The 144,179-nt window shown below is 41.5% G+C and overlaps 3 protein-coding genes and 1 pseudogene across 11 annotated transcripts in view; 1 reads left to right on the forward strand and 3 right to left on the reverse strand.

Annotated features, from left to right (window-relative positions):
* Window positions 1-7,543: 7,543 nt before the first annotated feature.
* Window positions 7,544-76,111, reverse strand: ZFAND4 (zinc finger AN1-type containing 4). Of its 9 annotated transcripts, XM_030798358.1 has the most exons (10): window positions 75,588-76,111; window positions 55,788-56,088; window positions 44,678-44,753; window positions 43,659-43,726; window positions 40,010-40,250; window positions 31,486-31,633; window positions 17,887-19,041; window positions 16,519-16,573; window positions 10,069-10,189; window positions 7,544-8,513 (listed from the first exon to the last, which is right to left on the reverse strand). In XM_030798358.1, exons 2-10 carry the CDS (start codon window positions 55,969-55,971, stop codon window positions 8,378-8,380), a joined length of 2,184 nt encoding a protein of 727 aa, XP_030654218.1. In that variant the 5' UTR covers window positions 55,972-56,088; window positions 75,588-76,111; the 3' UTR covers window positions 7,544-8,377. The 9 variants fall into 9 exon arrangements, 8 of the variants coding, with proteins under 8 accessions (XP_030654218.1, XP_030654221.1, XP_030654223.1 ...); XM_030798361.1 differs by lacking the exon at window positions 55,788-56,088; XM_030798363.1 differs by lacking the exon at window positions 44,678-44,753.
* Window positions 76,112-83,229: 7,118 nt separating this feature from the next.
* On the forward strand, window positions 83,230-108,195 carry FAM25E (family with sequence similarity 25 member E). The gene is made up of 6 exons (XM_030798297.1): window positions 83,230-83,242; window positions 85,362-85,423; window positions 95,536-95,636; window positions 98,113-98,148; window positions 106,373-106,435; window positions 108,004-108,195. The coding sequence occupies exons 4-6, from the start codon at window positions 98,133-98,135 to the stop codon at window positions 108,135-108,137; spliced, it is 213 nt and encodes a 70-aa protein (XP_030654157.1). The 5' UTR covers window positions 83,230-83,242; window positions 85,362-85,423; window positions 95,536-95,636; window positions 98,113-98,132; the 3' UTR covers window positions 108,138-108,195.
* Window positions 108,196-118,535: 10,340 nt separating this feature from the next.
* LOC115830412 lies at window positions 118,536-123,497 on the reverse strand (annotated as a pseudogene).
* Window positions 123,498-130,532: 7,035 nt separating this feature from the next.
* Window positions 130,533-144,179, reverse strand: part of LOC100599723 (WASH complex subunit 2-like) — a gene marked incomplete at its 5' end in the record, with an annotated part of 14,108 nt that continues 461 nt past the window's right edge. Inside the window, 6 exons of the mRNA XM_030797766.1 lie at window positions 130,533-130,688; window positions 132,866-132,993; window positions 141,030-141,209; window positions 141,601-141,660; window positions 142,875-142,932; window positions 143,406-143,524. Coding sequence (XP_030653626.1) covers window positions 130,551-130,688; window positions 132,866-132,993; window positions 141,030-141,209; window positions 141,601-141,660; window positions 142,875-142,932; window positions 143,406-143,524 — 683 coding nt within the window. The remainder of the gene's footprint in view (window positions 130,689-132,865; window positions 132,994-141,029; window positions 141,210-141,600; window positions 141,661-142,874; window positions 142,933-143,405; window positions 143,525-144,179) is intronic.

Raw genomic sequence — 144,179 nt, forward strand, 5'->3', positions numbered from 1 at the left:
TCTGCACTTACAACTTTTCTATAAAGTTGAAAGTATTTCAACATAAATTATAAGAATACTAAACTAAGATAAAAGTCAAATGATTATGTGAAGAATGTCTTCAAGAAGAGTAATTCTCAATATACTAATTATATGATTAGTAGCCTTAATAGGGACAGTCTTAATCTGATGATAAGATCCAGGTATATTTTTCCAATGACATTAATAAACAAGAAAAGTAATGAGAAAACAAAACACCATGAGCTTCAAAAAAAAAGGAAATTAAAAAGCAAAATAAACGATGGCATAATTTTAGACAATGAAGGAATTTAAGGGGAATCAGTTTTATCTCTATGTTTAGAAAATGAACCTTTGCCTATCACAGGTTTAGTGATCTTGGATTACAGAAAAGATATCATACTCTCATACTAATTAGATCTTCAGTAAATATTTCTAAAAAATGTATTTTAACTTTATTAGTGTCAGATTTTAAGTCAACCTAAAAAAAAAGGCAGAAAAGGCTATAATTTAATAGAACGTAATATGCTTTAGGGCTAACAGATACTACTTAAAGTGGATAGATCACTAAAAAAGACTTAGTACATTCTTTTTCTTTTTTGAGATGGAGTCTTCACATGATCTCAGCTCACTGCGACCTCCACCTCCTGGGTTCAAGCGATCCTCCTGCCTCAGCCTCCCAAGTAGCTGGGATTACAGGCGCACACCACCACGCCCAGCTAATTTTTTGTATTTTTAGTAGAGACGGGGTTTCATCATGCTGGCCAGGCTGGTCTCAAACTCCTGACCTTGTGATGCGCCCGCCTCAGCCTCCCAAAGTGCTGGGATTACAGGCATGAGCCACCGCGCCCTTTTTTTTTTCTTTTTTTTTTTTGAGACGGAATCCCGCTCTGTAACCCAGGCTGGAGGGCAGTGGCATGATCTTGGCTCACTGCAATCTCCACCTCCCGGGTTCAAGCGATTCTCCTGCCTCAGCCTCCTGAGTAGCTGGGATTACAGGCACCTGGCACCACGCCTGGCTAATTTTTGTATTTCTAGTAGAGATGGTGTTTCACCACGTTGGCCAGGCTGGTCTCGAACACCTGACCTCAGGTGACCTACCTGCCTCTGCCTCCCAAAGTGCTGAGATTACAGGCGTGAGCCACCAAACCCAGCCGAGACTTAATACATTCTTAAAAGCTTTTTCATTCATTCAACAAATATTTATTGAAGGCCTAAGCACAGTGCCTGGTGATGGCTTGGGAGCATGGATGGATAGATGGGCAGGAGAGCAATTCCTGCTTTCATGGACTTGCCATCTTGTCCAACTCAAAGGCTCACACAATTAAACCTGTTGTGGATTTGGATTTCCTTTCAGGGAAGGAAAATGGTTTCAAGAGGAAAGGCACTGACCCAGATAGGAATATTTCCTGGCAGGCTTCCTTCAGGAAGTAATGATGGAGTTGACATCTGAAAGAAGAGTGGGTATTAACAAGAGAAAACAGGCTGGAAAAGCTAAAAGCAAGTGAATGTGGGCAAATCCCAGGAAGCCTAGGGAAATAGTGCAAGATGAGGCTGGAGAAGTAAGAGTGGGCTAGACAACAGAAGCCTTACCAGGAAGAGGAAAGGTTAAAGATTTGGCTCTGCCATAGACTGAATGTTTATGTCTTCCCAAAACTCATTGAATTCATTAGGGTGAAATCTAATTCCCAGTGTGATGGTATTTTGAGGTGGGGCCTTAGGGAAGTGATTAGGTAATGAGGGCAGAGCCTTCATTAATGGGAGTAGAGCCCTTATAAAAGAGACCCAGGACGGAGGCCCCTTGTGCCTTCCACCATGTGGACAAGATGAAAATATGGTCACCTATGAAGAAGTAGGCCCTTACCAGACATCAGATCTGCTAGTGTCTTCATACTGGACTTCCTGGTCTCCAGAACTGTAAGAAATACATTTCTGTTGTTTTTATAGTATTCTGTTATAGCAGGCCAAACAGAGTAACATAGGGTCTATTCTAAGAACAAAGGAAGTCCTGAAATATTTCAAACACTGATGTGCTCAAAGTTTTGTTTCTGTAAGCTCACTCTGGCTAAGTGTAGAAACAGGTTGTAAAGGGCACAGAAGTAATTCAGGGAGCCTAGGTAGGAACCTATTGCAATAGCTCAGGTAAAAGCTATGGTAACATGGACTAGTCTAACTGCAGTAGAATAGGGAATTTGAAATAACTGACTTATGAATTGAATGTGTATGTCCCCCCTCCCACAAATTCCTATATTGAAGCCCTAACCCGTGCGTGGCTCTATTTGGAGTAAGAAAGTAATTAAGGCTAAAGAGGTCATGAGAGTAGAGCTCTAATCTAATAGGACTGATATCTTTATAAGAAAGAACACTGAAGAGCTTGCTCTCTCCCCACTGCCCCTCACTCTGCTGCACATGTACCAAGGGAAGGCCAGGTGAGAACATAGCAAGGAGGCTGCCATTTGCAAGCCAGGAAGAGAGCCCTCACCCACAAAGAACCCTGCTGGACTTTGATTTGGGACTTCTAGAATCCAGAACTGTGAGAAAACAAATTTCTGTTGTTTAAGCCACTCACGGATACCCCCTTGGTATCCATGGGGGATTGGTTCTAAGACCCCCTGTAGAACCCAAAATCCGTGGATGCTCAAGTCTCTTATATAAAATGGCATAGTATTTCCACATAACCTATGCACATCCTCTTGTAATTACACTGCTTTAGAGAATGAGAGGGGAAAAAAAGTCTGTACATGTTCAACATAGATGCAAATATCCTTTTTTAACTGAAATATTTTTATCCCCAGTTGGTTGAATCTATGGATGTGGAACCCTTAGATATGGAGGACCAACTGTATTTTGTTGTGGCAGCCTGAGCAGATAAATGCAGATTTTGGTACCAAAAAGTGTGGTATTTCTGTAACAACTACCTAAAAATGTGGAAGTGGCTTTGGAACTGGGTAATGGTGAGAGGCTGGAGGAGTTTTAACTTGCATGCTAAAAAAAAGTCTATAGTGTCCTGAAGGACTGTTGATAGCTATGGTCCAACAGGTGATTGGATTAAAAGTAACTCTTATAAGGGCTCAGAAAGAAAAGGGGAGAGCCAGAGAGAAGGCCTCCATATTCTTACAGTATACATATATCATCATCAACAGAATGTTCGTGGGCATGATGGACTTTAAGGGCCCGTCGGTGAAGTCTTAGGTAGAAATGCAGAACAGCTTAATAGAAACAAAGGAGATTCTTGTTATAAAATAGAAAGAAAGAAATAGTTGTGTTCTAGTGTTTTGTGGAAGGCAGAAATTGTGAGCAATGAAATTGGATCTAAATTTAGCTAAGGAGATTTCCAAGCAAAGTATTGAAGGAGCAACTTGGTTTCTCTACCACTTAAAATGCAAGGAAATAGAGTGAAGGAATTTTAAGCAAAAAGAAACTAGAACTTGAAGATATAGAAAATTCTCAAGCCTGTCCGTATTGCAAAGAAACGAGAAAGCTTGTTTTGAAGAGAACATTAAAGATGTGGCTGAACAACCATTTGATAACATTAGTGTGGGTGTGAACTACAGATTTAATCAGCCACCTGAGCAGAAGCCAAGAACAGAGATGGGATTGTACCATTAGAGATACTGCCAGCCGGGACTAAAGGGGACAGGAAAAATCAGAATGGAATGAAAGAAGGCTTTAGGACTTCTCAGATTCTACAGAAACAGACAACAGAGCTATCTGGCTGTGAGCATGAGCTATCCTTTTAAAAAGTGAAGAATGGCCTCAAAAGTGATTCAAATATTGTCCGTGAACCACAGCCTGCCATTCTCACCACAGGCCTAAGAGTCAGGGCTAGTTCCTCCTCCATTTCAAAGGGTGGGGCCTTTTCACTCAGGGGAGGCCAGGATCCCACTGCCCAATGCCTCAGGGACAAGGCTGAGGCCCAGTGCCATAAGGGTGACAGTGCCACCCAAGCGGGCCTGGAGGGCATAGCATCAAACCAAAAATAATAATTCTAGAGCCTTAAGACCTAATGGGATTTGCCTTGCCAGGTTTGGGGACTTGCTTGGGACTTGTCATTCTTTTTTTCTTTCTTGTTTCTCCTTTCTGAGATGGCATGTCTTTCCTATGCCCGTCCCATCATTGTGTTTTGGAAGAGCATATTGTCTGGTTTCACAGGTTCAAAGCTGGAGAGGAATTTTGCCTCAGAATGAATGGTACCAAAAGTCTCGGCCATATCTGATTTATGTTTAAATTAGGCTTTGGATTTTAGACTTTAGAGTTGATACTTAAACAAGTTAAGACTTTTAGTGTGGTTGGGATGGAAGGGAATATATCTGCATGTGACAAGAACATAGATTTTGGCAGGCCACGGACAGTATGTTACAGATTGAATGAGTGTGTCCCCCACTTCAAAATTCCCATTTTGAAGCCCTAACCCCCAGTGTGGCTATATTTGGAGTAAGACAGTAATTAAGATTAAATTAAGTAACAAGGGTGGGGCCCTGATCTGACAAGACTAGTGTCTTTATAAGAAGAGACACCAGATAGCACTCATGCTCTTCTCCCACCCACAACCCACTTTGTGTGTCAAAGGCCATGTGAAGACAAAGCAAGAAGGCAGCTGTCTGCAAGCCAGGAAGAGAGCCCTCACCAGAAACTGACCCTGTTGGATCTTGATCTGAGACTTCTAGCTTATAGAACTGTGAGAAAAATTTCTGTAGGTTATAGTACTTCATTATGGCAGCCTGAAAAGACTAATACACTGACAAAAATTAGGAAGTTTTGAGGTAATGTGTTGTTAAGCTAATTCCTCATTTTTAATAGTAGAGTAGAATAAAATAATGTCTAAAATATACTGGCTAGTGTTTTGATGGTAACAACTAGAAAAACTAAAATTGATTATTAGAAGAAATTGGAGGGGGGTGTTGATGATAAAATTTTACTTTTTAACCCTTAGTTTTTCTAAAGCCATGTATATTAGTTTCATCAACCATTTCAAAAGTTTAACTTAATTTTCAAAGAAAACTTAAAATATCATGCCTTCATTCCTTAAATTTCATTGTTTTATTTTTATGATTTTTGCTATATTAATCCTTGCCAATTTTAAACCAACATTTTTAACTTAAATCTTTTTTTATTTTATTTTCAACTTAAACTGCTTAAATTTACATTTTCTAATACATTAAAATAGATAATTATTACAAATGTTCACCCATGTAATACCTAAAATTATCTCACGTTCCAGGAGTGGTAGATGGCTTACACTTTGAAAAACATGACTAGATGCAAAATTTGGGTATTCATCTTGATGGCTTAGAAACTTATTAAACATAGGCCAGGCACGGTGGCTCATGCCTGTAATCTCAGCACTTTGGGAGGCCGAGGCAGGTGGATCACGGGGTCAAGAGACTGAGACCATCCTGGCCAACATGGTGAAACTCCGTCTCTACTAAAAATATAAAAATTAGCTGGGCGTGGTGGTGCACACCTGTAGTCCTAGCTACTCAGGAGGCTGGGGCAGGAGAATCACTTGAACCAGAGGCAGAGGTTGCAGTGAGCTGAGATCATGCCACTGTACTCCAGCCTGGTAACAGAGTGAGACTCCGTCTAAAAAAAAAAAAAAGAAAAGAAAAATCACATTAAACATATATGAGAAAATGAATTCCTGTCTTTTAAAAAATAATTGTCTCCACAAGTTACAGGTACACTGATAGGATTTTAAGAACACCTGAGTATTTGGATTTCCCTTTTTAGAATGATTACATTAAATATAACCTGAAAATATTACACATAGCCAAAAGTTAAAAATTTAAAACTTTTAGTGCTGTTAAAACTAAATGCTGTTTTTAAAAAATCCAGAAACTGAACTTCGTCACAGAAAATGGGCTTAGCTAAATAAAACAATGTAAATGCCTTTTTAAAAAAATCATAGGCCAGGTGCAGTGGCTCACGGCTGTAATCCCAGCACTTTGGGAGGCTGAGATGGGCAGATCACTTGAGGTTAGGAGTTCAAGACTGGCCTGGCTAACATGGTGAAACCCTGTCTCTACTAAAAATACAAAAATTAGCCAGGCATGGTGGTGGGCACCTGTAGTCCCAGCTACTCGGGAGGCTGTGGCAGGAGAATCGCATGAACCCAGGAGGTAGAGGTTGCAGTGAGCTGAGATCGCACCACTGCACCCAGCCTGGGTGACAGAGCAAGACTCCATCTCAAAAAAAAAAAAACACAAAAAATCATGGTTAAGTTGTCCAATGCATCAATTTATTCAAATAATGTTTAACCAGTACCTACATGCAATCTACTCTGCTAATTACTGGAAATGCAAAGACAGATACAATGTCTCTAAAATTTGGAAATGTGTCTGTATAAGAATTTAAAGCACAAAGAAATGCCCCTCAATATAATGATATAACTTGTTGAATTAAAATAGTTCAGCTGTCAGTTATTGAAAACTAGTAAAAAGACTTAACTTTCACCACAATCTTTAGTAAAACTTAGAATGAGACTTACTTCTACTTACAGTCTTGGTTTAAAAAGCATAGTACACTACTTCAAGTAGGCCCTAAGCATTCATATTTGTTTGCAGAATAAATATGCTATGGTCCATTTCTCAGCAGTCTACCTCTGTAAGGCAGTTCTTATATTTTAAGTGTCTAAAACACGTGTTTTCTTGATACAGGAGGAAATACTGAATTATTCATAACACAGATGAAAGTATTTTTCATCTACTTATATCCACACTTCTTAAAAAGCGTGCCTTCAACCCCCATTTGCATAGCTCCTCTGCTAACTTTTAGCCATTCCCTCTTATGAATGTACTGCCCTCTTTGTCTGAAGGCAGCTGTCTCCATCAACATTTCATTCTTACAGGAACGGGGCAGTGAGCTCTCCAGTTCATTCAACCTTAAGTAGAGGAAGGGGCCCCTCACAGCTCCTAAGTTAGCCTTCTGGTACTCTTAGCAGAGTCTGTTACCCCAGGGCTGCAGAGTCTACCTGGGTTGGGTGCTAGTTGTTTACCAGGGTTCAGCATCAGTCTGAACTGAGCTTCTACACAGTATGTGGCCTCCCAAATGCCTTAGTGGTTTCTGGTTACACCTGGGGAACAGGGTCCTTAATCTCCTAAAAGAATACTTTTATACCGATAGTTATTTTATCCATGTAAAATAAATCACTCATTTAATTAAATGGTTTTAGAAAAGAAAAATTTTTTTTATAAATTAATTTTTTTTTTTTTTTTTTTTTTTTTTTGAGAAGGAGTCTCGCTCTTTCACCCAGGCTGGAGTGCAGTGGCGCGATCTTGGCTCACTGCAGGCTCCGTCCCCCGGCGTTCACGCCATTCTCCTGCCTCAGCCTCTCCGAGTAGCTGGGACTACAGGCGCCCGCCACCACGCCCGGCTAATTTTTTTTGTATTTTTAGTAGAGATGGGGTTTCACCGTGGTCTCAATCTCCTGACCTCGTGATCCGCCCGCCTCGGCCTCCCACAGTGCTGGGATTACAAGCGTGAGCCACCGCGCCCGGCCATAAATTATTTTTATAAAAGAAAAACTATTATAAATAAATAATAAAACTCATAATGAAATTGAATATTTATTTGAATTTCTCCTGGTAATAGCACTCAACAAATAAGAAAAACCAAGCTGTGAGATTTTGTTTTAAATGTAGCCATTTTTCAAAAGGTAAAAAGTTGGCTTCTATATTTAATGGCAAGTGGGACATCTTCTATTTTAAAATTAACATTCAAAAGGTAGTAAAATATACACTATCATGAACATGATGTGTTTTATAGAATGGATTCATGTCTGAATGCTAATCTGAATGTGGAAGAAATATATTATCTGTTAAAAACCACACTGGAAAAATGTTCTTTTTTATAGAAAGTAGCTTGAAGTAAAAAGGAACTTGCTAATAAAGCCAGTAAACTTTCACACATGGAATTTTTTTAAAATCTCCACCCATCCCACCTCTGAAAAAAAAAAGAAGAAGAAAGAGAAGAATAAAAGAAAGAAAAAGAAAAAACCCATATGCTCAATTTGAGTAAAGCCATTCATTACGTGACTGCTAATTCTGTACAATGTGGAAATATTTCGTTTCCTAAAGTGCATCTTTTGAAGATTTGTCTAGTAAAACTGCAATATCATATACAAAACACTTAACACAAGACATGCAATAACAAAGCTAAATCATTCCAGTGTAAAGTTTTTAAAACTACTTTTAAAACTTTTGTTTCACCAAGAAATAAAGATGTAAAATACAGTAGCATTCTTGTTCTCCAACAGTATGCATTCTATGCTTTTGTTATTTGGCAAATCTTTTAGAGTCGAACAAAAATAATAGTCTAAACAATATTTCTTCTGTCATTATAATACGATTCCCAGGCAGAACAGTAAGATGTAGAGGAAGAGTTAGATTTTTGGAAGTTTTGGTGCATTAACCACAGGATTTGCCTCGTGCAAGTATCTCCTCCCTGAACTCTTGTAATCATAGGTACAGCCATGAGTTTCTGCATAACGATGAGATGCACAGAAGTTGTTTCCACATCTAAAGCACAAAAAAAGTTTACGTGAATAGTTGTATTTCTATGAAAGGCTCATCTGTCTGGGAGAGAGGAGCTTGACTTCAGGTAGTCCAACAGGGGCCCTTTGGTTCTTTTTAGCAATTTCACTGCTGACATTTCCCTTCCATTCGTAAACAAGCATACACACCCCCAAAAGGAACAAGTTAATTGTCTATGAAGATGACAATTTATGATAAAGAAGTCATTATTGACTGAAACAGGGTAGACGAGGTGCAGTGGCTCAAGCCTGTAATCCCAGCACTTTGGGAAGCCGAGGTGGGTGGATCTCGAGGCCATCCAGGCCAACATGATGAAAACCGATCTCTACTAAAAATACAAAAATTAGCTTGGTGTGGTGGCATGCATCTATAGTCGGGAGGCTGAGGCAGGAGAATCGCTTGAACCCAGGAGGTGGAGGTTGCAGTGAGCCAAGATCGTGCCACTGCACTCCAGCCTGGTGACAGAGCAAGACTCAATCTCAAAAAGAAAAAAGAAAAAAAAAAAAAAAGAATGAAACAGGGTATAGAACTCTATCAGTAGTAAAATTGCAAAAAGCTGATAAATATGCCCATCGGTTCTCTTATACCTAGTAAATCTGAAAGAATTCTGAATTTCTGAGAAATTCTGTCTCATGATAAAATTAAAATAGTAAAACCTAACTATGCCATGAAAGGATTTTTAAAAATATTTCTAGTAGCAAAATAGGTTGTTTTCATTTGAACCGAATACACTCTAAAAAGCAGGGATTGGGATGGGTGTGGTGGCGGCTCACACCTGAAATTCCAGCACTTTGGGAGGCAAAGGTGAGAAGATCACTTGAGGCCAGGAGTTTGAGATCAGCCTAGGCAATATAGTGAGATCTGTCTCTACAAAAAATTTAAAAAATTAACCAGGCATGATGGCACATGCCTATAGTCCTCGCTATTAGGGAGGCTGAGGCAGGGGCATAGCTTGAGCCCAAGACATTAAGGCTCCAGAGACCTATGATTACAGTACTGAAAAAAAAAAAAAAAGGCCGCCGCAGCAGTTATTTTAATTCAAGCCTAGCCTCAATCTAAGGGCAGACAGCCAAGATAATATGACATATTATCCTTGGAGGATATCAATCAATACTAATGAAATAAATAATTACAGTAAGATAAAGGTCCTACTTTTTTGGAAATATATTATTCATCTATTTTATACTAACTGTTAATTTTTTATTAAATTTTTAATAGAATATTCAGGGAGGGGTTCTTCCAAGGTGCCATTCAAACAAAATCCAAGCAGGTTCATCCTAAGACAAAAAAGGTACACTCTCAGATTGGTTTAAACCTCCTAACTTAAAGGACAAGGAAGGATCTGTTTTTGTCTTTTGGAAATCCAAGAGCTATCTACTTGTTCTTTACTTCAGCCAATTCTAAGTTCAACTGAAGATAGCTATTTGAACATCATCTTAATGATGTTATAAACAGGCAATTTAAATATTTTATTTTGCATAATCCCCAAGCTGGGTTATCACAGAGAAAGCATCTGAGCTTCTCCAGCTCGCCAACCTGCCTGCATTCGTAGCTACTAGCCAGTCCTGTTTTCTTTCCACAAAGAAAACAATGATTTGTTGTTTTCTTCTTCGTCTGAAGAGGGGCTTTCACAGGTGGGAGGTGATGAGTAGCATATTCTCCTATTTAGAGAAAGGACACCTTGATTAACACAGGCATAAAATCCTAAACATGAAATACTATTAAGCAAAACAGAAAACATAGTCCTATCAAAGTAAATATCTATGCCATAAAAATTAATTTGTGCTATTTTTATATCTAAAATTACTTATAAAATCTACAGGTCAAGTTGCAGTGGAAATATTTCTTTTAAGATGTGGTAGGTTTCTACTGATTAGCACTTATATTTTTAGAACTTTTTATACACACCACTTTTCTGATTATTTCTAATGGTAATAAGTTTATATAAAGTACACCAAATTTTGACAGAGAATAAAGAAAAATGTCTGCTTCAAAATCATATTTGGTGAAACCTCTGAGAACATGATTGCCATACAAATATTCTGTTTGTTCACACCAAAAAGGAGTACCAGAGTATCACAAAACATGCCTTTTAGTCCTATTACACCACAGACAATAAGTCCATCAAACCATGAGCAGGTCATTTACTCTTTCAAAACTTCAATGTTTATTTTTAACATAATAGAACATGTATTTTTCTCTCTAGGTTAATAAGCACTTTAAGGTCAACTCAGTCCATATATGTAAAAAGCACTCTGAAAGTTTTAAGCATGTTATAGTTATATAAAATGTCATATTAATAATAGTAACTAACACAGTACACAGTTCAATTTCACAGTACTACTAGTTTTCCAAAAATATTTACTGAATTCTGTATTACTGTATCAACTTGAGTTTTTACCTTAAAAATAAGAGCACATCTGTTATTATATAAGAATTAAATCAATTTTTTTTTTTTGAGACAGAGTTTTGCTCTGTCGCCCAGGCTGCAGTGCAGTGGCGCGATCTCGGCTCACTGCAAGCTTTGTGTCTCGGGTTCAAGTGATTCTTCTGCCTTAGCCTCCCGAGTAGCTGGGACTATGGGCGCGTGCCACCACGCCCAGCTATTTTTTTTGTATTTTTAGTGCAGACGGAGTTTCACCATCTTGGTCAGTCTGGTCTGGTCTTGAACTCCTGACCTCATGATCCGTCCATCTCAGCCTCCCAAAGTGCTGAGATTACAGGCGTGAGCCACCACGCCAGGCCAAGTCAATGTCTTTAATTACTAAGTGAAATGTCTTTTAGAACTGATCAAAATGCCAACAAACCCTAGTCATAAGCAGAGGCTCAGAGTTCCTGCCCATAGTTGATAAAGTAACAGTACAAGTACATATGTGCTTGGTGTCACACAAAGGCTAAGAAGCAAGAGGCAAAGAAAGAATGCAAGAACAAGTGGAAGGAGTGAGGAAAAATTGGTAGTGTCAATGGTGCTGGGACCTTTTCTCCACTACTGAAAAAGGTTTAGGAGGCCTAAGCTTGGTATTTATTTGGCAGCTAAAAGTCTGGAATTTCTTAAAGGGTTCAAAAAATTGGATTTACAATTAATTGGTTCTATGTCTTTTTTTTTTTTGTCACAACAGAGATTAGGTAATTTGTACACAAGCCCAGCAAAATTAAATCTTCTTTATTACCAGTCTAAAATACACTCCCAGATCTTGCCAAAACTAGAAACAGAATTTGAAACAACTGAGTGACTCCTAATGGTGCCTGGGTACCAACTCAGTTAATAAACGTTTTCTTTCTCAAGTGCACTTAGAGATACCAAGAAAATCTCACAAAGGTGAGGGAGTAATTCCATTATTTAAAATATTTTTTAAAAGATATTTACTTGCACTTGCACAGGACACCAAGGAAAGGCATATATTACAAGATGTCCAATGGAAGTTAATCTACTCGAAACTATCTTTAAAATTCAGGCTTAGGATATTCTTCCTTAAACAATGGTGGAAGAATCTCTGATGATAATTTAATTCACTGTAGTCACATTTTCATTTTTTTTCTTTTCTTAGGGGATGCTTAACTCGATATTCTCCATACTTTTTTTCATTCAAGAACTCCTGTAAGGCTGGGCGCGGTGGCTCACACCTGTAATCCTAGCACTTTGGGAGGCCAAGGTGGGCGAATCACCTGAGGTCAGGAGTTTGAGACCAGTCAGGCCAACATGGTAAAACCCCGTCTCTACTAAAAATACAAAAATTAGCTGGGCATGGTAGCACATGCCTGTAGTCCCAGCTACTCAGGAGGCTGAAGCAGAAGAATCACTTCAACCCGGAGGAAGAGGTTGCAGTGAGCTGCGATCGTGCCACTGCACTTCAGCCTAACCAGGCAACAGGGCGAGACTCTGTCTAAAAAAAAAAAGAACTCTTGCAAATGTGTAGAGACAGAGAATACATCAGTGACAGTAATGAGGCAGCACAAAAATATAAGTGCAGTACTCTGTGAGAGCAGCTTCCATACATCCTTCTACCATTCAGAGAAAACTATTAGTCAACTACTGTGTGCTAGGAACCATCACTAAACATATTGATTTATAGTGGCAACTATAAACAGGAAAAATCTAAATACCTTGGACTGGCATTTAAGGTATTATTATGTCCAATATAATGCCTAACTATCCAGAGACACTGTAATTTACCATGTCATACCTACCCTGAAGGATGTACCAAGTCCTTCCACATCTGCAATCTCTTCTAAAATAAACTCTACCTTGTCAACCCAGTAGAATTTGACTTATCCTGTAAGACATCATCAATTATCAACTCCTCTTTGAAGCCTTCTCTCAAATGTGTACTGAACAGATGAATAAAGAAAAAAACCCATAAAACCATATTGATGGGAAGAGTTGCTTTTCAGAACAAGATGAAAGGTACTTGAGGTAATTCACTTGTTTGCCATTTCCTAGTCTCGTATTTGATCTAACATCCAACAAACAGGATCTACAAAAATTGACCCAACAGAAAGGCAGCAAAAAGTAATAAATTAGTGTTCCAGATGCAAGGTTGGTAGTTGTCTGCCTAAAATCAATGGCTAAAACTATAATAATGGATACAGTTTCCAAGGGAAACCTTATAGTGAAAATAGAGGACCAATGGAGGAATCTAGGAAGTCAATTAAATGAAACTTGCATCAAAATATTGTACACAGACTCTTCTAGATAATTCAGAATGATAGTTATTATGGTGAGAGAAAAATGGAAGCAAGTTACACAGCTCTACTGCAGCTAGCAGCTGATACTTCAAATCTAAATGAAATCAAACAAAAAAGGCATATATCTGGGGACAAGCAGAGGGCTGGTTAAAAAAAAAAAAGACAGAAGAAAACTGAGGTTAAGGCCGGGCGCCATGGCTCACGCCTGTAATCCCAGCACTTTGGGAGGCTGAGGTGGGCGGATCGCGAGGTCAGGAGATCAAGACCATCCTGGCTAACACAGTGAAACCCCATCTCTACTAAAAATACAAAAAATTAGCTGGGCGCGGTGGTGGGCACCTGTAGTCCCAGCTGCTCGGGAGGCTGAGGCAGAGGAATGGTGTGAACCTGGGAGGCAGAGCTTGCAGTGAGCCAAGATTGTGCTACTGCACTCCAGCCTGGGAGACAGAGTGAGACTCCATCTCACAAAAAAAAAAAAAAAAAAGAAAAGAAAAAAAAACTGAGGTTAAAAAAAGATTAAAACAAAAGTAAAAATTTATAACAATGTGATAGCCTAGAATTTAAAAAAAAAACTATTTCAAGAATGAAGGACACAAAAATCAAGTAAGATAAAGATAGGGAGGCATCCACTGGATTTGAAATTATGGAGATCGTCAGTGACCACAGCAATAGCAGTTTCAGAACAGCAGCGAGACGTGAACCAGCACTGAAGACTGAACTAGAGCTGAGTGAGTGGATGGGTGCAATGCAAATTTCCAAGAAGATTAGCTGTGCGTTAGGGCAGGACAGAGTTATGTGTCAATGAAAAACAACAACTATAACATTAAAAGTCAATAAATTACAGTAATAAAAACAATGTGATACTGGCATAAAACAGACACATAGACCAATGAGTAGACAGTCCAGAAACAAATCCTCGTATACATGATCAAATGACTTTCAACACGGGTGCCAAGACCATTCAATGAGGAAGGATAGTGTTTCAACAAAAGTTAATAAGAAAATGGGATGTTCACATGCAAAAGAATGAAGTGGAACCCTTACCTTACACTCTATATTAACTCAAAATGGATTAAAGACCTAAACATAAGATCTAAAACTATAAAACTTCTAGAAGAAAAGATAGGGCAAAAGCTTCATATTGGATTTGGTGGTGATTTCTTGGATATGACACCAAAGGCACAGGTAACAAAAGGAGAAAATAGACAAACCGGATTTCCTAATGTGTCAGGCATCGGATTTCCTAATGTGCCAGGCATTCTGGACTTTCCAGTGATACCACTGAGATGGCACCTGTCAAAAGAGCAGTGGTTCCATTTCTAGTTTGTGGATCTTCAGATAAATTCTGCCATTTTCATTTCACTTCCTGAAAGTCAGGGTCAGCTTGTGAAAAGTTGTTACACAACATGCTAAATGTGAAATGTCAACCCTCACTCTAAACTTTCCCCGTTCAGAACATCAGATACTTCATTGGGTTTTATAGTGGCTTTCTGATTTTTGGTAGTCCGTTGAAGAAGGGAGTTTGAAAGTTGTTGTATGCTGTTAACGATTGTCTGTCCACGTACTGCCTGAAATACCACGATTGTTTATGGAAAGTATCTTTAATAAAGCCGGATACGGTTTGGCTTGAGGGAAAAAAAAAAACATGAAAAGACATTTCTCCAAAGAAGATCTACAAACGGCCAATAAGCACATGAAACTACTCATTAGGAAATCAACTTCACTAACTAGGGAATCAATAATCAGTAACACTAATCATCACAGATATGCAAATCAAAACCATAGTGACATCACCTCACACCCATTAGGACGGCTACTAGCGAAAACATAGGAAAATAACAAGTGTTGCCAAGGATGTGGAGAAATTGGAATCCTTTTGCACTGTTGATGGAATGAAACATGGTACAACAACTGTGGAAAACAATATGATGGTTCCTCAAAAAATTAAAAATAGAAATACCTTCTGATCGCGCAATTTCATTTCTGGGTATATATTCTAAAGAATTGAAAGTAGTGTCTCAAAGACATAGATGTACACCCATGTTCACAGCACCATTATTCACAATAGCTAAAACATGGCAACAATACAACTGTCTATTAACGGATGAATGGATAAGCAAAATGTGGTGTGTGCGTATGTGTATACTGTGTGTGTGTGTGTACACACATACACGCACGCACAATAGAGTATCAGCCCCAAAAAGAAAATAATTTCTGATATATGCTACTACATGGGTAAACCTTGAGGACATTCTGATAAGTGAAATAAGCCAGTCATAAAAAGACAAATACTGTTTGATTCCACTTACATGAGGTACTTAGAGTACCTAAAAAATCACTGAATTAGGAAATGAAATGGTGGTAGCCAGGGTGGTGGGAGGGGGAAGAGTGTTTCAGTTTTGTAAGATGAAAAGTGTTCTAGAGAAAGATGGTGGTGATGGATCCCCAACAATGTGAAAGTCACTGAACTTTATACTTAAAAATGGCTATGACAGTAAAATTTATGTTATGTTTATTTTACCACAGTACAAAATAATTGAAAAATATGCAAATAGATTATGACTTTATAACCTTGGGCCTTACATAGGAATGAAAAACCCTAAATGTCTTCAATAAAAACATAAAACCCACATGACAACCATAACAAATATCTTTTAAAACCTTGGGGCTACAAAGGTGGCACATCTTTGGTAACGAGTTTCCCATCCCTAGTTTGGGTATTAAAACATTTAAAAAGATGGCTTCCTTCCTCCTTGAAAATAATGACTGGCCGGTGCATCTTTAATGTGTTACTATACTGGTAGAAAGAAGTGCTAATGTTATAGTCACTTCCACTGCTAGGCCTTGGAAAGGGCTGGCCCTACAGACTGTCCCTTTCTTTTATCCAGAAATGATCAGTTCATCAAAAAGAGATTCTTACCACCACCTCTGATGTTTGGCCATGATGTTGAAAGACATCTTTCTAGGATAATTCTTCAAAACCCACATGGCTCTAGAGTGGCCAGCAACTAAGGTGGCTGGGACCTATGTGTTCATTCTTCAATAATCTTGTGGGTTTTTTTGACATAGATAACACCTCTTCGAAGATAATATATTTCAATTTCAATTTTTGTTTTATTCTTTATATATGTCCTACAGTCCGTTCTCATAATTATTTTCTTAATTGGAAAAAACATTTAGAGACAGAATTTACTCTGCACATGCCAAAGAGAAGGTTCTTCCCATTTCTCTTCGAAAATTCAACCAGATGCATAATTATGTAATTATCAGCCTTATATTGTTTTCAAAATTATCTGTAGCTTACCTATGCTTTTCCCTGCTGCTGCATTGTTTCCATTCATTCCAACACCATGGGTAGACTACAATTAAAACACAAAGCATCTATATAGGTGAGTCAATGAAGAATAGAAATGATCAACAAACATGAAATACTTGTATTTTATCACTAAGATGCCGTTGGACTTTCATTTTAAATTATTTAATCCAATTTTTGTTTAATTAAATTAACTCGGAACCTGACTCCACATCTAGCAATATCGTGCTTATTATTTATCTTTAAGAGGGTAAAATTTGCCGGGTACTGACTCATGCCAGTAATCCCAGCACTTTAGGAGGCTGAGGTGAGAGGATTGCTTGAGCCTGGGACATCGTGGCTGCAGTGAGCTGTGATTGCACCACTGTGTTCCAGGAGTTTGAGAGCAGCGTTGGCAACATGGTGAAACCCGATCTCTACAAAGACTATAAAAGTTAGCTAGGCATGGTGGCATGTGCCTGTAGTCCCAGTGACTCAAGAGACTGAGGTGGGAGGATTGCTTGAGCCCTGGCGGTCAAGGCTGCAGTAAACCATGATTATGCCACTGTGCTCCAGCCTGGGTGACAGAGTGAGACCCTGTCTCAAAAAAAAAAAAAAAAAGGCCAGGCGCAGTGGCTCACGCCTGCAATCCCAGCACTTTGGGAGGCCGAGGCGGGTGGATCACGAGGTCAGGAGATTGAGACCATCCTGGCTAACACGGTGAAACTCCGTCTCTACTAAAAATACAAAAAAATTTAGCCAGGCGCAGTGGCGGATGCCCGTAGTTCCAGCTACTTGGGAGGTTGAGGCAGGAGAATGGCGTGAACCGGGAGGCAGAGCTTGCAGTGAGCCAAGATAGCGCTATTGCACTCCAGCCTAGGTGAAAGAGCGAGACTCCGTCTCAAAGAAAAAAAAAAAAAAAAAGGGAGAGAGAGAGTAAAATTTGATGACTCAAATAAAAAGTTCTTACTTGGGATAGAAAAAACATTAAAAATATTTAGCATTTAAAAATACATATTTTTAATATGTATTTAAAAATGCGGGTGCATTGGCATGTCCCTATATTCCCAGCTATTCAGGAGGCTAAGGCAGGAGGATTGCTTGAGCCTAGGAGTTCGAGGAGTTCAACATATACATACATATCTGATAAACTGTTTACATTAACATGTTCAAATTACTGTTCTCATTTCAGGACTAAAACAGCATTCAAAATTCAACTATCAAGAAGATTTTATACAAACTAAATAAACATTTTCAGATAAACTTATGAAAATAATCTAATCTTAGCCTTCCTTATTTATGCAAACAAAAACCAAACTTTAAGTAAGTTGAATCACTACAAGGATAACTACTAGAGCACGTTGAAAGGAAAATACTAACCAAAAAAACTCCTGTATGTTCTAACTGGGAAGAACTTTTCCTAAAGTTTTCTTCCTGAAAATGCTGGAGGTTTGTAGACAGCCCAGTTCCAGAGTTCTGAAGCCTGCCTGCCCCACGTGTGCTCTGTAATCTATTTCTGCTTGTGCTCCGGGCCAGTGAGGCAAGAAAACTGATATTATTTACACGACCAACAGGCTCTTTGGAAGCCTTGTTAGCCATTTCTGTGATATCCCGAGCCTCAACTTTGGAAATAACATCAGATCTTTTCCCAAGTGAATCAACTTTAACACCTTGAAAGCAAGTAGTCCTAGAGAAAGAAGAATCAGTTATGTTTCGAACATCCAGTGACTGAGAAGAAGAAGGCTGTAGCTTCCCAAACTCAAAACATTTGGACTGTCTCTCTGGTTTCACCAGAGAATTATGTAGCGACATTGGTGCAGAACAGTGAAGAGGTGACAAGAGTCTATTCTTGTGAGGACTTAATTCCCGGTAGTTAAGAACTGAAGTCTCTACTGATTCCCCATTCAGCACTCCTGCAACATGCTTGAGATGCTGCTCTGGAGCTTTCAACCCTTTGTCAGCATTAGTGAGTAACAACTCCGGATTCACTTTGCATGCACCTTCTAAGCCGCTGCTCTGTTCATCAGCATTTCCTTCTGCAAATGAAGCCAGTGAGTCCACTTCAGGTAGAAGTGATTCTTCAGTTACACATTCTTCTGAAGGTAAGACAGTGTCCTTATTACTAGATGGCAAGTTTCCTAAAAAATGTTTTGTTTGCCTAGGCAGGGATGATCCAAGATGGAGAACAGAGTCAGCAAGCTCCTGGTCATTTCCCAACTCCAAATGGGGTATCTGAGGAGGTAGTTTGACGTTGCTACTGGAGTGAGACAGTGTGTTATTCTCCCAGCTATTACCTTCCTTAAGAAATTCACCAGTGATAGAAGATATGGATCTCTCAGCAGAGAGTTGAGTTGCCAAACTTGAAATTCCATTCCTGGAGATTTCGGGCAGATATGCATTCCCAAAAGCAGGTAAACAAGATTGACCAATGTTGGGGAGGACCCTTAACAATCGGTGGCAAGATGGTGCAGTGGAACCACTAGAAGGTCGAGGAGCTATAGGTGGGTGAGGTTTTATCTTGACAGTTTTCTTAGGCTAAAAGGAATGAATATACAGTTTCTTTACACAGTCGTTTTCTCTGCCCATTAACAAAAATTAGCGAAGGAAGAAAATGTTACTTACCGTAACATACTAGCATTTTTACTATCTCAATTTAAAATGTTTAAGAAGAATAAAATCTTAAGATTATGATACAGAAGATGCTATTTTCCTTCACTGAGTATACTTTTCTGGGAATATTAAAGAAAAATAATTTTGTTTTATTTCCTTACTGCTGTTTCTCAGAGTTTTACTACAAAGAAAATAACTGATTATATTAGATATGACATTGCTGACCTATTTTAGATCTCCAACAATTTTTCCTACTATGTTGAATAAATGTTTCATTGGACTGGTACACAGAAAAAAAGTTATCAATCCTAAAAAAAAAAAAGAAGAGTTAAAAGGGCTAAACTGCTATCCTTGAAAAGACTTGCTGGCAACACTGGCCCTTGGCTGGCTTTTGGGAACATCTATTTCAGGAGGTTCAGGAGGGTTCCCATGAACCTAACTGATAAGAGTGGCTCATTGTGCCAAACTATTTATGCAATAATACAGTTCATGCTGAACACTTGCTTTCCTTTTGGGAGTCTGAACTGCAAACGCTAGGCAGAGGGTGCCTACAACGAAGAGGCCCAGTAAAATCCCTGGGCACAGAGTCTCTAATGAGCCTCCCTGGTAAACAACATTTCACATATGTTGTTACGACTCATTGATAGAGGACTAAGCACGTCTCATGAGACTCCACTGAAAGAGGACTCTAGGAAGCTTGCACTTGGTTTCCTCCAAACGTGGCTCTGTGCACCTTTTACTTTTGCTGATTTTGCCTTGTATCTTTTTGCTGTAATAAGTACAACTATATACAACAACATACTACAGCCCTGTGAATCTTCCTAGTAAACCATCACACCTGAGGTGGTCTTGGTGCCCTCTGGCACGGTAGATTTTAATAAAAGTACCATAAAAATTCAAGATCTTATGAATAAAGTTGAGAATGAAACATAAGAAATCTTAGCTCTTAAAAATAAACAAAAATGGGCCGGGCGCAGTGGCTCACGCTTGTAATCCCAGCACTTTGGGAGGCCAAGGCGGGCGGATCACGAGGTCAGGAGATCGAGACCACGGTAAAACCCCGTCTCTACTAAAAATACAAAAAAATTAGCCGGGCGTGGTGGCGGGCGCCTGTAGTCTCAGCTACTCGGAGAGGCTGAGGCAGGAGAACGGCGTGAACCCGGGAGGCGGAGCTTGCAGTGAGCCGAGATCGCGCCACTGCACTCCAGCCTGGGTGACAGAACGAGACGCCGTCTCAAAAAAAATAAAAATAAAAAAAATAAGCAAAAATGGTAGCAAGCAGGCCATGAGGATGGGATGGAATGTCTTATGACATACCAATGCTCCCACTTACAGAAAATATAAAATACATGAAAATATAAGAAAATCTGGATAATTCAGTGGATACCAACTGAGGCAAGAAAAATTAGAGGAGCTAAGAAGGAAGAACCTTGGAAAGATGAGCTGGCTCCTATAGATGCTTTTATCCTAGAGACAGAGTTGTCGCCTAGGCTGGAGTGCAATGTCACAATCTCGGGCCTCTGCCTCCTGGGTTCAAGCAATTCTCCTGCCTCAGCCTCCTGAGTAGCTGGGATTACAGGCACCCGCCACTATGTCCAGCTAATTTTTGTATTTTTAGTAGAGATGGGGTTTCTCTATGTTGGCCAGGCTGGTCTCGAACCCCTGACCTCAGGTGATTCACCCATCTTGGCCTCCCAAAGTGCTGGGATTACAGGTGTGAGCCACCACGCCTGGCCCAATCTGCAATTCTTTATCCAGCAAAAAATTCTTCAAAAATGAAGGATATGACTTCTGGGCTGTCAAAATTAATGACAGCTGCCTAAAACTGAATTTCTCCATGCTCCAGAAAAACTACACGGATCCACAACATACACAAATAAAATCACTCATACCCCATGCATCAGAAAAACTGGGAGACATATAATATGAACTTCCAAATATTCCCCAATCCAAGAAACTCATCTGCAAAGCCTATGCCTGTGGTGAGAGACAGGCAAAAGTATGGAGCTTCACCAAGAAAAAAAAAAAAGAAAGGGAAAAAAATAAAGAAAGAAAAGGAGAGGTTTGCATAACCTACAGCTGATGGAACAAAGAAAAATCCACAAAAGACAAAATCCCACTTGATTATGAAGATACTAAAAATAGGTCTAAGATATGGGATATCAAACACAGGCTACTGAGAAATTAAAAGGAAGTGACTTTATTTTTATGTGTATTTTTTGAGACAGGGTCTGGCTCTGCTACCCAGGCTAGAGTGCAGTGGTACAATAATGGCTCACTGCAGCCTCACCCTCCCAGGGTCAATCGATCCTCCAAGCAGCTGGGACTACAGACACATCACCATGCCCAGCTAAGTTTTATATTTTTTGTAGAGATGGGGTCTCCCTATGTTGACAGTGATCCTCCCACCTCGGCCTCCCAAAGTTCTGGGATTGTAGGCATGAGCCACCACACCGGGCATTAAAGTTGTTCAGGATAAAGGAGGTAGCTTCAAGAAGACATCACTTTTTGGAGGGAGAAGGGGTAAACTGAAAGGAAAAGGCACCCATTGAGACTTTGATAGTAAAAGTAAAGAAAGAAGCAGGAAAGGGAAAGTAAGGATCCTACAAAAACAATAGTGAATCACAAATCAGAAAACATACTGACACTGCCCTCCAGTAAGAGTGTCATTGATTTGAGCCAGGCATGGTGGCTCACAACTATAATCCCAGCACTTTGGGAGGCCAAGGTGGGAAGATTGCTTGAGTTCAGGAGTTCGAGACCAGCCTGGAAAACATGAGAAAAACCCATCTCTATCAATAATACAAAAAAATTAGCTGGGCATGGTGGCAGGAGCCTGTGGTCCCAGCTACTTCGGAGGCTGAGGTGGGAGGATCGCTTGAGCTCAGGAGGCAGAGGTTGCAGTGAGTCAAGATCATGCCACTACACCCCAGCCTGGGTGATAGAGCAAGACCTCACCTCAAAAAATAAAAATATATTAATTTTTTAAATAACAAATAAAAAAGTGTGTCATTGATTTTAAAAACCTGCATTTCACTACACCAAAGGAAGAGGATGCTCTTGAAATAAGAAACTTACTTCCCTACACAAAATCCTCGCTTCTGTGTGTTAATATATAACTGTTAATACTCATCTAAGTAAATAAAATTATGGAAAATACAATTAGAAAATAAATAGAAAAAAGCAGACCAAATCCATGTAAAGCTGCTATAAAAATAAAACAGAAAATGAGAATCAGAACATTTTATTTTAGCTAATGAAAATCCTCCCTAAAACAATGAAACAAAAGAAAACTCCATCACAATACCCCAACTTAAATTATCTTTTAGAATTTGCAGATATTTTTAAAAATCTCATCAAATCATAAATGCAAAAGCTCAAGGCAGAATGGATAAAAGTAATAGGAGGATATGAAATGAGAGCTGAGCAAACCCAGAAGTACTCTGCAGAAAACAAAATCATCTCAGAAATGAAGACGAAATTACAAGGTGCCCACAGGAGACTAAAATTCTACTTAATATTTAATAAAGAATACTGAGAAAAGGTATAGGCTGGGTGCGGTGGATCATGCCTGTAATCCCAGCACTTTGGGAGGCCGAAGTGGGCAGATCACGAGGTCAGGAGATCGAGACCATCCTGGCTAACAGGGTGAAATCCCGTCTCTACTAAAAATATAAAAAAATTAGCCGGGCGTGGTGGCAGGCGCCTGTAGTCCCAGCTTGGGAGGCTGAGGCAGGAGAATGGCATGAACCTGGAAGGCAAAGCTTGCAGTGAGCCAAGATCGCACCACTGCACTCCAGCCTGGGCGTCAGAGCAAGACTCCGTCTCAAAAAAAAAAAAAAAAAAAAATATTGAGGAAAGGTATGAAAACAGCCAAAAGAATAAAAATAAAATAAAGAATCTAAAAGGATAAGAGAGAAGGTGGTTGTATATTAGACAAAGAAGTTCTAACGGCAGGGTGGGTATCTCATGCCGCTGAGGTAGGAAGGTCACTTGAGCCCAAGAGTTCGAGGCTGCAGTGAGCTCAGGCTATGGCACTGTAGCCTGGGTAGACCTGCAAGACCGTCTTTAAAAAAAAAAAAAAAAAAAAAAAAGACAACGACGATGTTCTTTTTTTTTTTTTTTTTTTTTGAGACAGAGTCTCGCTCTGTCCCCCAGGCTGGAGTGCAGTGGCGCAATCTCAGCTCACTGCAAGCTCCGCCTCCCGGGTTCACGCCATCCTCCTGCCTCAGCCTCTTTGAGTAGCTGGGACTACAGGCGCCCACCACCACGCCCGGCTAATTTTTTGTATTTTTAGTAGAGACGGGGTTTCACCGTGGTCTCGATCTCCTGACCTCGTGATCCGCCCGCCTCGGCCTCCCAAAGTGCTGGGATTACAAGCGTGAGCCACCGCGCCCGGCCTGACGATGTTCTAACTTATGTATAAAATAAGCTCTAAAGGCCGGGCGCGGTGGCTCATGTCTGCAATCCCAGCACTTTGAAAGGCCGAGGCGGGCGGATCACCAGGTCAGGAGATCGAGACTGTCCTGGCTAACACAGTGAAACCCTGTCTCTACTAAAAATACAAAAAATTAGCCGGGCGTGGTGGCGGGCACCTCTAGTCCAGCTACTCCAGAGGCTGAGGCAGGAGAATGGCGTGAACCTGGGAGGCGGAGCTTGCAGTGCACGGAGATGGTGCCACTGCACTCCAGCCTGGGCAACAGAGTGAGACTCCGTCTCAAAAAAAAAAAAGTTCCAAAAAAGAAAACAAACAAACAAAAAAACAAATAAAGTACTAAAAAAAAAAAAAAACATATAACTTCAAAGAAATCATCCTGAAATAAAAGACTGAAATCTTTATGTTAAAAAGGCTCAAGTGTATAGTGAAAATTGACCCTGAAGAGTTAATTCCAAGATACATCCTAGTAAAACCACTACATTTAAAAGAAAAAAAAATCCTCATTTTCTCCAGACAAAAAACCCAAATCATTTACAGAGAAAAGAAAGGTTGGTAATTAGATTTCTCAATGGCAATATAAAAAGCAAAACAACAGCAGAGCAACATTTTAGACAAACTCAAGGGAAAAGATGTGAACCAAACATTTTATATCCAGGCAAGCCATCATGTAAGGATTAAGGCTAATGCTTCTAGCATTAAAAAAAGATGAATATTTAAGGTTATGGATATCCCAATTACACTGATTTGGTGTTTACAAATTATATTCATGTATTAAATTATCACATGTACCCTGAAAATATATCTATTATGTATCAATGAAAGTAAGAAAATACCAAAATAGAAGAAAAACCTACAATTGATATCATACATAATGGTAAAAACAAATAAAAATGTTAAGTCTAAAGAAAAGGGTTTGAACATCGAAAAATTCAAGAATTACTGTACCTACAAGCCTTTCTTGAGGACTTTAGATGAGCTTCTTCTAACCAAAATGTATGGGGAAACCTACAGCAAAAAGACTGATCATAAGAATGGAATACAATTGGCCAGGCATGGTGGCTCGTGCCTGTAATCCCAGCACTTTGGGAGGCCAAGGTGGGTGGGTCACAAGGTCAGGAGTTCGAGACCAGCCTGGCCAACATGGTGAAACCCCGTCTCTACTAAAGATACAAAAAAAAATAGCTGGGCGTGGTGGCACACGCCTGTAATCCTAGCTACTCAGGAGGCTGAGGCAGGAGAATCGCTTGAACCCAGGAGGCATAGGTTGCAGTGAGCCAAGATCGTGCCATTGCACTCCAACCTAGGCGACAGGGCAAGACTCCACCTCAAAATAAATAAATAAATAAATAAAAAGGATGGAATATAATTAAAACTAAGAGTAGAAAGAAAAATGATTTGTAAAGGCTATGTTTTCTTTAAAAAAGTAGAAAAAAATTTTTAATGAGAGGATGAAGAGAGAAAAGAAAAAAATAAGTTCACTGATTTTCACTTAGTAATTAGGAGTCAAAGGATATTTAAAGCTGGCAAATAAAAGAGGAGAAGGTTAAATAAGGAAAAGGCAGATCAAGAACATGATAAATAGTATTAATGTAAAGTGAATCAATAAAACAAAATGCAAAAGCTTTCTGAAATACCAAAAACTACACACTTACACATTCATATATACAGATACACACAAAAGAAAGCATAGAGAAGGAAACTGTAAGTATAACAAAATAAGACATTTAAGACCAAATATGAAGTCATATCAATAAATATAAACATGATTAAGTTACCTGTTTTAAAATTTCAAGCTGGCTCACAAAGCAAAAACCAACTCTATACTGTATATAAAGGAAATATGTAAAACAAAGTAACTTAAAAGTTAATAAATAGAGACATGGGAAAAGGTATACCAAGCAAATGAAACCAAGAAGATACCAGTAGGTATGGCCCTGATATCAGGCAAGGAAAATTCAAGGGGAAAGTCAGTGAATGCGATAGAGATGAAACATTTCACTACTTTTGTAACTAGCAACACAGTGAAAATATAAGTTATTAATATTTATGTGCCAAATTACACAACTACCACTTTCTTTTTTTTTTTTTTTTTTTTTGAGACGGAGTCTTGCTCTGTCCCCCAGGGTGGAGTGCAGTGGCACGATCTCGGCTCACTGCAAGCTCCGCCTCCCAGGTTCACGCCATTCTCCTGCCTCAGCCTCTCCGAGTAGCTGGGACTACAGGCGCCCGCCAACACGCCCGGCTAATTTTTTGTATTTTTAGTAGAGACGGGGTTTCACCGTGTTAGCCTGGATGGTCTCGATCTCCTGACCTCGTGATCCGCCCGCCTCGGCCTCCCAAAGTGCTGGGATTACAGGCTTGAGCCACCGCGCCCGGCCAACTACCACTTTCTTACAGCAAAAAGTATGGGAAATGAAAAGAGAAATACACCGAAACTTATGAATAACAGACCTTCATCTATTACTGTTCTCATTCTAAGACAGATCAAATTGACAAAAAAAAAAACTTTAATAAGGTCTATCTTATAAATATCTAGCAAACTTTTACCTTTTCGATAGAGAATAAACTGTCTTCTGAGGTATATATTCATGAAAAGTGCTATTAGATCCCAAAGAATAAAATGCTATAAAGTAGAAATACAAACAACATTCTCTGAGTTCCATGCAATAAAACTAGAAATTAAAAACAATGAAAAATCAAGCCTGGCATGGTGCTGCACACATAGTCCCAGCTATGTGGGAGGCTGAAATGGGAAGATCCCTTGGTCCCAGGAGTTCAGTAACATAGTGAGACTCCCACCTCTAAAAAAAAGAAAAGAAAAAGAAAAACCAAAAAGCCTCTACCACCAGAACATTTTCAAAATATATTAAACTACTCTTGGACTAATGAGCAAATACCAACTAAAATTGCAAATTTTCTTTAAAAAAAAAAAAAGAAAAAGAAACTACTACAAATTAACATTATGTGCCTTCTGATGTGTTGCACTGAGAAGAATAAATCATCTGTGTAGTATTCCTACCAAAAATGTTCAACTTCCATCTAATCGTAATGAAACAGCCAAATCTCCAAATTGAAGAATATTTTACAAGACAACTGATCTATATTCTTCAGAAGTATTTTACACGCATGTCCAAATAAGGCTTAGAAACAGTTTTGTATAAAAGGAGACTATGAAAACATTACAACAAAATGCAATGCATCATTCTTGATTGGATCCCAGATCAAAAACAATATAAAATGCTATTACATACATTATTAAGACCTGGGAAATATGAATATAGATGACATAATGTGTATCAATCATAAATGATTATGGTAACTGTATCATAATAATGTAAAAGGTGGCCCTTATTCTTAGGGGATACATGATCAATAAAGTATTTAGGGGAAGTGTCATGATATCTAACTCACAAATAGATCAGCTAAAAAAAAATTCAAACAGAAAGCAAATGTGGGAAAATATTAATTGATGAATCTAGTCTTATAACATTTCTAAATAATTAAACATTTCTCAGCCAGGCACGGTGGCTCACGCCTGTAATCCCAGAACTTTGGGAGGTTGAGGCAGGCAGATCACAGGGTCAAGAGATCAAGACCATTCTGGCCAACATGGTGAAACCCCATCTCTATTAAAAATACAAAAATTAGTTGGGCATGGTGATGCACGCCTGTAGTCCCAGCTACTGCTACTCGGGAAGCTGAGGGAGGAGAATCGCTTGAACCCGGGAGGCAGAGGTTGCAGTGAGCCGAGACCATACCACTGCACTCCAGCCTGGGCAACAGCGAGACTCCATCTCAAAAAAAAAAAAAAAAAAAAAGAATTAAACATTTCTCAAAATTAAAAAGGTAAATTAGTTTTCAGACAAATGCTGAGAGAATTTATCATCAGGAATCCTAAATGAAAAGAAGTACTAGTACTAGAAGTCCTAGCTGGAGAAATCAGACAAGAGAAAGAAATAAAGGGCATACAAATTTGAAAGAAGGAAGTCAAATTATCCTTGATTGCAGGATAATGAATATAATGAATATAATATGATCTTGTATTTGGAAAAACTGAAAGACTCCACCAAAAAATGATTAGAACTGATAAACACATTCAGTAAAGTTGCAGGATACAAAATCAACATACAAAACCCAGTAGCATTTCTATATACCAACAGTGAATAATCTAAAAAAAATCAAGAAAGTAATCTCATTTACAATAGCTACAAATAAAGTAAAATAAAATACCTAGGAATAAACTTATCTAAAGAAGTGAAAGATCTCTATAATGAAAGCTATAAAACATTGGATGACACAAAAAAATGAAAAAATATTCCATGTTCCTGAGTTGGAAGAATTAATATTGTTAAAATGTCCATACTGCCCAAAGCAATCTACAAATTCAACATAATCTCTATCAAAATACCAATGACATTTTTCACAGAAACAGAAAAAGTAATCCTAAAATTTACATGGAACCACAAAAGACACAGAATAGTCAAAGCCATCTAAGCAAAAAAAAAAAAAAAAAAAAAAAAAACTGGAGGAATCACAATTATCTGACTTTAAATTATACTACAGAGCTACAGTAACCAAAACAGCACAGTACTGACATGAACATAGACAGCACAACCAATGGAACAGAATAGAGAACCCAGAAACAAGTCCACAGACCCACAGTGAACTTATTTTTGACAAAGGTGCCAAGAACATACACTGGGGAAAGGATAGTCTCTTCAATAAATAATGTTGGGAAAACTGGATCCACATGCAGAAGAATGAAATTAGACCCCTTATCTTTTACCATATACAAAAATAAATCTAAATGAACTAAAGACTTAACTCTAAGATCTGAAACTATGAAACTACTAAAAGAAAACACTGAAAGTAGGGTCTCAAAGACATATTTGCATACTTATGTTCGTAGCACTATTATTCACAGTAGCCAAAAGATGGGGGCAATCCAAGTGTACATTGAGGAATGAATGGATTAAAAAAGTGTGGTATATAGCCATACAATGAAATATTATCCAGCCTTAAAAAGGAAGGAAATTCTGACACATTATGACAATTTTACAAGATAAAAAACTTCTGGAGATTGGTTGCACAACAATGTGTTTACACTTAACATTACTGAACTGTTTGTACACTTAAGATGGTTAAGATAATTTTGTCATATGTATTTTACCACAAAAATAAAATTAAAAAAATTTTAATGGTAGAATCTAGATATTAGATAAATAAGTATTCATGGTAAAATTCTTTCAACCTTACTGTATATTGGAAAAGAAAAATATAGATCAAAATTTCTCTCATGAACGAAATCATAATGTAAAAATCCTAAAGAAAATATTAATAATTTAAATCTAAAGAAATGAAAAGGAAAATACATCGCAACCAAGAATGGTTCATTCTAACAATGCAAGAATATTTCATATTTTTAAAAAATCAATTTATCACAATATCAGAATATTTTTATTCAGTGAAAAAATACCTATTTCTCTTTGGACTTCTTGACTATCAGTTACTTAGAAGTGTGTTATTTTCAAATATCTGAAGGTTTTCCACATATCTATTATTGATTTCTAATTTTATTCCATTGTAATCAGAGAGCATTTTTGTATTATTTGGAATCTTTTATAATTTATTTGAAACCGGTCCAGGCGCAGTGCCTCATACCTGTAATCCCAGCACTTTGGGAGGCCAAGACAGGCGGATTGCTTGAGGTCAGGAGTTCAAGACCAACCTGACCAACATGGTGAAACCCCGTCTCTACTAAAAATACAAAAAATTAGCCAGGTATGGTGGCATGAGCCTGTCGTCCCAGCTACTCAGGAGGCTGAGGTAAGACAATTGCTTGAACCTGGGAGGCGGAGATTGTAGTGAGCCGAGATTGTGCCACTGAACTTCAGTCTAGGGGACAGAGCAAGATTCTGTCTCAAAAAAAAAAAAAGAAAATTGAACTTGTTTTATGGCACACAATATGGTTTACCCTGGTAAATGTTCTACATACACTTAAAAACAAATGTGTACTCTGCTGTTTTGGGTAGAGCATACTGTAAATGTCAGTTGGGTCAAGTAGGTTGATTAGTGTTCAAGTCTCCTAAATCCTTCACTGATTTCCTATCTGTTTCATCGATTTTTGAGAGTGATGTAGAAACCTTTCAACAAAAGTATTTGTTTATTTCTTTGTAGTTTTTGCTTCATGTATTTTGAAGTTCTATTATTAGGTGCATAAACATTTAGGACTATGAAGAAAGGATTTTTTTTCTTAATAGAGCTAGGTCAATTGTTCCCCATCAGGGAAAAAAAAAAAAGATCTTTACCCCACTTTACATTATAGCAAAAAAATTTCAGCTGGGCACGGTGGTTCGCTTCTGTAATCCCAACACTTTGGGAGGCCAAGGTGGGAGGACTACCTGAGGTCAAGAGTTTGAGACCAGCCTGGCCAACATGGCAAAACCCCATCTCTACTAAAAATACAAAAATTAGCCAGGCATGGTGGCACATGCCTGTGGTCCCAGCTACTCAGGAGGCTGAGGCAGGACAATGGCGTGAACCTGGGAGGTGGAGCTTGCAGTGAGCCAAGATAGCACCTGGGCGACAGACCGAGACTCTGTCTCAAAAAAAAAAAAAAACAAAAACAAAAACAAAAAAATGCTTGGCAAAATTGTTTGGCATAATACTAAAGTTAAACATATATCTTCCCTCTGACTCCAAAAGTCCATTGCTAGGTATATGCTCCAAAGAAACAAGTGCTATGTCCACCAAAGAATGTATGAGAATATTCAAAGGAATTTTATTGATAAAAGCCAAAAGCTAGAGACAACTCAAATGTCCATCAAAAGGAAAAGAGAGAAGCAAATTGAGGTAAATCAATCACATAGTACAGTAGTACACAACAATAAAAAAGAATTAGCTGATACATACAACCACATGGATACATCAAACAAATATTTTTAACAAAAGAAACCAGGCCATATTCTCTATGATTCTATTTATATAAATTTCAGGAATAGGAAAAACGTATTTATGGTAATAGATGTAAGAACAGTAGTTATTTCTGAGAGTAGGAAAAGGTAGGTATTAACTGGGAAATACTATGAGGTAACATTCTGGAGTGAAAGGTCCTATTTTAATTTGGGTTGTGTCTACATGAGTGTATATAGATGTAAAAATTCATCAAGTAGTACATTAAAGATTTTTGAATTTTATTATATATGAAAAGGAACGGAGCCATTAATAGAGTAAAAAGGAAAGCAATAAAGTGGTAATATGAAACAAAGGACTTTTATCTAGAATATATATAAAACTCCAAAAAAAATTTGTAACAAAAAACATACAACCCAATAGAAAAATGGAAAAATATAGGTGTTTTATTAAAAAGGGTATCCAAATGCCCAATAAATATATGAAAGGTGCTCAGCCTTCCAGGTCTCATCAGAGAAATGCAATTAAAACCACAATGTGATGCCACTACAAACAAAGTAGAATTACAAAAATTACAAAGGACCATGCCAAATACTGGTAAGAATATGGGAAAATGGCAGCTCTCATTCACTGTTGTAAACAATGTAAATTGGTTCAATCACTTTGGAAAACTGACACTATCTACTAAATAGTAGATATCTTTATCCATAATAAATAAATATTCACATATTTTAAAAAGTAATTATTGCCAGATTAAGATTAAGCTCTCTTTTTTTATCCTTCTTAGACCCAGAATGATCTTTAAAATGATAAATTATGTTAAGTGCAGCATAATCCCTTCAGGTGTGCTTCTAATCTAAAAAATCCAATTTATCCCTTTTAGAAGTTTAACAAATGAGGCCAGAAACCTGAAATGAATAATACTTTATAATTTTTTCACGATGACCAACAGACCTCATTGATGAGTGCTCTGCAGGGGTAAGCTAGAGATAAGCCTGGCCAAATCCCAACAGCTTCACCTTTTTGCTGAGATTCATGTTCTTCATCTTAGCCTTCAGCAGCTTCATCTTATTCATAGTTATTGAATTTTCAATTATCTGTTGCCCAGAAGAAGAAGGCTCAGTTTCTTCATCCTCATCTGTATCCGAATTATACATAGAACCACCACTGCAAAGAAAACAGTAACTACTTGAAATTTTTCCGATACCTGCTCAGTGACTAAAAATGCTCTATATGAAACAGCAATCTATAGAAGTTACTAATGATAAAACACTACATCCATTTTGTCAATGTCAATGTCAGGAAAATATATTTCAAAGAATGTACTTCTTAAAAGAAAAAATGAAATGGGAATAAATATTATGATCTAGGATTACTGAAAATCTAGTATAGCTGAGCTTCTCTGAATTCAGTATATCATAAATGAAGACATTTTGACACCTGCCATATCATTCCCAAAGAGGCAAAATCCATTTCCATGAGAATGTCTGATTTCATATTATCAGCCAAGGCTGATAATTGTGCAACCCAGACAACAGGCTGATGAGATTTCCATGAATCAGAATTTTTTAAAATTTGGCACGGGAGAGAAGTACAGATTTTTAGTCATCCTGAGGGGATTCTCACTAAAAAAAAAAAAAAAGAAAAAAAAAGAATTCATACATAGGTGTCATCAGAACATTTTCTATTCTTAAAGAGCAAAAAAATTTTTTTTTCTTGAGACAGTCTCACTCTGTCACCAGGCTGGAGTTCAACGGCGCAATCTCGGCTCACTGCAACCTCTGCCTCCCAGGTTCAAGCGATTCTCCTGTCTCAGCCTCCCGAGTAGCTGGGACTACAGGTGTGTGCCACCACGCCCAGATAATTTTTCTGTATTTTTAGTAGAGACAGGGTTTCACTGTGTTAGCCAGGACGGTCTCAATCTCCCGACCTCGTGGTCCACCTACCTCGGCCTCCCAAAGTGCTGGGATTATAGGTGTGAGCCACCGTGCCCAGCCAATAAATTTTTTTAAGTAGAGATAACTTCAAATTTTTCTAAGTGTTCTTGAAAATGTAAAAACCTAGAATAGCATAGATTTTAACAAGAAAAAACACATCCAGTCAAGTCATGATACAAGCTATTAAACAGGTTAAACATTTAAATTACTGATCAACCACAGTGACGTTATTCATATTTCAATGTAATTAATATTTAGAACCCTTCCTCTTTGATTACATAATATAATGATGTATCACATGATCCTCATATTTATACTTACATGTTTGTTTTGCCCCTTATTCCCCCACATGTAAGCAAGTTGAAAGCAGATATTAGACTTTATCTTCTGAGTCTGCACCAGGCACAGCGCTTGGCACATAGCCAATAAATGTTTCATGAACTGAACACAAAGATTTTGAAATTTCATTTATTTTTTCTATAATGGGAAAATTAGAATGGCAAGGATTTGATAAAACACAAGCTTGGCACATTTGTAAAACGATTAAAATTTTAAATAAAACAAAATAAGAATACATACTAGCTTCTATGCAGATTTACTTATAGGAAAACTAGGTCATCTACACTATGGAAGGATGAGGAAAATTTCCTGTTTTATATGGTTGTAAGAATGGAAACAATTTGGGATAGCCTTAATGGGGTATATTCCTTAATGTTTCTGAAGCACATATCATTGCCACACAAGGGCAAAAAAGAGAGCAGACAGCCCCATTCCTAAATGTTATATGGTGCAACATGAAATGTTCTGAAACTGTGGGTTAATTACATGCACTACACACATGGGTAGCATCTGAAGGAAGAATGTAGGACTGGTCTCCACAACCAATTCAGTCTGTGATGCTTGACTTGTGACAGCCACAGTTACCTACTACAGCATGGCTACCACAGTATGATAACTGACACAAGTACAACACTGAAGTAATAACATTGCCTGCCATTTACTGAATGCCTGCTCTGCCAGGCACTTCTCACACATTATTCCTAATTCTCACAAAACTACATAAGGTAGATATTATAGCTGATTTTATTAATGAAGAAACTCCAGGTGAGAGAGGTTAAGTGATTTGGCTCAAGATCAGAAAGCTATAGACAGCAGACCTAAGATTCAAATCCCCCATGTGTCTGGTTCCTAAGCTGATTCTTCCTACTACTACTCATTGCTTTCCCAGGCGCCAAATGACAGGACTTATTGCATCATGCTTGTGCACCCAAATGAGTGCCAGAACTTTTGCTGTGTGAAGGCTTTTGTCTCAAGGCCAACTATACAATACCTGAAGAAGGGTGCATGAAGATTTTCGTCATGTCACCCTGTGGAGTTAGAAGGAATAACTCAAGTATACACTATGCTCAGTTACCTTGCAATATTTTAACCTTAAATACTTCTGAGTTACCCTGTGGCATTTTAAGTATCTTTACTGAATACTGAAAGAAGTTTCTGATTCAACATTACTGTCATGAAAAGACCTATTCTCTCATGGAATAGATACATATATATGCACACATACATACACACATATATATCTTATATATATATATATGTAATATGTAATATATAATATATATATTTTATATATATATATATATATATATATAAAAGAACAATCAGCTGGGCGTGATGGCTCACGCCTGTAATCCCAGCACTTTGGGAGGCCGAGGTAGGTGGATCACGAGGTCAGGAGATCAAGACCATCCTGGCTAACACGGTGAAACCCTGTGTCTACTAAAAATACAAAAAATTCGCTGGGCATGGTGGCAGGCGCCTGTAGTCCCAGCTACTCAGGAGGCTGAGGCAGGAGAATGGCATGAACCTGGGAGGCAGAGCTTGCAGTGAGCCGACATTGTGCCAACGCACTCCAGCCTGGGCAACAGAGTGAGACTCCATCTCAAAAAAAAAAAAAAAGAACAATCATGATAAATCACTGGACTCATTTTAGAGTATAAAAACACTTTTAAATTCACCTTTTTTTTCAAAGAACCACATTATTGTGTTTTCTCTCATGAAGTATAGATTCATGAGATGAGTTAGAACCCAATCACAAATTTTTTTCAGATGAAAAAATGTAACTAGGTTAACATAGTAATTTATAAATTTAATCCGAAATGACTTTCTTTATATTTAAATATAAATATAACATTTCCTTGAATTTCTAAAATTTTTTTTAGTACTATATGTAATTTCTCGAAATCATTTTTTTTTTTTTTTTTTTTTTTGAGACGGAGTTTCACTCTTGTTGCCCAGGCTGGAGTGCAATGGCGCGATCTTGGCTCACCACAACCTCCACTTCCCGGGTTCAAGCTATTCTCCTGCCTCAGCCTCCCTAGTAGCTGGATTACAGGCATGCACCACCACGCCCAGCTAATTTTGTATTTTCAGTAGAGATGGGGTTTCTCCATGTTGGTCAGACTAGTCTCAAACTCCCGACCTCAGGTGATCCGCCTGCCTCCACCTCCCAAAGTGCTGGGATTACAGGCATGAGCCACCACGCCCAGCCTCAAATCTTTTGATTTAATGATATGATTAAAGGATATAAGATGGGCAAATGTAATATTATTCACACATGAAATCTGTACATCGCAAAGCCAAGACCTCCTTTAACTTTCACAGTTTACCATTAAGTCTTACAACGTCTCCTTATCTATCTTTCTGCTTAAAAAATCCCAGGCTGGGCACAGTGGCTCACGCCTGTAATCCCAGCACTTTGGGAGGCCGAAGTGGGCGGATCACCAGGATGGGAGATTGAGACCATCCTGGCTAACATGGTGAAACCCCGTCTCTACTAAAAATACAAAAAACTTAGCCGGGCATGGTAGCATGTGCCTGTGGTCCCAGCTACTTGGGAGGCTGAGGCAGGAGGATCGCTTGAATCTGGGAGGCGGAGGTTGCAGTGAGCCAAGATCGTGCCACTGCACTCCAGCCTGGGTGACAGAGCAAGACTCCATCTCAAAAAAAAAAAAAAAAAATCCCAGTAAAGTGGCATGATCCACTAAAAAGATTTGAGACTAAAAAAAGACTGATGTTGCATTTTCTATAAGAATGAAACAAATTAACACTCAGTTCTCCCTCTTTCTTTTTAGAGTGGTAGCCAGCAAACCATGGTCATGTGTCAAATCTGCCCCACCACCTATTTCTATTTCTGTGTGGCCCATGAGCTAAGAATGGTTTATGAACTTTAATTAGTTGAAAAAACTCAAAATAATGGTATTTCATAACAAATGAAAATTAAATAAAATTCAAATTTGTGTCCATAAATAAAGTTTTATTGGAACACAGCCACATTCACCCAATCATGTATTACAAATGGCTGCTTTTGCCTACAATGGCAGAGTTGAGTAGCTATGACAGAGTTTATGTGGCTCTCTCGTTGCTCTACACTGTGATATGGGAAACTACAAATCACAGTGACATAGTCATAATTCAACAGTATTTTGACTGCCATGTATATTGCTATTCTGTGACTTTTTTTATTACTAGTGTATACCCAACCTTGTCAAACAAGAAAAGTAGACTTCAAATGTTGCCATATTAAGGTATCATAGAGTGGATTATTTGTTAGCAATTTGATAGCAAGGCATGATGCTTATAATGCAGTGACACTATAGCTATGCTAAAGGAAAACAGCATAAATAGACATTACCAGGCTAGGCATTCATCACAATATTCCCAACTTTCAGGAAAGCAACAGTCAGAAAAACTAGAAAATTTACAATAGAATATCTCATCACAGCAGAATTTCTTTACACAAATAAAAAATGAAAATGAAGCTATAACCAAAGAAGTTTCTGAATGTTTATATCTGCTAGCCAAGCAAGGAAAGCTACTTATCAATAGTGAATTAATTCACTATTGATCACAGCAGTTGAGGAAGTATGTCCTGAGAAAATAAACTTGTTTAAAAATTACGTTTCCAGCAGGGACAATTTCTCAAAAAGTTGACAGCATTGGAAGCAACATCAACAGTTGATTAAAAAATAAGGCAAATGACTAAGTCATTTACCTTGTTTTTTGATGAGCTGACATATATTACCCATACTGCTCTGTGTTACTGTTTATTGAGGGCGTCAATACCAAGTTTGAAGTAACTGAAGAGATGGCTCCTATGAATAGTCTGCATGAAGCTACTACAGGTGAGAATATTTTCAAATAAATTGCTAAATACTAATTTAGTACAACTTTAAGTGAACTCTGCTATAACTGATGGGGTGATGTGTGGAACTTAGTTGGACAAATTTATAGAGTTAGTGAACATGTAAGGTCTTTTTTTTTTTTTTTTGTCTTTTTGAGAGGGGGTCTCACTCTGTCACCCAGGCTGGAGTGCAGTGGTGTGATCTCGGCTCACTGCAACCTCCACCTCCTGGGCTCAAGCAATCCTCCCACCACAGCCTCCGAAGTAGCTGGGACTACAGGTGTGCACCACCAGGCCCAGCTAATTTTTTTCCAGATGGAGTTTCACTGTGTTGCCCGGACTTGTCTCAAACTCCCGGACTCAAGAGATTCGCCCACCTTCCAAAAGTGCTGGGATTACAGGTGTGAGCCACCATGCCCTTTAAACATGTAAGGTCTTTAAAGTCTATAGTTATTCATTGTATTATTCATCAGCAGGTATTTCATGGTAAATATCTGAATCTATCCTGTGTTACTAAACCAGCAGTGTTAATGGTAAACTTCAATTGTTTCATGGACTTATCCATCATCAGTTTGGCGGCTTAGTGGTAATGAAGTTTTATTATGTTTTTTTTAGCTCAGGAACTCTGAATGAGAAGAACTGGCCTTAACTACTATTACAAACACTTTTTAAATTTTTAAATTGCCTTTGGAAATTAATTTTTACTGTGGACTTCATAATGTTTCGTAATGAATTTAACCTAAAATTACAAAATAAAACAATGTTTATATGTGAAACATACACTGCAATGTCATGTTAACAACAACTAGTGTTTGAATTGCATGTAATAATAGCAAGCTGCAATCATTCCCATGCTTTCAAAAGTTGAAATTTCCCACAGAAATTTGCAGCAGATATATTTCTGAGCTCAAACTATAAGTCTAGCAGTGTTTTTATACCTCAGTGCAATTTCCAAAAAATGTCTTATTTCAAAATTCATTTAAATGTGCAACTGAGGAGCTTCCAAGGCAAACAGCAAGAGAAGATCTGACAGAATTTTATAAATGCCTTACAAATGATCAATTATGGTCAATAAAAGCATGTGCTCATGGACTGATAGTATCTGACAGTACCTACCTGTGTGAAAAAAAATTTCTAAGATAAAATACATAAAATCTCATTACAGATCAGCATTAACAAGTGAACTTTTGCAACTGACCTTGCAAATTTGATGGGCAACACTAACTTTCAACCTCAATTAGGTAAAACATTATTCCCATGAAAAAGAATTCCATTCTTCTCTGGAATTCTGTGGTACAAACAGAAGAAAAGTACCCAATTGTTAGTCTTATATTTTGAACTTTGTTAGTAAAAGTTTTGCGGAAATTTGTTTTCTCTCTTGTTACATAAGTACCTATTTAATATCCTTGATGCTGTCTCTTGGCCTAAAAATCCTAAAATAGTTATTATCTGCACACCTTTACAGAAGAAGTTTGCTACTCTTGCTGTAGACTAGGAAAGCCTCTTCTAGAACAGGAAAGATAAATGTCCTTCATGGTATTACCAGATCGTTTTCTACTCCTCTTTCTCATTCATCCATCCCTTTCCTTGTCCAATTATTGTAGATGAATACAAAGGAAGAAAAAATAAATAAATTATCTTGTGATGAACAATAAGACAGTTCTAATTAAATTCCATGATGACATTTGGGCTGAGTCATAAACACAAATAGAAGTTGGCTGAGGAGAAGCTGGAGTAAAAGGAGAAAATGACGTTTCAAGCAAAGGAGAAAAGATGTATAAAAACATGGCATAATGAAAAGACCTGGAAAACTGATGGTGACAGGTTGTCAAAGGACTCATATGCTAAGCTGAGGAGCTTTGGTTTCCTTTAGGAAAAGGGAGCCAAAAGAGTGTGTACTAGGGAAGAAAACTAAACAGTGAGCCAGCACATGGCAAAACTGGTATGAAGACATTCTATTAATGGCCTAAGGCTATAACCCTCACTGCTACCTCCTCCATTTCTTGCCCATGGTTTATGCCAAGTTTGAAGTGCTAACCAGATGCTGACATGTTAAAGTCAACAGGTAACACCCATGTGTCACAGTCTGCTCTCTGAGGCCACAAAAAATTGAGTCTAATCTTTCATGTAACACTCTGTGAGGGGCAGAATCCTAGGGGAATCTCTCTGACTCTTGACCCTTGGTGTTCACATCACATTTGGTTTCCTACCCTTGAGTATGGGCATGATGGACGTCTTGCTTCTAGCCAACTGAATATGGCAAAGGACGTTGCAGATGTAATTTAGGCTCCAAATCAGTCAGTTTTGGGTTCATCAAAAGGGAGCTGAGGGCAGCCTCTAGTCAACAGCCAGCAAAAAACTGGGCCCTCCATCATATAACTGAAAGGAAATGAATTATGCCAGCAATAAGAGTGACTTTGTAAGTAGATTCTCCTCCCCAGTCAAGCCTCTTGATAAGAGACTTGCTGACACCTTGACTCCAGATTGTGGGACTTGGAGCACAGCGATGGTGTGCCTGGACTCCTGACCCACAGAAACTGTTCTCCAAACTACAAGCTGTTTTTTTTTTTTAAATAATTTTACCACTACCTTTTTATTTTGCAGGACGTGTAACACCTTCCCTTGCTTTGTCTGCTTGGCAAACTCCACTCCCCTTTTAGGGTCACTTCTTCTCAGAGTTGTGTCTAACTCTCTGCCTTTCATGCATAATAAAGGCCCTGTCATCTATTCTCCCAGAGATCTTGATATCTTTTTACAACATCACCAACATTATATCACCGACACTCTTGATAGCAGACTGCATGCTCCATGAAAGTAGGCATAATCATCTTTACAACATCAGTGCCTTGCTCAATGAATGGCCATAAAAGTTCAGTGAGTGAATGCTTAATAACTTGAAGTGAAAGGAGATAAAAAATCACAGAAACCCAGAATGCACAGCAACTAACTGAGAGGTTGCCTTGTCCAATTCTCTAATTTTTCTATTGCTTAGCTAAATATCTGTAGGGTTTTTCCTCCTGATTTTAGAATATTACAATTTATCTCCCTTTTATAGAGTATGAAAACAAGACCAGAGAAGTAAAGAGATTTATCTGCCTTTAAGCAGCAGAGTTAAATTTAGAAAAAAAGGTATCAACTTTAGGTTTAACCCTTTCTATTATGCTAAGGTTGTATAATAACACACTATTATGACAGGATTCTATAATCTATTAGGCATCTTAGAGTTTCACGGAGTAACAGAAACAAATCTTTTTATGAAAACATCCCACTCCGTAAAAAAACCTCAGTTTTATCATATCAATCATATGAAGGACAATTTCAGACTTAAATATTGGGGGCTGGGGTAGGAATGAGATGCATGACATTTGTTAATATATATAGATTATTTTGACAACACAAGGTAAACAAAAGTTTATGGAGTACCTCATACGATGTTCCCCTTTTCTCTGTAGGACATGCAAATGAAAATCTATTTTCTTTGAAGAGTCAGATAACGGTGTTGAAGTGCCATCTCCCCTATCTACTGCAGGAAAGAAATTCAACTGATCTCCTTCCCGGTACACCAAAAATGTAACTTGTTTGTTGCAGGAGGTCTTCTCCCAGACCTCAGCTCGACTGGAATCCAAGTACTCTGCCATATTCCTAAGTGGATCTTCTGTAGGAACTACAAATGGAAAATTGAAATAAGTCTTCAATTTGGATCAAGTTTTACGCATCTTGGTACAGTGACAGGATATAACATACTGAATTTGAACAACAGTCCTGTGCATATAATATAAACATGATATTCTTCAAGTAAGTTTCTGATCTTTCTACAGTTAATATAGCATTCCCTGTGTTGTATTAATAAGAAACAAACAAACAAAATGCATGATTATGTTGCTATATTCAAAGACAGGGCTAAACCAAAACATGAGTTTTTTGTCCTATGCCATTATAGGCTGTATTTTTTCCCTATGTCACTAGAGTCTGTATATTTGCTGACTCTATGATATTACTATCAATAATTTTTTTACTATATACTTTCTGCTCCCTATATTTTCAAATATTGGTTCCAACAATAATTAAAACCAACATAAATTCCACTTACTTTAGATTAAAATTACACAGACACGGCCGGGTGCGGTGGCTCATGTCTGTAATCCCAGCACTTTGGGAGGCCGAGGCGGGCAGATCATGAGGTCAAGAGATTAAGACCATCCTGGCCAACATGGTGAAATCCCGTCTCTACTAAAAAAAATACAAAAATTAGCTGGGCATGGTGGTGCGCACCTGCAGTCCCTCAAAAAAAAAAAAAAAAAGTACACACACACACACAAACACACAATTAGGAGACATATCTAAGAAATTAGAAGTAAGCAGACCTATCTTTTTCTTTCTGGTTTTATATAAAGGCTGATTCTTAGAGCTGTTCCTTGATGTGAAGTTAGGTAATTAAAAGTACACAATAACTTAGAATGTGAGGGGGTCACTTAATGTACTAAAACTGCAACAGTTCCAGGAAAAAATAAAAGTTCTCTCCCAAAGACATTCTCATCATACTGCAGAAACATCTGTTTTCTCCTAAAAGAGGCAAAGATTTCCCAAGCTGCATAACTTTCACTTATTTATTAACAGAATCGTGGTGCTCTACAACCCTTTAAAAAGAAGTTGCAGCAATAGGAAAATATTAAACTTGGAAAGCAGTAAGGTAAAAACATCAAAGATGTTTCCATAGCCTGAATTCAATAACACTATTACTAACATAAAAATCTTATAATATGATTTAGCTTGCTTTATGAAAATAGTTATTTGGATGTTTTGATTTACTTTCACAGGCCCAAAACGTATAAATATTAAGACACTTTTCAAACAAGTTCTTGCCTTTTCTAAGTTAATGCTCCACTTTCCATATTACATCAAGAGATAAAAATTTGGATCAGAGGGCAGAACTTTGGGGGGGAAAAAAACAAAACACAACAAAAAAGAAATAAAAATTATGCCCATTTTTTAGATATTGCTATAGCCATTACCACAGTCACATGAAAGCCTTTCCTAAACCAGCACAGGGTGCCTTACTCAGGCAGGTGTATGTGTGTATCTTCTCATAACAGAAAAATCTTTCAGATTTTATCAGCTATAAAACAATATATATGAGTTTGATATGCATTGGGCACAATTTAGTTTTAGAAAAGAAACTGATTTTAATCTTTCTATGCTGCTTTGATAATGGTTATTTCAAAAACAATTTTTTTTTATTTGTATTCTTTTTTTGAGACAGAGTCTCACTCTGTCACCCAGACTGGAGTGCAGTGGCGCCATCTCCACTCACTGTAACCTCTGTCTCCCAGGTTCAAGCAATTTTCGTGTCTCAGCCTCCTGAGTAGCCCATCACCATGCCCAGCTAATTTCTGTATTTTTAGTAGAGATGGGGTTTCACCATGTTGGCCAAGCTGGTCTCAAACTCCTGACCTCAATACCAGTGCCTGTAATCCCAGCTACTCGGGAGGCTGAGGCAGGAGAATCACTTGAACCCAGGTGGCAGAGGTTGAAGTGAGCAGAGATCATGCCACTGCACTCCAGCGTGAGCGACAAAGCAAGACTCCATCTCAAAAAAAAAAAAAAAAAAAAAAAAAAAAAAAAATATATATATATATATATATATATATATATTTACCTCAGAATCTGTATCACACTCCTCATAAACATATAAAATAATTTTAGTTCTAATAAGAAAAGTAGTGTTTTGATTAAACACTCTGGTTTAAAGCAGTACTACGCACAAATAACCAACTTTCAAAAATGTCATACGATAGAATTCACATGGCATTAAACACTATATAATTCTATCTTAACATAATGGCTCAGTAAACATAGGGTTCTTGTGCTACTCTCAAGAGTTATTACTATAAACATCACATAGTTATTACTATAAACATTTATAGTTATTACTATAAATGTCACATAGGACAATTACCTAAATCCAATTAATTAAAAGTCTCTGATATCAGGAGTGCTAAAAGGCCCTAACATTATTAACTTTGTTTTTCTCTAACCTATAAAGAGCAGTTCCACAGCCGAAGTAGCATATCTCATTAAATCCTCTTGAGGTAGCTAAGAAAAAGATGGCAATAATCCTATTTTCTAACCAAAATTATGAAACATAGGGATATAATTTGACATGTGGAAGCAAGCCAGGAGTAGAATCAATACTTACCCTTCGGTTTTCTGGTTAGTGAAGGATCAAATAAATCTGAAGGCCTTTCTCAAAATGAGGGCCATAGAAGAGGACGCTCTGACTAGTCTCCTCCACTTCATGGGAATTTAGGTGACATACCTGACTCAGGGACCAATGTGAATACCGCCGGCCCTTCTTGTGCTTAATAAAACCCTCTCATCAATCAAGTCTCCACTAATGTCATCTTTTTCGAGGGCCCTTCCTACCCTTTTTTCTGCATAGCACTTACAACCATTAAGAATTACATCGACTCTTTACACATTTATTGTAGGCACTGTCATGAAGCAGAGACTTTCTCTCCCATGTCTACCATACTTGGAACACTGCACTGACCATTCAGTAGAAGCTCAATATGTATTTGTTGAATGAATGACTGGATTTCAGAACTACTTATATTCTGAGAAAGGATGCAACCAGGGCCATGATAATATCCATGAAACCCAGACGCATCACAAACCAGGTAAACAGGCAATGTTGGAATTTTGCAAAACAATCATAATCTTGGGATTTGAAGATCTGGTAGATTTAAAGATAAACAAGACTCGTATGAAACCAAACACAATGGTAACATAGTATTTATAGTATGTCATTCCATTTCTGTTTCTATACTGGCAAAAGGTTTATTTTTAAACCTCTCTGAATTGGATCAGGAATCATGTGATTTTTCTGAACTGTATTTTAGAGTTCCAGCCTCTAGGCATTTAGGTTTTAAAGAACAATGCCTAGAGAATCAAATGTGATTTTTCTAAGACCTAATAGCAGAAAGGAAACCTAAATAAAACCTGAGGCTATAAAAATACTAACTGACATAAAGAATGTTACTGTCAAATTGCTTTAATATATATATATGCCTACCTCTTCTAGTATTTATAGGTCCGCCACGCATAGCCAAAACTAGCTTCAAGGTACACCCTTCTGAAATGCTGTGGATAGTTAACACAAAAATAAATCATAATCATCAAAATGCATTCAGTTAAATGTACACATAATTATGTGCTGGCTTATCAGGCAGAGTGCCCACTCTCTAAAATATAAAAAGATAGAGCAATGTAAATACATATAAAATGTTAACATATTTACTGGTACAAATAATAAAAAAGGTGAAACAAATTCTCATAAGCCATAAAGAAATCCAAGAATAAACATACTGGAAAAGACCTCTGTGATTACATGTTTTAGCCTGTTCATTTCACATTAAGGAAAAGGAGGCCCAGAGAACAAAAGTGGCTTGCCGGAGACCCAAAGTGTAGGAAATAGCAAATCTATTTAATAAAACAGAAAATAGAAAAATAACAAGGTCTCCTGACTCTCAGTGCTCTTACAGCCATTCCACACTGCCTCTTATCCTTTTGCTCTTTTCTTAATAAAAGAGTGATGAATTATGTGAAAGAGGGGAGAAATAAGAGAGACAAAGTGGCAGAAAGTATGTTGGTAGTCACTGGTGCACACAGCATTACTTAGTAACAAAAGGAGGGCTTAATGAGAAAGGAAGGACTTTGGGAAGAACAATTCTCTCTTATCCAAAACTCTTGTAAAAACAGAAAGAAAAGGAACATAGCCAGGAAGGAATGGTTCAATATTCAAGGAAAGGAGCCAAGTAGGCAAGAAGATAATAGGAGGATTTCAAAAGGCAGGAGATAAACAGCTTGACATGAAAAATGAAAAGGGAAAATAAACGTATCAGAGGATAAAGGTTAAAGTAGTATAGGGTACCAAACTAATGCATCTAAAGTTCAGGATGTATAATGAAATCTAGGAATGTGAGCTATTCAGAAGAAAAAGAGACATGATCTAAGAGTTCAAAAGAAAAGCATTAGCATATGGAGTCATAGTACTAAGTGCCTACAAAACAGCCAACATGCAATTACACTCACTTGTAATCATTCAAGCAATAATCATTTTCAAGTTCCATGTTATTCCAAATTAAGTGTTGTCGACAGACGGGAATACCTTAAGGGAAAGTTATTAAAAAAAAGTGTTAAAGAATTCAATAGCATCTCCAAAAGAGTATGATACAAAAATCTATTTCATTAAAGAACTAAGAGTACTAATAAATTAAACATTCTTCTAAATTGAATGCTAGGTGCTAAAATTTACAGAATCATAGATAGAAGGCATGCTTAAAAGGAGATATAGTCCAATCCATTCGCTGTAGAAAAGAACAGGATGTTGCAATAACTCTCTGGTCCTAAAACAAGGTATAAGATAGGGATCCCTTTAAAAGGCAAGATATCATGCTCCTGCACAGCAAAAGAAACTATCAACAGAGTAAAGAGATGATCTACAGAATGGGAGAACATATTCACAAACTATGCATCTGACAAAGGTCTAATATCTACAATCTATAAAGAACTTAATTCAACAAACAAAGAACAACCCCATTAAAAAATGGGCAAAGGACATGAACAGACACTTCTCAAAAAAAGACATATATGTGGCCAACAAATATATTTAAAAAGCTCAACATCACTAATCATTAGTGAAACGTAAATCAAAACCACAATGAGATACAAGCTCACACCTGTCAGAATGGCTATTAATAAAAAGTCAAAAAATAACAGATGTTGTCAAGGTTGAGGAGAACAGGGAACCCATACACTGCTGGTGGGAATGCAAATTAGTTCAGCCATTGTGGAAAGCAATGTGGAGATTTCTCAAAGAGTTTAAAACAGAACTACCATTGAACCCAGCAATCCCACTACTGGGTATATACCCAGAGAAAAATAAATCGCTCTATCAAAAAGACACATCACTGGTATGTTCATCACAGTACTATTCACAATACCAAAGAGATGAAATCAATCAAGATGCCCCTGCAACAGTGGACTGGACAAATAAAATGTGGTGCATATACACCACAGAACACCATGCGGCCATAAAAAGAATAAAATCATGTCCTTTGCAGCAACATGAATGCAGCTGGAGGCCATCATCCTAAGAGAACAAATGCAGGAACAGAAAACCCAATACCATGTGTTCTCACTTACAAGCAGGAGCTAAACACTGAGTATATATGGACACAAAGATGGGAACAATAGACACTAGGGACTACATGGGGAGGGAAGGGGATGTGGGTTGAAAAACTACCTATCGAGCACTATGCTCACATCCTGGGTGACAGGATAATTCACACACCAAACTTCAGCAACATACAATTTACCCACATAACAAACCTGCCCAGGTATCCACTGAACCTAAAATAGAAGTTGAAAAAAAAAAATAAAGATATTGGGCGCAGTGGCTCATGCCTGTAATTCCAGCACTTTAGGAGGCCGAGGCAGGTGGATCACGAGGTCAAGAGATCGAGACCATCCTGGCCAACATGGTGAAACCCCGTCTCTACTAAAAATACAAAAATTAGCCAGGCATAGTGGCAGGCGCCTGTAGTCGCAGCTACTCGATAGGCTGAGGCAGGAGAATCACTTGAACCTGGGAGGCAGAGGTTGCAGTGAGCCGAGATTGTGCCACTGCACTCCAGCCTGGCAACAGAGTGAGACTCCATCTCAAAAAAAAAAAAAAAAAAAGATATCATGAATCAGGCCTGAAGAGTTTAATATTTAAGGCCTAAAATGGAAATCAAAAGCAAGCAGGAGTAGCTATTCTTATATCAGATAAAACAGACTTTAAAGCAACAATATTACAAAAAAAAGACAAAGAAGGTCATTATATAATGATAAAAGGATCAATCCAACAAGAAGATATTACAATCCTAAATATATATGCACCTAACTCTTGAGCTCCCAGATTCATAAAACAATTACTACTAGGAAAAGAGATAGACAGCAACACAATAATAGTGGGGGACTTTAACACTCCACTGACAGCTCTAGACAGGTCATCAAGCCAGAAAGTCAACAAAGAAACAATGGACTTAAACTGCACTCTAGAACAAATGGACCTAACAGATATTTACAGAACATTCGACCAAAGAACTGAAAAATATACATTCTTCTCATCAGCACATGAAACATTCTCCAAGACAGATCATATGAGAGGCCACAAAAAAGTCTCAAAAATTTTTAAAAAATCAAAATTCTATCAAGTATCCCCCCAGACCACAGTGGAATAAAATTAGAAATCAACTCCAAAAGGGAACCCTCAAACTGTACAAATACATGGAAATTAAACAATCTGCTCCTGAATGATTTTTGAGTTAACAATGAAATCAAGATGGAGATTTAAAAATTCTTCCAAAGGAATGATAATAGTGATACAAGTTATCTAAACTTCTGGGATACAGCAAAAGCAGTGCTAAGAGGAAAATTTATAGTGCTGAATGCCTACATCAAAAAGTCTGAAAGGTCACAAACTGACATCACAGTTTGATGTGTAACATCACACCTCAAGGAACTAAAGAAACAAGAACAAACCAAACCCACAGCTAGCATTAGAAAAGAAATAACAAAGATCAGAGCAGAACTAAATTGAATTGAAACAAAAAAATACTAAAGATCAATAAACGAAGGTTTGGTTCTTTGAAAATATAAACAAAATCCACAGGCCATTAGCTACATTAATCAAGAAAAGAAAACAGAAAATGCAAATAAACTCACTGAGAAATAAAAATGGAGACATTACAACTTACACCACAGAAATACAAAAGATCATTCAAGACTACTATAAATACCTTTATGCAGACAAACTAGAAAATCTAGATGAAATGGATAAATTCCTAGAAACATACAATCCTCCTACCTTAAGTCAGGAAGAAATAGAAATCCTGAACAGACCAATAACAAGCAGTGAGAACGAATCAGTAATTTTTAAATTGCCAACAAAAAAAAAAGCCCAGGGCCAGATGGATTCACAGACGAATTCTACCAGACATTCAAAGAATTGGTACTGGCCGGGTGCAGTGGCTCACGCCTGTAATCCCAGCACTTTGGGAGGCTGAGATGGGTGGATCACGAGGTCAGGAGATCAAGACCATCCTGGCTAACACAGTGAAACCCCATCTCTACTAAAAATACAAAAAATTAGCCGGGCCTGGTGGCACACACTTGTAGTCCCAGCTACTTGGGAGGCTGAGGCAGGAGAATTGCTTGAATCCGGGAGGCGGAGGTTGCAGTGAGCCGAGATCGCACCACTGCACTCCAGCCTTGACAGAGCAAGGCTCTGTTTCAAAAAAGAAAAGAAAAAGAGAAGAGAAGAGAAGAGAAGAGAAGAGAAGAGAAGAGAAGAGAAGAGAAGAATCGGTACCAATCCTACTGAAACTATTCCAAAAGATTGAAAAAGAGGGAATTGGCCAGGCGAGGTGGCTTATGCCTGTAATCCCAGCACTTAGGGAGGCTGAGGTGGGCAGATCACAAGGTCAGGAGTTTGAGACCAGCCTGGCCAATATGGTGAAACCCTGTCTCTGAGAGCTCAAAGCTTCAGTGAGCTGTAATGGTGCCACTGCACTCCAGGCTGGGTAACAAAGTGAGAACCTCTCTCAAAAAAAAAAAAAAAGAAAGAAAAGAAAAGAAACAAAAAACTGTAATGGAAAACTTAAAAGCACTAGAATATCAAAACACAGTAACAAGAAAACAACAAAAATTTGAATAGACGCTTCACCAAAAAAGATGGCACATGGATACATATGTAACAAGCCTGCACATTGTGCACATGTACCCTAAAACCTAAAGTATAATAAAAAAAAAAAAAAGAAAATGTGACACATATACACCATGGAATACTATGCAGCCATAAAAAATGATGAGTTCACATCCTTTGTAGGAACATGGATGAAACTGGAAACCATCATTCTCAGCAAACTATCGCAAGGACAAAAAACCAAACACCGCATGTTCTCACTCATAGGTGGGAATTGAACAATGAGAACACATGGACACAGGAAGGGGAACATCACACACCAGGGACGGTTGTGGGGTGGGGGGAGGGGGGAGGGATAGCATTAGGAGATATACCTAATGCTAAATGATGAGTTAATGGGTGCAGCACACCAACGTGGCACATGTATACATATGTAACAAACCTGCACGTTGTGCACATGTACCCTAAAACTTAAAGTATAATAATAATAATAATAATAAAAAGATATACAGATGATGCAACAGACTGAAAGTTTGTATTCCCCCACCCAAAGTCATATGCTGAAGCCTAAATACCCAATATAATGGTATCAGAGGTGAGGTTGGGGGTCTTTGGAGGTAATTAGGTCATGAGGGTAGGGTCCTCAAGAATGGGATTGGTGTCCTTAGAAGAGAGATGATCTCCCTCTCTCTCTCTCTCTCTCTCTCTCTCTCTCTACCATGAGAGGATGTAGAAAGAAAACAGCTATCTGCAAACCAGAAAGAGTGCCCTCACCAGACCCTAGACCTGTGGGTAATCTTGGACTTCCCAGCTCCAGAACCGTGAGAAATAAAATTCTGTTGTTTAAGCCATCCAATCTATGGTATTCTGTGACAGCAACCTGAACTTTTTTTTTTTTTTTTTTGAGACAGGGTCTCATCCGTTGTCCAGGCTGGAGTGCAATGGTGCAATTTTAGCTCACTGCAACCTCCACATCCCGAGCTCAAGCAATCCTCCCGCCTCAGCCTCCTGAGCAGCTGGGACTACAGGCCATGCCACCACGCCCAGATAATTTTTGTATTTTTAGTAGAGACAGGGTTTCGCAATGTTGCCCAGACTGGTCTTGAACTTCTGGACTTGAGTGATCCACCTGGCTCAGCCTCTCAGCATGAACTTATTAAGACAGATGACAAGCAAATTAAAAGATGCATAACATCATCAGTCATTAGGAAAATGTAAATTAAAACCACAGTGAAATATTTCCAGTTCATATTATAATAGCAAAAATGAAACAAAAACTAAAACTAAAAGAAGCCAGACAATATTATTAAGTGCTGATAAGGATACAGAGCGACTAGAACTTTTATGTATTACTCATACAAACACAAAATGGTAACAGCCACTCTGGAAAATAATTTAGCAGTTTTATAAAGTTAACTATATACTTCCTATGCAATTCAGCAATTCCACTCTTAAGTATTTACCCAAGTGAAATAAAAACCTATGCTTCCATAAAAATGTGTATGTGAAAGTTTATATGGCTTTATTTGTAATCACCAAAAAACTAAAAACCACCCAGATGTCCCGCAACTTGGGAATGAATAACTATGGTACTTCCTTATAATGGAACACTACTCGGCCATAAACAGAATGAACTACTGATACATGTAACAATATGATAAGTCTCAAATGTATTATGCATAATTGAAAAAAAAAACAGACTTAAGAGACTATAAAGTATATGATTTCATTTATATAAAATTCTAAAAAAGGCAAAATTACAGAAACAGAAACAGATCAGTGGGTACAATAGGGGCTTGGAATAGAGGAAGGGATTGACCACAAAAGGTACAAGAGAATTCTGATAGGTGATGGAACTGTTCTATATCTTGATTGTGATGGTGACTGTATGATAATAAACGTCTGCCAACACCAACAGAACGATATACTTGTTATGAGTTGAACTGTGTCCCTTCAAAATTCTTATGTCGAAGTCTAAGCCTCTTATACCTCAGAATGTGACCTTAACTTGAAGATAGAATCTTGACATATGCATTCAAGTTAAAGTGAGGTAACTAGGGAGGGCCCTAATCCAATATGACTGGTATCCATATAAAAAGGAGAAATTTGGAGGCAGATACACACAGACACAAGGAGATTATGATGTGAGAAGACCAGGGTGATGCCTTGAATAAGCCAATGAACTAGAAAGATTGAAAGCAAACCCCCAGGAGCTGGCTGAAAGGCATGTGACAGATTCTACAGCCCTCAGAAGGACCTGACACTGTCACCAACTAAATCTTGTATTTTCAGCCTCCAAAATTGTGTAACTTTCTGTTATTTAAGTCATCCAGTTTGTGATACTTTGCTATGACAACCTTAGCAAACTAATACAATATGTAAATTGTATGACATGTAAATTATATCTTCCTAAAAAGTAGTTTGTTAGAATTTGGAGACAAATGAAAACATGCTCAGTATTATTAGTTAGCAAATAAAGAATGTGTATAAACTACAAAAAATGATCGAAGCTATCTAATCGTATATATTGCTGTGATTACAAAGCCCTTAAATAACTATTATAAATTTTTAAACAAAAAAGTATTTTTAGTAAAACAAATACTGAGAATTTAATAACACTGACATTCAACTTACCAAAAACTTGTAGGATATAGCTAACACAGTTATTGGAATTTTAAAATAAATGGTTATGTTTTTAAGAAGTTGAGACTCCTGGTTTCAGCTCCGATACGTGGAGAACTTTTAATTCACCACTCCTTACAAGAAAAAAAGCTGAACAAACTGAAAACCAACAACTTTTCTTGGTGCCATCAGAGAAATTAGGTGGTAAGGTAAACCACCATAAGAAAATCTGTTGAGATAGGCAAACCCAGAGAGTCAAAGCCAAGATCCATTTATGTGAAGCTGAAGCCTCTAAAGTCATAAACTGGAAGGAACACTTAAATGGTAATTTTGATGAATTCACAGAGGCTGAGTGTGGACTCATATGAGACTGGGAAATTACTGAGGGCCAGAAACTAGGCCCCTCTAGCCTCCCTACCTCACCTAAACTACTAGAAGTTGAAGGAGGGGAGAAGCTGAGATACACTTTGAAGGTCCCAGCCTAGAGGCACAGGCCCACTGAAAGATTTAATCATAAGATTACAGAATGTTCCCCCTCTTCCCAATACCTTACCACCACACCAACAAGGCTCCAGTATAACAATAGTGGATTACAAGGGAAAGAATTGTAAGACACAAACTCTAAGGAGGAGTCTTTAGGGAAACTCAAAGGCAACGGGGGAGACAAAACAAGAAAAAACTAGAGGAATTTGAAGCCTCTGGCACTTATAACTACAGCAAACATTAAACACAGCCCAATTTCTAGCAAGTTGAAGATAAAACCTCACTCTAATGTCCTATTTACCTCAGTTCCTATCACCTGATATATTATGTCTGGTTTTCAACTAAAAATTACAAAGCATGCTAAAAGACATGAAAAAATACAGTATGAAAAGACAAAACTAGCATCAGAAATAGACTCAGATATGGCAGAGATCTTGAAATTATCAGACAGGGAAATTAAAACAGCTAAGATTAATATGCTAAGAAATCTAATGGAAAAGTATACAACATGAAATAACAGATTGATAATACAAGCAGAGATGGAACCTTTAAGAATAAAAAGTAGATGTTAAAAATAAAAACACTAACAGAAATAAAGAATGCCTTTGATTGGTCATCTGCAGACTGGATCTGGAAAAGAATCGGGAAGTTTGAAAAATGGCAACAGAGGCCGGGCGCGGTGGCTCACGCCTGTAATTCCAGCACTTTGGGAGGCCGAGATGGGCAGATCCTGAGGTCAGATCGAGACCATCCTGACTAACACGGTGAAACCCCATCTCTACTAAAATACAAAAAACTAGCTGGGCATGTAGTCCCACCTACTCGGGAGGCTGAGGCAGGAGAATGGCGTGAACCCGGAAGGCAGAGCTTGCAGTGAACCGAGATCATGCCGCTGCACTCCAGCCTGGGTGACAGAGCGAGACTCCGTCTCAAAAAAAAAAAGAAAAATGGCAACAGAAACTTCCTAGGCAAGGCACAGTGGTATGCACTTGTAGTCCCAACTACTTGAAAGGCTGAGGCACAAGGATTATTTGAGTCCAGGAGTTCGAGTCCAGCCTGGCCAACATAGTGAAATCCCATCTCAACATAAATAAATAAATAAATAAATAAATAAATAAATAAATAAATAAAACAAAGAAAAGAAAACAAACTTGGCAAAATGGACTGTTAAGAGAAAAAACAATGCACAAAAACAACATCTATTAACTGTGGGACAATTTCAAAAGTTGTAGCAATTTCAAAAGGTGCCACTAGAATATGAGAAGAAGAAATGAGACAGAAGAAATACTTAAATAATGGCCCAGATTTTCCAAAATTAATGAAACATACCAAACCACAGATCCAAGAAGCTCAGAGAATACCAAACATGATAAGTACCAAAAAATCTACACCTTCAACATATTATATCAAACTGTAGAAAAGCAAAGACAATGACAAAATCCTTAAATCAGCCAGGAAAGGGAAAAAAACACCTTACCTAAAAAGAAGCAAAGATAATTACTACAGGGGAGTTTTCATCAGAAATCATGCAAATAAGAAAAGAGTGGAGTGAAATATTTAGTGTTGAAAGAAAAAAATACCAACTTAGAATTCTATACCTTGAAATATTATCCTTCAGAAATGAAGGAGAAATACTTTTTCAGACAAACAAGAAACGTTAAAAGGTGGCTTTTTTGTAAGAAACGTTAAAAGACATTATTCACAGAAAAAATGATGTAGGTCAGAAACTAAGATCTACTTAAAGAAAGCAAGAGGGCTGAGCATGGTGGAATTTGTTGCCAGTGGACCCATATTGCAAGAAATGTTAAAAGACATTATTCACAAAAAAACAGGATGTAGGTCAGAAACTCAGATCTACATCAATAAAGGAAGAATGCTGGGCCTGGTGGCTCACGTCTGTAATCCCAGCTCTTTGGAAGGCCGAGGCAGGAGGATCGCTCTGCTAAGCACTTCACCTTTAACTCATTTAATCCTGAGAACAACCCTTTGAGATAAATACTATTATTCTTCCTATTTTAGACTGAGACAACTAAGATACAGAGAGATTAAGTAATTTGGGCAGCCAGTAATCTGAAGCCAGGCAGCATGACTTCGGCACTCCAGTCCCTTTTTCAAGGCCCATTGTAAGGCCCTGAGCAGGCCCTGCTCCTCCCTTGCTGCAGCCTCCTTGTTCCTAATGCAGCACACTCCTTCAGCCCTTTCTCCACTAGCCCCTCCATCCTCCCCACTCTCCCCACCAGGCTCTAGTTCTCAACTCACCAAAAACTTCCCCTAAAGGAAAAGCAGTCTGGCAGAATAATCATTTTCCCAGCAGGATGAATGCAAGCAGCCTCATCTCTGCCCTCTGTATTCCATATCCCTCTAACTTGGAGAATCTGACTCACACCGTGTGACCCCAAATGTCTTCCAGGATATAAATATAAAGATCACCCAGAAAGGGCTTAAAATGTATTTTTCGGCTGGGTTAGGTGGCTCACGCCTGTAATCCCAGCACTTTGGGAAGCCGAGGCAGGTGGATCACCTGAGGTCAGGAGTTCGAGACCAGCCTGGCCAACATGGTGAAACCCCATCTCTACTAAAAGTGCAAAATTAGTCAGGCATGGTGGTGCATGCTTGTAATCCCAGCTACTCGGGAATACAGGCTGAGGCAGGAGAATCGCTTGAACCCGGGAGGAGGAGGTTGTGGTGAGCAGAGATTGCGCCATTCTCCAGCCTGAGCAACAGGTGCAAAACTCCGTCTCGAAAAAAAAAAAAAAGATACTATGCTGTCTCTCTGCCATGTGAAGATGCAGTGAAAATGCAGTGAGCAAGCCTAGAAGACAGCCCCCACCAGAACCTGCCCATGCTGGTACCCTGATATTCAGCTTGCAGACAGTGAGAAATAAATTTCTGTTGTTTAAGCCACCGGTCTGTGGTATTTTGTTATGACAGCTCCAGGAGACTAAGACAGTAGGTATTTTACATATTACCTTATTTAATTTCCTAATATCTGTATTTGTTCATAAACATTTAAACTTAGATTCAATTGTCTAATAGCCACAAAGCCACTGCTTTTGTCCCCACAATGTCTCCTCCTACAGAGAACAAGAAATCTATAACTTGGCTCTGGTTCTGACTCATGGAAACTAAATACTTCCCTTGGATGAGTTATTAACCTCCTCTAAACCCAAGTTGACTCTTCTGACATAAAAAGATTGAAACAGGATTCTCTCTAAAGTGCTTTTGCTGCATACAAATTATTTAAAATTCATGAAAGAGATAAAAAGTACAGAGATTATTTACAATGCAAGATTTTATCTTCATGCTCCAAAAAAGGTATCCTTTAAACTATGATATAAATTGCAAAGCAGAACAAAGTCAAAATAAACTATTATGACTCTAGATCTCACCAAATCATTTAGGGCAGACAAAAGCTTCAAGAGTCATTACTGAATGTGCTGATGTGGTCACTGGACTCGGCCAGCCACTCACTTCAGTAGGATCTCCTGGGTCTAGAGAAATAGCAAATATTCAGGAGCTCATATATATCCTTGGCCTCACAGAAATGAAAAATTCTAACCCTCCTCATCCTTCTATAATTCTGAACTTAAGCCTGCTGGAGGGCAACCCTAGTCACTACCTTTATATTACAAGCAAGTTCCAGCTGGTTCCATCAACAAAGATCCATTTACTGTTATATGGAACAATTTAATTTTCTACTCAAAACTGGATTTTTAACAACTATAAATGGCAAACATTACTTATTGCAGAAATCTGCAAAAAGCAAAGACTAATTTTAATACAAATTAGTCTTTTTAGGTACTTTTTGCAAATATACAAACCACAAAAGAGACATTACACATTATTCAGCACCCCTGCTATACTAAGGGAACTTTGAATATATGTAAATGTAAGCCAAAAACTCTTTTCGGAAAACCTCCACATTAAAAAAGAGGAGGGTGGTTGTAAAGCAGTGTAAAAAGGGAAATAAGGTCCCTAGAAGGGAATATAATTACTATTTCCCATTAAAAGTAAAACATAAAGTAACATTAAAAGTAACTATAAAATAGTTAAGGCATAATTTGCATGTCACCATAACCTGCTGAAAGCTATTCTAAAATATTATTTCACACCATAGCATGATGCCAGGGATTTGTTTCCAAAGAATCTGGTGAACACAGCAATGGGGATAAAATAGTTCATAAAGCCGATAAATGTTGGAGAGAGGGAGTAGAAGGGGGTTCATTATCTTATTCTTTCTAACATATATGTTTGAAATTGTCTCCATTAAAATACTTTAAAAATTACTAGACATTATTGATGAATAAATTTAACCTTCATATCCTAAAAACAAAGAAAGATGAGTACCTTCCAATCTTCGAATTTTTGCTTTCACAGAAATAACAGTTTCAAAAGGTGAAACTCTCAGCTCAAAACATGTGCCAGTTAATGTTTCAATGAAGAGCTCCATGGTATCATAGAAATGAAGCCTGTAGTAAAATGGTCCCATGTTATCATCATTGAAGAATGGAGGCTCTTTTCTGTCATCCATTACTTTGACTTTTCTAGTTCTTCTAAAATATGTCGTAGGCAACTGTATTCCAGTTCTAGCCAAATCAGGTTTGAAGATTGGTAATATATATTGTTGTTCATGTTTTGAGTTTTGTACCTAAAAAAACAAGAATTTTTTTAACAAGCCTATCTGAAAGTTGTATTTGTTCATAAAGATTTTCCATGTAACTGTGGCCCATATCAATCTTCCAGACAGCCCCAGAATTCACTTTAGTGCTTTTAATTATGTCTAATCCTGAACTTTTCACATTTGTCTCGAAATCACTCTCCCATCTAGAACATAAGATTATTAAGAATAGGTATATTTTTGATATTATAATGTATCTTACTAGAGCTCAGCACAGTTACTTATATATATAGTACATGCTCAACAAATACTTTTGTTGTTAAATGATATATTAGCCAAACTCAACAAACACTTCAGTATATTCCTGTAAGGCTTTGAAAAATTTATTCATATCCTTTCCTAAAACATACAAATTATGTCTTCTATACCATATAAAGCATAACTTTACAACGATTGCACATTTGACATTTTTTTTTTTTTTTTGACAGAGTCTCGCTCTGTAACCAGGCTGGAGTGCAGTGGCACAATCTCGGCTCACTGCAACCTCCGCCTCCCGGGTTCAAGCAATTCTCCTGCCTCAGCCTCCCAAGTAGCTGGGATTACAGGCACCCACCACCATGCCCAGCAGATTTTTGTATTTTTAGTAGAGACGGGGTTTCACCATGTTGGCCAGGATGGTCTCGATCTCTTGACCCCGTGATCCACCCGCCTCGGCCTCCCAAAGGCCTCCCAAAGTGCTGGGATTACAGGCATGAGCCACCATGCCTATTCCTGTTGTATATTTGAATCATACTGGATAAAAAGAATGCCAACCACCATAATAGGTTGCTTAAAAATAGTACTCACTAGGCCGGGGGCTGTGGCTCATGCCTATAATCCCAGCACTTTGGGAGGCCGAGATGGCAGACCATGAGGTCAGGAGATTGAGACCATCCTGGCTAACATGGTGAGATCCAATCTCTACTAAAAATATAAGAAAAAAATGAGCCGGGCGTGGTGGTGTGTGCCTGTAGTCCCAGCTACTTGGGAAGCTGAGGCAGAAGAATGGCGTGAACCCGGAAGGCAGAGCTTGCAGTGAGCCAAGATCACGCCACAGCACCTCAGCCTGGGAGGCAGAGCAAGACTCTGGTCTCAAAAAAAAAAAAAAAAAGTAGTACTCACTAAATCATCAACGATTTCCAGAGGATATTATAGCATTCAGATGACATTAAAATTGGTAATAAGTATTAGACAATCTCTGCTCACATACATACAATGGCTAATGAGTATGAGTGGTAAGCCCAACAAATAGAAGTAGTAAACAAAATGACAAGTATAGAACTAGGAGCACAAAAATGATCAAATTGCTATTGCTATTAATCGTGAAAACTCTATACAGGGGGGCCTTGAACTTAAACTAGGACAAATGATACACATCTTTCTGGTGAGGTGGGTAAATCTTTTTAAAAATAGCTTTACTGAGGGCCAGGTGCAGTGGCTCACACCTGTAATCCCAGCACATTGGGAGGCCGAGGTGGGCGGATCACCTGAGGTGAGGAGTTCGAGACCAGCCTGGCCAAAATGGCGAAACCCCATCTCTACCAAAAAATATAAAAATTAGCCAGGAATGGTAGCGCACACCTGTAGTCCCAGCTACTCGGGAGGCTGAGGTAGGAGAATCGCTTGAGTCCAGGAGGCAGAGGTTGCAGTGAGCCAAGATTGTGCCACTGCACTCCAACCTGGGTGACAGAGCAAGACTCCATCATTTAAAAAAAAAAAAGCTTTATTGAAATATAATTCACATACCATAAAAGTCACTCATTTAAAGTCTAAAATTCAAAGGTTTTTCTTACATACACAGAGTTGTGCAACCATCACCACATTTGCTTTATGAATATTCAACATTCTTAAAGAAAAGAATTTTCAACCCAGAATTTCCTATCCCGCCAAACTAAGCTTCATAAGTGAAGGAGAAATAAAATACTTTACAGACAAGCAAACGCTGAGTGATTTTGTCACCACCAGGCCTCCCCTAAAAGAGCTCCTGAAGGAAGCACTAAACATGGAAAGGAACAACCGGTACCAGCCACTGCAAAAACATGCCAAATTGTAAAGACCATCGAGGCTAGGAAGAAACTATAGCAACTAACGAGCAAAATAACCAACTAACATCATAATGACAGGATCAGATTCACACATAACAATATTAACGTTAAATGTAAATGGGCTAAATGCTCCAATCAAAACACACAGACTGGCAAACTGGATAAGGAGTCAGGATCCATCAGTGTGCTGTATTCAGGAAACCCATCTCACGTGCAGAGACACACACAGACTCAAAATAAAGGGATGGAGGAAGATCTATCAAGCAACTGGAAAACAAAAAACGGCAGGGGTTGCAATCCTAGTCTCTGATAAAATAGACTTTAAACCAACAAAGATCAAAAGAGACAAAGAAGGCCATTACATAATGGTAAAGGGATCAATTCAACAAGAAGAGCTAACTATCCTAAATATATATGCACCCAACACAGGAGCACCCAGATTCATAAAGCAAGTCCTCAGTGACCTACAAAGGGACTTAAACTCCCACACAATAATAATGGGAGATTTTAACACCCCACTGTCAGCATTAGACAGATCAACGAGACAGAAAGTTAACAAGGATATCCAGGAATTGAACTCAGCTCTACATAAAGTGGACCTAATAGACATCTACAGAACTCTCCACCCCAAGTCAACAGAATATACATTTTTTTCAGCACCACACCACACCTATTCCAAAATTGACCACATAGTTGGAAGTAAAGCTCTCCTCAGCAAATGTAAAAGAACAGAAATTATAACAAACTGTCTCTCAGACCACAGTGCAATCAAACTAGAACTCAGGATTAAGAAACTCACTCAAAACCGCTCAACTACATGGAAACTGAACAACCTGCTCCTGAATGACTATTGGGTACATAATGAAATGAAGGCAGAAATAAAGATGTTCTTTGAAACCAATGAGAACAAAGACACAACATACCAGAATCTCTGGGACACATTCAAAGCAGTGTGTAGAGGGAAATTTATAGCACTAAATGCCCACAAGAGAAAGCAGGAAAGATCCAAAATTGACACCCTAATATCACAATTAAAAGAACTAGAAAAGCAAGAGCAAACACATTCAAAAGCTAGCAGAAGGCTAGAAATAACTAAAATCAGAGCAGAACTGAAGGAAATAGAGACACAAAAAACCCTTCAAAAAATTAATGAATCCCGGAACTGGTTTTTTGAAAACATCAACAAAATTGATGGACCGCTAGCAAGACTAATACAGAAGAAAAGAGAGAAGAATCAAATAGATGCAATAAAAAACGAAAAAGGGGATATCACCACCGATCCCACAGAAATACAATCTACCATCAGAGAATACTACAAACACCTCTATGCAAATAAACTAGAAAATCTAGAAGAAATGGATAAATTCCTCGACAAATACACCCTCCCAAGACTAAACCAGGAAGAAGTTGAATCTCTGAATAGACCAATAACAGGTTCTGAAATTGTGGCAATAATCAATAGCTTACCAACCAAAAAGAGTCCAGGACCTGATGGATTCACAGCTGAATTCTACCAGAGGTACAAGGAGGAACTGGTACCATTCCTTCTGAAACTATTCCAATCGATAGAAAAAGAGGGAATCCTCCCTAACACATTTTATGAAGCCAGCATCGTCCTGATACCAAAACCTGGCAGAGACATAACCAAAAAAGAGAATTTCAGACCAATATCCTTGATGAACATTGATGCAAAAATCCTCAATAAAATACTGGCAAACCGAATCCAGCAGCACATCAAAAAGCTTATCCACCATGATCAAGTGGGCTTCATCCCTGGGATGCAAGGCTGGTTCAACATACGCAAATCAATAAATGTAATCCAGCATATAAACAGAACCAAAGACAAAAACCACATGATTATCTCAATAGATGCAGAAAAGGCCTTTGACAAAATTCAACAACCCTTCATGCTAAAAACTCTCAATAAATTAGGTATTGATGGGACGTATCTCAAAATAATAAGAGCTATCTACGACAAACCCACAGCCAATATCATACTGAATGGGCAAAAACTGGAAGCATTCCCTCTGAAAACTGGCACAAGACAGGGATGCCCTCTCTCACCGCTCCTATTCAACATAGTGCTGGAAGTTCTGGCCAGAGCAATCAGGCAGGAGAAGGAAATAAAGGGTATTCAATTAGGAAAAGAGGAAGTCAAATTGTCCCTGTTTGCAGATGACATGATTGTATATCTAGAAAACCCCATTGTCTCAGCCCAAAATCTCCTTAAGCTGATTAGCAACCTCAGCAAAGTCTCAGGATACAAAATTAATGTACAAAAATCACAAGCATTCTTGTACACCAATAACAGACAAACAGAGAGCCAAATCATGAGTGAACTCCCATTCACAATTGCTTCAAAGAGAATAAAATACCTAGGAATCCAACTTACAAGGGATGTGAAGGACCTCTTCAAGGAGAACTACAAACCACTGCTCAATGAAATAAAAGAGGATACAAACAAATGGAAGAACATTCCATGCTCATGGGTAGGAAGAATCAATATCATGAAAATGGCCATACTGCCCAAGGTAATTTACAGATTCAATGCCATCCCCATCAAGCTACCAATGACTTTCTTCACAGAATTGGAAAAAACTACTTTAAAGTTCATATGGAACCAAAAAAGAGCCCGCATCGCCAAGTCAATCCTAAGCCAAAAGAACAAAGCTGGAGGTATCATGCTACCTGACTTTAAACTATACTACAAGGCTACAGTAACCAAAACAGCATGGTACTGGTACCACAACAGAGACATAGATCAATGGAACAGAACAGAGCCCTCAGAAATGATGCCGCATAGCTACAACTATCTGATCTTTGACAAACCTGACAAAAACAAGAAATGGGGAATGGATTCCCTATTTAATAAATGGTGCTGGGAAAACTGGCTAGCCATATGTAGAAAGCTGAAACTGGATCCCTTCCTTACACCTTATACAAAAATTAATTCAAGATGGATTAAAGACTTATATGTTAGACCTAAAACCATTAAAATCCTACAAGAAAACCTAGGCAATACCATTCAGGACATAGGCGTGGGCAAGGACTTCATGTCTAAAACACCAAAAGCAATGGCAACAAAAGCCAAAATTGACAAATGGGATCTCATTAAACTAAAGAGCTTCTGCACAGCAAAAGAAACTATCATCAGAATGAACAGGCAACCTACAGAATGGGAGAAAATTTTTGCAACCTACTCATCTGACAAAGGGCTAATATCCAGAATCTACAATGAACTCAAACAAATTTACAAGAAAAAAACAAACAACCCCATCAAAAAGTGGGCAGAGAACATGAACAGACACTTCTCAAAAGAAGACATTTGTGCAGCCAAAAAACACATGAAGAAATGCTCATCATCACTGGCCATCAGAGAAATGCAAATCAAAACCACAGTGAGATACCATCTCACACCAGTTAGAATGGCCATCATTAAAAAATCAGGAAACAACAGGTGCTGGAGAGGATGTGGAGAAATAGGAACACTTTTACACTGTTGTGGGACTGTAAACTAGTTCAACCATTGTGGAAGTCAGTGTGGCGATTCCTCAGGGATCTCGAACTAGAAATACCATTTGACCCAGCCATCCCATTACTGGGTATATACCCAAAGGACTAGAAATCATGCTGCTATAAAGACACATGCACACGTATGTTTATTGCGGCACTATTCACAATAGCAAAGAGTTGGAACCAACCCAAATGTCCAACAACGATAGACTGGATTAAGAAAATGTGGCACATATACACCATGGAATACTATGCAGCCATAAAAAATGATGAGTTCGTGTCCTTTGTAGGGACATGGATGAAACTGGAAAACATCATTCTCAGTAAACTATCGCAAGGACAAAAAACCAAACACCGCATGTTCTCACTCATAGGTGGGAATTGAACAATGAGAACTCATGGACACAGGAAGAGGAACATCACACTCCGGGGACTGTTGTGGGGTGGGGGGAGGGGGGAGGGACAGCATTAGGAGATACACCTAATGCTAAATGACGAGTTAATGGGTGCAGGAAATCAACATGGCACATGGATACATATGTAACAAACCTGCACATTGTGCACATGTACCCTAAAACCCTAAAGTATAATAAAAAAAAAATTTTTTTCATCACCTCTAAAAGGAACCCCATACTCTGTAACCATCACTCCCAAATTCCCCAGTCCCCCACTCAACCCTAGGCAACCACTAATCTACCTTCTATCTCCAAATTGGTCTATTCTGGACATTTCACATAAACAGAATCATATATGTTTTTTTGTGACTGGCTTCTTTCACTTAGCATAATGTTTTCAAAGTTCATCATGTTCTAGGATATATCAGTACTTCACTCCTTTTTATTGCTGAATAATAATCCCTTGTAGCAATATATCTCATGTTGTTTATCCATCCATCAGTTGATGAGCATTTGAGTTGTTTCCAATTTGGGGCTGTTACATATAATGCTAAGATGAACATTCAACTGCAAGTTTTTGTGTAAACATATGTTTTCCCTTCTCTTTGAAGTAGCTTTGCTAGGTAATGTGGTAACTCTTATGTTTAGCAATTTGTGGAACTACCAAACTGTTTTCTAAATGGTATGGATCATTTTACAGTCCCATCAACAATGAATGAGGGTGCCAATTTCTCCACACCCTTGCCAATACTTGTTTCTCTCCTTTTGATTAAAGCTATCCTAGTGGGTGTGAAGTAGTATCTCATTGTGGTTGACTTCCATTTCTTTCAAAACTAATGATGATATTGCACATCTTTTTTATGTGATTATTGGCCATTTGCATACATTCTTTGGAGAAATGCCTGTTCACATATTTTGTCTATTTCTAATTGGAGTTTTTATTGAGTTGTATGAGTTTTTATATTACATATTCTAGATAAAAACACTTAACAGATACATGAATGACAAATATTTTCTCTTATTTTGTGGGTTGTCTTTTGATAGTATCTTTTTTTTTTTTTTTTGAGATGGAGTCTCACTCTGTCGTCCAGGCTGGAGTGCAGTGGTGCAATCTCGGCTCACTGCAAGCTCCGCCTCCCGGGTTACGCCATTCTCCTGCCTCAGCCTCTCCGAGTAGCTGGGACTACAGGTGCCCGCCACCACGCCCGGCTAATTTTTTTTTATATTTTTAGTAGAGACGGGGTTTCACCGTGGTCTCGATCTCCTGACCTCATGATCCGCCCGCCTCAGCCTCCCAAAGTGCTGGGATTACAAGCATGAGCCACCGCGCCCGGCTGACAGTATCTTTTAAAACACAAGAGTTTTTAATTTTGGTAAAGTCTAATTTGGCTATTTTTCTTTTATCATACTTAAAAAGCTTGGCCTACCCCAAGGTAATAAAGATTGACTTATGTATTTTTCTAAAAATTGTATAGTTTTAGCTCTTATATTTAGGTGTATTGTCCAAATTTCAATTTAGTTTTGTGTATGGTGTGAGGTAGGGTCTAATTTTATTCTTTTGCATGTGGATAACCAGTTGTTCCAGTATCATTTGTCAGAATAACCATTCATTCTCAATTGAATTGTCTTGGATCCTTGTTAAAAACCAATTTAGTGTAAATGTGAAGGTTTACTTCCAGACTCTTTATTCTGTTGATCTACCTATGCCAGTACCACCATATCTTAATTACTGTAGCTTTGTAGTAAGTTCTGAAATCAGGAAGCGTGAGGCCTCCAATTTGTTCTTTTTAGATTGTTGGCTATTCTGGGCTCCTTGAATTGCCATATGAATTTTAAGTATGGCCATTTTGCAAAAATGTCAGCTGGGATTTTGACAGAGATTGCATTAAGTCTGTAGATTTGGAGAGTATTGCAATCTTAATACTAAGTCTTCTAATCCATAAATACATACTATTTTTCAGTTTATATCTAATTTATTTCAACGTTTTATAATTTTTAAAGCACAAGTTTTGTTCTTTTATTAAATTTATTCCTAAGTATTTTATTCCTTTAAATGCTATTAGAAATGGAATCACTGTCTTATTTGCAGATTGCTCATTGCTGGTTTGTAGAAACACAACTGATTTTAATATATTGATCTTGTACACTGCAACTGTGCTGAACTGTTTATTTTGTTCATTTAGTTATTTAAATCTTCCTAAATAAACGCTCTCTATAAAAGCTCTATATATAAGAGCATGTCATTTACAAATAGAGTTTTACTTCTCCCTTTCTAATCTATATGCTCTTTTCTTTCTTTCTTTTTTTTTTTGGAGGTGAGGACAGTCCGGCTCCATTGCCCGGGCTGAAGTGAAATGGCATGATCTTGGCTCATTGCAACCTCCGCCTCCCGAGTTCAAGCAATTCGCCTGTCTCAGCTTCCCAAATAGCTGGGATTACAGGCACCTGCCACCACACCAGGCAAATTTTTGTATTTTTAGTAGAGACGGGGTTTCACCAAGTTGGCCAGGCTGGTCTCGAACTGCTGACCTCAGGTGACCCACCCGCCTCGGCCTCCCAAAGAGCTGGGATTACAGGCCTGAGCCACTGCACTGGGCTTATTTCCCTTTCTTGCCTAATTGCCCTGCTCTAGAACCTTCAGTACAAGATTGAATAAAAGTGGTGAGACTGGACATCCTTGTCTTATTCTTGATTGTAGAAGGAAACCATTGAGTCTTTAGGTATAATGTTAACCATGGGATTTTCATACATTACCATTATAAGGTTGATGAGCTTCCCTTCTATTCCTGCTTTAGGTGGGTTTTCTTTTTAATCATGAAGGGGTGCGAATTTTGTCAAACACTTTTTTCATTGTCTATTGAAATAATCATTTGGTTTTCTTTACTTTTTTATTCACACATTACATTAATTTTTATGTGTCAAATCAATCTTGCATTACTGGGATAAATCCCATTTGTACATGGTATGTAATCCTTTACATATGTTGATGGATTTGATCTGAAAACATTTCCTCAGGATTTCTGTGTCTATAATCATAAGAGATGATGATGATCTGTAGCTTTCATTATGTCTGTCAGGATTTGGTATCAGGGTAATATTAGCCTTATAGGATGAGTTGGGAAGTGGTCTCCAACATGGGTAAATTTTTTAATGTATTTCAGGATAGGTAAAGCCTCAGAGTGGGAGAAGGATATCTAGGTAAACAAAAAGTGAACACTGTGAAAGTACAAGAGTCAGAAATGTGTCATACATACATTTTTTGCATTTTTTTCTACCAAAGGATATGAGGTATCACTGAACTCACTACAATTTTCATATAAGCATGTTTAAAGAAGCAGTTATTATTTTCTTTTTTTTGAGATGGAGTCTTTCTCTGTCCCCCAGGCTGGAGTGCAGTGGCGCGATCTCGGCTCACTGCAAGCTCCGCCTCCTGGGTTCACGCCATTCTCCTGCCTCAGCCTCCTGAGTAGCTGGGACTACAGGCGCCTGCCAACATGCCCAGCTAATTTTTTTTTTTTTTGTATTTTTAGTAGAGACGGGGTTTCACCATGTTAGCCAGCATGGTCTCGATCTCCTGACCTCGTGATCTGCCCGCCTCGGCCTCCCAAAGTGCTGGGATTACAGGCTTGAGCCACCGCACCCGGCCTAAAGAAGCAGTTATTTTTAAAGATTGTGGTTTGATTAATAATCTCCACTCCATAAGCATGATATTCCAGAGGCATCTGAAATCTGTATATGCCACAAATCCAACATACTCAAAACTTATATTTTTCCCACAAACTTCCTGCTTTCCTGTAGTCCCCATCTTGGTAAAGAGTACCACCTTTCATACTGTCACTCAAAATGGTCTGTCAATCATTTTGGATCTTCCCCCAACCCCATGACACCTAGAGAGGACCAATTCTAAACAATATGACTTCTTTATATTGTTCTTTTCTTTTTTTTTTTTTTTTTTTTTTTTGAGACGGAGTCTTCCTCTGTTGCCCAGGGTGAAATGTAGTGGTGTGATCTCAGCTCACTGCAACCTCCACCTCCTGGGTTCAAGTGATTCTCCTGCCTCAGCCTCCCGAATAGCTGGGACTACAGGCCCACACCACCAAGCCAAGCTGATCTTTGTATTTTTAGTAGAGATGGGATTTCACCATATCGGCCAGGCTGGTCTCGAACTCCTGACCTCGTGATCTGCTGCCTCCCAAAGTGCTAGGATTACAGGCGTGGGCCACTGCACCAGGCCAACTTTTTTTTTTCTTTTTTTTTTTGAGACGGAGTCTTGCTCTGTCGCCCAGGCGTGAGCCACCACACCCGGCCCCTAGGTTCCTTTAAACCAGATCTCATGTGAAATCAGAGTGAGAACTTATTCATTACCACAAAGACAGCACCAAGACACTCATGAGGATCCACCCCCATGATCCAAACACCTCCCACTAGGCCCACCTCCAATGCTGGGGGTCACATTTCAACATGAGATTTGTAGGGGACAAAACATCCAAGCCATATCATGCTCTAAGTTTGTTTAGAGGGGTGTTGGCTTCTCATGGGAATCTCATTCTGATTCACTCTAAATGAAGTCCACCAATGTTTATCCAACTCAACATACATGCACACACAGGAATCTGCTATAATATAAGTTTTCGTAACACTAATAGGAAGTACAATTATTTAATTTGGGAATCTGAATTGCATTTTACAGACTGCTAATGATCCTAAAAGAGATGGAGTTACAGCAAACAAAGTCGTTACTTATAGCACAGTTTTTTTGTTGTTGTTGTTTTTTTTTTGAGATGGAGTCTGGCTCTGTCGCCAGGCTGGAGTGCAGTGGCATGATGTCGGCTCACTGCAACCTCCACATTCCAGGTTCAAGTGATTCTCCTGCCTCAGCCTCCTGAGTAGCTGGGACTACAGGCACATATCACCACGCCCAGCTAATTTTTGTATTTTTAGTAGAGACAGGGTTTCTCCATGTTGGCCAGGACGGTCTCGATCTCTTGACCTCGTGATCCTCCCGCGTTGGCCTCCCAAAGTGCTAGGATTACAGGCGTAAGCCACCACCACGCCTCGCCTGCACAGCTCTTCTGAGTATTGTTACACCATATTTCAAAATGATGGGTAATACAAGATAACATGCTAATAATACTGCTGGTGATAGTGGTAAAGGGGTCATTGCTCTTATATAAAAGCTAAATTAAAAAGCTGCATTGCTGATATATGACTTTGTATGGAGCTCTCTAACCTTAACCTTTCTTTCACTCATTTAAGCAACTGCTTTTATAATTTTGGATAACATGAATTCTTAAAAACACATTTATGCTATATCAAATAAGAGTGTACTAACTATAGAGTTGCCAGTGTGTGTATCCCCGAAGCCAACAGTACTCCTACCTACATAGGTGCAGCTCTAGCAACAGAAGTCAGGTGTCAGGACTGCAAAATACACATGACAGAAATAAAGACAAGAGTGACTACGACTGCCCAAGGAATTAGGAGTGTTTCTTTCACCACAGTGTTCTTCCATAGTGAGACCCTGAAAATAATAGGCTGGGGGAGGGTAGAAGATAACAGATTTGGAAGTCCTTCACCTATAATGAGAATGGATAATGCAACTATATGCCAGAAGAAAAAGAACAACCCTGAACAGCATTAATAGTGCTGGAACTTCCACCATAAGTCTGGGTCCAGTCAACAGGGTAATTTCCAATATCCCAAAAGAACCAAGGTTGATAACCAAAAGTGAAAATGTTTCCCTTTAGAAGATAGTTATGCTTCTCCTCAGGAGTAGAAATCACTGTAGCAGAGGACAAAATGAGGCCATGAAATCTGGTTAAGCCAGACTGGATGCCTAGACAGTAGCTGAGGAGCAAATGGAAGCTGCAGCAGGACAAAGACCCAGCCAGTACTAAAAGCTGGGTCCATGAATGACTTCTTGAAATGGTGTGTGATCATGCTTAGCTGAGCATACTGTGGGACTCATGATCTTGGAAAATGAGGGGGCAATGAAGACTTCAAGATGGGATGGAAAAACAGCTAAAAAAACAAAACAGAAGGGGAACAGGAAACAAAGAAAACAGAGAAAAGGCTGACCACGGTGGCTCATGCCTATAATCCCAGCAATTCAGGAGGCCAAGGTAGGAGAATCACTTGAGGTAAGAAGGTTGAGACCAGCCTAGGCAACATAGCGAGACCCTTGTATCTACAAAATTAAAAAAAAAAAAATTAGTTGAGCATGATGGCACACACACCTGTAGTCCCAGCCATTCAGGAGGCTAAGGTAGGAGGATCACTGGAGCCCTGGAGTTCCAAGCTGCAGCAAGCTATGATTATGCCACTGCACTCCAGCCTGGGCAACACAGCCAGACCCTGTCTCAAAAAAAAAAATGGGGGCAGGTAGAGAAAAGAGTACTTTCAGAATTTTTATAACTAAAATATACATCTAGCTATTAAGAGTAATGACACCAGAAAGGTTTCTAAATCAATTCCTGGTTCGTTCCAAGACTGCCGAACAGAACAGCTCCAGTCTGCAGCTCCCAGCGTGATTGATGCAGAAGACGGGTGATTTCTGCATTTCCAACTGAGGTACCTGGTTCATCTCATTGGGACTGGTTGGACAGTGGATGCAGCCCATGGAGGGTGAGCCAAAGCAGGGTGTGGTGTCCCCTCACCTGGGAAGCGCAACGGGTCGGGAGATTTCCCTTTCCTAGCCAAGGGAAGCCGTGACAGATGGTACCTGGAAAAATGCAACACTCCTGCTCAAATACTGCACTTTTCCCACAGTCTTGGCAACCAGCAGACCAGGAGATTACATCCTGTGCCTGGCTCAGCGGGTCCCATGCCCATGGAGCCTTGCTCACTGCTAGCACAGCAGTCTGAGATTGACTTGTGAGGCAGCAGCCCAGCAGGGAGAGGGGTGTTCACCATTGCTGAGGCTTGAGTAGGTAAACAAAGTGGCTGGGAAGCTGGAACTGGGCGGAGCCCACCACAGCACTACAAGGCTTGCTGCCTCTATAGACTCCACCTCTGGGGGTAGGGCATAGCTGACCAAAAGGCAGCAGAAACTTCTGCAGACTTAAACGTTTCTGTCTGACAGCTCTGAAGAGAGCAGTGGTTCTCACAGCACGGTGTTTGAGCTCTGAGAACGGACAGACTGCCTCCTCAAGTGGCTCCCTGTCCCCCGTGTAGCCTAACTGGGAGACACCTCCCAGTAGGGGCCGACTGACACCTCATACAGGCGGGTGCCCCTCTGGGACAAAGCTTCCAGAGGAAGGATCAGGCAGCAATATTTGCTGTTCTGCAATATTTGCTTTTCTGCAACCTCCACTGGTGATACCCAGGCAAACACGGTATGGAGTGGAACTCCAGCAAACTCCAACAGACCTGCAGCTGAGGGAACTGACTGTTAGAAGGAAAACTAACAAACAGAAAGGAATAACATCAACATCAACAAAAAGGACATCCACACCAAAACCCCATCTGTAGGTCACCAACATCAAAGACCAAAGGTAGGTAAAACCACAAAGATGGGGAGAAACCAGAGCAGAAATGCTGAAAATTCTAAAAACCAGAGCATCTCATTTCCTCCAAAGGATCGCAGCTCCTCGTCAGCAACGGCACAAAGGTGGATGGAGAATGACTTTGATGAATTGACAGAAGTCGGCTTCAGAAGGCCAGTAATAACAAACTTCTCTGAGCTAAAGGAGGATGTTTGAACCCATTGCAAGGAAGCTAAAAACCTTGAAAAAAGATTAGACAAGTGGCTAATTAGAATAAACAGTGTAGAGAAGACCTTAAATGACCTGATGGAGCTGAAAACCATGACAGGAGAACTACATGACGCATGCACAAGCTTCAATAGCCAATTCAATTAAGTGGAAGAAAGGGTATCAGTGATTGAAGATCACATTAATGAAATAAAGCAAGAAGTTTAGAATAAAAAGAAATGAACAAACCCTCCAACAAATATGGGACTATGTGAAAAGACCAAATCTACATTTGATTGGTGTACCCAAAAGTGATGGGGAGAATGAAAACAAGTTGGAAAACACTCTTCAGGATATTATCCAGGAGAACTTCCCCAACCTAGCAATTTTTAATTTTTATCACAATTAATTTTTAATTTTAATCACAATTTTAAACCTAATCACAATTAAAAGAACTAGAGAAGCACGAGCAAACCAATTCAAAAGCTAGCACGAGGCAAGGCAGGCCAACATTCAAATTCAGGAAATACAGAGAACACCACAAAGATACTCCTCAAGAAGAGCAACCCCAAGACACATAATTGTCAGATTCACCAAGGTTGAAATGAAGGAAAAAATATTAAGGGCAGCCAGAGAGAAACATTGGCTTACCCACAAAGGGAAGCCCATCAGACTAACAGCGGATCTCTCGGCAGAAACTCTACAAGCCAAAAGAAAGTGGGGGCCAATATTCACTATTCTTAAAGAAAAGAATTTTCAACCCAGAATTTCACATCCAGCCAAACTAAGCTTCGTAAGTGAAGGAGAAATAAAATCCTTTACAGACAAGCAAATGCTGAGAGATTTTGTCACCACCAGGCCTGCCTTACAAGAGCTCCTGAAAGAAACACTAAACATGGAAAGGAACAACCGGTACCAGCCACTGCAAAAACTTGCCAAATGATAAAGACCATTGATGCTATGAAGAAACTGCAACAATTAACAGGCAAAATAACCAGCTAACATCATAAAGACAGGATCAAATTCAAACATAACAATATTAACCTTACATGTAATTGGGCTAAATGCCTCAATTAAAAGACACAGACTGGCAAATTGGATAAAGAGTCAAGACCCATCAGTGTGCTGTATTTGGGAGACCCATCTCACGTGCAAACACACACATAGGCTCAAAATAAAGGGATGAAGGAAGATCTACCAAGCACATGGAAAGCAAAAAAAGGCAGGGGTTGCAATCCTAGTCTCTGATAAAACAGACTTTAAACCAACAAAGATCAAAAGAGACAAACAAGGCCATCACATAATGGTAAAGGGATCAATTCAACAAGAAGAGCTAACTATCCTAACTATATATGCACCCAATACAGGAGCACTCACATTCATAAAGCAAGTCCTTAGAGACCTACAAAGAGACTTAGACTCCTACACAATAATCATGGGAGACTTTAACACCCCACTGTTAGTGTTAGACAGATCAATAAGACAGAAGGTTAACAAGGATATCCAGGACTTGAACTCAGCTCTGCATCAAGCAGACCTAATAGACATCTACAGAACTCTCCACCTCAAATCAACAGAATATACATTCTTCTCAGCACCACATCCCACTTATTCCAAAGTTGACCACATAGTTGGAAGTAAAGCACTCCTTAGCAAATGTAAAACAACAGAAATCACAACAAACTGTCTCTCAGACCACAGTGCAATCAAATTAGAACTCAGGAATAAGAAACTCACTCAAAACTGCACAACTACATAAAAACTAAACAACCTGATCCTGAATGACTACTGGGTAAATCATGAAATGAAGGCAGAAATAAAGATGTTCTTTGAAACGAATGAGAACAAAGACACAACGTACCAGAATCTCTGGGACACATTTAAAGCAGTGTGTACAGGGAAATTTATAGCACTAAATGCCCACAAGAGAAAGCAGGAAAGATCTAAAATTGACACCCTAACATCACAATTAAAAGAACTAGAGAAGCAAGAGCAAACAAATTCAAAAGCTAGCAGGAGGCAAGAAATAACTAAGATCAGAGTAGAACTGAAGGAAATAGAGACACAAAAAATCCTTCAAAAAATCAATGAATCCAGGAGCTGGTTTTTTGAAAAGATAAACAAAATTGATAGACTGCTAGCAAGACTAATAAGAAAAGAGAGAAGAATCAAATAGACGCAATAAAAAAAGATAAAGGGGATATCACCAGCGATCCCACAGAAATATAAACTACCATCAGAGAATACTATAAACACCTCTACACAAATAAACTGGAAAATCTAGAAGAAATTGATAAATTCCTGGACACATATACCTTCCCAGGACTAAACCAGGAAGAAGTGGAATCTCTGAAGAAACCAATAACAGGCTCTGAAATTGAGGCAATAATTAATAGCCTACCAACAAAAAAAGTCCAGGTCCAGATGGATTCACAGCCAAATTCTACCAGGGGTACAAAGAGAAGCTGGTACCATTCCTTCTGAAACTATTCCAATCAATAGAAAAAGAGGGAATCCTCCCTAACTCATTTTATGAGGCCAGCATCATCCTGATACCAAAGCCTGGCAGAGACAAAACAAAAAAAGAGAATTTTAGACCAATATCCCTGATGAACATCTATGCAAAAATCCTCAATAAAATACTGGCACACCGAATCCAGCAGCACATCAAAAAGCTTATCCACTACGATTAAGTCAGCCTCATCCCTGGGATGCAAGGCTGGTTCAATACACGCAAATCAATAAATATAATCCATCACATAAACAGAACCAAAGACAAAAACCACATGATTATCTTAATAGATGCAGAAAAAGCCTTCGACAAAATCCAACAGCCTTCATGCTAAAAACTCTTAATAAACTAGGTATTGATGGGACGTATCTCAAAATAATAAGAGCCATTTATGACAAACTCACAGCCAATATCATACTGAATGGGCAAAAACTGGAAGCATTCCCTTTGAAAACCTGCACAAGACAGGGATGCCCTCTCTCACCACTCCTATTTAACATAGTGTTGGAAGTTCTGGCCAGAGCAATCAGGCAAGAGACAGAAATAAAGGATATTCTGTTAGGAAAAGAGGAAGTCAAATTGTCCCTGTTTGCAGATGACATGATTATATATTTAGAAAACCCCATCGTCTCAACCCAAAATCTCCTTAAGCTGATAACTTCAGCAAAGTCTCAGGGTACAAAATCAATGTGCAAAAATCCCAACTATCTGATTTTTTTTTTTTTTTTGAGACGGAGTTTCGCTTTTGTTGCCCAGGCTGGAGTGCAATGGTGTGATCTTGGCTCACCACAACGTCTGCCTCCCAGGTTCAAGCGATTCTCCTGCCTCAGCCTCCCTAGTAGCTGGGATTACAGGCATGTGCCACCACACCCGGCTAATTTTTTTGTATTTTTAGTAGAGATGGGGTTTCTCCATGTTGGTCAGGCTGGTCTCAAACTCTCAACCTCAGGTGATCCGCCCGCCTCAGCCTCCCAAAGTGCTGGGATTACAGGCGTGAGCCACGGCGCCCAGCCTACAACCATCTTTGACAAACCTGACAAAAACAAGACGTAGGGAAATGATTCCCTATTTAATAAATGGTGCTGGGAAAACTGGCTAGCCATATGTAGAAAGCTGAAACTGGATCCCTTCCTTACATCTTTTTTTTTTTTTTTTTTTTGAGACGGAGTCTCACTCTGTCACCCAGGCTGGAGTGCAGTGGCGCGATCTCGGCTCACTGCAAGCTCTGCCTCCCAGGTTCACGCCATTCTCCTGCCTCAGCCTCTCCGAGTAGCTGGGACTATAGGCGCCCGCCACCACGTCCGGCTAATTTTTGTGTGTGTGTTTTTAGTACAGACGGGGTTTCACCGTGGTCTCGATCTCCTGACCTCGTGATCCGCCCGCCTCGGCCTCCCAAAGTGCTGGGATTACAAGCGTGAGCCACCGCGCCCGGCCCTTTCCTTACATCTTATAAAAAAAATTAATTCAAGATGGATTAAAGACTTAAATGTTAGACCTGAAACCATAAACACCCTAGAAGAAAACCTAGGCAATACCTTTCAGGACATAGGCATGGGCAAGGACTTCATGACTAAAACACCAAAAGCAATGGCAACAAAAGCCAAAATAGACAAATGGGATCTAATTAACCTAAAGAGCTTCTGCACAGCAAAAGAAACTACCATCACAGTGAACAGGCAACCTACAGAATGGGAGAAAATTTTTGCAATCTACTCATCTGACAAAGGGCTAATGTCCAGAATCTACAAAGAACTCAAACAAATTTTCAAGAAAAAAAACAACTGCATCAAAAAGTGGGCAAATGATATGAACAGACACTTCTCAAAAGAAGACATTTATGCAGCCAACAGACACATGAAAAAATACTCATCATCACTAGTCATCAGAAAAATGCAAATCAAAACCACAGTGAGATACCATTTCACACCAGTTAGAATGGCGATCATTAGAAACGAAACAACAGATGCTGGAGAGGATGTGGAGAAACAGGGACGCTTTTACACTGTTGGTGGGAGTGTAAATTAGTTCAACCATTGTGGAAAACTGTGGCGATTCCTCAAGGATCTAGAACTAGAAATACCATTTGACCCAGCGATCCCATTACTGGGTATATACCCAAAGGATTATAAATCATGCCACTATAAAGACACACGCACACGTATGTTTACTGTGGCACTATTCACAATAGCAAGGCTTGGAACCAACCCAAATGCCCATTAGTGATAGACTGGATTAAGAAAATATGGCACATATACACCATGGAATACTATGCAGCCATAAAAAAGGATAAGTTCATGTCCTTTGCAGGGACACGGATGAAGCTGGAAACCATCATTCTCAGCAAACTGTTACAAGGACAGAAAACCAAACACCGCATGTTCTCACTCATAGATGGGAACTGAACAATGAGAACACTTGGACACAGGGAGGGGAACATCACACACTGGGGCCTGTCGTGGGGAGTGGGACTGGGGGAGGGATAGCATTAGGAGAAATACCCAATGTAAATGACGAGTTAGTCGGCGCAGAAAACCAACATGGCACATGTATAGCTATGTACCAAACCTGCACGTTGTGCACATGTACCCTAGAACTTAAAAAAAAAAAAAAATCAGCCGGGCGCGGTGGCTCACGCTTGTAATCCCAGCACTTTGGGAGGCCGAGGCGGGCGGATCACGAGGTCAGGAGATCGAGACCATGATGAAACCCCGTCTCTACTAAAAATACAAAAAATTAGCCGGGCGTGGTGGCGGGCGCCTGTAGTCCCAGCTACTCGGAGAGGCTGAGGCAGGAGAATGGCGTGAACCCGGGAGGCGGAGCTTGCAGTGAGCCGAGACTGCGCCACTGCACTCCAGCCTGGGCGACAGAGCGAGACTCCGTCTCCAAAAAAAAAAAAAAAAAAAAAAAATCAATTCCCAAAGCATTTCTCTCATTTCTTCTGAAAAATTTCTAAAAACACAACTCCAAGGATGAAATGGAAGTTAAAGGTAAACAGGCAATAGCGCTGAATATGTAACTTCAGTAACTCAGAATTTCCTCCATCCTCTGCTCTAAAGCTACAGAAGAGCAGTTACCTTTGAAACATTTTCCCCAACATAAAGATATCCAGAATGTGAAGCTGCCATTAAAACTGTGACACAGATCTACATTTACTGATATGTGAAAACATTCCTAAAGTTCTAAATACGAGCTACAGAATCACATCAACCCCCTAATTTGTCTGTAGCCTAAGCTCTAGTCCGCAGTTGATCTGCAAGCGGAACTGGGAAATATTTCAGGGCCAGCATCTCCTCGCGCCATCCAGGTACCTATACACTTGAGGCCACCCAGTCACCTGTGCAGCCGTTGCTCCTCCAAGACCAATCCGGGCTCCCAGACCCACGGGCCTGAATCTGGAGGACAGCAGTCCGCGTGACAACAGCCACTCGGAGATCAGCACCCGTCCGGAAAGCCGGGTACCCGTTGAAGCTGGCGTCACGCCCAAAGGAACAAACTCCAGAGCGTGTGTCCTGGGCAAAGGCGGCCCGCCTCTCCGGTCCCCGGGCAGCAGCGGCCGGCGTCAGGCCGCAAGGCGAGGGGCGGGGACAGGACTCTACCCGGCAGCCCGGCGCCGAGCGCCCGCGCCACTCCGGCCTTGCGCCATTCCGGCCCCACGACGGCCAGCGGCGGCGGCGCGGCTGGGCTCAGCGGCTCGCAGCCCGGGCGACCCCCTGCGGGCCGCTCGCTAGCTCAGCCTCACCCGCAGTCTTGTCCTCTGGCTCGCTCGTCCGCCTACAGGTCGACAGGGCCCAACGACCCCCCGAGCTACTCCACGGAAGGCACTGGCGGACAACGCTCCACGGTCGCCGCGCCCCGCCCCTTTGTGACACCACCTACCAATCGCTGGACGGCGCTTTCGCTGCCCTCCAATCAGCGCGGGCGGGGCGGGCCTGGCCCCGGACGTGGGCGGTTGCCGGGGCGCCAGGGCCCTGGGGCCTTCTTGGCATTCCCTGGAGGTTGTGGGTTACGAGGTCCGGATGTTGATCTTTTATTACTAGCAACGCTGGACCCCTGACTCGTGCCCACGCGGGCGTCTGGAGGGCAGCCGCATGGCCTGCTGGGAACGGCGGGGTTGAAGCCGCAGCGCCCTCCGTGAGACCCGCCAGGGATCCTCTTCCAGGCGCCTGATTTGCTGGGGATAGGCGATGCAGGCAGACGCTGTCCAGTCGGTGGCCTCTCCAGAGTCAGGGGCACTCCTGGTGCGTCTGGGCCGGCCTGTCCTGAACAAATCCGCTTTAGGCTTCACCGTCCCCTAATGTTTCTGGCCTCAATTGCCTCATCTGGAAAATGGGGGCATTACCGTGCCTGGTTGAAGACAAGGGCGAAAACAGATAACTTTCTGTAGTCCTCATACAATTTACTGAGGACTGTAGGCCAGGCAATGGAGTAGGCACCCTGGGCTCAAATCCCAGCGTTGGGTAAGCCCAGCCACACCTCCTGCTCCAGTTTCCAAGCTGCTGAGCTGCGGTGTAAACAGTAACTCGCTTCAAGCCAACACCTGCCTTTCAACCTAACATGGGAGCCCACTGCCTCGTCCCGTTCCCCCTACCGATTTTCCAACTCCGTGAACCTCCTTCACTGAGTGGGTTACTCAGCTGACAAAGAATGTCATCTCGCTCCCACTGCGGGTTTACTCATCCTCGACTTCTGGCTCAGAGGAGCCAGTCTAATATGAAACTAAACATCTAATCTGTGTCTCCTGCCCTCTCTCATTCTTCTGAGACCCTACCCACCAACTTATCTCCACAGTTCAACGAACTATTGAGCATACACTGGGGGAGTATGGTGAGGCACTGGACATTGATTCACCCGTCTCGCCGCTGGTTCCTTCTGAAACTCTACATAACGCTTAATGCTACATAGATTGGAGACCTTTGAGGACAGAGCTATGATGGTAATCATCTTTGCATTCCTGAGCCTAGAATAGGGCCTGCGATGGAGACTTACTGAGTAAAAACCTTGGCGTTTCTCACCCTTGCCTGCTCACTTCATTCACACTGGAGAATTGACAGCATGGGCCGTGGAGTCGGGCAGGTGTGTTTAAAGCCTTGGCTCCCAATACTGGAAGCTCCATTACCTGGCCAAGTCATTCATTCTTTACAACATCATCATCATTATCATCTGCCATTCTTCAAGTGCCAGATAGTTGATAAGGGTCTTTACATATTCTTTCCCCATCACAATCCTGCAAAGTTGGTATTGAAACCCTTCGTCTACAAAGGAGTAAACAAATGCCAATTAAAATAGAACAATTTACCTATAATCAAACAGCTCTATGTCGGAAAGCCAGATTTAAATCTAGGACACAATACAAAAATCCAACCTCGTTCCATTATTCCACATTGCTTCCAGATTTTAGCTTTATCTGTAAAATTAGTATTACTACATTACCTATCTGATAGACCATGGAGACTGAATAAAATAGCATTAAAAGTTGTTACCATAGGAACTTTTTTTAACGTAAGTTCTCTCTCCCTTTCAAGTCTCTCAAAATAGCAGTTTGCTTATTTTCTAAACCTATTGTCTCCTGAATTCCCTGAAATCAATCCTACTGATTGATGAGTAGATTTAGTTGCTCCAAAAGAAACTCATCATATTTAACAAATGCTGACTCTGACTCACACTGGGTACTACAGCAAGAAACTATGTGCACAAATAACCTACGGACAGAAGGAAGATGCACAAAATGAACAGGGAAAGGAGTGGCCAACTAGCAAGTGCCCTCATCTGTCATCACGTCACTCTCACAGCAGACTTGGGCAAATGGTTGACCTGTGGGAGCTGGACAAAATCTTTGACTCTGGGTATGAGTAATTCCCTGTCTGATCTTACAGTGCCCGAGGAAGAAGTCAGTAGCTCCAGGATCGCTGAGACCAACCTGGGCAGCCTACAAGACTGTGCCATGGTGACAGGCTGCATAGTCAGCAGCAAGATGACAGAGCACCAAAAAACACAGACTAGAATGGGGTCAGCCATCAAGGTGGCTAGTGGCTACTGCCTTTGACGATGCAGATAAAGAAAATTTTCATTCCTGCAGAGTTCTATGGGGCAGTGCTGCTCTAGAGGCTGACATTTCCATCCTCAGCACTTCCCCCGGCTATTACCTAGGTTCATTCTGCTGTTTCCACAAGGCAAGAATGGAACAGAATGCCTTAGAGCAATGGTCAGCAAACTGTTTAGGTAAAGGGGCAGAGCCAGGCACGGTGGCTCACACCTGTAATCCCAGCATTTTGGGAGGCCGAGGCGGGTGGATCACGAGGTCAGGAGTTCGAGACCAACCTGGCCAACATGGTGAAACCACACCTCTACTAAAAATACAAAAATTAGCCGGGTGTGGTGGCAGGTGCCTGTAATCCCAGCTACTTGGGAGGCTGAGGCAGGAGCATTGCTTCAACCCAGGAAACAGAGGTTGCAGTGAGCCGAGATCACATGACTGCACTCCAGATTGGGTGACAGAGCAAGCCTCCGTCTCAAAAAGATAAATAAAATAAAAGGGGCAGATAGAAAACATCTGAGGCTCTGTGAGCCATCCGGTCTCGTCATAATTACTCAACTCTTACATTGGAGGTAGGGTGAAAGCAATAATAGAAAGTAAGTAAATGAATGAATGTGGTTGTGTTCCAATAAAACTTTATTAACAAAATCCGACAGTAGGGGGGTGGCATAGTTTGCCAAACTAAAATCAAATAAAAATTTATTAAAGATTTAAATGTGGCCAAGCGTGGTGGCTCACGACTGTAATCCCAGCACTTTGGGAAGCAGAGGCAGGTGGATCACAAGGTCAGGAGGTCGAGACCATCCTGACCAATGTGGTAAAACCCTGTCTGTACTAAAAATACAAAAATTAGCTGGGCGTGGTAGCACATGCCTATAGTTCCAGCTACTCAGGAGGCTAAGGCAGGAGAATCGCTTGAACCCGGGAGGCGAAGGTTGCAGTGAGTTGAGCTCGCACCACTGCACTCCAGCCTGGGCAACAGAGCGAGACTCTGTCTCAAAAAAAAAAAAAAAATTTAAATGTAAGACCTGAAATGAGAAAACTTTTCTTTTAGGTTTTTGTCTAGAAGTTTCTAGGTATGGATCTTGACAATAATTTACTGAATATGTCACAAAAGTGGAGACATGAAAAGCAAAACTAAACATGGGACAATGTCAAATTGAAAACCTTCACAGCAAAGAAACCAATGAACAAATTGAAAAGCTTTTTAACAAATATCCAAAATACCTAAAGAACTTGTATTAATAAATAGGAAAAAAACTGAAACAAAACAGAAAAGCATCAAAAAGCTTAAAAATAAGTAGATTTGGCCAGGCACGGTGGCTCACGCCTGTAATCCCAGCACTTTAGGAGGCCGAGGTGGACGGATAACCTGAGGTCGGAAGTTCGAGACCAGCCTGACCAACATGGAGAAACCCCCATCTCTACTAAAAATGCAAAATTAGCTTGGCATGGTGGTGCATACCTGTAATCCCAGCTACTAGGGAGGCTGAGGCAGAAGAATCTCTTGAGCCCAGGAGGCGGAGGTTGTGGTGAGCCAAGATCATGCCACCAGCCTGGGCAACAAGAGCTAAACTCCATCTCAAAAAAAAAAAAAAAAAAAAATGTGTTCAGCAAGGTTGAAGCATCAAAGGTTAATAGCCAGAATCATTTATCAATTGTATTTCTATACATCTGCAAGACACAATCTGAAAATGAAATTAGAAAAACAATTTCATTGGGCAACAAGAGCAAAACTTCATCTCAAAAAAAAAAGAAAAAAAATAGTAATCTACAATGTCACTTCCTGTCCAAGCTTGACTTCTACCTTTACTTTCTGATATGGTTTGGCCATGTCCCCCCACCCAAATCTCATCATGAATTATAATCCCCATAATCCTCATGTGTCGAGGGAGCGGCCTGAGGGGGGAGGTGATTGGATCATGGGGGCAGTTTTCCTCATGCTGTTCTTGTGATATTCAGTGAGTCCTCATGAGATCTTATAGGGTTTTGTTTGGTTTTGTTTTGTTTTTTGCGATGGAGTCTTGCTCTGTCACCCAGTCTGGAGTACCATGGCGTGATCTTGGCTTACTGCAGCCTCTGCCTCCTAGGTTCCAGTGATTCTCTTGCCTCAGCCTCCAGAGTAGCTGGGATTACCGGCATGTGCCACCACACCCAGCTAATATTTGTATTTTTAGTAGAGACGGGATTTCACTACGTTAGCTAGGCTGGTCTCGAACTCCTGACCTCAGTTGATCCACCCTCTTTGGCCTCCTAAAGTGCTAGGGATACACGTGTGAGCCACTGTGCCCAGCTAACATCTGATGGTTTTATACACGTTTGACAGTTGCTCCTTCACATGCTCCCACTCTCTGTGTGGCCACCATGTAAGTCGGACCTGGTTCCCCTTCTGCCATGATTGTAAGTTTCCTGAGGCCTCCCTAGCCATGTGAAACTGTGAATCAATTAAACCTCTTTCCTTTATAAATTACCCAACCTCAGGTATTTCTTTATATCAGTGTGAAAACAGACTAATGTACTTTCTGATAATCATGCTTCAGTAATTGAGGAATTCAGACTACCTGGGATCAAATTGCGGCCCCACCCTTAGCAGCCATGTGACCTTGGGGAGGTTACTTACCTTCTCCATCTAAACTCCTTCAGTAAAATCTGTAAAATGAGATTGTTTCTGAGGGTTAAATGAGCATAGCACAGTGGGGACACTGTCAGGCACACACTACTTGCCAGATGTCGAGTATTCATCTTTATTGAACTCACTGTATGGCTCTTGATTTTGTATGACAAAATCATGCTTAGTGCTTTCTTAGTAAAAGAAAGAAAATATGAAAGTCCCTGCCGTGGAAGGAAGAAACAGCAGGGAGATAAGAGAGTTGGTAAGTTTCAGCATTTCAGAGCATGGAGGGACAAGTTAGGTTTCTATTTTACGGAGAAGGAGGTGGAGGCAGGATGGGTCCTAAGGTGTCATTCAACACACACAGCCATAACTCTTCATTGGGAGTAGAGCTAGGGCCCCAGGGATTGCTGTGGTCAAGTTGCAGACAAAAACGACCACTCATTGGAAGACAGGAGAGGAGTGCTTGGTTACAAAAGCAGTCAGCAATTCAGGGGTCTCTATATTCAGTCAGCAAATAAAAGTTGTTCAACTTGGTTGCCAATGGGACCCACTCTACTGAGGCTTTGTATAGAACTCATAGAGGAAGGTGGCTTCAAGTAACGAACTACCCTATGCTTTTCTTAGGACTAAAAAGCTCAGGAAGCTGGTGATGAATGAAAACCTTAGTCCCACTGGCACTGCACCAGGGGCCAGGAGAGCAGCAGCATCATAAGGCACAGGGTGGGGCAGCCCAGGCAGGGGCATTCTGAGCTGTTGGGGGAGGGGTGGCTGTTAGGGTGGGGCATTGTGAGCTGTCAGGGAGGGCATTGTGAAGTGTGGGGTGGGGCATTGTGTGCCACATGCCTGGGCTCCCACCTGGGCCAGTGGGCTTCAGTCTGTAGGTGACTACAGAAGGAGGAGGAGCTCCGTCTGTTCTCTCTTCAGGCAGTTGTGTCTCTCAGCGCTTGTTGGGTTCACAACCTATTAAATAAGCCGGCTGGTCTTCACCCTCCCGGACAAGTCAACTCAGGGGAGGCAGCAGGGTGCAGGCCTTGGCCCACAGCCCTAGCCAAGGCCGGGGCCGGGGCCAGGGCCAAGGCTCGGGGCCGGGCTGTGAGGTGGGCAGGCGAGCAGCGGGCAAGACCATCTCTGCAAGTGCAGCATGGCCTCAGCCTAGGACAGCCGGAGTGCGTGGCCAAAGCTGTGAGCAGAGACACAGGTAGTGGCAGACAGTAGAGGCGCCCAATGGGGAACATACTGACCTGTTGTGTGCGCCCCAAGGTCAGCCCCGAGTTTGAACAGCAACAGGGGTCGGTGTGTCCCTCTGAATCCAAAATCTATGAGGCAGGAGCTGGAGACAGGATGGCTGGAGCACCCATGGCTGCTGCTGTACAGCCTGCTGAGGTGACTGTTGAAGTTGGTGAGGACCTCCACATTCATGACCGGGAGATGCCTGAAGGTAAGGAGGTGACGGGTGCCATCTGCCCTCGGCTTGCCTCTGGCTGCTGCTGTCCCCAAGGTTCCCTGGGAGGCATCCCCCACTTCGAGCTCCTTCTGCCTGTAGCCAGCTTTCCCCGGGGCTGGCCAAGAACAAGAGCTGGCTCCACCTTGCATTCCCACCCCTAAGTCTTTCCCCACTGAGTCCAGTCAGTTTCTTTTCGCCTCCCCTCCCAGTTGCCCAGTTCTTGCTCTCTCATCTCATTCTCCCAGGCTGGCATGGGACCATTTATTTATGGCTCTTCTTGTCGAATAAGCAGCAGTCAAATAAACGAGCTGATAAATTTTTATAAATGATTACATTTTTTTTCTCCCTCTATACATATAGCTTGGAGTTTAACCTTTCTGCCAATCCAGAGGCAAGCACAATATTCCAGAAGAACCTCAAACAGATGGTGAGATAACATTGTCTGTAGCTCTATTTATTATCCTGTGGGACTTTGTTTAGGCTTCTTTGGACTATTCTCTTTTCTCTTTTTTTTTTTTTTGAGACGGAGTCTTGCTCTGTCCCCCAGGCTGGAGTGCAGTGGTGCGATCTCTGCTCACTGCAAGCTTCGCCTCCCGGGTTCACGCCATTCTCCTGCCTGAGCCTCCCAAGTAGCTGGGACTACAGGCGCCCGCCAACACGCCCAGCTGATTTTTTGTATTTTTAGTAGAGACGGGGTTTCACCGTGTTAGCCAGGATGGTCTCGATCTCCTGATCTCGTGATCCGCCCGCCTCGGCCTCCCAAAGTGCTGGGATTACAGGCTTGAGCCACCGCGCCCGGCCCCTTTTCTCAATAAAAACTCAAATATCCCCACTTTTCAGTACCCTTCTTATTTTTTCTTTGTACCTATCCAGATGGTACCTAAGTGAAGGAACCAGGTAAGTGCCTAATTGTTTCCTTTGTTAAAGTAGCTAAATCTCAGGACAGTTCATATTCAAATATTTGGGGATTTCTTATTTAAAATCAGAATGGAGGTTGCCATGGGAGAGGCTATATGGTATTCTTAATGGGCTGCTTTAAGTCACCTTGACAGAAGCTGCTTATTTTCTTCTAACTGTAATTTGAACACAGAAGGAAAAAAAAAAGGAGGGTGCTTAAAATAATTGTGAAAGGTGTGAAATGTCACAGCCAGGGCTGCAGAAAAATGGTTGTGGGTGTGTGCGTTTGGGGTTTCTCAAAGGAGTTTACCCATGAGGCCCTGATTACTTTAGAGTTCTTACTTTAACACAAAATATGTCTCCAGATTTATTTTGGTGACTTAACAGACTTTATTTACCTCCTTGTTTTAAAAGAGAGGTGAGGATTGGTTCGTGATCAAAACTTCCAAAAGACATGAAACGTCAGTGTAGACTTTTAATGTGTAATATAAAGATTGCAGGTTAAAATGTCAGACCATTCCTTTAAGAGTGTTTGTTGCCATGGCTCTCCCTTTATCCTTTCCCCTCCTGACAATAGCATCTTGTTCAAAGATAAGAAAGCTAAGAGTTTTAGCTGTGCATGGTGGCTCACGCCTGTAATCCCAGCACTTTGGGAGGCCGAGGTGGGTGGATCACCTGAGGTCAAGAGTTCGAGACCAGCCTGGCTAACACAGTGAAACCCTGTCTCTACTAAAAAAAGTACAAAAATTAGCTGGGCGTGGTGGCACATGCCTGTAGTTCCAGCTACTCGTGAGGCTGAGGCAGGAGAATTGCTTGAACTCAGGAGGCGGAGGTTGCAGTGAGCAGAGATCTCGCCAATGCACTCCAGCCAGGGTGACAGAGTGAGACCCCATCTCACAAAAAAAAAGAAAAAGAAAGAAAGTAAGTTGGAGTTTTTCGGTCTCTACACTGGGAGAGGTGGGGGATGGGAGGCGGTAGAAAAGAGAAAACAATTAGTTGGTTTGCCTCTAAAATTTTGCAAAGAGTTGAATCTAAGTAAAAGTAATTCTGGGTAATAATATGGTTCTTGAATAAAAACCAAAATTTTCAAAATAGAAAACATTGCATCATAAACATATTAAATCCAGTTGGCTTATTGGTTTCATTTAAATGCCAGAGATTTCATTACTGTAGAGGGAATGTGTTATAGCTCTTCTATTTAAACTTTGGGCTCTTAATTTTTTAAGAGGTAGGATAATTAAGACTCATTATGAGTGTGACTTTGTAACTTGGAAGTACTATCCTCACTTTTCAAGATATTTAAGGATTGCTTTAGAATAAACAAATATGTGAATTAATTGATTATACCTTTATACACAAAGCATGTAAGTACTTATGTAAACTTATACCCTGCTTGATGATGTAAGGAAAGCCTCTGAGTGATGTTACACACCAGTTAGTATATGGGTAGTGTTGGATGAGAGCCCAAAAATGGCTCTTTATTATCATTCTTTAGGATTACAACACAGTTTATGTATGTCTCACTTGGCCCTTTCCAATACAAATAAGGCCTGTGTATGTTCTCCCTATATATTGCTAATGCAGAAATGAAGACTTAGAGATATCACATGAGTATGGAAGGCAGCTACTTAACAGAACTAAGGTTCTATGTCCTCAGAATGACATGGAAATGACAGATATGCTGAATCTACTTTTAAAAAATTTTAAAAACTCTAGAATACATCTTATATTTTGCCTATAAAATAGACCTGTCTTTTGAAACTTACTGCCATCTTGATTTATTTTATGCAAAGTTGATTTTACACAACTCAAAGCCAACATTTACCTCTTCATTATTATTATTTTTTTTAATAAAGGAGGGTGTCACTATGTTACTCATGCTGGCCTCAAATTCCTGACCTGGGTTCAAGTGATTTTCCCATCTCAGCCTCCTGAGTAACTGGGACTACAAGCATGTGCCGTCTTGCCTGACTCTATCTTATGTCTATACATTCATTTCAATGGATAAGAATAAAAGTAGAGGTAGTGAAATAGCCTAAATGCAGCAGTCGAATAAACGAATTGATAAATTTTTGTAAATGATTACATCTTTTTTTCTTTTCTCCCTCTATACATATAGATTTGGATAATCTGATAATCCAGAGGCAAGCACAATGCTCCAGAGAAACTCTCAAACAGATGGTGAGACAACATTGTTTTTTCTGCCAAGAGAAAGAATAAAAACTCTTGTTTGACCAGGTTTTAGAAAGTATTTAGAAAAACTCATATTGTTTTAAATTTTTTACCTTTTCACATGTTCACTTTTCTTATTTTAATGTGTGATATACTTTCCTTTAGATGTTACCATGTTAGTGAAAACATGTAAATTTTTGTTTATACATTTTGCCATCTTTTTATCAACACAATTAATTTGTCATGTAATAGAGGAGTCATGGATTTATCTTTATTTATAATTCTTGGATTTATCTTTATTTATAATTCATGGATTTCTCTTTATTTATAATCCCTTTTCCCTTGCTCTAAAGAGTACATTTTAAAGATGAATGATAGAACTTAGGCTTCAGCTTGGTTTTCATTTAAACAAATTAAAAAACATAGTTGTTGGCCGGGCGCGGTGGCTCATGCCTGTAATCCCAGCACTTTGGGAGGCCAAGGCGGGCGGATCACGAGGTCAGGAGATCGAGACCATCCTGGCTAACACGGTGAAACCCCGTCTCTACTAATAATACAAAAAAATTAGCCGGGTGTGGTGGTGGGCCCCTGTAGTCCCAGCTACTCAGGAGGCTGAGGCAGGACAATGGCGTGAACCTGGGAGGCGGAGCTTGCAGTGAGCCAAGATAGCGCCACTGCAGTCTGGCCTGGGCGACAGAGCAAGACTCCATCTCAAAAAAAAAATAATAAAAATAAAAAAATAAAAAAACATAGTTGTTTATCATCAGGGATTGAATCTGTGATTTGGGCCTCCTCTTACACAGTCCTCTGACCACATTCATTTACCACATCCAAATTTATGCTACTCAAAACTTTTAGGTTATTAACTTTTTCATTTGATGTAATGTAAATTTAAACGTGCCCTACTCCTGCTTATTTCCCTTAATGTTATGTTAAATCCTCATTTATTTGCTAAAAAGCCATACACAGCCAAGTTTTCCAGTTGACTTCAACAGCAAGAATACAAGTGAGGGTTCTATAATAATATGCGAAGTAATGCAGCACAGTAAAACATGGGAGTTTGTAACATTTGTTTTTATAGTTTGAGTAGACTTTGCCCATCTTGAGTCAGTTATTTCTGGTTCGAATTTGTCTTCATTTTTTACATTACTATAAAGAGATATCTAAGGCTGGGTAATTTATAACAAAAAGAGGTTTAATTGGCTCATAGATCTTCAGGCTGTACAAACATGGCTTCAACATCTGCTTCTGGTGAGGGCTTCAGCAAGCTTACAATCATGATAAAAGGCAATGGGGAAGCAGGTGGTTCCACACGGTGAAAGAGGGAGGAGAGAGGGGAAGGGGGAAGGTACCACACACATTTTTTTTTTTTTTGAAATGGAGTCTTGCTCTGTTGCCCAGGCTGGAGTGCAATGGCATGATCTCAGCTCACTACAACCTCTGCCTCCTAGATTCAAGCAATTCTTCTGCCTCAGCCTCCTGAGTAGTTGGGACTATAGGTGGGTGCCACAACACCTGGCTAATTTTTGTATTTTTAGTAGAGACGGGGTTTCACCATGTTGACCAGGCTGGTCTCGAACTCCTGACCTCAGGTGATTCACCCCCTCCAGCCTCCCAAAGTGCTGGGATTACAGGCTTGTGCCACCACGTCCAGCTGGTACCACACTCTTTTAAACTACCATAATGAGAATTTGCTTATTACCATGGGGATGGGACCAAGTCATTCATAAGGAATCCACTGCCATTACCCAAACACCTCCCACTAGGCCCTATCTCCAACATTAAGGGTCGCATGTTAACATGAGATTTGGAGGGGAAACATATCAAAACATATCAGAATTGTATTTCCCAGTTCCTTCCAGAGCCATTGGCTTCTGTCACCTAGAGAGCATAGAAGTGGTAAAAGAAAAGCTACTCCATGTCCCTCACTCTTCAGTGGTAGGAACTTTTGCCTACAAGGCCCTTCCAGCATCAAAGGCAGAGGCAGTGTAGGAAACAAAGCATGGCCCAAGTCCCTCTTGGGGCTTTTATTATTCTGGCCTTTTTTTAGAAAAAAAAAAAAAAAAAAAAAAAAAAAAAAAAAAAAGATTTTTTGTGCTGCAGACACCTTATCCAATTAGGTTTGTATACTCATTTTTTTTTTTTTTTTTTTTTTGAGACAGAGTCTTGCTCTGTCGCCCAGGCTGGAGTGCAGTGGCGCGATCTCGGCTCACTGCAAGCTCTGCCTCCCGGGTTCACGCCATTCCCCTGCCTCAGCCTCTCCGAGTAGCTGGGACTGCAGGCGCCCGCCACCACGCCCGGCTAATTTTTTGTATTTTTTAGTAGAGACAGGGTTTCACTGTGGTCTCGATCTCCTGACCTCGTGATCTGCCCGCCTCGGCCTCCCAAAGTGCTGGGATTACAAGCGTGAGCCACCGCGCCTGGCCTGTATACTCATTTTAAAATTAAAATTTAGGGAAGGCTCTGTGGCTTAAGCCTGTAATCCCAGCTGTTTGGGAGGCCGAGGTGGGTGGATCACAAGATTAGGAGATCAAGGCCATCCAGACTAACACAATGTAACCCCATCTCTACTAAAAATACAAAAAAAATTAGCTAGGCATGGTGGCACAGGCCTGTAGTCCCAGCTAGTCGGGAGGCTAAGGCTGGAGAATCGCTTGAACCCGGGAGGCAGAGGTTGCAGTGAGCCGAGATTGCGCCACTGCACTCCAGCCTGGGCGAGAGAGTGAAACTCTGTCTCAAAAAAAAGAAAAAAATCTGCATTAAATATTTCATCTTTTTTTTTTTTTGAGACGGAGTCTCGCTCTGTCACCCAGGCTGGAGTGCAGTGGCGCAATCTCGGCTCACTGCAAGCTCCGCCCCCCGGGTTCACGCCGTTCTCCTGCCTCAGCCTCTCCGAGTAGCTGGGACTACAGGTGCCCGCCACCACACCCGGCTAATGTTTTTGTATTTTTTTTTTTTTTTAGTAGAGACGGGGTTTCACCGTGGTCTCGATCTCCTGACCTCGTGATCTGCCCGCATCGGCCTCCCAAAGTGCTGGGATTACAAGCGTGAGCCACCGTGCCCGGCCTATATTTCATCTTATTTTTAATGAAATAACAAAAATAGAATAAGTTAATTGCCAGCACTGTCTGTTGACTTTGTATCACAGCAAGTAAAAGCATACCTTCCTTGCTACACCATGATCTTATGTTTCTCCCTCTGTTTCTTCCAATTGTAGCACACTTTTTCTTTAAATCAGTAATATTTACATGATTATGACTCTGCAAATATTATTCACTGCTAAGTCATATGGTGTTTTCACTGTGCCTCTGCATTACATATCCTTTATCCTGTCTCTGAAACAGTTCTGAAATCTGAGCACTTCTGCAATTCTCCTGGATCTTCTCCTTTTTCGTAGCCTATGTTAGTTTATCTATCCAAATATCGTCAGTAGCCTCTGGGTGGTCTGTTTGCTTTCACATCCATTATTTTTTAGCATGAAGCTAATTTTCTGACTATTCGTTTGCCTATTTTCTAACAGCTGTTTTCCCCCAAGTATTGTAGCATTTATCACATGCCTTTCAAAGATATTTTCCATCTGCAAAAACACATCTGTTCCTTTTTTTTGTGGGGGAACAACTGTCTTTGGCCTTTTGTCATCCTAGTTCAATAGCGTGTCTTTCCCTAGATATGCTCGATGTCTGCTTTTCTGTGCTAACTCCTTAAAGTCTTTTGGGATCTCACATAACTGCTGTCTTGTGTGGGATCGCCTGAGTCCTAGATTCTGTGTTTCCTTCTGTTTTATTATCCTCTCTAGTTGTACTTGAACACATTTTCCTGGGTGGAGATGTTTAGAGAGCTGGTCAGTCTTTTTTTTTTTTTCTTTTGAGACGGAGTCTCGCTCTGTCGCCCAGGCCAGACTGCAGTGGCGCCATCTCCGCTCACAGCAAGCTCCTCCTCCCGGGTTCACGCCATTCTCCTTCCTCAGCCTCCCGAGTAGCTGGGACTACAGGCGCCTGCCACCACGCCCGGCTAATTTTTTGTATTTTTAGTAGAGACGAGGTTTCACCATGTTAGCCAGGATGGTTTCAATCTCCTCACCTTGTGATCCACCCGCCTGGGCCTCCCAAAGTGCTGGGATTACAGGCGTGAGCCACCGCGCCCGGCCAGCTGGCCAGTCTTAAAATCCCTCCTCTTTGATAAAGAGTACACCTCTAGGTTGAATCTAAATTGTATGGTTCTGAAGACATTTTGCAATTGTGCTCTCATTACAGTGTTGTTCTTGAATCTGTTGCCAGTGTGTGATACATTATTTACAACCAGATTTTAGGTATCTGCGGAAGCTTTTTAGGATCTGTCTCTCTGAGGTTCTGAAATTTTATAACAGCTTGTTGAGGATCTTTTCATTTTATTGAGGCTACTAAACCTGCAGACTATCTCTTCTTGAGAATTTCTTTTCATTTTCTCTGTTACTTTTTTACTGATAGTCTTGTTATTCAGACGCTAGGCTGCTTAGACCAGTATACCTGCATTGATTTTTAATTTTTCCCCTTCTATTTTTTTCAGTTTGTCTTTTTATTCTAGTTCTGGGATATTCTGTGACTTTATCCTCTACTATTTCTATTCAATTTTATATTTTTTGAGAGTGTTTTAAGATTTTTTTTTAAGTTTTGCTCCTGATTTTGACAGGTCCCATGAATTCCTTTTTTCTGTTGTTTGGATCTCTTTTCTTGGAGGCTTCCCTCCAATGCGTGGTGGTCCCTGGCCTGCTTTATTTGGAAGCAGGATTTCTGTTAACTGATAGCACTCGGTGTGAGGCCTTAGAAACCTAACTAGCTTTTCATTTGGGGGACCTCAGTATATTATCTGGGAATCTTTATTCAAGACATTTCAGTTTCTTCTGAGAAGGATCTCCTAGTTTTCTGCCTGGAAAGTAAAAGCATGGCCACTTGCTTTCCAAAAGCAGAGTTAGTGAAGAAAGTTGGAGTTTCATTTTTGGTGTAGTTTCCTTTATATCTCAGGTTTAAGCCATGGTATCTCTGAGCCAGAAATTCTCAGGTTTGATATATCCAGAGAACACACATCTAAGTTTCTTGTCAGGTGGAAGGACAGGTGGACTTGGGGCTCTAGTTAGAGATTTTCAACTGACCTTGCTGGCTTTTTTTTTTTACATTTTACCCTACTTTCCAAAGTGCCATTTGCCTGTTAAGTTCACAACCTGCTTTTAGTTCTGTAAGACAAACTGGCTGGCTTCTGTTCCAGACACTTTCTGTAGGCACCAAAGTTGTGCTTCCGTGTTATTTACCACTCCTTTATCTACTTTTTATGTCTCAACATGTATTAAAAATTATCTCTGTCAACCTTCTCTCCTGGTCATGTGTGTAACCTTTATTTTATGACTAATGAGACTTCTGGAGGGAGAGGAAATAAATTTGTGGTCAATCTATTATATTTAATCCAAATTTAGGACCTATGTTTAAATCAAAGTCTAATTTGAGTATAATTAATGATATTAAGCCAGAGAATTTTTTAAATTAATGTATCTATAATAAGCATATTACACTTTTCTCCTAAGGCCTTGTTTAATATTTTCATTCAAACCTTATCCACTGCCATATACTTCCCATTACTTCACAACATAGATGGAGCTGTTTTCATGAATGCCCAAAGTGTTAGAAATATTTAAGTTAATTAAGATTTGTTCATTTTTAGCCTGGTCAACATAGCAAGACCTCATGTCTACAAAAAGGTTAAATAACAAATTAGCCAGGCCTGGTGGCATGTGCCTTTCGTTTTACCTACTCAGGAGGCTGAGGCAGAGGATCGCTTGAGCTCAGGAGTTTGAGGCTGCAGTTAACTATAATTGTACCACTGCACGCCAGCCTGGGCAACAAAGGGAGACCCTGTCTCAGAAAAAGGAAAAAAGTTATTAATTCTTTAAGAACATATCTAAAATTTGTCCTGCCCAAAAGGAGAGTGAACAATGTAAACTTTAGTCTTTGTTTTATTTTAATTATGTTTGCTGAGAAAAATGCTGTATATTGTTTATTTAGTTAGTTAATTATTTATTATTTCCATAGGTTTTTGGGAGATCAGGTGGTATTTGGTTACATGACTAAGTTCTTCAGTGATGATTGTGAGATTTTGGTGCGCGCCTCACCTGAGCAGTGTCCGCTGAACCCAGTTTGTAGTCTTTTATCCCTCACCCTCCTCCCAGCCTTTCCCCTGAGTCCCCAAGTCCATTGTATCATTCTTACGGCTTTGCATTATCATAGCTTAGCTCCCACGTATGAATGAGAACATATGATGTTTAGTTCTCCATGCCTGAGTTACTTCACTTAGAATAATAGTCTTTAATTCCATCCAGGTTGCTGGGAATGCCATTAATTTATTCCTTATTATGGCTGAGTGGTATTCCTCATGTATATATGTGTATGTATATCACAGTTTCTTTATCCACTCATTGATTGATGGGCATTTGGGCTGGTTCCATATTTTTGTAATTGTAATTTGTAAATTGTAATTTGTTTGAGTTCCTCGTAGATTCTGGATAGTAGCCCTTTGTCAGATGTATAGACTGTGAAGATTTCCTCCCACTCTGTGGGTTGTCTGTTACTCTGCTGATTGTTCCTTTTCCTGTGCAGAAGCTCTTTAGTTAAGTCTCACCTGTTTGTTTTTGTTGCATTTGCTTTTGTGTTCTTGGTCATGAAGTCGTTGCCTAAGCCAGTGTCTAGACAGGTTTTTCCACTGTTATCTTCTAGAATTTTTATGGTTTCAGGTCACAGATTTATGTCCTTGATCCATCTTGAGATGATTTTTGTGTAAGATGGGAGTTGAGGATCCAGTTTCATTCTCCTGCATGTGGCTTGAGGATCCAGTTTCATTCTCCTGCATGTGAGGATCCAGTTTCATTCTCCTGCATGTGGCTCCTGCATAAAGTGTTACTTTCTTCACTTTATGTTTTAGTTGGCTTTGTTGAAAATCAGTTGGCTATAGGTATTTGAGTTTATTTCTGGGTTCTCTATTCTGTTCCATTGGTGTGTGTGCCTATTTTTATACCACTACCATGCTGTTTTGGTGACTATGGCCTTATAGTATAGTTTGAAATCAGGTAATGTGATGCCTCCAGATTTGTTGTTTTTGCTTAGTTTCGTTTTGGCTATGCATGTTCTTATATGGTCTCATATGAATTTCAGGATTGTTTTTTCTAGTTCTGTGAAGAAGGATGGTGGTATTTTGATGGGAATTGTGTTGAATTTGTAGATTGCTTTTGGCAGTATGGTCATTTTCACGATATTCATTCTACCCATTCATGAGCATGGGATGTCTTTCCATTTGTTTGTGCCCATGATTTCATTCAGCAATGTTTTGTACTTCCCAACAGCATATCAAAAAGATAATCCAGCCTGGCGTGGTGGCTCACGCCTGTAATCCCAGCACTTTGGGAGGCCGATGCAGGTGGATCAAGAGGTTAGGAGTTCAAGACCAGCCTGGCCAACATGGTGAAACCCTGTCTCTACTAAAAATACAAAAATTAGCCGGGCATGGTGGTGTGTGCCTGTAATCCCATCTACTCAGGAGGCTGAGGCAGGAGAATCATTTGAACCTGGGAGGCGGAGGTTGCAGTGAACCAAGATCACCCCACTGCACACTCCAGCCTGGGCGACAGAGTGAGATTCCATCTCAAAAAAAAAAAAACAACAACAACAAAAAAAAAGGATAATCCACCATGATCAAATGGATTTCATACCAGGGATGCAGGGATGGATTAACATACACAAGTCAATAAATGTGATACACCACATAAACAGAAATAAAAGCAAAAATATCACATGATCATCTTAATAGATGCAGAAAAAGCATTTGACAAAATGCAGCATCCTATTATGATTAAAGCCCTCAGCAAAATCAGCATACAAGGGTTATACCTCAATGTAATAAAAGCCATCTATGACAAACCCACAGCCAACATAATACTGAATGGGGAAAAGTTGAAAGCATTCCCCCAAGAACTGGAACAAGACAAGGATGCCCACTCTCACCACTTCTATTCAACGTAGTACTGGAAGGCCTACCCAGAGCAATCACACAAGAGAAAGCAATAAAAGGCATCCAGATCGGTAAAGAGGAAGTCACAAACTATTGCTGTTTGTTGATGATATGATTGTATACCTAGGAAACTGTAAAGACTCCTCCAAAAAGCTCCTAGAACTGATAAACAAATTCAGCAAATTTTCAGGAGACAAAATTAATGCACACAAATCAGTAGCTCTGTTATACCCCAACAGCAACTAAGCTTAGAATCAAACCAAGAACTCAACCCCTTTTATGATAACTGCAAAAATAAAATAAAATAAAATACTTAGGAATAGACCTAACCAAGGAGGTGAAAGGCCTCTACAAAAAAACAACTTATTATTTTTAATGGGTTAAAATGAGAGGCAGCAGATACAGCGGAAGAAGTCAGTGGGTGGGCATCAGCATCCAATGGGTAATGGACCTTTGATGGTAAGGCTTTGGTTTTGACTTACTAAATTACCAGGTACGATTATTTTCTAGTTTTTGTTATTAAATCTTAAAACTACTAAGTAACCCCTTCTGTTTCTTGTTAAAGATCGTAAAATTTCATAGTCTGATTTATGCTGACTGACATTAGATTATTTGTTTCTATTTTGTGACTACCTTAAATAATACCTATAAACAGTAAACTGTTAGTAGTGTTTTTGCTGTAATTAAATATAGTAAGACTTATGTTCCAAATGATAACTGAATTGTCAAACACTTGTCGAAGTTTTGGATTTACTCAAAATTCTATGCTCAGCAGCTGGAGGTAGGAAGAGTAAGTGCCCTCCCTTACTCTTATGGAGAGGCATACTTTCTCATGAGGGGAATACGCTGCAAGAATTAGTATCTTGTAAGCAGTGATGAATTTGACTAGTGTACAAAAAAACATTTTTTGGTGTGGCTGCTGACAGAGACCCAAGAGGGTAGATGGAGTCAGAGTCAAGCTTTTGCTGAAGCAAGGAAAGAGAAAAGCAGTATTCTAGGCAGAGAGCAGGGGTAGAGCAGGAAAATGGCTAGGTGCAGATCAGATGATTTATAGAATAAACTGATCAAGTTTTGAAATGAATTCAAAGTATTCTCTGAGAGTCTCATTTGAGTCATGTCATGGCAGTCTTATTTAAACATGAAGTAAAAGTTAAATTGTTTAAGTTGTCATCTGTTTTCAGGGTGTGAGAGAATATTTAAGTGATATTCTTTTTATCCTCCACATAAGAAAATAAGACTAGAGAAACCTATGGCTTCCTTGCTTGTTGGTGGCCTAGCAGCCCTGGCACACAGAGCCTCTGAATCCAAAACACTGGTTTTGTCACACATCACCTGAAATAATACATTTAGGATTAGCAATTTAGTAAATGTATTAGCCTTGTATTCACTGCAATAAAATGCTCTTGTACCAGTATTATTTAATACATTACATTTTATTGTAGTAAATAAATAATAGAGGCCGGGAGCAGTGGCTCACGTTTGTAATCCCAGCACTCTGGGAGGCCGAGGCCGGTGGATCACGAGGTCAGGAGATCGAGACCACGGTGAAACCCCGTCTCTACTAAAAATACAAAAAAAAAATTAGCCGGGCGTGGCGGTGGGCGCCTGTAGTCCCAGCTACTTGGAGAGGCTGAGGCAGGAGAATGGCGTGATCCCGGGAGGCGGAGCTTGCAGTGAGCGGAGATCGCGCCACTGCACTCCAGCCTGGACGACAGAGCGAGACTCCATCTCAAAAATAAATAAATAAATAAATAAATAGTAGAAATAGAAATTCTTGGCTGCTTTATATTGCTGTAGAAAAAAACAATTAAATCTTATTTTAAACTTTCTCATTTTTTTTCAAGGGAATTCATAAAATCCTTGTTAGGTTTGATGACACTTACCATATTAAGAGCAGCATTTTACAACCCATATCTTAAACATCATCTCTGGAAGTTAAGAGCCTCCAATGGGTTTTCTATAGAGTGCACATGATACCATACTCAAGCAGTTCATGGAGTGTAAGAAATATCTCAGTACTTTGTCATTTGCCATTTTAACCAAGAAAAATATACACTTTGATAAGTTTAACTTGTACTTCCCTTCTCCTTCAGGTATCTACTGAGCATTTCAGTCGACAATACAGCTCATATTCGACAATTTTCCTTGATGACAGCACAGCCAGCCAGCCTTATCTTACAGTGACAATAATATCGTGAGTACAACTATACTGCCAAGGGACAGATTTCTTTATTCTAAAATTATTTCATCCATCTGTTTGTCAATTTCTCTTTTAATAAATATCTCTTTTAATAAGTATCAATTTCTCTTTTAATCTTAGACATCATCGTGGAAGGAAAAATCAGTTAGCAAAGAAGCAATCCCAGAAACAGTGTATCATTTTGATGGCTTTATGCCTTAAGACAATGTTGAACACAGTGAGAAGGATAGGTTCCCTTTATTGAATGTTTTTTGTGAAAACTTAGTTTTTCAATGCATTATAGGCCTAAATCAGTGTGCACTACTTTGGACATTAGCCTTGGAAGAAGGAACAGCTTTTTCTCTTCTGGCACCACAGTGTATCTGCATTTGAATTTCTCCCATTGTGCATGAGCACCTCATGGGCCACAAAGATGCACTTTGAGAGCACCCTGAGATGAAGTTTATTTTAAAAGGAACAACAAGCAACACCACCACCAGCTCCATAGGGGCTGTCTAGTGTACATTATTCTCATCTCCTTGGGTTATGAGTGTTGATTTTTAGAACACAGTTTGGAAAAGTGCTAATTTAGAATATTATTGTCTTTATCTTTAATTTTACTTTTCATTCTGTAAACATAACTAGCTTATAAACAATTTTGTTTCAACTTTTACTTTAATTAAAAATGGCAAGTTTACACTCATAATAATGTCACTTTCCCCCCTCCCTTGTAACAATAGTTGAGATGAAATTGTGTTTCAGCAAAAACTGGACTCAAACTCTGTCTCAAGTCCTGAGCTTTGGGACCTATTGAGTAATCACTAAATGTGTGTAGTCAGCCAAGTCTCTTAAATCTTTGAGCACACATACACAAAAAGTACTTTGACTAGAGTCCCTGGCTTCTTTTGAGTTCACAAGATTTTGATGCGTTAGCATATAATTCAAAAGTAGCTTTGAAGATTAATCTTGCTCAAACAAATTTCATGCTTTTTTCCTCATTATTCTACTTTTTAGAAGTCTACTTCTGAAAGTAGAGTAAGTTTTAATTTGCCATCAGCAAGTTTGAGAAATGATCATTTGGTATATTCACTATTGGTGAAATAAAGGTTTATTGAGCAAATTAATAGGACAAATTGGCTTCAAGAAAAGATTTTGAAAAATGTTCATCACAAGTCAGTAGTGCACTGTTGTCAGTGGGATAGGTGGAACTCACTGAGATCACTTATGCAAGGTTTTTTTTTTTTTCAAAATACAGATCTGCAAACACACGTATCTTCCCATTTCCACTTTCCCTCTATCTCTAGGCACTGAGAAGCCTTTTAGGAAAATAGGGATGGATGTGAGGCATCTTTCTGTGAAGAAAAGCATCCCAGAAGATTCTGATTTTCACCCCAGCTCAATCATTCCAAACTTTGCTGCTCATTGAAATCACCTGGGAAACTTTTACCAACAATCTTGATGCCCAAAGCCACACCCAATACTAATTAAATTAAAATGTCTCATGTTGAAGATTAGGCAGTTATTAAAGCTTCTCAGGCGATTTTAATGTGCAGCAAAGTTTGAGAGCCACTGCTTAATTTGAGTTTAGGATGAGAAACTATTTGGTGGGACCTTGGGCAAGTCAGTTTTAAGGTTTGTTTCCCCAATCTGTAAAATGAGTGTTGAATTAAATCTCATGTACGGTCATTGGTCCTTTCCAGCATGTAACTTTAAATTCTGTGATTTTAAAATTATTTCAGAGATGAAAACTACTTAAAGCACTATCGACATATCCATCTTACATGCTAATGTTACAGGCTTTTTAAAAAGTGCTAATATTGTATAGATCTATTACTAAAATTGAGATTTGCCTTCCCTCAGTTGTTTTGAGCCTCATTCTACAAAATTAGCTGGGTGTGGTGGCACATGCCTGTAATCCCAGCTACTCTGGAGGCTGAGGCAGGAGAATCGCTTGAACTCAGGAGGCAGAGGTTGTGGTTAGCCGAGATCGCACCATTGCACTCCAGCCTGGTCAACAAGAGCGAAACTCCGTCTCAAATAAAAAAAAAATGACCTGGGCATAGTGGCACAAACTTGTAGTCCCAGCTACTTGGGAGGCTGAGGCGTGAGAATCGCTTTAACCTGAGAGGTGGAGGTTGTGGTGAGCCAAGCGAGACTCTGGGTCAAAAAATAAATACATAAAATAAATCTCATGGGACGAAAGCTTTTGTGGGTAGAAGAGCATATAACAGGGAAATCTGTTATTATTTATATATTATAATCGTCAACAGAAATGCGTCTTCTAGAAGCATATTGTCTCGCATTTTGGTTCTCATATTTTTGTGGAAAACCAAGAAATGAAAACAAGAAAGTGCCCTTATGGTACTGTTCTGAACTAGAGGATTTGAATTTCAGGGCTGCTAGGAGAGTTTCCTCTGCCCCCTTTTAAAAAATGTCTTCAGGCCTAACAAATTATAACATCTATTGTTATGAATTTTTTTTCCTTCCACAGCGTGACCTTGGAGATATATCATGATATCACACAAAGGTGAGCTTTTTAGAAACCTGTCTTGTTATTATAGCTAATTACTTTGCAAGATATCAAGCTCAGTGTTGTCACAGCTCTAAACATCATACGCTGTATTGTGCCTACTAAAATATCAAAGTAAATTATTTGTGTTTTCTTTGTTCCTTAAGACTCTTTTAATTCTTAAATGATTGAGAATCTCAAAGAGTATATGTTTATATTGATTATATTGATATTTACTGTGGTAGTAATATAAAATTGAGTTTTTTTCAAAATCCACTTTTAGTTTAGATTGCACAGCCTTACCACCATTGATATTATGAGCTAGATCATGCTTTGTTATGAGGACTGTCCTGTGCATTGCAGAAAGTTTAGCAGCATTCATGGCCGCTACCAACTAGATGTCGGTAGTAACCCACGACCCAGGTTGTAACAACAGAAAATATTCCTTGAGAACGATACTGTTAACAGAAATTTTTCACTGAAAAAATAACTTTTCTACAACAAAAGTTAAGTAAAAAGTGTGTCATGTATTTATATTAAAGTCTCTCATGTTGAGCTTAATAGGAGACAACTGGACTCTAGATCTTTCTTTGCAATTTGCTTTAAAGAAGCAATAAGATGCCGGGTGCAGTGGCTCACACCTGTAATCCCAGCACTTTAGGAGGCCGAGGCGGGCAGATCACAAGGTCAGGAGATCGAGACCATCCCAGCTAACATGATGAAACCCTGTCTCTATTAAAAATACAAAAACTTAACCAGGCGTGGTGGCACACACCTGTAGTCCCAGCTACTTGGGAGGCTGAGGCAGGAGAACCACTTGAACCCGAGAGGCAGAGGTTGCAACGAGCTGAGATCGTACCACTGCACTCCAGCCTGGGCGACAGAGCAAGACTGTATCTCAAAAAAAAAAAGCAATAAGATGGCTGGGCACGGTGGTTCACACCTGTAATCCCAGCACTTTGGGAGGCCGAGGTGGGCAGATCACTTGAGGTCAGGAATTTGAGACCAGCCCGACCAACATGATGAAACCTGCCTCTACTAAAAATACAAAAAATAGCTGGGTGTGGTGGTGCATGCCTGTAGTCCCAGCTACTTGGGAGGCTGAGGCCATAGAACTGCTTGAACCTGAGAGGCGGAGGTAGCCAAGATCTTGCCATTGTGCCCCAGCCTGGGTGACAGAGGGAAACCCCGTCTCAAAAAAAGAAAAACAGAAGCAATAAGATGACCTAACCTCATGCAAATATGTAGTTGGTAAAAGGTGTATTTTTAAAGTTTTCAGACAGTTGTGGGTATTCTTTAATACTAAATCAAAACTTCACAAGTGCTAGTTTCTTAAATTACAGTGGCATTTTACATATTAATAAATTTATTCCATCAGTACTCATTGATCTTTCTTGCACAGTAAATGGATCTTTCCCCCCAAACTTGCATTTATAATATTGTGCATTAGTTACTTGGAATATATTGGTTTATGTTTTATTGTGTCAAAAGTCACTTTTAGTTTAACCACCAATCTTACTTTAAAATGTCTTTAAGTATTTAAAAGCTTTCAAGCCTACAGGAGAAGGCACAAGTTTTTCAAAGTCCTCAGGAAAGCTTAAATTTTATCACTGGGAACAAATACTTATTTTCCTTGAAGTGACAACCTCTCACTTCATTTATTTTTTAGAATGATAGTTGTACTTCTTTTTTTAGACAGAGTCTCACTCTGTCACTTGGCTGGAGTACATTGGCATGATCTCAGCTCAAGCAATCCTCTCACCTTAGGCTCCTGTGTAGCTGGGACCACAGATGTGTGGCACCATGCCAGGCTAATTTTTTTGTATTTTTGGTAGAGACAGGATTTCGTTATGTTGCCTAGGCTGGTCTTGAACTCCTGAAGGAGCTCAAGCCATCTGCCTGCTTTGGCCTCCCAAAGTGCTGGGATTTTACAGGCATGAGCCACTGCACTGGCCCAGTTGTACTTTTAAATAAAAACGATGCTCTGTGAAAAAAAGTAGTTGTTCAGTTCACAATTAAATCAGAATTCTTTAGAAAAAAAAGAACAACCATACTGCAGTCAGCAGAAGCACTTCTTGTTAACTTTCCACTTCTTCAGAATATTAAAGAGACATGTCAAGATTTAATAACAACATTAATTTTTACTGCTTCATCAAAGACATTCTTAAGAAATTCAGGCTATCTTTATTAACTGTAGGGGACAGCAAAGAATAGAATGACTACTAATGTAATTGGTACCACTGCCTTGATTTATGCTGAGAAACCAGCAGTTTTACCCACTTTTGCTTTTATACAATCATGGCAAGTGTCAAAGAAAAAGCAGGCAATGACTTTGTATTACTTTTACAAATTTTTAGATTTTTTAATCAGCTTTCTCAGGTTTAATTAGTATGATTCAGAACAGTGTCAGCCAGGCACAGTGGCTCAGGCCTGTAATCCCAGCAGTTTGGGAGGCCCAGGCGAGCAGATCGCCTGAGGTCAGGAGATCAAGACCAGCCTGGCCAACATGGTGAAACCACCTCTCTACTAAAAATACAAAAATTAGCCAGGCGTGGTGGCAGGTGCCTGTAATCCCAGCTACTTGGGAGGCTGAGGTAGGAGAATCACTTGAACCCGGGAGGCAGAGGTTGCCATGAGCTGACATTGCACCATTGCACTCCAGCCTGGGCAACAAGAGTGAAACTCGGTCTGGGAAAAAAAAAAAAAAAGTGTTGACCTCTTAGGCCTTCTGGAAAGGGTCTTGGGGATCCTGAGAGGTCCACAGAGCACATTTGGAGAACCACTGGTTTATCACACAGGCACAATGCATTAGTTTTACAAAGTTTAAAGTTCATCAAAGACTGGCCTCTTAAAAAGGCAGATGAGTTTTTAATTCAAACAACAGAAAATACATAAATACATCACAAGAGTATACTACAGAGAACTAAAAAGAAAGGAAGCTAAGAAATCTGAATCACGTTTACATTTATTTTATTTTTTTATTTTTTATTTTTTTTGAGACAGAGTCTCGCTCTGTCACCAGGTTGGAGTGCAATGGTGCAATCTTGGCTCACTGCAACCTCCGCTTCCTGGGTTCAAGCAATTCTTCTGCCTCAGCCTCCCGAGTATCTGGGATTACAGGCACATGCCGCCATGCCCAGCTAATTTTTGTGTTTTTAGTAGAGACGGGATTTCACCATGTTGGTCAGGCTAGTCTCGATCTCATGACCTTGCGATCCACCCGCCTTGGCCTCCCAAAGTGCTGGGATTACAGGCGTGAGCCACCATACCTGGTGGTACACATCCCTCCTGAAGCATGCATTACCCTTTCCCTATGCTATATAAGCCCTGGTCAGGGTGATGGGGGTAATGGCACAGGGATCCACCATCTTATCTTGGTGCCATCCCTGACTTCACTTCTGTTCATAAATGCCTGTTAAATGTTTCTTTCTGAGAAACTGGATTTGTCAGCCTCTTTCTTTGGTATCTCAGGTTCCTTGGTCTTTGCGGGTAGGTTTATATAGACCTGCTCACCACAGAACAGGCAGTTTCTCAAAAAATTAAAAATGGAATTACCAAATGATCCAGCAATACCACTTCTGGGTATATAGCCAAAATAATTGAAAGCAAGGTCTCATAGAAATATTTGTACACTGATATTTATAGCAGTGGTATTCACACTCGTCAAAAGATCAATGCAGCCTAATTGTCCGTAGGCAGATGAATTGATAAAATGTGTTATTTACGTACAATAAAATATTCTTCAGCCTCAAAAAGGTAGGAAATTCTAACACATGCTAAAACATGGATGAACGTTGAGGACATTATGCTAAGTGAAATAAGCCAGTTAGAAAAAGACAAATACTGTGTTCTTTCACTTATGTGAAGCGTCTAGACTGAGTAAGCAAACTAATAGAAACAGAAAGTAGAACGGGGGTTGCCAGGGACATGGGGAAGGGAGAAAATGGGAAGTTGCTTAGTGGACATAGAGTTTCGGTTTTGTCAGATGAAAAAGTTCTGGAGATTGGTTGCATGGCAGTGTGAATATACTCTACATTACCCAACCCAAGGGCTCTCCTTGACCCCTGTTCCAACTGTACACTTAAAAGTGGTTAAGATGGTAAATTTTATGTATATTTTACCACAATTCAAAATAGAATTATTATTATTATTTATTATTATTATTTTTTGAGATGCCTCACTCTGTTGCCCAGGCTGGAGTGCAATGGCACCATCGCAGCTCACTACAACCTCTGCCTTCTGGGTTCAAGTGATTATCCTGCCTCAGCCTCCCAAGGAGCTGGGATTACAGGCATGCACCCCCACGCCTGGCTAATTTTGTATTTTTAGTAGGGATGGGGTTTCTTCATCTTGATCAGGCTGGTTTCAAACTCCGGACCTCAGGTGATCCACCCGCCTCGGCCTCCCAAAGTGCTAGGATTACAGGTGTGAGCCACCATGCCCGGCCTGAAAAAAAATTTTAAATTTGAGAAAATACAAAACTTTCATAGTCTCCAAGTATTTCTCCTAAGATGTTTTCACCCTATAAGGGGGAATGATAGTAATTTTACATGGAGAAACCAGCAGAAACCTGAACCAAATGGACAAGTTCAACATCATCAGTAAGAAGAACTATCAATGCCATAACTGGTGGAATGCACTGGGAAGGATTCCACATCATTTTTGTGCTGTAATTGCCAAAAGTGTGTAACTTCAGTCCAATCATGGAAATACATCAGACAAACCCAAATTGAGGAACATTTGACAAATACTGATCAGTACTGGTTCAAAGTGTCACGGTTATGAAAGATAAGGAAAGACTGAGGAACTGTTATTGCAGCCCTACGAAACGGCGAGAGACTAAGAAATAACTAAATGCAGCGTGATCCTGGGTGGAATTTGGGAACAGAAAAAGGACATTAGTGGAAAAAGTGGTGAAACTCCAATAAGGTCTTTAGTTTAGCTAATATGTTCATTTTAAAATACTTAAATAATTTAAATATATTTAAACATCATTTAAATGTATTTAAATTAACAAAATTGGTTATTTTGTGAAATGATTTTAATATAGTTAAATATGAGAATGTGGATTTCCTGGTCCTGATCACTGTACTGTGGTTATGTAAGAGGTGAATGTTCAGGGAGGCTGGGGGAGGAATAAATGGAAATTATACTATTGAGAAGAGAGAAACCTACCCCATCAGTCACGAAACCTACCCCATCAGTCACGAAACCCTCACACTCATGGCAGTGTGTCGGAGGTTCCAGTATGAACGGAATTTCCCAGATGTCAGTGCAAGGTCTCTGTGGAGGGAGTGGGGCTACCTGGGAATCTAGTGGAGAGCATTCGGGGCTCCCTTCCTCAGGAGCCTGGCCTTCCTGCACAGAAGCATCAGCCTCACCTCTGTACCACTGCCCCTCTGCGTCTCAGAACCCACTCGGCTTCAGGAAATTTCTACTGCCAGCCTCCTTTCCTGGATGCAGCCTCCAGGGACTCAGCCCTGCCTTCCCAAGCATTACTGCCTCTCTTGGGAAGGGGCGCTCTCAGATCCCGCACCCCTGGACTTCCCTGGGCACCACCTGCTCCTTCTTTCTTCACTTCTCCAGCTCTGCATTCTCACTCTGAGGGTCCTCTCCTGCTGGGAGCCTGTGTTGCTGGCAACAGTGAAGATTCCCCTCTGGGTTGCCCCCCATGCCCTGTTCTTCTGCACCTCCCTGGGTTCCTGTGTTGGTTCTGCTGTTGTCACCTGCTTTTGAGTTTACGTGGCTTCCCAGCTTCCTAATTTCTCTGAAGTTGAGTTTGATGTGTGTTTTGTTTTGTTTTGTTTTGTTTTGCTTTGTTTTGTTTTGTTTTGTTGTTTTGTTTTGTGATGGAGTCTCGCTCTGTCGCCCAGGCTGGAGCGCAGTGATGTGTGTGTTGATGATGGGCTTTTACTTCCTCCTTCTCCTCCTCCTCTTCCTCCTCCTCAGTCTTGTTGTTGCTCTATATAGTTTCCAGAAGGAGAAAAGGGAAACTGTAAAATTGAGCTGCTGCAGGCTGGACACAGTGGCTCACACCTGTAATCCCAGCCCTTTAGGAGGCCGAGGCCTGTGGATCACCTGAGGTCAGGAGTTCGAGATCAGTCTGGCCAACATGGTGAAACCCGATCTCTACCTAAAATACAAAAATTAGCAATGTGTGGTGGCATGTCCCTGTAATCCCAGCTACTCAGGAGGCTGAGGCAGGAGGATCTCTTCAACCCAGGAGGCAGAGGTTGCAGTGAGCCAAGATCACGCTACTGCACTTCAGCCTGGGTAACAAGAGCGAAACTCCATCTCAAAATAATAATAATAATAATAATAATAATTAAGCTGCTGCCATGTTTCTGTCAGACCCAGAAATCCCGCAGAGTGAGCTGGAATTCTGTTTCTCTGTTTCCCTTCCACACCCACTGGCTCCTCTGTGCCCACTCCCTCTTGCACTGCATCACCAGGGTGCCTCACTCTCTGGCCCTAGTGGAATTCAGACAGTGGGGGATGTCATAGGAGGTGGGAGAGGGAGAGGAGAGGTGGTTATTCACTCAGATTCTTCCTTGCTGGTTTGCCAGTGGCCACATCTTTCTAGTGATGGCTGCAGCTTCTAATGATCCTCCCCTACAGCCACAGCTCTCTTCGGGGTCTGTGGACACCTTTCCTGTCCCTCTAGACCCAGGGAGATAACAGCTCCCACTCTTGCTGGTCCAGGGCATTCCTCATCTCTCATTGGTTCCCTTAACTCTGTCCACACTTCTGTGAACAGCCCTTTTTCCTCAAGTACCCATTCGAATATGTCCTCTGGCTTCCACCAGGAGTCTGACTGATACCCACAGTGGGTGAATGCTGGCTTGCTTCTGGGCCGAAGCATGTTTTGTATGCAGAGGTCAGCAGCTGTGTGTGGGGAGGACCAGCCAGGCCCCACTCGTGGGTAATCGTGTGAAAAACAGCCTTGCCTGAGTTTGTGTCCTCCTTCTAAATGGCAGCAGACGTGTGTTTTGTTTTTGACTCTGCAGCTGGTGATAACCACCTGCTTTAACCTTTCACTAGCCTCTGAGTTTTCTATGATTCCTGTTGGGAGAAAAGCTGAGTGTTGGGAGAGAAGCTGAGGCAGGGCTTGCATGTCTGCTAGACTTGCTGGCTCCTTGATTTCAGCATTCCCGTTATCTCAAGTAGCCATATGTTTCTCATTCACTTGCTACACTGTTTCCTTTCAACCTCCACATCCTCACCACCTGTTTCTTTGTTAGATCACTGATAAATAGCATGGGCTCCCAGAGCTTGGGGCCTTTGCAGCCTCCACACTGGCAATGGCCCCCCTGGTCCCACTTTCTCTCTCAAACTTTTTCTCATTCCTTTGACTCTGTGGGACTTTGTTGCCCCCACGACCTGGTGTTGGGTCTGAGCACCCCAACAGATTCCCATTCTAAAGATGAGGGACCAAGACGTGGAAGGTAGAGTTAAAGAAACATTTCTTCTGACTCCGAAATCTTTCAGTTCTAGCACACTACCACCTACACTTTAAAAAACTCTGAAGTAGGCAGAGAATTCCCTCTTGTTGGAGGAATTGCTTTGAGAGAAGTGGTTTTACTGGATGAGGCTTTGGAAATTGGCCTGAGGCAGGCGCCAGCACATCCTGAGAGGGGTGTGATCTGGCACAGAGGCCTGGCCTGGTCTCCAGGTCTCAGCTGGCAAGACAGCCTGATCATTGACATTCCAGGCCGGGCAGGGCCAAGGGGCTTCAGGGACCCCTGCCTTCATGGGGCTCACTGAGCTCGTCTCCCGGCAGCCAGGGCCCTGGCATCACCAAATGAAGCCTGCTGTGGGGGAAGGTCCTTCTAATGAGCCAATCTGTCCTGGCTGGGGGTGGCATCCCAGAGCCCCACCTTGGATGTCCAGGGACGTATAGGTCCGTTGTGAGGATAAGTGGGTCAGCACTGAGCCCTCACCCCTGGGGCGCATGGGCCTGCTCTGAGCCCTCTCCCTGGACTCGGGAGGGCAGTGGGCCTGCTCTGAGCCCTCACCCTGGACTCGGGAGGGCAGTGGGCCTGCTCTGAGCCCTCACCCTGGACTCGGGAGGGCAGTGGGCCTGCTCTGAGCCCTCTCCCTGGACTCGGGAGGGCAGTGGGCCTGCTCTGAGCCCTCTCCCTGGACTCGGGAGGGCAGTGGGCCTGCTCTGAGCCCTCTCCCTGGACTCGGGAGGGCAGTGGGCCTGCTCTGAGCCCTCACCCTGGACTTGTCTTCTGTTCAGTTCATGCCGTGGAGGAAGTGGTGAAGGAGGTGGTGGGACATGCCAAGGAGACTGGAGAGAAAGGTACAGCCGGCTGAGGTCGGGCATGGAAGGAGGGATGGAGGAAGGGAAGCTAGGTGCTGGGCCAACCTGTTCTTTGACTAACCAGGTCAAACTCTGCCCCTAATGTTGCAGCCTTTCAGAGCCTCTCGGCTGGGGCAGTTACCTATGCTCATCGGGGGCCACAGACTGTACTGCATTAGGGCACTATCTAGATGGTTCTCTCCATGGAATGATAAGAAGACAAAGTCACAAAAGACTATGTGACAGCACAGTGAGATAAATCATTTAACATGTAAAATTCTATGTTAAATGTCAGATTGATGTGTGTGAGCTATGAGTAGAACTATGTACAAAGCATGTGTATATCTCATTCCTTTTCAAGAAAATAGATTCTGGGTAGATGAAGGACTTAAATTTACATACATGAATTTATTAACTTAGTAGGAGATAGCTATCTTAGCTCAGGCTGCTATTATAAAATACCATAGGCCAGGCACAGTGGCTCACGCCTGTAATTCCAGCCCTTTGGGAGGCTGAGGCGGGTGGGCCAACTGAGGTCAGGAGTTCGAGACCAGCCTGACCAATATGGTGAAACTCTGTCTCTACCAAAAATACAAAAATCAGCCGGGCGTGGTGGCACATGCCTGTAATCCCAGCTACTCAGGAGACTGAGGCAGGAGAATCCCTTGGACCTGGGAGGCAGAGGTGGCAATGAGCTGGAGATTGTGCCACTGCACTCCAGCCTGGGTGACAGAGCGAGACTCTGTGTCAAAAACAAAAACAAACCATAAACTGGGTGACTTAGAAACAACAGAAATTTATTTCTCACACTCCTGGAGGATGGGAAGTCCAAGATCAAGGCTCCAGCAGATTTGGCATCTGGTGAGGGCGTCTTCCTGGTTCGTGGATGGGCCTAGCTGTGTCCTCACATGGTGGAAGGAGCTAGCTCTCTGTGGTCTCTTTTCTGTGGGTGCTAATTTCAGCCTCCCAAAGGCCCCACCTCTGAATACCATCACATTAGGGCTGAGGATTTCAACGAATGAGTCTTGAGGGGGAAGACATCATAAACATTTAGACATAGTAATAACATAAGAGACTTTGGCCTAATCTTGGAGAGGGGAGAATCTTTAAAACTATGACAAAAAACCAGCAGCCATAAAGGAAATATTAAATAAATTTGACAATCCAAAACTTCAAAATTTTCTATAGCCAAAAAAAAAACTATAAACCAAGCCGAAAGAAAAATCACAAGCTATGAAAAATATTTGTAATAGAAATGATAATCCAATATAACAACCCAATATGAAAATGGCCAAAAGACATAAGCAGGCATTTTCCAGAAAAAAGGATAAGCAGGCAATGTACCTGTGAGTAGATGCTCAGCCTCACTCACAGTTGAAGAAATACAAGTTGTTTGGGAAATTAAAACCAAATTCAAATTCATTCTGCTAGGAGTCCTGCTGCCCTTGGTCCCATCGGGCCACTCCACGGACTAATCCATTAAGATGACCACATCCCACAGGCCACTCAAGGGTATACAAGTTCAGTGGGTGGATCACTAGGACATTCTTCCTCTTTCTTTCCAACAGTCATTGCAGAAGCCATAAAGAAAGCCCAAGAGTCAGGGGACAAAAAGATGAAGGAAGTCACTGAGACAGTGACCAACACAGTCAAAAATGCCATCACCCATGCAGCAGAGAGTCTGGGCAAACTTGGACAGTGAATGCACCAGCTACCATGGCCCACCCTTCCCCAGTCTCAATAAAAAGCCATGAAATGTGTACGTAGAGCCCTGGACTTATTCCCATTTGGATGGAAACACTAGGCAAAGTATTTTCTTGTTGATATAAAATATTTAAATATTTATGGAGTACATGTGAGTATTTATTACATGCACAGAATGTGTGGTGATCAATCAGGGTGTTTAGGGTGCCCATCACCTTGAATATTTGATATTACTATGTGTTGGATACATTTGAAATCACCTCTTCTAGCTACTTTGTTTTTTTGTTTTTGTTTTTGTTTTGAGACACAATCTTGCTCTGTCACCCAGGCTGGAGGGCAGTGGCGTGATCTCGGCTCACTGCAACCTCTGCCTCCCAGGTTCAAGCAATTCTCCTGCCTCAGCCTCCCAAGTAGGTTGGACTACAAGTGCAGGCCACCACGCCCAGCTAATTTTTTTATTTTTTATTTTTTGTATTTTTAGTAGAGATGTGGTTTCACCATGTTAGCCAGGCTGGTCTCGAACTCCTGACCTCAAGTGTTCTGCCTGCCTGGGCCTCCCAAAATGCTGGGATTATAGGCATGGGATACCACGCCTAGCCTTCTAGCTACTTCAAAATATACAATACATTCCTGCTAACTATAGTCACCCTAGGTGAAGTATTTTTCAACAGAAACACTTTGCATGTCCCCTGTGTCTCCTCTGCTGAGGTGGACACCGGCACTGGGGCCCCTGCTGCTGGTTGGATAGGTCCCCATGATGAATCAGATGCTTCTCTCTCACACTAAGGTCTTTCATGTCAGGAAGGGGCTCTCCTGGAAGAATAGTTAGTGTCTGTGCTACATTTCCTAAAAAACTGTTTCCCCAGAAACTATATATAGCTTTCAGGCACCTCAGTGCTTCAAGAACATGCTAAGGGAGGACTTTCATTTGTCTTGCATGTTTTTGGGATTTTTCTTGAGATGTTCTTGCAGGACTCAGAGTAGATAACAGACCAGCTTGATGAAGAATTTAGCAAGGAAGGCCCCCACTGAGCTGCTTCCTGTTCTCCCAGAGATCAGATAAGCATTTCTGCTGGACAGTTACAGAATCTGGTCAAGGAGAGACTGAGTCACTGCTCAGTCATCCTAGAAGCCACTGTTGATTTTTTTTTCTTTTTCTTTTCTTTTTTTTTTTTTTTTTTTAAGACGGAGTCTTGCTCTGTTGCCCAGGCAGGAGTGCAGTGGCATGGTCTTGGCTCCCGCAACCTCCGCCTCCCGGGTTCAAACAATTATCCTGCCTCAGCCTCCTGAGTAGCTGGAACTACAGGTGCCCACCACCACACCTGGCTAATTTTTTGTATTTTTAGTACAGACAGGGTTTCACCATGTTAGCTAGGATGGTCTCGATCTCCTGACCTCATGATCTGCCTGCCTTCGCCTCCCAAAGTGCTGGGATTACAGACGTGAGCCACCGCACCTGGCCCAGAATATTTTAGAGACTGATGTCAGGCCTAAGTGTTGATAGTGGGTAGTAGTGGGCAAGAATGCCTGGCCCTCTCTCTTCTCATGAGCAAGTCAGTATCATAGAGGTTAAGCATATCTTAAGTAGCATTTAACCTAAAAAAAATTTTTTAATTAAAAAAGAGAAATAATTTGTAAAAATAATGCATCCTCTATTTGTCTTGCTGGAAGCTATTTGTTCTTAGCAGAAATGAGAAGAAAAGATGTTTTGCTTAAAAAATAAGTGAGTTGCTCACACTTTTTCTGGATCTCATCTAGAATTGGCCTCACAGTTTGTGAACAGCCCAGGAATAGCCAATGTCTTAGCTTTAGAATGTTTGCCACTTTCCAGCTACAGCTGAACCTTATATCCTGGTTTGGTTCCGGATGACTTTCAAATTCTCCTGATCCAAACACAAGCCTGAAGCACGAGCACATTGTTGGTGGCAGTACAGACTGAAACACCCTCTTTGGATGGCAGTTCCTCTCACAGGACTTTATTCTCCAGGTATGCACAGGTACACACAGGTGCCCAAAGGATAACCACACAGATCTATTGTAGCATATTTATATTATTGAGAGATTAGAAACATCCTAAAATGTTAACCAAATCACTTGGATGAAAAGTTTTGCTCTGCTTATTAGGTTTGGCATACAATATGGAGGTGACACATCTATTACTTCCAGTGTATTATAGATACTTTAGCTCTAAAAATGAGACCTGTACCTAGATGGGCACCAAAAGGGAATGGTTAACAAATATTGCATATACAGGGGTATGGGGCGGCTCCGGGGCCGGGGATGGCGGCGGCCGCAGTTGCGGAGGCTCCAGGACGAACAGGTGGATCCCGGGAAGTGCTGTGAAATGGGCTGGCTCCCGAGCCAGCCGGGAGGACTCTTACTACAGCTGTTCAGAAACACTACTGGAAGCTCAGATGTAGGCGCCCCAGCCAGAAGCAGTGAGGGGTACAGGGAAGCTACCGAGAAGCCCCTCTCGATGCCCCAGGGAGCAAGCCAACTCCTTCCAGGCTCCAGGAACACCACAAAGCAATATGAAACCTGTTCATGAGAGGAGTCAGGAGTGCCTTCAACCAAAGAAACGAGACCTCCCCATGACCAGCTGCTCCACTAACCACACACCCTCTAGTGATGCCTCTGAATGGTCCCGAGGGGTTGTGGCGGCCGGGCAGAGCCAGGCAGGAGCCAGAGTCAGCCGGATGGGGCGATGGAGCCGAGGCCATCATGGGTCTGACAGTGGACCAGTATGGCATGCTGTATAAGGTGGCTGTGCCGCCTGCCACCTTCTCACCAACTGGCCTCCCATCTGTGGTGAATATGAGCCCCTTGCCCCCGGAAAAAAAATGCATATACAGTTGATTAAATGGAATGCTCCATGGCTATTAGGAATGATGAAAACGTGCCGGGCGCATTGGCTCATGCCTGTAATCCCAGCACTTTGTTAGGCCGAGATGGGCAGATCACCTGAGGTCGGGAGTGTGAGACCAGCCTGATCAACATGGAGAAACCCCATGTCCTCTAAAAATACAAAATTAGCTGGGTGTGGTGGCTCATGCCTGTAATCTTAGCTACTCAGGAGGCTGAGGCAGGAGAGTCACTTGAACCTGGGAGGCGGATGTTGCAGTGAGCCGGGATCGTGACATTGCACTTCGGCCTCAGCAACAAGAGCAAAACTCCGTCTCAAAAAAAAAAGAATGATGAAAATGTCTGGGCATGGTGGCTCACACCTGTAATCCCAGCACTTTGAGAACCGAGATGGGAGGATTGCTTGAGTCCAGGAGTTCAAAACCAGCCTGGGCAACATAGTGAGATGTGTCTCTCCAAAAAAAAAATGAAAGAAAAAATTTATTTATTTATTTATTTATTTATTTATTTATTTTTGAGACAGGGTCTTGTCCTGTCACCCAGGCTGGAGTGCAGTGGCGTGATCTCGACTCAATGCACCCTCCACCTCCTGGGCTCAAGCGATTCTCCTGCCTCAGCCTCTCAAGTAACTGGGATTACAGGCACCTGCCACCACACCTAGCTAATTTTTGGATTTTTAGTAGAGACGGGGTTTCACCATGTTGGCCAGGATGGTCCCCAACTCCTGACCCCAAGTGATCTGCCCGCCTTGGCCTTCCAAAGTGCTGAGATTACAGGCGTGAGCCACCGCGCCTGGCCTGGTAACACATTTTTCTTTATGGCTGCTGCCTGCCTTTTTCCTGGCTCACTTCTTCGTGTCCCACCCAGTGTTCCCTGTGCCTCCAAATAAAGGAACTGTCGCCAAATCCTTGTCTCAGGGCAGCTCCTAGGGGAACCCAAACTAGGACATTTCATGCCATTTTTATAAAGCACAAAAATAGGTGAAATTATTCTGTGCTATTAGAAGTCTGGGTGATGATTGTCCTCGGGTGAGAGGAAGGTAGAGACTAGATGGGGACAGATGGGGGTTTCAGGCGTGCTGGTAATGTTCTTGTTCCTGATCTGAATACTGGTTAAATGACTGTGTTTTTTATTTGTCAAAATTCAGTGAGACATACAGTTATAATAGGTACAATTTTTGGTTGGATTATTATAACTCAATAAAATACTTTTAAAATTATTCGGTTAGTTTTGGCAGAATGCAGGAGTTTTTTGTTTGATGTTTTGTTGTTTGTTTTTAGAGTAAGGATCTTGCTCTGTCACCCAGGCTGGAGTGCAGTGGTGCAATCATAGCTCACTGCAACCTCAACCCCTCCTGGGCTTAAGCAATCCTCCCGCTTTGGCTTCCGAAGTAGCTGGGATTGCAGGCAGGAGCCATCACACCTGGCCTCAGTTTTATTTATTTATTATTTTTATTTTATTTTTATGTTATTTTTTATTTTTGAGATGGAGTCTCGCTCTGTCACCCAGGCTGGAGTGCAGTGGCACAAACTCTGCTCACTGCAAGCTCCGCCTCCCAGGTTCACACGGTTCTCCTGCCTCAGCCTCTCGAGTAGCTGGGACTACAGGCACCCGCCACCATGCCCAGCTAATTTTTTTTTTCTGTATTTTTAGTAAAGACAAGGCTTCACTGTGTTAGCCAGGATGGTCTCAATCTCCTGACCTCGTGATCTGCCCACCTCGGCCACCCAAAGTGCTGGGATTACAGGCATAAGCCACCGCGCCTGGCCCTCAGTTTTATTTTTTACAGTGAAGGAATGGTAAAAATTCTTACTCATTGGCTTTTGCAATGAAAACGGAAATCATACATTTGTAGTAAGTAAAACAACACATCATTTTTATAATTATTTTTCTGATCCACATATGGCCAGAAAATAGGAAGAGACAAAGGCCAGAGAAATGAAAAGTTGGTTCCAGGTAGCAAAGGAGAGGACAAAAAAGAGAAGAGATAGGCCGGGTGTGGTGGCTCACGTCTATAATCCCAGCACTTTGAGAGGCTGAGGCAGGCCGATCACGAGGTCAAAAGATCAAGACCATCCTGGCCAGCATGGTGAAACCCTGTCTCTACTAAAAATACAGAAAGTAGCCAGGTGTAGTGGTGCATGCCTGTAGTCCCAGCTACTTGGGAGGCTGAGGCAGGAGAATTGCTTGAACCCGGGAGGCAGAGGTTGCAGTGAGCCGAGATCATGCCATTGCACTCCAGCCTGGTGACAGAGTGAGACTCCATCTCAAAAAAAAAAAAAAAAGAAAAGAAAAAGAGAAAGAAAGAGAAGACATAGAGAGGATATGGTACACACAGACCAAGAAGGGAGAAAAGAAAGCAAGTGACAACAAAACATGAATACAGAAAGACAGACTTTTTATCTCCATGCTGTCAGAATGGATGTAAGGATTCCTCTCCAAAGCTGAAATGCATAGGCATTCATGTAATGCCCTCTTTATTCTACATTCAACAAAGAAAAATTTCTAAATCCTTGTTTTACCTTGAATAAAGATAATTTCTTTTGAGAGAGCAGCAGGGTCAATCCCTGTTTACAAAGGGTAGTGCATCTCTTTTCACAGCATCACATTTCCATCTGGTGGCCTTTTAGGATATCATGGTCAAGGACTCAAGATTTACAGCTAAGGCAGAATGGATATTTCCTGCTGGCATCTGTCTTGTTTGAGCGTTAAATCCAGGCCTCAGATGGGTGGGTCTGTACTCCTATGGCAGATTGTAAAGAGAGGCCTGGAAGAAGACATCTAAACCAACCCTGTGAATTTCATTTTAGGGTGGACTGAGCAACAACATTCACATCAAAAACAAGCATATTATCATGACATTTATTAACCTTTGTCAGCCACTCTTACTAGGTCTTCCTATACATATTAATGATTACAAAAAAAACCACTAACATCCAAAGTGAATTTTTCTGGGAGATTCCAGATTGGCCTATTATGAAGTTGAATTGTTCACTGTACCAACACTGAAACATTTATTGCAATACATTACAGAACAGGTTTAAACTGCATAGGCACACGAACACACATACACCCGCCTACTCCAAACTCATGTCTGAGTACTCTATTCTTCCTACATAAAAAACAAAAGCTTTGCTGGTATTTTTTTAAGTGTAATTTAGGGATTTAAGATGGGGCAAGAAAAATATCTGAAAGGCCCTCCCCTCCATGCTGTGCCCTTATAAATGATAGAACAGATAGAGAAATTAAATTACTGACTATACAATTGGGCTTGAAGTCATAAAGGGGAGTGCTTGGGATCACAGAAATAAACAAGGAAGTTCTTAAGAAGCCATGGGAGAAGCCAAGGCCCAGGTAACCTGAGTCTGCACCCACCTGGGAGTGCTGCTGAATCCTGAGACTCAGGTGGAGAATTGGAAACCAGAAAACTAGTGTGCATTGAAGAAGTGCCAGATGTCTGAGGAAGCCCACTGCTATGAAAGAGAAATAACAAATAGAGCAAATGAAAAATCTTCTCTACAACCAAAGGTCAATTAAAGCAAGTACATTTAATACCTTCAGCAAAACAAGGGAAAATAAAACCAAGCAATTATGAAAAAGAACCAATAGAGATCTCAAAAATTAAAGCCCAAGTTATTGAAAGAAAAATCTCAAAAGATAGGCTGAGTAACCCCAGCAGAGACACACTGAAGTGTCCATTAGTTGAGGAGAGTCCATTAGTTGAGGAGCATTCAGCTGAGGGAGTCTTGCAGGTTAAAGCACAAAGAAAAAAAGGTGAAAAGGTTAAGAGCCAGAAAGTCTGGGTGACCATATTCAAGCTTTCGTCTAGTAGGAATTCCAAAGGCAGAGAGAGAATGGGAGAAAGTAGTATTTAATTAATAGTTAAAAATTCCCCAAAAGTGAAGAAAGCTATGAAAATAGAGAAAAAAAATGTTAAAAGCTACCAAAGCAAAAAAAAAAAACAAAAAGTTTAAATTCAAAGAAATAAGGATCAGACTTTCCTCATTAATTTCACTAGCAACACTGGATACAGACAAATGAAGCAATGTCTTCAATGAGCTTTGGAAAATAACTAATTGATGCTGAATTCTATAACCCAGCTACAGAATCACTTAAGGGCATAGTGAAACAAAGCCATTTTTTTCTTTTTTGAGACAGAGTATTGCTCTATTGCCCAGGCTGGAGTGCAGTGGCATGATCAAGGCTCACTGCAGCCTTGACCTCCCTGGCTCAAGTGATCCTTCCATCTCAGCCCCCCAAGTAGCTGGGACTACAAGAACCTACCACCACACCTGGCTAATGTATTTTGTTTTTGTGTAGAGACAGGGTTTTCCCATGTTGCCCAGGCTGGTCTTGAACTTCTGGGCTCAAGTGATCTGACTACCTTGGCCTGCCAAAGTGCTGGAATTATAGGCTTGAGCTACCGCAACCGGCCCAAAGGCATTTTTGAACATTTAAGATTTAAGAAAGTTTACCACCAACAGATTCTGTTGAAAACAACTACTTCTTAAGAAGTCCTCCTGCAAGAAATGACATGAATCCAGAGGAAGAAGCAGTGTGAAAAAAGTAACACTTCTCTAAGTAATCAGCCAATGCTATTATTTAAGACTAAAGTATTGATTGCCATGGATGCTTAAAATAACAATTTAGAATTAGAATTCTGGATTATATCAACAGGAGAGTTGGGAAAAAGGAAAACAGCGGGAGGAAGTGAACATTTCTTATCTTGTTTGGGAAGAGTCTATATGTACTGTTTACCTTTAGATTTTGTTAGGCAACATTATATATGGATATACAAAATTGAGAGTAACTATTAGAAAAATAGCAGTGAAATGTATAAATTTCAAACCAGTAGTGGAAATAAGATGGAACAAAGAAATTTCAATCAACCCAACAGAAAACAAGAATGGGGACAAAAAGAGAAACAGAGCATAATCAATAAAAAACACAAAGATAGGCCAGGCATGGTGGCTCATGCTTGTAATCCCAGCACTTTGGGAGGCCGAGGAGGGTGGATCACTTGAGGTCAGGAGTTCAAGACCAGCCTGGCCATCACGGTGAAACTCTGTCTCTACTAAAAGTATAAAAATTAGCCAGGCTTCGTGGTGGGCACCTGTAATCCCAGCTACTTTGGAGGCTGAGGCAGGAGAATCACTTGAAGTCAGGAATCGGAGGTTGCAGTGAGCCAAGATCATGCCATTGTACTCCAGCCTGGGCGACAGGGTGAGGCTCTGTCTCAAAAAAAAAAAAAAAAAAAAAAAAAAAAAGACACAAAGATAATAAAGTCCAAGCAAATGAGTATTCATAATAAATGAGCAATAAGAAAAAAATCAAATGAATAGCAAATAGGCAATTCATATGAAAACATTATTCAAGGAAATTAAAATTGCTAAGAAAGAAAAAATGCTCGATCTCACCATTTATCAAGGAAATACAAATAAAAGGGCATTGAGATGCTATTTTTACTGATTAGATTGGCAAGTATTTTTAACTTTGATAAGAAATGTTAGCCAGAGTTGGGCAAATGGGTACCCTCATGTCCCACCAGGGGGAGTGCATATTAGTGCAGTCAATTTGGAGGGCATCTGACACATCTATTAAAACCAAAACATTTGCATGTGTGTGCAAGAAAGTATAGTCAAGATTATCTTAGCAGCATTGCTGGTAGCAGTGAGATATTGGCAATTATCTAAAGGTCCATCATTGGGAGAATAGCTACATGAACTATTGTATGTTCTTACCACAGAATCCTCTGCAGCAGTTAAAAACAGTAACTTAGAATCATTTCTTTTCTTCTTTCTTTCTCTTTTTTTTTTTTTTTTTTTAGACAGACTCTTGCTCTGTCTCCCAGGCTGGAGTGCAGTGGTGCAATCTCGGTTCACTGCAATCTCTGCCTGGCAGGTTCAAGAGATTCTCCTGCCTCAGCTTTCCAAGTAGCTGGGATTGCAGGTGCCCACCACCATGCCTGGCTACTTTCTGTATTTTTAGTAGAGATGGGATTTTACCATGTTGGCCAGGCTGGTCTTGAACTTCTGACCTCAGGTGATCCACCCGCCTTGGCCTCCCAAAGTGCTGGATTACAAGTGTGAGCCCTTGCGCCCCGCCAGATTCATTTCTTATAGTACGAGTAGACTTACTGTGACTAAAAATTTTCAGAAGGAAAGGAACAGAAACATATTTTATATGTGTAAAACCACATAAGACACTACTACCGTCTTTTCACAAAGCCCTTTCCCCTTCCTGCTTGCCTTCTTTTTTCTCCTATCCTGCTTGCCACCCTCTTTTTGCCCTCCATCTACCCCAAAACTATTTTCCCCATCGTCTTTTTCCCAATCCTGTTTCCTACCTCCCTCTGGCCACCCTCTTTTCTCCTCCCACTTGCCACCCTCTTTCCCCGCTCCATCCACCCAAAAGCTTTTTACCTACTGTTTTTCTTTCTGCACCGTCTTTTCTGCCCTCCGTCTTTTCGCAAAACCTTCTCTCCCTCCTGCTCGCCACCCTCTTTTTCCTTCTCCCACTTGTCACCCTCCTTTCCCCCTCCAGCTACCCAAAAACATTTTCCCCCACGGTCTTTTCGGAAAACCTTTTCTCCCTTACTCACCACTCTCTTTTGACCCCTGCTGCTCACCACCCTCTTTTCCCTCTCCATCTACCCCAAAACTTTTTTTCCTCACTGTCTTTCCCCCCTCACCATCTTTTCACAAAGACTTCTCCCTGCTCCTGCTCACCACCCTCTATTTCCCCACTCCCACCCCTCTCCCACATGCCACCCTTTTTTCACCCTCCATCTACCCCAAAACTATTTTTCCATCGTCGTTTTCCCAACCCTCCTTTCCACCTCCTGCTTATCACCTTTTCTCCCTCCATCTACCCAAAACCTTTTCCCCCATCCTTTTCCCCGCCGTCTTTTATGCCTCCTGCTCGCCACCCTCTTTTCCCGCTCCATCTACCCAAAAACTTTTCTCCCCACTGTCTTTTCACAAAACCTTCTCTCCCTCTTGCTTGCCCCGTTTTTTCCCCCCTTTACCACTCTCTCTTTACTCCTCCCACTTGCCACCCTCCAGGGTCAGGCCCTGAGTCCTGGCACTCTGGACGCACCCCACCGTCAGCAGGGAGAGGCGCAGGGCTGGGAGGGGCCTGGAGTCTTGCCTGGGGCATCACTTTTGCAAATTTATTTTGTGCGGGCCTCGGTTTGCCTGGCAGCGATTCCAATGGAAGCCAGCTTCAAGCCTTGGAACACCGGCATTTCCCGGTCTAGTGTCACAGCGGCGTCTCTCCCGCCCCCAGGACGTGCGCAGTGCTTGGCACAAGGGCAGCAGCAATGCCAGCTTCAGCAGCGCAGTATGGCCACTCAGGCCCAGGCCCCAGCCCGGGTTCGCGAGTTCCCGTTAGTGCGGCTCTGCTGGAGCAGGCGCAGAGTTTTGGGAGTTCTCCCTAGGCGCGGGTCGGGCGGGGGCGCCCAGGAGCTTCTCGGAGGCTGCAGTGGGCGGCCCATGGGGACAAGCGTCCAGTCAGCGGCATGTCAGAGCCGGTGTCACATGTGCGTGCACTAGGGGAAGGCAGCCTGAGGTCGCTCCTTGGGGCCATCTGCCTGCAGGAATGAGTCCACCGACTTGTAGCTGAGCTGCAAGGGCGTCAGGCAGCGGAAAGTGCCAGGAGAGTGGGGGATCTGCACGCAGGCCCTCTGTGAGGGCACCACCATCTCCCCAGGAGACAGCCAGGGTGGCACTCTGGCGATGAGGCTGGGGTCCCAGTACTCGCCAGGACACCACCCCCCTCCCTTGTCTCCTCAGTATCATAGTTGGGGGCCTCCTCCGTGTCTGAAACTTGCAGTCTTTCTCCTGAATGGTGAAATTGTGCATGGGGCTCTCCCTGGGCAGCTTCCTATTGGGGATGCTGCTGTTTTACCGCTTCTGGGCGGTCTTTGGCTTGTACAGCTTGGCTGCCTTCTTGTTCTGGTTGATCCCGAGCTTGCTCAACTTGAAGGACTCCAGGTGCTTCCTCATGGACCTGTGGAAGATTTCCCGATCCTGCTTCTTGTCCTCAGTTGGTGTGGCTGTAGCGATGCATGTACTCCTTCCCCGGCTTGCACAGGTACTGCTGTAGCGTGTGGTGCGTGATGGGGTCCTCCCCATACCGAATGCTCTGCCACGCTGCTCCAGGGACTGAACGTCCAGACAGACGGCACTGATGTTCTCCCTCAGAAGGTAAGAGACAGTGGCCACCGTGGTGGACGATCATGGTGTGAAGTCCATGTTGTCAACGTTATCAGTACTTGGGGAGCTGATGAAGGCCACGGACCTTAGGCACTCTCACTTCGTGGCTTAGCTGATGGCATCCTACAGGTTTAGCTTATGGAAGACATTGAGGATCCCATATGGAGACTTCTGGGCCAGCATTCTCATGAGGACTCCACTGAGGAACTTCCTGTCAAAGTGGGACCACATCTCTCTGAGATAATTGTGCCTGATATGCCTGGATATGGCCTTGATGGCCAAGAGGATGTGGTTGAAAGCATGGTGGTGCAGCTTCTCATGGAGCTTGGGCTCCCGGTGCTCACTCCTCTTCACCTTCAGCCACTGCACCAGGGGCTTGATGGTCAGGCCCTGGAAAATGACTGTGAAGAAGATGATGACAGTGGTACTGACAAACAGGTTCTTCTCCTTGACCTTGTTTCTGTCCAGAAGCACGACCAGGATGAAGGCCATGGCCCCATGCAGGCCTCTATAGGACATGACCACCTGGTCTATGATCTCCAGCTGCATCATTCAACAGCAGTCCAGGAGTCAGGACTGGATGACACCATGGCTCGGTACATGAAGGTGAAGGCCAGTGCAGGAGGATGAAGGCCATGTTCCATGTCCAGATGAGCAGGTTCATGGCCGAGATGCTCAGGGATATGAAGATGGTATTGGCACCACTGGCCAGCATCTTCATGGTGTAGTGCACGGTGGTGGCCGACAGCTCCGAGATGTTGGCCTTCATGTACTTATGACAGCAGATGCCATAGAAGATGATGGCCAGGATGGAGGACAGCAACAGCTTCTCAAACGTCCTACGGATGGGTAGGAGATGAAGAACACGAAACCAGGCTCGATGATGTGCACATGCTTGGTGAAGTGGGTCACCAGTGACAGCAGGAAGGCAAACACCACCCCACAGGCATGCCCCCCAGGCTCACCACAAAGAAGGACACTACACCTTTCGCACAGTCCACGCTGGTCACGTTGTCATCACCCAGTGTCACAAAAGATTGAAACACATTGTACAGAGTCATTCAGTAGCAACTCCCTGAAGATGATGATGAACAGGACCTCATTGACATGAACCTCCTCAAACAACCAGGATGGCTGCTAGGTCCACAGTGGTGATCAGGCTGCCGAACAGGAGGAAGTCCAGCAGCCTTATCTGCAGGTTGCCCATGAGCCTGCTAAGAGAGATGCCATAGAGGAACAGGATGGTGGTGGCTGCATTGCACACGGTGCTGATGACCTGGTACAGCAGGATGGTGCCCAGGTTGCCAAAGAAGAGCCGGTTGGGCATAAAGTAGCCAGCATCTGCATGATGGGGGACGTCAGCATGAAGGACGCTATGTGGTCGGCCACCCAGATGATGCTGCCCAGCACCAGGCCCAGGACGATGAGCAGGGCGCTCTCAGGGACCATGGTGGTGCCTTGTGGGACAGGTAGAACCAATCGTGTCCAGGCTGACCACAAGGATGCAGATCGCAATCACGTACTGGTCCTGGACATTGGCCCATTCAAAGGCGGCCACGTGGGAGCCCTGGCTCACACCATGCACACTACTGTGCTCCTCGTCGACACCCCCTCACCTATAGCAGCCACCCAGCACCAGAGCCACTGCCATCAGCAGCCCCTGGCAGCAACATCAGTGCTGCATCTCCATGCCAGCCTGGGACACGCATGTTGTGGGGAGTCCCAGCTGTGCTCAACTGATGCACCGTGCTGCGGCTGCTGAATGCACAACCCAGCAAGGAGCCCAGCGGCCTTTGGGGCCGTTGCTGATGGCGGTCCCCTTGCTTTGTTTTTTAATCACACATCACTTTTTTAAGTACACACGCATAAAATATCATTGAAATAAGATATTCTTAGAACTTTTTTTAGTTCAAAGTTCATCTTCTGTAACACTTTTGACTTAAAATCATCAGTGCCCTCATTTTTCCACACATTGTTTTCTGTTCCATCAAGAGAAAGGGACAACAAACTATCACCCATGAGCCAAATGTGGTCCTTCCCTTGTTTTTGCAAATAAAGTTTTGTTGGAACACAGTTACAACCCTATGACTGCTTTCAGGCCCTGATGACAGAGTTAAGTGGTTGCAGCTGAGCCTGTATAGCTTACAAACCAAAAATATTCCCTACCTGGCCCTTTGCACAAAACATTTGGTGGACCCTGATTGAGGAGCACAGGAAGTGAAGCATTTCTTGCAAGCGTGTCCACTCATCCTGGGGATGTTTTGTTTTGTTTTGTTTTTTTGAGATGGGGTCTCATTGTTGCTCAAGCTAGAATGCAATGGCACAATCCTAGCTTTCTTCAGCCTGGAACTCCTAGACTCAAACGATCCTCCCACCTCAGCCTCCTGGGTAGCTGGGACTACAGACACAGGTAACCATGTTCAGGTAATTTTTAAGGTTTTTTTTTTTTTTTTGTAGAGATGGGGGTCTCACCATGTTGTCCAGGCTGGTATCGAACTCCTGGGCTTCAGTAATCCTCCTGCCTTGGCCTCTAAAAGCTGTGGGATTATAGTTGTAAGCCACTGTGCCCAGCCTGGGATGGTTTTTAAGCCCCATTTTTAAGTCCTGTTTTAAGTTTTTAAGTACTTGTACTTGGTTGTTGCTTTGCAAGAAAACCTGGATTGCGGACCTCCCTGCAGGGATGAATACGTGTCTGTCTCGCCAGCATCACACAGGCATTCTGCTGCTTTGTTCCCAGCCTTCTTGTGTGCACACTAGCTTTTCAATTCAAAGCTGAATCACAGTCGAAGCTTTCTGAAGACATTTAAAATAGCACCTATACTCCACATGTGAAATAACCATGCCCAAATCTTAATTGATGTGACAACGCTATGAACTGCTGTGGCTGAGTCTGTATAAGACCAGGCAGGACAGTCATGTCACAGTTGTGATTAGAAGACCCACCTAAATTTCAGGTACATGAAAATGTGAAAAATCAAGATGTGTGTCTTTATATTGATGAAATACTACAATGCTCCTCCCTTAGGTTATTACAAGCATGTGTGGTTAAATCAAGACAGTGCATGCAAACGCTGAGCCATGTTCAGGACACACTTGGCATTCTGTAAATGTTGTTGAGATGAATTTAGTGGAGGGATGGTGACATTGCCCTCCTGACAAACCCACTTGAGATAAAGCAGGAGAGAAGTCTTATAGGCAAATCCCATGGAGAAAAGGCCCGCCTGCTGGGAGCCAGGTGTGTGGGAGTTGGGGGGAGGAGGTTTCTGGGTATTGTCTGTGGGATGGGCCCTAGAGCTCAGCTGTCATCTCTTTTTGTTTTTTTTTTTTTTTTTTTTTTGATGGAGTTTCACTCTTTGTTGCCTTGGCTAGAGGGCAGTGGTGCGATCTCAGCTCACTGCAACCTCCGCCTCCCAGGTTCAAAGGATTCTCCTGTCTCAGACTCCCAAGTAGCTGGGACTACAGGTGACTGACACCACGCCCGACTAATTTTTGTATTTTTAGTGCAGACAGGGTTTCACCATGTTGGCCAGGCTGGTCTTGAACTCCTGACCTCAGGTGATCTGCCCACCTCGGCCTCCCAGCGTTGGGATTACAGGTTTTTGTCTTTTAAACTTTGCCAAGATAAATGCCTCTGTTTGAAAAGGATGATTTTCAAGAGGGCCAGAACCTCCTTCCTGGTTCTAAAGGAAGCTTGGGCCAGGGCCCCTTGAGCTTAGGGGAAGGCATGAGTGTGAAAGTGATGGCAGCAGGTGGTTTTCATAGCTGGATGATGTAGAACGCATTGTGGAAGGGTGGCTGCAAGTGGCTTTGCTTAGCATGGCCATCTGGAAGGAAGCTTAGGGTCTTCCAAGTGGCCAGGGCCTTGAGGGGATTAACCTAGCCTCTTGGTTCCAGTTACGTATGTGTTCTTGAGTCAAACGGGCCAGGGTCTATATCCACCGTGACTCCAGCATTATGGCCAAGCCTGAGTCCTCCTCTGTCTGCAGAGGGATGACACAGAGGCCATGCCAGGGATTTCTGTCCCCACATCACACAGCTGATGTCATGACCTTAGTGAACAGTAAGCCAGCTGATGAAGGGGTCTGTGGGGAACTTGGACTATGAAAAGAGGTAGGGCACTGGGTCTGCCACGTATCCCCCTGGGTCCCTTCATTCCCGTTGGCACAGGGAAGTTCCTCTCCTGGGGAGGAGAGGCTTGCACCCTGCCCCTGCTTCTGCCCACTACTCTGCCTGGTTGTTATGGCCACTTGGCTCAGTCTCCCTTGCAGCTGTGGCCTCATGGGAAACTCAAAGGCTCAGGAGGATCCAGAAACCAAGACTCTTGGGACATGGAATTTGGCAATGCCCTGGTCAAAACCATCCAGAGGGAGAAATCTTTACAAAGATCTCCTAAGACTGCAAATGGCAAAATGTTTCCCAGTCTCCAGCATCCCTTTCCCAGCACTCAAGGGAAGACAAGAGGTGTTAGTGAGTATCTGATCCAGGGCTGCATCTCCTGTGAAATCTTGTGATTTATAAGATCCAGCAAAGGCTTTAGTCATGCTAGAAAGAAACTCTGGAACAGGGGATTCCCTGCTGCAATGCCTGTATTCCAGCACAATTAGGAAAGACTTCAGGAGGAACAAAGGAAGCCATGGTGCAAAGGTGTGGCCAACCCAAATATTTCAGCTTGAGGAGTCTTGGCTGCTGTTGGGAATGAGAAGCAATGGTGTTGGCTGCTCCAAGTCCACAGGTAATCATTCTCTATATATATACATTTACATTTTTTTGCTTTTTTAAAGAAACTTTTTAAGTTTTTTTTTTTTTTTTGAGACATAATCTCACTCTGTCGCCCAGGCTGGAGTGCAGTGGCGTGATTTTGGCTCACTGTAAGCTGCTCCACCCGACTGTGCCTCCCAAGGTGCTTGGATTACAGGTGTGCGCCACCGCGCCCAGCTGAAACAAATTTTAACCTAAAGATATACAGAACTCAGGTACTGTCAGCATGCTCTTATGGCCATCAGCCTATCCCTTCTCTCCTGTAATATTATGCTGAAGCAACATGCAGACATTATATCATTTCATCTGTAAATATTTTAATGTGTATCTCTAAAAAGAGGGACTCTTCAAGAAACATAACCAGAACACTGTTATTGTGTTCTGTTTAATATGAAGCCTCAGGGTGGTTAACATCAGGCCTTGGAATGATGAATAGTGTTCTCTAAGCTGGTCACTTCCTTTGCAGGGTTTACCCTCTGTGCTCAGTGCTGGTCATTGGGTGGGACAGTCGGTCCTAGGCTGAGCACAATAATTCAGCTCCAGTCAGACCCTGCTGTTTATCTCAATCTCTCTCTCACTTTTGAGACAGGGTCTTGCTCTGTCACCTAGACTGGAGTGCAACAGTGTGATTCCTGTTCACTGCAACCTCTGCCTCCCAGGCTTAAGCAATTCTCCCACCTCAGCCACACCACCACACACAAGCTAATTTTTTTTTTTTTTTTTTCTGAGACGGAGTCTTGCTCTGTTGCCCAGGCTGAAGTGCAGTGGCGCAATCTCGGCTCACTGCAAGCTCCGCCTCCCGGGTTCACGCCATTCTCCTGCCTCAGCCTCTCTGAGTAACTGGGACTACAGGCGCCTGCCACCACGCCTGGCTAATTTTTTGTATTTTTAGTAGAGACGGGGTTTCACCGTGGTCTCGATCTCCTGATCTCGTGATCCACCTGCCTCGGCCTCCCAAAGTGCTGGGATTACAAGCGTGAGCCACCACGCCCAGCCACACAGCTAATTTTTGGATATTTTGTAGAGACAGGGTTTCACTATGTTACCCAGGCTGGTGTCTGTGTCTCTCTCTCTCTAACATTTTATTTTTATTTATTTTTAATTTTTATTTTTTACAGAGATGAGGTCTTGCTTTGTTGCCAAGGCTGGTCTTGAACTCCTAGCTTCCAGTGATCCTCCTACCTTGACCTCCTAGACTCAAGAGTTTCTAATCAGGAGACACTCATGGAAGAACAGGGTAGGCCTCCTGGGGATGCGCTGGGACTGGAGCCTTGCCTCAGCCTCTTTATTTTAAACCTTGGTCTAAAGTCTTCTATGACCTCCCGGCTGAGTTCATATTACACAAGCCCCAAATCCCTTTGTAGCATTTAGAAAACTGTAGTCACAGAATTCTGTGCCTAGCTGTATACCTACCGCCTTGCCCTTGAGAACTAAGTGCCTTGAAGGCAAGGGTCCTGTCTTGCTCAAATCTTATCCCCAATACCTGCCATAGCTTGTAGCACATACTAGGTGCTCAGATCAGCTTTGTGAAATGAAGCAGAGAAGTCAGGGCACCTGGGTTCATTCCCCAGATTTTTTTTTTTGAGACTGAGTTTCACTCTGTTGCCCAGGCTGGAGTGCAGTGGCGTGATCTCTGCTCACTGCAAGCTCCACCTCCTGGGTTCACGCCATTCTCCTGCCTCAGCCTCCTGAGTAGCTGAGACTACAGGCGCCTGCCACCACTCCTGGCTAATTTTTTTGTATTTTTAGTAGAGATGGGGTTTCACTGTGTTAGCCAGGGTGGTCTCGATCTCCTTACCTCGTGATCCACCTGTCTTGGCCTCCCAAAGTGCTGGGATTATGGGCATGAGCCATCACGCCTGGCCCATTCACCGGATATTTACTGAGCACCCACCCTGTGCCAGCCACTGTGCTAGAATCAAGGAAGACAGCAGTTGTAGAAAAGCAGAGGAAAATCCTTATCGTCTCAGAGCTTACATTCTGCTGAAAGACAACGGATGGGCAAGGAGATGGATGAATATATGCTATGGGACCAAGCCTTTGCTCCACCCTCACCTTGCTGGATGACCTGGGGTATTTCACTCCACCTCAGTGAGTCACAGTTTTCCATTTCTGTCAAATAAGGAAGTAGGGCAAGACAGTCTCCTCAGAATTCAAGACATTCCCAGAGGGTCTGCAGGGCTTTCTCAAACATTGAATTGTCTTCCATCCAATGTCAATGCTTTAAGCATACTGAGGTCCCTGTTTGTTCCTTGGACTTAATTAAGCCCAAGGTTGTGTGGGCAGGAAACTCAATGCTCATGTTTCAGGAAAAGCACTGGATCCAATGATTGCCAAGTCCCACCCCAGCTCAGATCAGCTAATCGGGGACCCCATGCTTCTGCATTATCTTTTTTCTGTTGGTAAAACAGGCACATCCTAGTGCTGCAATATTGAGTTCCAGCTGAATCAGCCCTTCCAAGGTCATTGCCCAGGGTATGTATGGGGCATCCCTAGCCCTGGGCTGTGAACCCTTGTCTATCCTTGTTACTCTCACCAGAACCTAAGGCTCAATGGAAGATAAATGGCAGGGGTCAGAAATGGGGGTTTGTGTGTGGGGAAGAGAGATGCCCAGGGGCTCCAGCATCACTTGGAGGACAAGAAATCCATGGAGATAAGTGGGGGGTCTTTGTCTGGGCTGGTGCAGGAGCACTTCTTGTTTTCACAGACAGCCCTCATTCCTGCACAGCCATGATCCTCATTCCTTAGCTGGGTATCCCAATGTTAGAAAGAAAAGATCACCAATGAGTTGGGTATCGGGGTTCTGGGGTCAGGTTGGACTTGCCTCCAATCTCAGCCCTACTATGTGGAACAGTGGAACCCTCATATGCTGCTGGTGGGGCAACCAATTTACAGAGATAAGTTTGGCAGTTTCTTATATAACTTACCCTTATCATGTGACCCAGCAACTCCACTCCTAGGGATCTACCCAAGAGAAATGGAAACATATTCTCACACAAAAACTTATACACACATTTTTCGTAACAACATTATTCATAATAGCTCAAGACTGGAAACAACCCAGATGTGCACCAGCTGAAGAATGGATATGTAGACGTTTGTGGTCCATCCATGCAACAGAACTTTATTTGTCAATAGACAGGGATGAAGCCACAATGGACATTACAACATGAATGAACCTCAGAAGCATTACATTATGTGAAAGAAGCCAACCACAAAAGGCCACAGAGTATATGATTTCACTAAGAGGGAATGTGCAGAAAAAGGCACATCTGTAGAGTCAGAAAGCAGATTGGTGGTTCCCTAGGGCTGGGGGTGGGAATGGAAGATTGACTGAAAACAGGCAAGAGAAATGTTTTCAGGGTAATAGAAATGTTCTAAAACTGGCTTGTGATGATGGTTGCCCAAATCTATAGATTTACTGATCTAACTGTATATTTATCATGAGTAAATTTTATGGTGCATAAATTATACCTCAGTAAAGCTGCTGAAATATGCAAAATAAAACCCAAAACTCACCCCTTGATTCTTCCTAGCTGTGCAGGCTGGGACAATCAACTCCAGTTCCCTGAGCCTCAGTTTATTTATGTGTAAGATGGGCATGTAGTAATGGAACCTTGCAATGAGCATGCCAGGAGGATTCATATAACAGAAAATACATGAAAAGACTTTTGCTGGGAACATGGCACCTGCACAGGGCCCTCAATTATGTAGGCTGTTGGTGTCATTTCCATGGAACCAAAGAGACTATAGCCACAGATCTCCTCCTTGCTGACAGCTGGTGGGGCTGGTGTTGGCTTTCTTCACTGAGCATTTCCAGTGCTCGGCATTCACTGTGCACTTTAAACATTCTCTAAGCATCATGGACAAGTGAACAAAACAGAGCCCCTCTACAGGTGTCCAGCACCCTTTGGGGAATCAGAGGAGAAAACAGGTGTTTGCAAACCTGTGTGATGGGCACATGGGGCTGTAGGAGCCCAGGGAGAAACAAACTGGCTGAAATGGGCATGGGAGGGTCTCCTCAGAGGCGGCTACACTTGTGTCCTTGCATGAACCCTGCTGAGCCCGATTCTGGAACAGATCAGGACAGGAAGAGCTTTCAAAGAGTTTCTGTTTCAATATTATTTTCATTGTTAGGAAACAGGCTGAGAAAGGAGTAGGAACTGGCTCAGGGCCTGTGATGGAAGTGGGATTTGAATGCTGTCTAACCTTGAAACCTGTGTTAGTATGAATCCTCCCAGAAGCAGGCACCAAGTTAGGATGAGATCAGCAGAGATTTATTGGGGGATGCACCTATGCAGGTTAAGGGAGGGGCCAGGAGTGATCAGGGAGAATCTTCAGACCACCATGTGAGAGGGGAGAAGGGGAAGGAAGGAAGGTAGGGCAGGAGGAGTCTGAGACAAAACGCAGCTCTAGGAACGTTTGGCCAGATCAGTTGGGAGTCTCTGGTGGACTGTTGACTGTTAGAGGATTCCCTTGTCCTGCAGGAACAGGTGGCACTAGTACCCTGGCATGCTCAGTTCTGGCTGGGAGCAGCCTATAGGAAGTGTGGCCTCGGTGCCCAGGCTGGAGTGCAGTGGTGCAATCATGGCTTACCGTCTCCTTGACCTCCTGGGCTCAATTGATCCTTCCACCTCAGCATCCCATGTAGCTGGGACAACAGGCATGTGTAACCATGCCCAGCTAATTTTTAAATTTCTTATAGAAGGTCTTGTGTTACCCAGGCTAGACTCAAACTCCTGGGCTCAAGCAATCCACCCGCCTCGGCATCCCAAAGTTCTGGGATTACAGATGTGAGCCACTGGGCCCGACCGCTTGCTTGTGTTTCTATTGGATAGTGTTGGTCTAACACAGGTTTTCTCAGCCTCAGCACTGTTGACATTTGGGGCTGAATCATTCTTTGTGTTGAGGGTGGTCTTGTGTATTCTACAGTGTTCAGAAGCCTCCCTGGCCTCCAGCTACTAGATGTCAGTAGCACCTAGTTAATCCTCAAGGCATGGCAACCCAAAGTTTCTCCAGACATCGACAGAATCACCCCACTTGAGAACACGGCACATGTTGTGTAGCCACAAGAGCCTATGGCTTACCACATGCCAAGCACTGGTATTAAGGACAGGGTGTTAGGGATACAAACAGGGAATAAAAAGTCCTGCCCTCGTGGCACTTACTTTAGTGGGAAGTAGAGACAATGAATAAGTAAATAGACATTGTCCCTGGCAACACGTGCCGTGGTAAACAGTGACATAGGAAAGGGGACCAGGAGCACAGGGTGGTGTGTGCTAGCAGGCTTCCCGTTGTGCGTATTTCATCAGGGAGGCCTCACAGAGAAGTCGAAGAGTGAGGAAGCAAGCTGGATTCTGGGAACAGCATTCCTCAGAGTGGCAGGGGCCGGTGCAAAGACCCCGAGGTACAGGTGTGGGTGACGCACGGGATCCATGACATGAGGATAAGATGGTGGAGGCCCCATCATGCTGTTTCTCAGGGGTCAGGGTTGTGATTTAACTGGACTTTGGTTAATTCCCATGTTTTGTACACTCGCCTTCAGTGAAATAATAGCCTGAAAGGTATTCTTTACATCAAGGGCAATCACTCTACTTCCAAAGGGTTCCATGTTCATCCTCGCTGTGAGTGCAAAGCCCGACCATGAGAGCCTAACCTAGAGCCCACAGTTTCTTGAAATACATGTAAGTTTCTGCCATGTCCACATCTTTTTCTGTAAAAGGGGCTTATTACTTCCCGTTACATTCTCATACAGTTCTCTGATCTCCTAAAAGGCCAACTTAAAATTGTATCTAAGACAACCTAGGCCTGAGAGACTCAGGAAAAGCAGTGAAATTCTGAGAGGTGGTTCTAAGGTTCCTGGAGAGACCAAAGCAACCTGTGAACCAGGGTCCCACAGGCTGTTAGTGGTCTCAGTCTCGACAAGACAGATGGCTATGCCAGAACCCATCTGCTACAGCATTAAGCCACGGTCTAGTTAGTAAGAATGTGAATAAAGGAAGTAGCATGGTGACCTCCACTCTGGTGCAAGCTCCTCATCACATCGTAAGCCCATTAACAGTTTAAAATCTGAGCATCCTAAAAAGAGAGTATTCTCATCCCAGGAAATGTAAATACAGTTCAACTCAAAAGTGAAAAGTATTGTAAACATATTGCTTTCTAAAGACCCTGTGCTCTCAAGAGATTATTTTTTATTCATTTATTTATTTTGAGACAAAGTCTCGCTCTGTCGCCCAGGCTGGAGTGCAATGGTGTGATCTCGATTCATTGCAACTTCTGCCTCCCGGGTTCAAGTGAATCTCCTATCTCAGCCTCCTGAGTAACCGGGATGACAGGCTCGCACCACCATGCCCGGCTAACTTTTGTCTTTTTAATAGAGACAGGGTTTCATCATGTTGGCCAGCCTGGTCTCGAACTCCTGACCTCAGGTATCCGCCTGCCTTGGCCTACCAAAGTGCTAGGATTACAGGCATGAACCACCGCTCCTGGCCTCTAGAGATAATTTTTAAAGAACTGGAGTACTTAACAAAAAGTCTTATAACTCTATTGAGAAAAACCTGATTCAGAAATAGTTTCTATGTCATATCCATAGACCAATACCCACAACTAAGAAAAGAATTCCATACCTCAGAGTCCTCCTCATCTGAAAATAAGCCTTTTTGAGTCTTTGTTTCTGACGAGGGCTTGAGATTTTTGCTGGAAGGTAAGGTAACCTTTGTGGCGGCGGGGGGAAGAAAAAAAGAAAAAGAAAAATTAAGCATTAACACATAAGATGCCCAGAAAGGAGGGTTTACTCAATCAACCATTTAGAAAACGCACGGAGTCTCTGCTGTGATAGGCAACAAACCAAGGGGGCTGTTAAGAGAACAGCAAGACAAAGAGAGGACACATCTGGTATATCAGGGAGCATGACACACTGCCTGGGTCAATGGGTGCACAGATGGGACATATGCAATGAGAGACAGCATGGAAAGGCAGGCTGCCTGACAGGCCCACCAGGTTCTGAATGCTGGGCCTTAGGTGGTCGGCAGGAGAAAGTCAGGGTTTCACAGCCAGGACATGACATGATGAGACAAACTGTAGAAAGAGGAGGGACCAGCCGTGCAGGACAGCAGTGAAAGGTCAAGCAGTCAGAAGGGCTTAAAGACTGCTGGGGACACACGCACTGGCCAAATGCAGGTCAATCTGAGCATCGAAAAGAATGATGGTCTGGCCAACATGGTCAAACCCCGTCTCCCCAAAAAATACAAAAATCAGCCGGGCATGGTAGCGCACGCATATAGTCCCAGCTACTTGGTAGGCTGAGGCTGGACAATCGCTTGAACCCAGGAGGTTGAGGCTGCACTGAGCTGTGATTGCACCACTACACTCCAGTCTGGGCAATAGAGCAAGACCGTGTCTCACAAAAAAAAAAAAAAAAAGAAGAAGAATGATTGTAATGGATTATCACCTACACTGCAGAATGAATCTATGATCCCGAAGCAATACTAAAAATTGGGGAAGGAGAGGGAGAGAAAGAACTTCATTCAGAAGAATGCCAACTAATAAGAAATACAGAATTAAAAAAAATAGTAGTTTATGCCCGCTAACAGGTTAACTGAGTCAAGAAAAGATCATCAGTGGATTTTCAAAACACTGAGTAAAAGGCTGGGAGAGAACAGATATTCACACTGTGTTCAACTATCACTTTAGAGATCAACTTATCAATGGCAAAAGAGAACAGGGTACCTTTCCAATGAAGCAGTGTGGTGGGCACCCTAACAGCCAAGTGATAAACGTGTCTGAATGAGGCAGACAGTGGACCTGATGTGTGTTGGGAGGTGATCCACCTGGAAGCGCACAAACCTGTCTGCTTGTATTCTTGCCAAAACTGCTCACCCTGAATCTATTCATAGGAAAATAATCAAGCAAATTCACGAGACACATTCTACAAGACAAGTGGCTGGTCATTTAAAAAAAAAAAAGATGTGTGAGGTGTTGCTCTAGATTAAGGAGACCAAAGAGACAGGACAACCAAATGCAATGCAGACACACTGCCCGAATCCTGGGTTTCTTAAAACAAAAAAAAAATCAAAACCTAAAAAAATACTATAAAGCAGGGGTCTCCAACCCTGGGCTGCAGACCAGTCCATGGCCTGTTAGGAGCCGGGCCGCACAGCAGGAGGTGAGGTGAGCAGCAAGCATTACTGCCTGAGCTCCTCCTGTCAGATCAGCGGCAGCATCAGATTCTCATAGCAGGGCAAACCCTATTGTGAACTGTGCGTGCGAGGGATCTAGATTGCAGGTTGCACTCTCCTTACGTCCCTAATGCCAAAGACGTTTTGGGGATCGCTGCTATAAATGGCATTTTGGGGACAAGAGAGGAAATTACAATATAAACTATAGGTGAGATCATTTTAAATCTGTATTCTATTTGTTGGGGTGATTTTACAAAGACATTCTGCGGCAACTGGAGCAATTCTAATACAGACCAGATATTAGATTCTACTATAGAACTACTGTTAGTCTCACAGCTGTTGATAGTGGCATTGTGGTTATATGGAAGTCTTTTCAAGAGAGGCTTAATGAAATATTTAGGGGTAGAATGTCACAATGACTACATGGAAACAGTTCCATGCAGCAAACAGTTCAAACAACTTACATGAAAACAGTTCAGGAAAAAAATAGATATGTAACAAGGTTTACATCCATTAAGTGTTTGCCAAAACCCTAAGAACTGATCAATCTGGGTGGCAGTTATCTGGGTGTTCACTGCAATGTTCTTTCCACTTTCTGTTTGAAGTTCTTCAATATGAACGTGAAAGGGAACAGTACTTTCCTCTGGGTTCCGGACGAATTATTAAAATGCTGCAGGTCAATGCTCCTGCGTTAAGGCTTCCCTCCTGCTCACCTTGTTTTCTGCTCTTGCTTTATTTTCATCTGTCTGACTCACAGTGGCTTCTGGCAATGCTACGGCTTTTTCTTTGAACAGATCTCCTTCGTCGTCACCAAAGATATCAGCAGTGGATTGGACTTTGCCTTTAAAAAATACCAAGGCATAAAATGACACTAACGTCAAACATCCTATCACAAAATTCACAGATTAAAACATTCTTCCCTCCTGAAGAATAAACATAAAAAGTTATGTTGTTTCTTGATTAGGTATAAAGAAACAGTAAGTGGAACTATACTCTTCCCTTGGAATTTTTCAAAGAGCATAGTAGCAGCTCAGTTGAAAGACAGAACAGATAGTTTATCCACGTGGCTGACATGCTTATCCAAGTAGCCATCTCCTGTGCTTAGAGTAGCTTGGACTGGCTTACAAGGTGAAGAGAGATCTAGAGGAAGAAAGATCATTTAAGAGGGCCACCAAGTCAATCATCTAACCAATCTGAGAAATGAAGGCTTGGCTCCTGCTTTAAAAAAAATCAAACTGCAAGATGGCCGAATAGGAACAGCTCCGGTCTCCAGCTCCCAGCCCCAGCGACACAGAAGACGGGTGATTTCTGCATTTCTGCTTGAGGTACCGGTTTCATCCCACTAGGGAGTGCCTAACAGTGGGTACAGGACAGTCGGTGAAGCGCACTGTGCGCGAGCCGAAGGGGGGCGAGGCATTGCCTCACTTGGGAAGCGCAAGGGGTCAGGGAGTTCCCTTTCCTAGTCAAAGAAAGGGGAAACAGACGGCACCTGGAATATCGGGTCAGTCCCATCCTAATACTGCGCTTTTCCAACGGGCCTGGAAAACGGCACACTAGGAGATTGTGTCCCGCACCTGGCTCGGAGGGTCCTATGCCCACGGAGTCTCGCTAATTGCTAGCACAGCAGTCTGAGATCAAGCTGCAAGGCGGCAGCGAGGCTGGGGGAGGGGCGCCCGCCATTGCCCAGGCTTGCTTAGGTAAACAAAGCAGCCAGGAAGCTCGAACTGGGTGGAGCCCACCACAGCTCAAGGAGGCCTGCCTGCCTCTGTAGGCTCCACCTCTGGGGGCAGGGCACAGACAAACAGAAACTCAGCAAGAAACTCCACAGACTTAAATGTCCCTGTCTGACTGACAGCTTTGAAGAGAGTAGTGGTTCTCCCAGCACGCAGCTGGAGATCTGAGAACGGACAGACTGCCTCCTAAAGTGGGTCCTTCACCCCTGAGCAGCCTAACTGGGAGGCACCGCCCCAGTAGGGACAGACTGACACCTCATTCAGCCGGGTACTCCTCTGAGACAAAACTTTCAGAGGAACTATCAGACAGCTGAATCTGTGGTCTCACGAAAATCCGCTGTTCTGCAGCCACCGCTGCTGACACCCAGCCAAACAGGGTCTGGAGTGGACCTCTAGTAAACTCCAACAGACCTGCAGCTGAGGGTCCTGTCTGGTAGAAGGAAAACTAACAAACAGAAAGGACATCCACACCAAAAACCCATCTGTACATCACCATCATCAAAGACAAAAAGTAGATAAAACCACAAAGATGGGGAAAAAACAGAATACAAAAACTGGAAACTCTAAAAAACAGAGCACCTCTCCTCCTCCAAAGGAATGCAGTTCCTCACCAGCAACGGAACAAAGCTGGATGGAGGATGACTTTGACGAGTTGAGAGAAGAAGGCTTCAGACGATCAAACTACTCTGAGCTACGGGAGGAAATTCAAAACAATAGCAAAGAAGTTAAAAACTTTGAAAAAAAATTAGAAGAATGGATAACTAGAATAACCAATGGAGAGAAGGGCTTAAAGGAGCTGATGGAGCTGAAAGCCAAGTTTCGAGAACTACGCGAAGATTGCAGAAGCCTCAGTAGCAGATGCGATCAACTGGAAGAAAGGGTATCGCTGATGGAAGATGAAATGAATGAAATGAAGAGAGAAGGGAAGTTTAGAGAAAAAAGAATAAAAAGAAATGAACAAAGCCTCCAAGAAATTTGGGACTATGTGAAAAGACCAAACCTACGTCTGATTGGTGTACCTGAAAATGATGGGGAGAATGGAACCAAGTTGGAAAACACTCTGCAAGATATTATCCAGGAGAACTTCCCCAATCTAGCAAAGCAGGCCAGCATTCAGATTCAGGAAATACAGAGAATGCCACAAAGATACTCCTCGAGAAGAGCAACTCCAAGACACATAATTGTCATATTCACCAAAGTTGAAATGAAGGAAAAAATGTTAAGAGCAGCCAGAGAGAAAGGTCGGGTTACCCACAAAGGGAAGCCCATCAACTAACAGCTGATCTCTCAGCAGAAACTCTACAAGCCAGAAGAGAGTGGGGGCCGATATTCAACATTCTTAAAGAAAAGAATTTTCAACCCAGAATTTCCTATCCAGCCAAACTAAGCTTCATAAGTGAAGGAGAAATAAAACACTTTACAGACAAGCAAATGCTGAGTGATTTTGTCACCACCAGGCCTGCCCTAAAAGAGCTCCTGAAGGAAGCACTAAACATGGAAAGGAACAACAGGTACCAGCCACTGCAAAAACACGCCAAATTGTAAAGACCATCGAGGCTAGGAAGAAACTATAGCAACTAATGAGCAAAATAACCAACTAACATCATAATGACAGGATCAGATTCACACATAACAATATTAACGTTTAAAGTAAATGGGCTAAATGCTCCAATCAAAAGACACAGACTGGCAAACTGGATAAGGAGTCAGGACCCATCAGTGTGCTGTATTCAGGAAACCCATCTCACGTGCAGAGACACACATAGACTCAAAATAAAGGGATGGAGGAAGATCCCTCAAGCAACTGGAAAACAAAAAAAGGCAGGGGTTGCAATCCTAGTCTCTGATAAAATAGACTTTAAACCAACAAAGATCAAAAGAGACAAAGAAGGCCATTACATAATGGTAAAGGGATCAATTCAACAAGAAGAGCTAACTATCCTAAATATATATGCACCCAACACAGGAGCACCCAGATTCATAAAGCAAGTCCTCAGTGACCTACAAGGGGACTTAAACTCCCACACAATAATAATGGGAGATTTTAACACCCCACTGTCAACATTAGACAGAACAACGAGACAGAAAGTTAACAAGGATATCCAGGAATTGAACTCAGCTCTACATAAAGTGGACCTAATAGACGTCTACAGAACTCTCCACCCCAGGTCAACAGAATATACATTTTTTTCAGCACCACACCACACCTATTCCAAAATTGACCACATAGTTGGAAGTAAAGCTCTCCTCAGCAAATGTAAAAGAACAGAAATTATAACAAACTGTCTTTCAGACCACAGTGCAATCAAACTAGAACTCAGGATTAAGAAACTCACTCAAAACCGCTCAACTACATGGAAACTGAACAACCTGCTCCTGAATGACTATTGGGTACATAATGAAATGAAGGCAGAAATAAAGATGTTCTTTGAAACCAATGAGAACAAAGACACAACATACCAGAATCTCTGGGACATGTTCAAAGCAGTGTGTAGAGGGAAATTTATAGCACTACATGCCCACAAGAGAAAGCAGGAAAGATCCAAAATTGACACCCTAACATCACAATTAAAAGAACTAGAAAAGCAAGAGCAAACACATTCAAAAGCTAGCAGAAGGCTAGAAATAACTAAAATCAGAGCAGAACTAAAGGAAATAGAGACACAAAAAACCCTTCAAAAAATTAATGAATCCCGGAGCTGGTTTTTTGAAAAGATCAACAAAATTGATGGACCGCTAGCAAGACTAATAAAGAAGAAAAGAGAGAAGAATCAAATAGATGCAATAAAAAACGAAAAAGGGGATATCACCACCGATCCCACAGAAATACAATCTACCATCAGAGAATACTACAAACACCTCTATGCAAATAAACTAGAAAATCTAGAAGAAATGGATAAATTCCTCGACAAATACACCCTCCCAAGACTAAACCAGGAAGAAGTTGAATCTCTGAATAGACCAATAACAGGTTCTGAAATTGTGGCAACAATCAATAGCTTACCAACCAAAAAGAGTCCAGGACCTGATGGATTCACAGCTGAATTCTACCAGAGGTACAAGGAGGAACTGGTACCATTCCTTCTGAAACTATTCCAATCGATAGAAAAAGAGGGAATCCTCCCTAACACATTTTATGAAGCCAGCATCGTCCTGATACCAAAGCCTGGCAGAGACATAACCAAAAAAGAGAATTTCAGACCAATATCCTTGATGAACATTGATGCAAAAATCCTCAATAAAATACTGGCAAACCGAATCCAGCAGCACATCAAAAAGCTTATCCACCATGATCAAGTGGGCTTCATCCCTGGGATGCAAGGCTGGTTCAACATACGCAAATCAATAAATGTAATCCAGCATATAAACAGAACCAAAGACAAAAACCACATGATTATCTCAATAGATGCAGAAAAGGCCTTTGACAAAATTCAACAACCCTTCATGCTAAAAACTCTCAATAAATTAGGTATTGATGGGACGTATCTCAAAATAATAAGAGCTATCTACGACAAACCCACAGCCAATATCATACTGAATGGGCAAAAACTGGAAGCATTCCCTCTGAAAACTGGCACAAGACAGGGATGCCCTCTCTCACCGCTCCTATTCAACATAGTGCTGGAAGTTCTGGCCAGAGCAATCAGGCAGGAGAAGGAAATAAAGGGTATTCAATTAGGAAAAGAGGAAGTCAAATTGTCCCTGTTTGCAGATGACATGATTGTATATCTAGAAAACCCCATTGTTTCAGCCCAAAATCTCCTTAAGCTGATTAGCAACTTCAGCAAAGTCTCAGGATACAAAATTAATGTACAAAAATCACAAGCATTCTCGTACACCAATCACAGACAAACAGAGAGCCAAATCATGAGTGAACTCCCATTCACAATTGCTTCAAAGAGAATAAAATACCTAGGAATCCAACTTACAAGGGATGTGAAGGACCTCTTCAAGGAGAACTACAAACCACTGCTCAATGAAATAAAAGAGGATACAAACAAATGGAAGAACATTCCATGCTCATGGGTTGGAAGAATCAATATCGTGAAAATGGCCATACTGCCCAAGGTAATTTATAGATTCAATGCCATCCCCATCAAGCTACCAATGACTTTCTTCACAGAATTGGAAAAAACTACTTTAAAGTTCATATGGAACCAAAAAAGAGCCCGCATCGCCAAGTCAATCCTAAGCCAAAAGAACAAAGCTGGAGGCATCACGCTACCTGACTTTAAACTATACTACAAGGCTACAGTAACCAAAACAGCATGGTACTGGTACCACAACAGAGACATAGATCAATGGAACAGAACAGAGCCCTCAGAAATCATGCCGCATATCTACAACTATCTGATCTTTGACAAACCTGACAAAAACAAGAAATCGGGAAAGGATTCCCTATTTAATAAATGGTGCTGGGAAAACTGGCTAGCCATATGTAGAAAGCTGCAACTGGATCCCTTCCTTACACCTTATACAAAAATTAATTCAAGATGGATTAAAGACTTATATGTTAGACCTAAAACCATTAAAATCCTACAAGAAAACCTAGGCAATACCATTCAGGACATAGGCGTGGGCAAGGACTTCATGTCTAAAACACCAAAAGCAATGGCAACAAAAGGCAAAATTGACAAATGGGATCTCATTAAACTAAAGAGCTTCTGCACAGCAAAAGAAACTACCATCAGAGTGAACAGGCAACCTACAGAATGGGAGAAAATTTTTGCAACCTACTCATCTGACAAAGGGCTAATATCCAGAATCTACAATGAACTCAAACAAATTTACAAGAAAAAAACAAACAACCCCATCAAAAAGTGGGCAGAGGACATGAACAGACACTTCTCAAAAGAAGATATTTATGCAGCCAAAAAACACATGAAGAAATGCTCATCATCACTGGCCATCAGAGAAATGCAAATCAAAACCACGGTGAGATACCATCTCACACCAGTTAGAATGGCCATCATTAAAAAATCAGGAAACAACAGGTGCTGGAGAGGATATGGAGAAATAGGAACACTTTTACACTGTTGGTGGGACTGTAAACTAGTTCAACCATTGTGGAAGTCAGTGTGGCGATTCCTCAGGGATCTCGAACTAGAAATACCATTTGACCCAGCCATCCCATTACTGGGTATATACCCAAAGGACTAGAAATCATGCTGCTATAAAGACACATGCACACGTATGTTTATTGCGGCACTATTCACAATAGCAAAGAGTTGGAACCAACCCAAATGTCCAACAACAATAGACTGGATTAAGAAAATGTGGCACATATACACCATGGAATACTATGCAGCCATAAAAAATGATGAGTTCATGTCCTTTGTAGGGACATGGATGAAACTGGAAAACATCATTCTCAGTAAACTATCGCAAGGACAAAAAACCAAACACCGCATGTTCTCACTCATAGGTGGGAATTGAACAATGAGAACTCATGGACACAAGAAGAGGAACATCACACTCCGGGGACTGTTGTGGGGTGGGGGGAGGGGGGAGGGACAGCATTAGGAGATACACCTAATGCTAAATGACGAGTTAATGGGTGCAGGAAATCAACATGGCACATGGATACATATGTAACAAACCTGCACATTGTGCACATGTACCCTAAAACCCTAAAGTATAATAAAAAAAATAAAAAAAATTAAAAAGAATAAAAAAAAAATCAAACTGTACAAAAGCAGATAAAAGCAAATACTGAAATCCTCTCATAATTCCACCGTTCTACTCAAACAAGATGAACATTGGGAACAGTTCAGCATACATGCTTCTAATTCCCCCAAAGGATGTACTAATGAATTAACTTTAGCTATTGAGAAGATAATTTGAACAATGTGTCTTACCATTTGTGTTTTCCACTGAATGTACCTATAAAATATTCCCAAGTTAGTAAGCATAGACCCCTTTCTTTTTAACAGTCACACAACATTCCACTGAATAGAAGGGCCATAGCTTACTCTACTGATAAATATTCGGGAGGTTTCCAACCTTTCACCACCATAAGCACTGCTGTACTGAATGGGGCATGTGTTGCTGAAATGAGGTCACTGACTCATGAATGTCCGAAGAGACTAGGAGTTGTCAAAGAAAGCAGCATCAATTTACTAGTGATTCTAAATCACTTCTCAAAGATATCCACTAAGTGAGAGCCCTGTGGAGCTACAAAAAGCACTACTACCTTCATTCACTGTCATCTTCACTGAGACCTGCATGCATTCCGCATCTGTTTGCACTCTTTCGAGATTAACTAGGCTATCGTTTTCCCTCGCACTTCGGCTTCCATCCTTACTTTCTACACCTAACGCTGGAAAAGGACAGTAAGTCCAGACAGCCTGCTTCTAAATGCATTCTGGTTCCATCCATTCCTATGCCATCCTTTTTTATTTTTTCAAGTTGCTGAAAATCATGTGCACCTTAGGGATCTACCTTTCTTTTCTGGAAGAGCAGTCAGTGGATCTAGGTCTTGCTATTCCAAGTGTGATCTACAGACCATGAAGCTTGCTGGAAATGTAAATTCTCAGGCCCCACCCTGGACCTACTGAATCGGAATCTTCATTTTGACAAAAGCCCCTGGGAGATTCATCTGCACATTTAAAAACAAATGATTTACAGGAATGACTTGAGGACACAGGACTTACATTTAAGAGGAAAAGAGAGCAGAATGCCAAAGTGGCCAAGGGGATGAAAACTCCATCATCTGAGGAAAGATCAAGGCCACCTGAGCTTTTTGGCAGAGAAAGGAGAAGCTGGGAAATAAATGGCCAGCACACAACATGCTGCTCATGTAATCAATTGACTAAGGTCAGCTGGAAGAAAGTATGATTAAAACTTTACAATACCAAAGGTCAGAACTGGAAATTGCAAGCAAAAATTATAGGGAAAAGGATTTCAGCTCTCTATAAGGAAAATAATCATAGTAATTAGCTTACAGAGCAGAAAAGATTGGTTCACAAAACAGACCTCCCAGGCACCACACCTAGGTAAGTACAGACACAACAACTCAATGACGGGAATGCTGGAGAAGGGATTCTGGTACTGTAAGAGATACAGAACTAGGTGAGCTTATGTTCTTTTTAAGTAACGTTCTTTTTCTGGCTGAAGTCCCAGAAACAGAGGCAGGAACACGTACCTGTTTTGGAAGGTTTGCTGCGGGGTGTCGAGAAAAAGTCGTCATCATCATCACCATCATCATCATCAAAGAGGCCAGTGGGAGGGGGAACGTAGGGGCTTTTCCTTGGAGTGGGCTGCTCAGGCTTCTGTGGCTCCTTCAGTGATGGAACGGAGGCAGCACCAAACACATCCATGTCTCCTGTGGGTGGAGGGACAAGACAGCCACAGCTGTGAGCCAGTGTGGGCCTGCTGAATTTACAGAAAAAAATTATCACCCACCAAAAACTTTTCATTTCGGTTAATCCACAAAATGCACTAACAGGGCCCAATAGCCTCCATCCATTACTGCTACAGAATATCTCACAATGGAGAATCACCAGGTCACTCAAACACAAAAAAGTCCAAGGCCACTGAGCTCTAGGAGAATAAGAGCTAATATCAGTAAATGAGCTCTTTCTATAAGCTGCTCAAAGCCCTTTGAAGCTCCCAGGTACTTCCTCGTCTCCAGCCGGGCTTTAGAAGATGATAGTTTTGAAAATGAAAAAACAGTATTTGTGTAGTTTTTAGAAAACAAACCTAAGTTATGTTACCTAAAAATACAGAAACAGCTCCTGCTGGGATTTTCTTTCCAGGTTTGGATGATGAAGACTCTAGAATGAGAAAGCAAGGAGTAACCATTTCCTTGCTATTTTCTTCCTGAAATACGTGCAATGTAAAACACAGCTAGTACCAGACCATTTGAAACCACTTTTTCCTGAACAAGCCATTTTAAAATTCTGTAGTGTTTTCTTCTCTACCAATGTCAGGACTTTTTTTGGGGATTAACACAATCTGAGCTGTGACTCCAATGGAAGAGCGTGCTGACTGTCTTCAAGCCACAGCAGTGGGTCAGCTGGGGGACACCAAGGGAGGTGGTGAGCACAGTTGGCAGAGGCAGGGACAGCATGACCAGGGCTCCCCCAAACAGTTCCACCTCTACCCATTCCAGTTGGATGAGAATGAACAAGAAGAACCGCAAAAACGTGTGAGTCATCAGTAAAAAAATAAAGACATAAGAGCAAAGGGGGAAACCAAGCAAGTCACTGATGCCAAAACGTGCACAGCAGAAAGCAGAGGAGAGCCAGGCTAGCAGCCCGCACAGCATGCACAAGGAGCGGCCTCCAGGGCCCAGCTCTGAGGCGTGTGCCCGAGACTCGGCGCTTAGAATCACTAATTCCCAAGTCCCGAGAACTAACACAAACCTATTGAGTAACATTTGTAGGTTAAAAAATATATTTCTATTTGTGTTTTTAAAAAACTGCACCAATGGGCCAGGTGCAGTGGCTCATGCCTGTATTCCCAGCATTTTGCGAGGCCAAGGCGGATGATCACTTTAGGATAGGAGTTTAAGACCAGCCTGGCCAACTGTCCAACACGGTGAAACCCCGTCTCTACTAAAAATACAAAACAAAAAAACAAAAACAAAAACAAAAACTGCACAGATGATTTTAATGCACACTCGGTTGGGGAATTACTGGTCTCCAACTTATATACAGAATGTTAAAAATGTTTCTTTAAATTAAACTTCATTCGGTGAAAACCATCCTCAACATTGCTCTAGGGTGCTTTTCTTGTCTGACGTTTTATGAGTTCTCTCCTAACAAAGAGGCAAGACTGTGATATGGGTTTACAGATGGTACTCTGTTTTTTCCAAGACATGAATTAGTGAAGATGAATTCCTTTCAACTGGACCACAGTAAAAACAATAGCTTCCTGCTTAACACAGAAACAAGGCTTGGGAACAACCTCAGGGTTCCATCTCCTAGTGAGAAAGACAGTTTCGGAACTCTGCACACCGAGATGCAGCTGACCAGCCCCAGCTTACCCTCCTTAACAGAGGCTCCAGCTTGCCGATCCTGCGGGGCTTCCGTGAAGAGGTCACTCTGCTTATAATAAGGTATATGACAAAGAATTCAAAAAACCAGGAGAAAGCATAGCTGCATTTGAGGATTTCTAAGGAAAAATAACCTACAAGATTTAAAGCTACGTATTTACTACTCTGCCAGAAAATCAGTTGCAAAGTGATAACTATGGCAAAATCAGACCCTAAAATAATTTAGGCCTGTCCAGGAATTAAAAACAAACATGGAAGACTACAGATAAGGCAAGAAACAATCACCTAGTAATTATTCACATTAACACGTGCACATCTTCTCCTCACCTAACAAAGGGTAGAAGGATACCGTATTTCTCACTCTGTGGTTCTTAGTTCAAAATGTCCCAGAATATGAAAATAGAAGCAACTTCCAACTGAGAAGCTGTTTTTCCCCCACTAAACAAACAAAGCCTATTTTTTCCCTGTGGACCCCTGACACAGCTAGCTTGCAGGGTGTGTTGCTGGGTGCCATGGACTCACCTCCTCGTCCTCATCATCAAAGAGCCCCTTGCCCCCACTGAACAGGCCGCCTCCAGAGCCAAATGGCGAGAAGTCCTCGTCGGTCAGCTTGGGAGGTGCGAATAAGTTATCCTCTTCATCTAGCAAACAGAAAGCAATGTTTTGCAGGGAGTATTAAAGATGGGTCTAGAACTCAAATTCCCGGGTTGGCATCTGCAATGTCTCCAAACTGGCATGGAGTTTATCTGACCCTATTTAACAAAGTGTGAGGCAGTCTGATGAATTTCCCACTAAACCCCTGGCACGGTCCAGTGACGCCCTAAAAAGGCTCTCGGGGCCCCCACTCTCAAGTCTGTCAATGTCTGCAGCAGACAGCATTCAGTCTCTAGGCCAGCACCCTCGATCTACATTTACTCTGAAGCAAGCATTCGGGTCAGATACCACATTCAAGACCCATTCCCCAACCAATCTGGGGGAAGGAAGGGCAGAATAAACAAAGGGATCTACAAACTGACACAGAGACAAGTCTAATGTAATGGACGTGGCTGTTTAATAGGAAAAGGCCTGGTGTATCCTTTATTGAAAACAAATGCTAGAGATCTCTAAGTTTCTATATTTCTAAAGAATTCTAGAAAGAAATGATTGCTGTAAAATCTAATAAATCAAATCTCTACAGAAACTTTTACTCCATATCCACATCTCCTCCCAGCACCCCAAAACATGCCTTCCGAAGCTTTTGTTTGTTTTTGAGACAGAGTCTCCTACTGTCACCCGGGCTGGAATGCAGTGGCATGA

This window comes from Nomascus leucogenys, chromosome 18 (assembly GCF_006542625.1).
Source record: "Nomascus leucogenys isolate Asia chromosome 18, Asia_NLE_v1, whole genome shotgun sequence".
Lineage (NCBI taxonomy): Eukaryota > Metazoa > Chordata > Mammalia > Primates > Hylobatidae > Nomascus > Nomascus leucogenys.

What these genes read in the sequence shown, in the direction of transcription:
- ZFAND4 (XM_030798358.1), bottom strand. Translation starts at nt 55,971, where the DNA reads ATGGATGACAGAAAAGAGCCTCCATTCTTCAATGATGATAACATGGGA. An exon ending in ACATGAATCTCAGCAAAAAG is followed by an intron (nt 19,042 to 31,485) that starts GTGAAGCTGTTG and finishes CATTCCTTTTAG; the next exon opens with CCTAAGAAAACTGTCAAGAT. An exon ending in AACATACAGGAGTTTTTTTG is followed by an intron (nt 16,574 to 17,886) that starts GTTAGTATTTTC and finishes TTTTAATTGTAG; the next exon opens with TCTACCCATGGTGTTGGAAT.
- FAM25E (XM_030798297.1), top strand. An exon ending in CAAGGAGACTGGAGAGAAAG is followed by an intron (nt 106,436 to 108,003) that starts GTACAGCCGGCT and finishes TCTTTCCAACAG; the next exon opens with TCATTGCAGAAGCCATAAAG.